The sequence below is a fragment of the Dermochelys coriacea genome, chromosome 1, assembly GCF_009764565.3.
Source record: "Dermochelys coriacea isolate rDerCor1 chromosome 1, rDerCor1.pri.v4, whole genome shotgun sequence".
Classification (NCBI taxonomy): Eukaryota; Metazoa; Chordata; order Testudines; family Dermochelyidae; genus Dermochelys; species Dermochelys coriacea.
The window spans coordinates 270,781,503-270,925,681 of NC_050068.2; the positions used below are offsets into that span (position 1 = coordinate 270,781,503).

The 144,179-nt window shown below is 43.6% G+C and overlaps 1 protein-coding gene and 1 long non-coding RNA gene across 4 annotated transcripts; both read right to left on the reverse strand.

Annotated features, from left to right (window-relative positions):
* Nucleotides 1–21,745: 21,745 nt before the first annotated feature.
* On the reverse strand, nucleotides 21,746–24,686 carry LOC122455768. Its single transcript, XR_006274228.1, has 2 exons — nucleotides 24,148–24,686; nucleotides 21,746–23,174 (listed from the first exon to the last, which is right to left on the reverse strand). It is a non-coding gene; the product is annotated as an uncharacterized LOC122455768 (long non-coding RNA).
* Nucleotides 24,687–24,881: 195 nt separating this feature from the next.
* CRADD (CASP2 and RIPK1 domain containing adaptor with death domain) lies at nucleotides 24,882–115,809 on the reverse strand. Of its 3 annotated transcripts, none has more exons than XM_038387061.2 (3): nucleotides 115,671–115,809; nucleotides 112,319–112,616; nucleotides 24,882–25,252 (listed from the first exon to the last, which is right to left on the reverse strand). In XM_038387061.2, the coding sequence occupies exons 2-3, from the start codon at nucleotides 112,614–112,616 to the stop codon at nucleotides 24,951–24,953; spliced, it is 600 nt and encodes a 199-aa protein (XP_038242989.1). In that variant the 5' UTR covers nucleotides 115,671–115,809; the 3' UTR covers nucleotides 24,882–24,950. The 3 variants fall into 3 exon arrangements, with proteins under 3 accessions (XP_038242989.1, XP_038242966.1, XP_038242983.1); XM_038387038.2 differs by lacking the exon at nucleotides 115,671–115,809 and adding an exon at nucleotides 115,430–115,592; XM_038387055.2 differs by lacking the exon at nucleotides 115,671–115,809 and adding an exon at nucleotides 114,906–115,040.
* Between the last annotated feature and the right edge of the window lie 28,370 nt (nucleotides 115,810–144,179).

Here is a 144,179-nt window from a genome sequence, read left to right on the forward strand (position 1 = left end):
ACAAAAAGAACAGGAGTACATGTGGTACCTTAGAGACTAATAAATTTATTAGAGCATAATCTTTTGGGGGCTACAGCCCACTTCATCAGATGCATAGAATGAAACAGAGTAAGAAAATAGATATAGATATACACAGAGAGAGAGAGAGAGAAGGTGGAAGTTCCCATACAAACTGTAAGAGGCTACTTAATTAAGATGAAAAGGAGTACTTGTGGCACCTTAAAGACTAACAAATTTATTAGAGCATAAGCTTTCGTGAGCTACAGCTCACTTCATCGGATGCATTTGGTGGAAAAAACAGAGGAGAGATTTATATACACACACACAGAGAACATGAAACAATGGGTTTATCATACACACTGTAAGGAGAGTGATCACTTAAGATAAGCCATCACCAACAGCAGGGGGGGGAAGGAGGAAAACCTTTCATGGTGACAAGCAGGTAGGCTAATTCCAGCAGTTAACAAGAATATCAGAGGAACAGTGGGGGGTGGGGTGGGAGGGAGAAATACCATGGGGAAATAGTTTTACTTTGTGTAATGACTCATCCATTCCCAGTCTCTATTCAAGCCTAAGTTAATTGTATCCAGTTTGCAAATTAATTCCAATTCAGCAGTCTCTCGTTGGAGTCTGTTTTTGAAGCTTTTTTGTTGAAGTATAGCCACTATTAGGTCTGTGATCGAGTGACCAGAGAGATTGAAGTGTTCTCCAACTGGTTTTTGAATGTTATAATTCTTGACGTCTGATTTGTGTCCATTCATTCTTTTACGTAGAGACTGTCCAGTTTGGCCAATGTACATGGCAGAGGGGCATTGCTGGCACATGATGGCATATATCACATTGGTAGATGCGCAGGTGAACGAGCCTTTGATAGTGTGGCTGATGTGATTAGGCCCTATGATGGTATCCCCTGAATAGATATGTGGACAGAGTTGGCAACGGGCTTTGTTGCAAGGATAGGTTCCTGGGTTAGTGGTTCTGTTGTGTGGTGTGTGGTTGCTGGTGAGTATTTGCTTCAGATTGGGGGGCTGTCTGTAAGCAAGGACTGGTCTGTCTCCCAAGATCTGAGAGAGCGATGGCTCGTCCTTCAGGATAGGTTGTAGATCCTTGATGATGCATTGGAGGGGTTTTAGTTGGGGGCTGAAGGTGATGGCTAGTGGCGTTCTGTTATTTTCTTTGTTGGGCCTGTCCTGTAGTAGGTGACTTCTGGGTACTCTTCTGGCTCTGTCAATCTGTTTCTTCACTTCAGCAGGTGGGTACTGTAGTTGTAGGAATGCATGATAGAGATCTTGTAGGTGTTTGTCTCTGTCTGAGGGGTTGGAGCAAATGCGGTTATATCGTAGCGCTTGGCTGTAGACAATGAAAGGTTTTCCTCCTTCCCCCCCCTGCTGTTGGTGATGGCTTATCTTAAGTGATCACTCTCCTTACAGTGTGTATGATAAACCCATTGTTTCATGTTCTCTGTGTGTGTGTGTGTGTGTGTATATAAATCTCTCCTCTGTTTTTTCCACCAAATGCATCCGATGAAGTGAGCTGTAGCTCACGAAAGCTTATGCTCTAATAAATTTGTTAGTCTTTAAGGTGCCACAAGTACTCCTTTTCTTTTTGCGAATACAGACTAACAGGGCTGCTACTCTGAAACCTGTTAATTAAGATGAGCTATTATCAGCAGGAGAAAAAAAACCTTTTGTAGTGATAATCAAGATGGCACATTTAGACAGTTGACAAGAAGGTGTGAGCATACTTAGTTTAGGGAAATAGATTCAATGTGGGTAATGACCCAGGCACTCCCAGTCTCTATTCAAACCCAAGTTAATGGTATCTAGTTTGCATATTAATTCAAGCTCAGTAGCTTCTCCTTGGAGTCTGTTTTTGAAGCTTTTCTGTTGCAAAATGTTTTGAATGTTATGATTCCTGATGTCAGATTTGGGTCCATTTATTCTTTTGCGTAGAGATTATCCGGTTTGGCCAATGTATATGGCAGAGAGGCATTGCTGGCACATGATGGCATATATCACATTGGTAGATGTGCAGGTGAACAAGCCCCTGATGGCATGGCTAATGTGATTAGGTCCTATGATGCAAAAAGAAAAGCAGTACTTGTGGCACCTTAGAGACTAACAAATTTATTAGAGCATAAGCTTTCGTGAGCTACAGCTCACTTATGCTCTAATAAATTTGTTAGTCTCTAAGGTGCCACGAGTACTCCTTTTCTTTTTGCGAATACAGACTAACAGGGCAGCTACTCTGAAATCAGTAAAAGATTTAAGGCTAAGGGCAAACTAGATACCATTAACTTGGGATTGAATAGAGACTGGGAGTGGCTGGATCATTATACACATTGAATATTTCCCTAAGTTAAGTATCCTCACACCTTCTTGTCAACTCTTTAAATGGGCCATCTTGATTATCACTACAAAAGTTTTTTTCTCCTGCTGATAATAGCTCATCTTAATTAAATAGCCTCTTACAGTTTGTATGGGAACTTCCACCTTTATGTACGTATATCCCGATCTTCTTACTATTTGTTCCATTCTATGCATCCGATGAAGTGGGCTGTAGCCCACGAACGCTTATGTTCTAATAAATTTGTTAGTCTCTAACAAACCCAAAAGGCCAAAATTATCACTGCTGGAACTTTAATAGGGCTACACAGGGGATAAGTTTAACTCAAACACCTGTAGGTGTGCATGTCATCACCTTGTGCATAAAGAGTTGCTAGGTTCAGCTAGGCTCCCATTCTCCTTCATCCCTGAGGTGTCTGGTTGTTAACACAGAATAAAACCAGCCTTGTTTATATAAAGAAACACTCAAGAGGTTTTAAAAAACCAGGCTTTTGTTGACTTTTCATTTAGTTGCTCAGGAAACTAGCTATGATGATTGACAATTATTTCAGAGGATATTTTACATTAACTCCTGACTCACTGTGACAGTCAAACATAGTGTCTGACAAACCATAAAACCAAGAAAAGGTATATTTAAAACAAAGGGAAAAAAATTTGGCACCAGTTGATACAAAGTCCTAAATGAATATCACTCTAGTCCATTTTCAAAATAAAGATAAAACCAGACACAATAGTGTCTAAACTTAAAATGAATTGATATCCCAGACAGAATTTCATTGCTATTTTGGTTTTATTTATTTTTACTATTGCTTTCCTCTATTTTTGTTTGTTTTATATAGATGGCACCAATTCTCTTTTTTAGGAAGCTTGCATGACCCAAATAACTTGTAGCAAGCAAGAAAAATAGTGTACATCACAAAAAAGCCTCTATTATAGTGCTACACAAAATATAAAGCATATATTGGTATGCGTATTTAACAGCAGAAGATTAAGCTACAGTTCCATCCTACTAGCAGCACATCTGCTTATCCCAACAGCAAATCCCAAACATTCATTAAGTTAATGCTCTGGGATTTGCCATACTAATCCACTCCTTTGTATAGGAAGTTTGCATATAAACAATAGCCCAGTCACTTCATAAATTGCAACCTGATGTGGATTTGCAAACTTTGCTAAATCAGTACCAACAACAGACAGGAAGAGCACTTAATTATTTCAAATCATTTCCCATGCAGTGCAGAGCACTCACCAAAGCTACTTGGAGTTCTACGCTAGAACGGACAGCACAGCAGAACGTAGCCCTATGGAATTCTACAAAATTACAGCAGTCAACTTGATTTACACTGCCAGCTCCCTATGTGGCTTGTTTGTTTGATGTTTTCTCAGAAATCTTTATTATATCAAGAAGAGGTGGATGCACAGAACATACACTGCTTCTTGGAACTCACTAGGAAGGGATGCTTCATGGGAAACTGAACAAAAAGAGTTTGCCTAAGTATTTTAGAACAGAATAACTGACCCTTTGCCTTCAAGCTATTAAATCAACCTCATAGTAAGATCTTCATTTGGACTCTCCACATATTCACTTGCTTTAATTATTTAAATAGGCTAGTAGAAATGTATCTACAAAAACTAATAATCCCATAAAAGATTACTTCTGAGGTCTGTCTGCTCATGTAAATAAAAGTTACATACATTTTACAGCTCCCTTTTAAGATCTATAACAAAATATGCATTGTCTTTTTACAGCACCATTTGGTCTCTGCTGTGCTCCCAGTGTCATTTAGTTTTAGGCCACCCAGATAAATGCAAAAAGAAAGAGTACTTTTGGCACCTTAGAGACTAACAAATTTATTTGAGCATAAGCTTTCGTGAGCTACAGCTCACTTCATCGGATGCATCCAATGAAGTGAGCTGTAGCTCACGAAAGCTTATGCTCAAATAAATTTGTTAGTCTCTAAGGTGCCAAAAGTACTCCTCTTCTTTTTGCGATACAGACTAAGACGGCTGCTACTCTGAAACCTGTCAGATAAATGCAGTTAACGTCTTTTTCCCAAACAACCCTGCTGGTCAACCCTGTGACATTCTTTGTCACTTCCTTAGCAAATTTACACTCCTCCAGAAGTACATTAGACTGGGCACATTGTCTATAAAATAAGAGGTAGAAGGCATTTTGGAGGAAAAGTAGGTAAACAATCTTTCATAGTTTGAATGTGCTGAATCGGAAAAAAAAAATAGTTTCCAAGCTGAATTTTGAAGATTTCACCTTCTAAAATGGAGCTCAAAATTTAAGTAAAATTTAAAATATTAGTAAATTTTGTTTTTTCTCCCACTACAAAACAGTTACTCTATATCCTGTACATTGTTTAGACAAGCATAATTTAAAGGTTCCCAATATGTCAACACACCCCTTGTATTTACAGGTTGTGGCATTTCTTCAGCTACAGGGTTGTGATATTCAGTTGCTCCTGGCCAAATATTTCTGCATTCAGCAGGGCTTCCTGAATTGCTTCTGTAGCCACGTCCGTTGTCGCAATGTTTTGCATTGCGGTGGAGGCTGGCTCACGAGTGAATAAATTGCATCTGATGAAGCTGTAGCTCACTAAAGCTTATGCTCAAATAAATTTGTTAGTCTCCAAGGTGCCACAAGTCCTCCTGTTCTTTTTGCGGCTACAGATTAACACGGCTGCTACTCTGAAACCTGAAATGTCATTAATACTGTTTTCATCAACATGATCATGCGTTCATGCTGGTGTGGATTTGCTGCAAGTCATTTGCTCATCAAGTCCAAGACTGAACAATTTTCTGGTTTGGCTTGCTATTTGGGCATGTAGATTCAAGGAGAGAGCCCATGTGTCAAGGTCATTGTTGTGATACAATTCCTCCTCCTCTCTTATTTTTCACTACCCCATTACCCCTTTGGAATTCTTCCAGTACCACCAGAGGCACCGGGTTCATTTCTGCCAAGTACACAGAGCCCCATCGAACATAATTTGTGTGGTCACATCAGTGGAAGAATGGAGGCATTCTTTTGAAGGCATACAGATGAAGCTCCCAAATTCCATCCTGTTATACTGGTGAAGAGTAGTAGGATAGGTTTCAGAGTAGCAGCCGTGTTAGTATGTATTCGCAAAAAGAAAAGGAGTACTTGTGGCACCTTAGAGACTAACAAATTTATTTGAGCATAAACTTTCATGAGCTACAGTTCACTTCATCGGATGCATAGTAGGATACCCAGCATAGTCATGTACCCAGTACTGCAAACTGGGAGAATTATGTGTGTTGCTCAGCACAAATGACATTCTCTGGTCATGGAAACTTGAGGACAGAATAGACACTAGGTTACTGTAATCTTAGGCAACATCAGATTTTGCAAAATCCTGAAGATTTTCTTAGAGTTTCTTGTCATGTTGCTGCAGATAACTCAGAAGCTGTGCTAATGACAGTTGGCCTGTTGCCTGTAGAGTGATCTTGTGAGCATGAGTGGCTCTTGCATAATTTTCACCAGCAATTACATGCAAGATCATTCATCTAACTAAAACTCCACTTTCAGTCCGCACACTCGACAATCCAGAATCCTGCGTATGCTTCCTCAGAACTTCTAGGAAGTGCATTGATGTGTAGACCTCCTAAACATGGAATCAGGATTTCTTTATATTCTGGTACAGTCCATTTTAGCTCCATCAGAGCAGGGAAGAATGCTTGTGTCACATTCTGGGGTGCATTTCAGACCAAGGAAAGGTTGCGTCACCACTTCTATTATAACCCTGAGTGGCCCCAAATGCTTCTGCTACCTGCAGCTCCCTGCCTGGGACACACACACAACCAGCAGCCAGCATGTGCTCCATGTTCTGTATGCTGTGCAGGTCTGAGTCAACCACTTTGAATCCAACAGCCTGCCAGCAGGTATCACGGACACACTTCTGTGTTTACCAGACTTGGTTAATGTTACCAGGTGATCCCAACATACCTTCAATCCCAAACTTCCCCAGACCAATGTTCTCAGATGTGTCCAACCTTCTCAAGCAATTTTCAGAGGAATACAAAACCTACCAGCTTGACACATTAACTGGAGCGGACATTCATTTCAGTAAAAATATAGCACTGTTGGCTTAGATTAATATTATAAATAAAAGAAGATAGGCCGAGTTCAAGTATAAGAGATAAAGTCTTAATAAGGATAATGCTCACAAGCAAATGAAAGTGAAAACACACATGTAAAAGTCTAAACTTTATCTAGCTAGGGTTGGTTCAAGATGGCCTTTCTCACCAACATTTCCAGTAAGATGGTGGCTGACCCCCTTTCTCGGTCAAGATCTCTTCCAGAGGCCTAAAGGTCCTGGTTCCTTTGTCTGACTGAATGAAAGAAAGAACTTGGGGTTCTCTGTCTCTTTCTTTCATAGGCCATTGAATCTGAAATGGATTCTTCAGAAGGATATCCCCCAAAGTAAAGTTCATTCAAGCTGTGAGAAAGGCAACATAGAGTCTTGTGAGGAAGGAAGCTCAATACTCTTTCTTCTCTGACTGCTGTTGCTGAAATGCAAATTGTTCTGTTTCTTGCCATCTCCTCCCCTACTGTCTTGATAGTTCTGCTCACTACTTATATGTAAATTGAGGTAAATACAAATCCCTTTGTTTAGGATAGGCCTGTTTAACAACTTTTGCTTAAGCAGGGATGTCTGGTTTTGAACAAGTAAAAATCATACAGGGAGAATTCACAACTTTACATATAATGTTACTACATACATTTCACCATGATATTGTTGACCAGAGAGTTATTAGTTTTCCATTGATCACAAGGCATATTTTGCACAAAAATTATTACAAATAGTGTGTCGGGTCTGAATACAAGGTCAAAGCTTGATCAACAGTCAAGACTCTTTGTTTCTGTTGAAGATAATATGTGACTTGTGCAAGTCTTTTCATGACAGTATTCACAAAAAGAAAAGGAGTACTTGTGGCACCTTAGAGACTAACAAATTTATTAGAGCATAAGCTTTCGTGAGCTACAGCTCACTTCATCGGATGCTCACGAAAGCTTATGCTCTAATAAATTTGTTAGTCTCTAAGGTGCCACAAGTACTCCTTTTCTTTTTGCGAATACAGACTAACACGGCTGCTACTCTGAAACCTATGACAGTATTCAGTGCGTCAACTTCATGACCTGGGGACTGAATATAGGTGGGTAGCCATCCATAGTTAATAAAGAGTTATTGGTACTGTGTTTTTCATTAAAACTTGTCCAGACAGATTTTGGATTTTCAAGTTGACATTTGAGGGAAAATGCCATATGCTGTGCTTGTGCTTTCAAAGCTAACAATCATCTGCATGTCAATTACACCATTCTGTCAGGACATCTTCCCTGAATTTTGATTCCGCTGTACTTTCTGTGACATTAGTGGGAAAGATGGTGTTCACTATATCTGGAACATTCCAAGTGGCATGATTGGTTGATTCAGTGTCCTGCAGTATCAGATCAGATGCAGGTCCTCTCTGCCAGGCTGCATACTAAGTGGCATGAAATGTGTTTTGCCCATCCAGGGTACATTGTATTAATGTTATCTGCAGTGAAATGAGTACATCTTCCTTTAACTGAGTTTGATGGGATCACTGTTCCATCCCCATTCATTGTCAGCAGTTTGCTCTTTGCCAGAGTTGTGTCAACTTGAAATACATCCTTGGAGGTGATACAGTGCCCAGCATTGTAAAAACTCTGGACACTTCTTTTGATCTTATGGCCTAGTGAAAGGTGCTTCCAAGCCCAATATGTTTGGGTGTCCACTTCTAATCTTCTCTTACACTGTAAATAAAATCTTGTGTAATACTTAACACCCTGGACTGCTTATATGATTCTTCTTCTCTCATTTTCAGATACCTCTGCAACATTATCTTCTGTGTCCTCCTCCTCACTATCATCGTCTTCAACTTCCTCTATTTCAAGTATAGACTGGCCACCCAAGAGGAATCACAAAAACATACACACACTCTTTGGCACACAGGCTAGTGCCTTTTTCTCACTGATTTTTAGCCCACGGTATCCAGAATGAGAAAGTATATCTGAGCATAATGTCAGTGACACATGTACCAATTTGAGAAATTCATCTTCCAACACAGTCCTGTAAACTTAAATTTACAGAAAGGGATGTGACAGAAGTTGACAGGCACTAATAATGTTTGTCTCTCCAAAGCAGGTTGATCACATAAGACAATGAATGCATAAGCATCCTCAAGATGTCGAATAAGGTTTTTTTTGAAGGTTGCCATATGACTTACAAAGGAACGTGGGACCACTCCACCATAAACGTAGTATGCCTTCTGTACTTGGAGGGCAAGGGGCTTAATATTATTAATAAGTAATTTCTGGATTTATTGACTGTTAGTGGTACTTAAATTACAGTACACTTGCAATCACAAGTACAATTTATGTTCATTATTTAATCACCCTTAATTTTTTGTTGTAACTTATTTGCCATGTTTACTAGCTACCACTTAAAAATCAACATTAGCATAAAAATAAATTCTTGTCTAAACCGAACTGAGCACTTTCATGTAGTTCTGAATCATGTCTCCCTAGTTTCAGAGATGCATAAACATGCAATGCACACATCAGACAAATCCATCGCTAGAGCCTGCCCCTTTGCCCAGCTGCCTAAGCACATTCCTCTCACCTTTAATCTTCCCTGGTCACTGTCACTCACTGGGCTTGACACAGTCAATGCTGTAGCTATACAGGCACTTGGGGAAGCAGCTCAGAGCTAATGTTCACTTGCTACAATGTTACCGGTGCTGATTAGAATGTGGCCCCTGCGTCTCCATGTCTGTGTTTCTGGGGCAAGTCTCTTATTTTATAGGCTAGTAACATTGAAACGGCCTCAAGCTGGAGCCCTGCTGTTCTCCTGCTCTCCCCTTATACAGCCCACATGGGAAAACTGACCTAGATGCACAGAGTGCCTCGGGTCACCGCCTGCCCCCCAGGGCCATCCTTAGGACTTATGGGGCCCTATGTAGTATAATTAAACTGGTGCCCCTATGTCCGAATTGGGGCACAGCTACCACTCCCACCTATGGACCCCCAGAAGAACCTCCCCACCCCCCATTGCTGACACACCCAGAACTTCATACACAGCGGACACTGTGGCAGCCCGGGGGACGAGGCAGCAAAGGATACCGAGGTGTCCAGCCTGCCTCACAGTGGTGGAGAGTCACAGTTCCCCGCGGAGACTCCTGTACCCTCCTTCACGCAGAATGCACCGCACCACTGCATTCAGCTCTGTGAATACGGCCCCTGCCTAAGGAGGCTGCAGAGCACACCGGGTGCGCAGGAGCTGACCCACTCTTGTCCTGCTGGTGCCCCCAAATTTTCAGGTGTCCTATGCAGCCCGCGTATGCTGCGTATGTCTAAGGACCACCCTGCTGCTGTGCTTCCCCTCTCACCTGCCCCGAATGTTCCTCTGTGGGGAGGAAGCAAGGCCAAATAGAAGGGAGAAATCTCGGCGCCCCTCCCCATGTGCCACCTCTGCGACATATCCAGTTTGGGAGGGGGCAACAACCCCCATGCCACCCCCCCAGTCTCCACCCATGCTCTCACCCAGCTTCATTTGAGAGAAAACAGTGACCAGCCCATACCTGTGAAAGTTTCAAAACACGGCCTTTTTCTGCACAACGTTTTAACTCATTACTAAGCCACACCATGGTCAAGTCAGTACCACTGAGTGATTTCATGCTTAGTTTTTGTTCCTTTTCTCAAGAAATGTTTATAGCGATTAGGGTGGTATTTCCCTTCAGAGGCTACAAGGTCACTTACACAGCTACACGTACATATGCTCATGTTCATACTCTGCTGCCTCAAGTATTTGTTTGTTCATTTTGAATGTTGTTAAGGAAGTTTAGAACTTCCAACCCAACAGAAAATGCAAAGACTCCAGTTCACTGCGGGGGACCTTGCTCTGAAGCACCGGAGAGTGTTATACAACATTGGGTTTGCATTTCACCCTTATTGGTTGATGAAGTCTGATAATTTTACCTTTATTTGTGTATACTGCATAATAGTTTTTATGCCAAAGTGAAAACTGCCTGCACTCAGATTGAAAAGCTGTTAGAATTCTATCAACTGCATCCAGATTTTGAAAATTGCTGAGTTTCTATCTTGCATAGGTTCTCTCTTGTATTGTAGCCAATCCCTGTTATCTAAAATAAAAATTGTGTCATTGTTCACTTGGTGACAAATAATGCATTGTTCATAAGATACTGCTGAGGGACGTTTCAGATTCAAGACTGCCTCCATGTTTTATCTATGGAATACCTGATGAAAATAATAAATATAATTAATAACTACCACATAAATATTGAATACATAATTACTAAATATTTACCCATATGTAGCTTATGCCATGACATAGGTATTCAAATCTAACTCAACTCACTTACCCTATAAGCAAAAGACAGCTTGAGGTTAGCGTAGTGGCAAGAGCTAATATTTAGCCAATAATAATTTGTATTTTTGAAGAGAAGAACTTATAGAAATAAACTATATCATACCATGTTGTAATATGCTATTTTGTGTAATGCACCACAGTTCATTTAAATTCTTCACATATAAAAGAAATCTGAAAAGTAGTTAGTTTACTTAATCTGAAATGTACTGCAGAACCAACAAACTTCAAGTGCATATCATCATGTGACTAGAGGAAGTATGATCTTCAACAGAGATCACTCCCTGTGCTTTCTGAGAGCACAGTATTCCAAATTAGAAACATATTCCATATTTAGTACCTCTCCTTTACTTTTTGTTTATTTTTTTTAAAGTCATCAAGGGTGGCCCTTTCCTTTTTTTGTTTTTATTTACCTTAAAGTTGAAAATTGAGCTTGGTAAACATCATTTCAGATTCAGCACATTCAAATTATATTTACTGACTTTTCCCCAGAAAAGCTATTTCATTAATATGAACTTATCTGGGAATTTGGGCAAAGATATTCTCAAGCAAAAGCAATAGTACTGTACAGGTTACCCAGCAGATGGTATTACACTGCAATGGTATTACACTGTTCTTCCTAAAGAGAGTTCATGACCTCAGTAATGTAATCTCCTTCAGCCTAGAGACCTGGGTCCTAAGGATCAGTCTGTATCCAAATCAAAGCCTCATGAGTAGCATACCACCAAAACCAACACATAATTTACATTTAAATTATAAATATGTATTGATTTAAAAAAAATACAGTTGATACTAGCAGTGAGGTCATTTTGATACAAGTTAAGTAATGGTATTACAATGCGTCCTTTATATTTTAGCTTCTAAAATCAGGGCTGGGATCCCATACTGAATTAAAAAAAAGCCCTCTGGGTACTTGTAAAATTGGATTAAAACAGCTTGCACTAGCTAACGCAAGGGGACAGAGCATCATAATTTATTACTGGATGGTTTCTAATAAGGCAGAAAATAATAGTACAGTTTATCGTGAGTAAGGATATAAGGATATGATTCTGTCACAGAGGTCACGGATTCCAGGACTTTCCAGGACCTATGTGACTTCTTCCAACACAGGCCTGGAGTAGCTGTCAGCCCTGGGGCCACCAGAGCAGCTGCCAGAGGACAGCCTCTGGCAGGGTACATTTAGTAAAAGTCAGGGACAGGTCATGACCTGTCCCTGACCTTTACTAAAAATAAACCATGACAGAATCTTAACCTTAATCATGAGACCAAAGTTTTTTTGCATCATATGCAAGATCCACATTTGCTTGGTATAAAAATCATAGAAACGTATGGCTGGAAGGGGCCTTGAGAGGTCATCTAATCCACTCCCATGTGCTGAGGGAGAAACAAGTATACCTAAACCACCCCTGACAGGTGTGTGTCTATATACTGAGCCAAAGCTAGAAGCACCACACTCTTACATTACTAACTGTGAATGAGGCAGAGACACTGGGGCAAAGGTACATTTGCGTTACTTGGATTTTGTTCTTCTAAGTAGGTCAGTTGTAGAATGGTCACTAAATTGTATAACGCCTTGTTCTGGTCAGAGTGATTTTAGGGGGGTGTTTTGCATTTGGGAACTAAAGATCAACCTTATATAAAAGAGAAAAGGAGGAGGAGGAAGGAGGTCTAAGATCACAGAACAAAATATAGCAACAGTAATGCCACCTCCCCAATCTACACTCTGACAGCAAAATTGTGACTAGCCCTAATGTGACCAGGCAGGGGACCAGAAGGGAGTAAGATTCCCCACTCATGGCCATATTAGCACGGACTTAGATCTAGGAGCAGGGAAGCACAAGGGCTGCCTGTCGGATGCTCCCCACAGTAGCAAGAGGGAAGTGAATGGATGAGAAGAGATGTGAGGGGTTGGCGCTATGCCTGCAATGCACCAGCCAGCAGTGCTGGTTGGGCATGCTGTGGGGAGTAAGGGAGTAATGCTGCACCCTGGAAAAGGGATGTCGCAAATGACTCTCCCTGTGGAGCAACAAGGGAACCCTGGGGGATTTGTGCCAGCGAAGGGTATGTCTAAGACCCAATACTTCCTGGGGCCTCGTCTGGGGCAGTGCAAGTTATGCACTGTCCCTTATTCAGGCCCACTTCAGCCCTTAAAACAAATCAATCTCTAAAATACTGCGGGAAAGCATTTCACTTCTGTACAGGAGCAACAATAATGACTATTAGAATTCTATCTATACCCCCTGAAGAGGTGCGACGGATTCCGTACAGCTGCGTTAGAACTGACATCCAGGAAAACAGCACAAAACAGATAGAAACATTAAATTAAGTGCTAAAAACCCAAACCAAAGGGATATCATTACAAAGGGCACCAGTGCTTTTTAGAACAGAAGACACCGTTTGGGAGGTGGGAAGGATCTTCTGTAAATTTTAAGCAGCAGGAAGGAAGCGTTAGAGTCCAGCAGCAAGTGCCACCTTAGATTCCATTACAGCGAAGACTTGGTCACCTGCCAACCTATGGCACTGTGATGAGATCCTTAAAAGATGCATGGTGCACAAGTCTAGTTACTCACAGAAGGAGATTAGGAAGGACAATCACTTTTGTTTTACTAACAGAATTTAGCACATGCCAGGCATACTGAATTATGCCACATTAACCAGAAAGAATAAAATTCCCAGTGAAGAGGGCATCATTATAAAGTAAATATTTACTGCAGTATAAATACCTCATTGCAGTACACAGATGAAATACAGGAAATACCATGGTAAAGACAATACCACAAGACAACGTCTGTTTAGTTTGCAATGGTGGTCACGCTGCAAAGGAAAAGACAAAAACCTCCAATTTGCATGACTAGCTTAATTTAATTCATATGAACAATTCAAAGATAATTATGCAAACGGGTGAGAATTCGGGTAGATATATTTATTTAGAATACCATTTAAATGATATTTTAAAAACCTAATACTGAAACTTTAGGTGCCCAAACAGCTCAGAGAATTTTTTTTTTTAAACCTGAACGGACCATTACAATCATCTAGTCTGCCCTCCTGCATAAACTGGGATATATTAACTTACAGTCACATAATGATGACCACCCAGCCCCATAAGAATAATCACATGCAGGAAACAAATTAATTCAGTCAGGAAATAACTCAAGACATGATAAAAGCCCCCAAGTCACCTGTAACCACTGTTCCCTCTAAGCTGTGTGCGTGCACACAGATCCTGAACCCCGTGCACATGGCGAAACACCATACGCACAAAAATTTGTACAGAAGCACAATTTGCACAGAAGAAATTTTTTGCGCACACAGCCTGTCAAAAATTAGAGGGAACATTGCCTGTTACTAAACAAAGATGTAATTAGCCAGAAATTCAATTTTCTAAGAGTATATTTGCAGAATGTCCCTTAATCCTGACACTGCAAATTATACTCTTACAGGCCTCGGCTGGGAAATCCTTATGACCGATGGTAAACATGAGTAGACCCAATGAGTGTAATAGATCTACTCCTGTAAGCAAATGCTCACTGACATGAGTAAAGACAGCACAAGCCAGCCCTGAGCACATTCACCACTATGGCAGCATAATGACAAAACAGCGTTTATTACAGTCCACACTGCATGTCAAGTAATTCAAAAAAGGCTATTGTACAGCCTGAAAGTGATTGTAACTACAGCTATTCAGCTCCTAAATACAACCCATTCCTAATATATAGCAATGAGTAAACAACATGGCAATAATCCAGTCCAGACTTTCTTTGTGTGGATGAATTTCCTGCTGGTCTGAAAGGGGCCTGGCTGATTGCCGTGAGGCTGGTGTCCCGTTTATCCATTAAATAAGTACAGCAGGGCAGTGGCAATATATATTACCCGGACTGCCCTGCCAGTTGGCTCCAAATCTGAAACGGGGGGGGGGGGGGTACCACCTTTATGGTAAACGGGTGGGTCAGGGTTCCTGCCCATTCAATCCCTTGTTCTTCTCTGGTGGGTATGCCAGCAAGGGGGGTGTCCACAGTGCCAGTTGCAGGGGTAGGGAGGTGTTACGTTATGGATACTCAACCACTGAGACCAGGACTGAAAGTCTAAAACTAATTTCACATATGCCACCAATAAGTCAGTAGTGTGCGTCAACTCTGACCTGGGTTGAATGTGAACCATTGACCTCCACATGAGAAGTCCATAAACCCATAACCAATCCCCTGAGCTTTGAGGTCTAGTTCCTCCTAGGAGCTATTCGGAGTCAGAATTTAGGATAATATTAATAATATTAAAAAGAGACTAATACCCTTTAGGATCTAAACTATTATTTTGTGTTGAATGGCTCTACTCTTCTGCTCTTTTTCTCTAATCAAGCCTTACTTAGAACTCACTGGTACAAAGTGGTCCTTGGGGCAGCAAAAGTAGGATCCTTAATCTAAAATACTAACTATACACACAGAAAACCCTTGCCTTTTATTACCAATTATCCATAAAAACTGCTTTTCAAAGTGAACTAGTAAAAATACCATGATTCAGTGGGTCCCAATGAAAACATACCAGTGACTGAACCCAAAGTCCATTGAAGTCAATTTGAGTTTTTTTTTCTATTTACTTCAGTGGGCTTTGGATCATGCTCCAATATTAGAAACGGGCTCTTTGCCACCAATAGGTGTTAAATGTATTCACTGATACACCAGTAACACCGGTTTCAGAGTAGCAGCCGTGTTAGTCTGTATTCGCAAAAAGAAAAGGAGTACTTGTGGCACCTTAGAGACTAACAAATTTATTAGAGCATAAGCTTTCGTGGGCTACAGCTCACTTCATCGGATGCATTTGGTGGAAAAAACAGAGGAGAGATTTATATACACACACACAGAGAACATGAAACAATGGGTTTATCATACACACTGTAAGGAGAGTGATCACTTAAGATAAGCCATCACCAACAGCAGGGGGGGAAAGGAGGAAAACCTTTCATGGTGACAAGCAGGTAGGCTAATTCCAGCAGTTAACAAGAATATCAGAGGAACAGTGGGGGGTGGGGTGGGAGGGAGAAATACCATGGGGAAATAGTTTTACTTTGTGTAATGACTCATCCATTCCCAGTCTCTATTCAAGCCTAAGTTAATTGTATCCAGTTTGCAAATTAATTCCAATTCAGCAGTCTCTCGTTGGAGTCTGTTTTTGAAGCTTTTTTGTTGAAGTATAGCCACTCTTAGGTCTGTGATCGAGTGACCAGAGAGATTGAAGTGTTCTCCAACTGGTTTTTGAATGTTATAATTCTTGACGTCTGATTTGTGTCCATTCATTCTTTCTTCACTTCAATCTCTCTGGTCACTCGATCACAGACCTAAGAGTGGCTATACTTCAACAAAAAAAGCTTCAAAAACAGACTCCAACGAGAGACTGCTGAATTGGAATTAATTTGCAAACTGGATACAATTAACTTAGGCTTGAATAGAGACTGGGAATGGATGAGTCATTACACAAAGTAAAACTATTTCCCCATGAAGAAAAGGAGTACTTGTGGCACCTTAGAGACTAACAAATTTATTAGAGCATAAGCTTTCGTGAGCTACATCGGATGCATCCGATGAAGTGAGCTGTAGCTCACGAAAGCTTATGCTCTAATAAATTTGTTAGTCTCTAAGGTGCCACAAGTACTCCTTTTCTTTTTGCGAATACAGACTAACACGGCTGCTACTCTGAAACCTATTTCCCCATGGTATTTCTCCCTCCCACCCCACCCCCCACTGTTCCTCTGATATTCTTGTTAACTGCTGGAATTAGCCTACCTGCTTCTCACCATGAAAGGTTTTCCTCCTTTCCCCCCCTGCTGTTGGTGATGGCTTATCTTAAGTGATCACTCTCCTTACAGTGTGTATGATAAACCCATTGTTTCATGTTCTCTGTGTGTGTGTATATAAATCTCTCCTCTGTTTTTTCCACCAAATGCATCCGATGAAGTGAGCTGTAGCCCACGAAAGCTTATGCTCTAATAAATTTGTTAGTCTCTAAGGTGCCACAAGTACTCCTTTTCTTTTTACCAGTAACACCCTACATTTCCTGTTCATTACCCATTCAGGAACTGCAGTATTGTGATCTTTCAAATTTTCTCAAGAGGCAGAGCTTTGAAGAGGAATTTATGAAGAATTTTGTCTCTAACTCCACTGCCAGGTTTACATGGAGTTCTAGCTATACCATGTAAATCTCTCCTTATCCAGGAAGCCATATTGCAACATTCCTGTTTCACAGGAACTCTGCTAAAGATTAATTCAGGTTAAAAAGACTCAACAGCCAGATATATTTTCTATGACTTTTACCAACTGGCAGAAAGACATCTTGAAAGAGCAAGAATTTTCCATTTAGTGAAATCTGGACAGTGTGTTTGAATATTCATGATAAATGATGATCTTTGAGGAACTGCCTTTTGAGTGCTGTTTTATGCAATGTATTAAGAATATTCTCCTCTTATTGAAAATATGGAAACTTATAAATAGATTAACACTCAAATATTGTTTTTGTTTCCATTAGATAACAATATTGGCAACTCATCTGTATTCAGAATCTCATTCGTATTTCTTTTTATATTCTTTGGAAAAAGATGTTTGTTTATTTTTCTAGCCTTTTGCAAAATGTTTCATCCCATGGATCAATGGGTTGTCATAACAAATGACTCAGGATGGAAAATTCCCCAGGTTTATCTAGGGGCAAGCAACTCAAAAACTGAGGATTTCTATTTTAATGTACATCTCCAAATGTTCAAAATAGTCTGAAGTCTCATAGGTACCATTCTGACCTGGGCAGATTACTTTTCATGGCATTCAAGATCTTTTTAATTAAGGTGGGAATTAATTTTGTTGGTACCCATTTATAATCTGCTGGAAATCTGACTGCCTCCACTCAGCAGAGAACAAAATAACTTTTCTGAAACCTGGTTACCGCCAAAGGAAGATCCCTCCATAGACAAGGCAGACAAACAATCACCACCATTTTCAAGGACTACAACAAAAATGGATTCATCTCTGTGGTAATGCCAGCAAGGACCATCTTTTTGTTATAAGTTTGTGCAGTGCCTGGCACAATGGGGTCCTGGCCCATGACTGGAGCTCCGGAAGTGCTAGTGAAATGCAAATAACTAATAAATCATAATACAAAAGGTAAGGTGGCTGATAGGGATTTAACTGGAAGGGATTTCTCTAATCATATTAAGGGAGCCAGACTAAGAGAAAACAGTTGTTGCTCTTTGCTAAAGTTATGCCCATGAGCCCAAATGCTGTCTATCTGCCCCGCAGGATGTTTCTACTAAAAAGTGGTTAACAGTGAAATAATTCAGGTTATTTAAACTGTTACTGCACTCTGAGAGCAATTATTTCAGATTGCAGTATACTGGTAATATCTGGAGGGCTCTCTCTTCCACTGTCAGGGCAGAAACAATTTAAAAAATACCTTGAAAGTTCAGATTCTGCAGAAACTGCTGGAGATGCTACACCAGGGAGATGCTAGCATAGCATACTACTAAGTACTGGCTCAGTGCAAACCCATGCTCAGAACTCAGAGGGTATATCTTCACTGCAAGTTAGCCTGCGGTCTTATCCAGGTGTTACCCTACCACAAAAATCTCTCACCTGAGTTAAGTGGTACTTTCAACCCAGGCCACTTGGCTTGGGTTGGAGGTATGGTTTAGAGCTCAGGTTCCACTTTCACAGAGCAGCTAACCTGTCCCCTTTGCAGCGAGGACACAGACTAAAATCACTTGACTGCTGATAGTCCTCCAGTGCCTTCCCACAAATCCCCCCTGTGCTCAGAAGGATAGACAAGTTCTCCCACAACTCACTGGGAAAGCATCATGGAGAGGCTTGGTTTAGTGCATCACAAAGAACCATGGAAAATGTCTCCAGAAGACTTAGTGATACACATGGGTGAATGCAGTACCAGTAAGGACATCATAACCTGAGTAGGTTTTTGTAGTGTGGCTGCTGGCACCCAGGTTAGGCTAAGTCAGGTGCTCAGACCTGAGTGCCAATCATCCAGGCTCATTCTGCAGAGAAGACAGACCCACAGACCCATTCAAAAACAAGGATTTAAACCTGCTAAAAAACCAGCTGAGAGGGCTAGCTGGTGGTGTAGATTAATGCAATAAAGGAAAATTGGGTTTGACTTGACTTAATGTAAAATCATAAATGACCATCATTTTGGTGGTCTCAGCTCACTCATTTTAAGAGATTTGCCAAAATAAAATGTTCATATGGTTTGGCACAATAGCCATTCCTTCATTCAGGAAGAGGTGTTAGAACAGCAGTAATGTCACCCTGCAGTGAAGTAAGGCTTGAGGTGTGGCTGGTAGAGAGATGGGGAAAATTGCATATCTGCTACCTCATTAATCTAAACAACACTGCCAGTCACTGACTTGTTTATAAACACCAACATTTACCCACAAATAATTCTTCTAAGAGAATCCAACCCTTTGCAGATGGCATGATCTGGGCCTAGCACAGTGGGATCCAGGAGTGGTGCTGTTAGGTGTTACAATAATTCATAACAATAACAACACCACAAACTTTCCATATAGGAAAGGCAGTTTGTTTCCAAATTTTCTTTTGAAGCCAGATGTAGCATAGCAGGAGATTTTGTACCAAATAGGTATAGAACATTGGTCTGGAAAGGCAAATGCTAAATACAAGTAAATTAATGTAGCGTACATCCAGCATCAGTCAATATTTTAATTAAGAAAAACAAATTTCCATACTGAATTTTACAGGACCAATTAGTAATGTGCTTTTCAGTCATTTCCTGTGATGGTCACTTCTGGAAAACCACACAAACTTTATAAATATGCCAGTCTGCTACAGAGATCGCAACAGCTACTGACTGATTTGACTTTATAATATAGATTTTCAAAAAACCAAGTGGTTAAAAGTTAGGCTTCTAAACAAGTTATATGATTTCTAAATGTATTGTACACCAAGCAACTCCCATTGACTTCAGTGGGAGCTGCTGGGTGCTCAGTACTTTTAAATATTAGGCCACTAATTTAGGAACTTAAATATAGCCCTAAAGTCAGAATTTTAAGCTTCTGCTTTTTAAAATCGTGGACGTGCACACTCCTTACACACAGAGCAGTAAAAGTATCAGAGAAAATATTGTTGATAAGTTTTCCTGTGAAGGCCTTAAAAACAAACCACTAACAAAATCAGCCTGGTTTATTATCATTATAACTTTAGTGTCTGACTCAGTGGATATATTCAAGTGATGAATCTTTGCAGTAAGACGCATTATACCAGACTTAATATCCTTCAGCTAGCAGAGGAAGGGTGTACAATGGTCTTGTGTAACACTTGTTATGTGTCCATGTTTTATGAAACGTGACCCTACTCATATAGCTAGTTAACATCCAAAGCATTAAATACTTTAGCAATGGTTACTAGCACTGTATCGCATATTGTTTAGATAGGTTTTGCAGTAGATTGAAAAGGTTTTGTACTTGATAGAAAGGAATAAAATACATTTTAAAGACCTTTTCACTGTCAAAGAGAGCAATGAGATAACCTTGCTCTAAATTTTAAGAGTACAATTGTCTTAATATAAAACAATGCCCACGAAAGAAAGATTCTTAAAGACTAATGAAAGGGAGTTTTCCATTCAAAGGGATACCACTGTCAAGTCAAATGTGGTCCTAAATGTAGGCTATGTAAAAACAAGCTTTTACAAGACCTAAATCAATAGAGATATTTCTATAAATTTAAAAAGAATGACAATGGACATTTTTGTAAAAACAACAACAAAATTTCCCTGAAGTATGCGCCACCCCATCATTGTAGCATTAAGTCAGGACCTGGGAAAGCTGAAGACAAAACTGATTAGAAAGTCATGATAAGCCAAAGAGAACCTGACTAATTCATTTTCAATTGTCAAGCCTGAGGACAAAAACCAAACAGCATAAATAGCAGCAAGTGAACAAAATTTTTAAAAATTTTCTGTTTTCCTTTCCTAAGGTAGTACTGGGAATTCTAGGAATGCAGGATGTAACCTTCAAATGTTATCTGCAAAATAGGTAAGGAGATTTATTTTAAAAACTATATAGGAAATACCATACTGGATCAGACCATGTAGTCCAGTGTCCTCTCCAGTAGTGATTGACGCCAGCTGCTTCAAAGGATGGTGCAAGAAACTATGCAGTAGGTAGTTATGGGATAACCTGTCCACAGGGGAAGTTTCTTCCTAACCCCTATCAGTTAGAAGTTGGCTAAAGCCCTGAAGCATGAGGGTTTATATGGCTTGCAAACATTTTTTGTTTTAATCTTTACTTTGGAACTTAACTCTGGATGTGGGTTCATTATGTTTAACCCTACACGGTGACCTTTCAGTGCAGAATGTAAAACACAAAGTTTACCCGATTCAAAGAAGCTGACTCAAGAGTCTATCAACAGTGGCATAAAGTGGTGGGGTATGTTACATTATTTTGCCACTTCCAATGGTTTTATATTCCTTGAGAATCAAATTCTGCCTGGTGTGGTGGATTCAACTCCCTTTGAGACGAATGTATAGTGTGGGTGTGTAACAGCATGAGAGGGGCTTTGCAAAAAAAAAAACAAACAAAAAAAAACAACAAAAACTTTCATGCTCTTAGTAACTTCTCCTGCTTCCTGTCTAAGTTTTATTCACTTAGGGCACCAGAGTGGATGCAGCAGGTGTATGTTACCCTCTTTTGCCACGTACACCTAACATGTAGCTAATACCACTGTTTACATAACTTCTGGATTTTGCCCAGAAATTCCACCAGGAGTTGCATTTCCCTTCTCCAGGCTACATTTGGCTAAATTAGCCCATAATCTTTATGCTCACGCAATCCCATATACATAAGCCGCACTCAGATTGTTTTCAAATAGAACATATACATGTATGTTGGTATTAAGCAGTTTGAAACAGCAAAATATTATATATCTAATCTATAGCTATATCTATAAAAAAATTCCAAAGCTCAAATTGATTTACATTGTTTATTTGAGACTTGTTGATAGAATTATGCTTTCATACACCATAATAGGATATAATTAATTAAGATGTAAGAGAGGTGTAACAGGATCATGAATGGCTGAAGGTAAGGACTGTATTATAGAAGACTAAAAATAAAATACCAGCAGATTGTTTCTGTGCCTGAATGAGCTGATTCTGCCAAACCATATAGTCAGGTACCTGGAGTCCAGAAAACCATGGCAAACCGGGCAGCCAGCAGACTGTTCAGATGGCCCTCTCCTCCCTAATTTACCTTATGGTTTTGAGAATTGGGGGTACAGGAGAAAAAAATCCTCTCACCCCAAAAAACTGTATGAAGACCTCTGACCTAAGTGAGAGTGCTGAAATATATTGGGCAGAACCTGGGGGAAGAGGATGTTCCGCATTGGCTCTAGAGATGAAACAGTCTGCTTGAGGGGTTGCCCATAAATTGATCTCAAAATTTTGGACCCAAACTGTTTACCTGCCAAATCAGTCCTCTGTGATGCGTGTACTTCCCTTGGAGTTAATCCACCTGGAAGGAGTTCTAATGTACTTCTGCCTTGCATCATCATAAGATCTTGGTTTCATACAGTAGTTGATTTTTCTGATTGACAATGAATACTCCCCCGGCAACTGATACATCTACCCGATAGGCAGGAATGAGGCAAATGCTTAGAGCTTCCTGCCAAAAGGGAGAAATGCCCCTAGCTGGCAAGGGAAGAGGTGGTTTATTCTCTAACCACTCTGGGGTAAAACATGACCAATGGTACCAGGGAATGGGTCCCATAATTCCAGTACCACAGGTACATGTGGCCGAGATAAAAGGAGCTCCATGTTAGCTGCAGGAAAACTATGAGACAGCATTGGTACAAAGGAAAGCACTGGAAGTTCTTCCACTCTGAGTGGGAAAGAAACAAAGTCTTCAGGAATCTTCTTGTCTCCTCTCCCAGAAGGTGATGGGAACCACTGCAGGGTTCTTCTTCATGGAGAAGGGCTGGCTTCTGGAAATGGGTTTGGCTAGACCATGAGGAGGGGTGTTCAGGCAAAGGGCAGCAGGAATTTTCTAGCTGTATTGAAGACCATGCTTAACCCCAGCCAGCAATGGCAGCCTCTGTCTCTTGGCACCAATAGTTCCCAGACTGCCTCCTGCCATCTCAGATTTCAGGTAGCTTGCCAGGTAGTGGCATCACACAGACAGACTGTCATCATAGAAGATTAGGGTTGGAAGAGACCTCAGGAGGTCACGTAGTCCAACCCCCTGCTCAGAGCAGGACCAACCCCAACCAAATAATCCCAGCCATGGTTTTGTCATCCTCCTAGGGTACACCCATGCGACAACACAGATGCAGTACCTTAGTTTTAAAGTCTCATCCAGAAGCATCCCATCCACTGAACTTCATGCAAATCCATGTATCTACTGTGGTGGGAAGGAAAGATTAAGTTATTCTTGCTGACATTCAAACCTGTGATGCAAGAGAATCTAAAGACTGCAAACCTGCTGCTTAGACCATTAAACCACCCCTCTGGCTGGGCTTATTGTAAAATTATAGCTCATTTTGGTAGGCCATTTTTCCTCTGGCTTTGAGAACAGTACATATGCTACTAAAGCTAAGAGTAAAATTGCACTTGAGAGGCTGGCTCATCTGGATCCTAGAGCATAAGAACTACAAAAACTCTAGGCGTGCAAGGTCTTGTTTATTAGCCACAGAAGAGAGAAACCAATGTCCACTACTAGGCATTTCACTGCCATGTCCACAGATCTTTCCTTCACTAGATCCTGCCTATCATCTTTCTTATTTTATACCTTGAAAAGGGTCCCCAGCCGTTCTGCTCTTCAAAAGATAACATGCTATTACAGCATCCCGCTCCTTGCCGTAACTCCTTAGAGCAGGGGTGGGCAAACTTTTTGACCCAAGGGCCACATATGGGTATACAAATTGTATCGCGGGCCATGACTGCTCATAAAATTGGGGTTGTGGTGCGGGAGGAGGTGAGAACTCTGGCTGGGGGTGCGGGCTCCAGGGTGGGGCCAGAAATGAGGAGTTCAGGGTGCGGGAGGAGGTTCTGGGCTGGGGTAGGGGACTGGAGTGCGGGTGGGGGGATGAGGGCTCTGGCTGGGGCTATGGGCTGTGGGCTGTGAGGTGGGGCTGGGGATGAGGAGTTTAGGGTGTAGGAGGGTGTTCCGGGCTAGGACCAGAGTTTCGGAGGGCGGGCGGGGGGAATCAGGGCTGGGGCAGAGAGTTGGGGCACGGGGGGGGGAAGAGCTCCAGCTGGGGGTGCAGGCTCTGGGGTGGGGCTAGGGGTGAGGGGTTCGGAGGGGGAATCAGGGCTGGGGCAGAGGTTGGGGGGCAGGGGGAGGCTCAGGGGTGCAGGCTCTGGGTGATGCTTACCTTACGTGGCTCCCAGAAGCAGCGGCACGTCCCCCTCTGGCTCCTACCCGGAGATGCAGCCAGGCGGCTCTGTTGCGCTCTGCCCTGTCCTCAGGCGCCACCCCTGCAGCTCCCATTGGCTGTGGTTCGCTTCGTGCGGTGGCACCGTGCTGAGTGGAGCCCCCTGGCTGCCACTACGCATAGAAGCCAGAGAGGGGCCATGCTGCTGCTTCTGGGAGCCGCGAGCAGCGGCCCCCGACCCTGCTCCACAGCTGGAGTGGGACAAGCCCGAGACCCCACTCCCCAGAGGAAGCTCAAGGACCGAATTAAAACGTCTGGCAAGCTGGATCAGGCCCATGGGCTGTAATTTGCCCACCCCTGCCTTAGAGTATTCTTAAATAATACAATAACAATGGGCAAAGTCCTAAGGGAGATACTGAGCCTGACAACTTCTCATTACTATTAGCTCAGCACCTCTCAGAATGTGGCCCACTGCTTGCAAAGACTCTAGCAAACTTTAAGCATCAGCACCTTCTTAACTACATAACATTTGGAAGAAGCATAAAAGTGAACAAAAAGAACAATAATTTCTTAAAGCCTGTTAAAAAATCATCTGGCATACGTGTAATTATAAGAGACATCAAAACCTCCCACAGAAAACTGAAAGCTACAAGGAAGAACAGAGTAATAAAACTACCAAGCTGCTTGTCTGCCATTTCCTCAATTTCTAATTAAGAGACACCAGAATACTGATAAGTGATTCAGTGAATCCAATTGATTTCATTTAGCAAAAAACTCAAGAGCCACCAATCAATAACAAGACTTCACTCAAGCATATGCTGGATCACAGAAGGATCCACTTCTACGGCCATCAGACTGGTGTGCAGATTTTGGATTGTTGCTTTGATTCCAAAACGCTGTCTCCAAAGGACAAATGTAGCCACAATCTGTGACTGCACATTGTGAGGGTGATTGACTTTACATCTGTAGATGTCATTCTGTGACAAGCCCAGGGACAGTACTATATGCTCCCACTCAGGCCCCAGACTCCTGGCAAGTTTGTTAATCTGCTGATCTGTTGGTGATTTCTTCAAAACGTCTGGTGGAATTCCAGTTAACCCGTCACCTGGAAAAAAGCAAAAAGCATACACACATCACTAGGCAATATTTTGGGCAAAAAATGGGCAAGGTTAATGCAGCCGGAAGCTTCAACAAAAGGGTTAAGGTTTATGGTTAAAGACTGAATTAATTTAGGGAACAAAACATATATAAAACAGAAGGATTCATTACAAAAAAAAAGTGCTAAACAAACTTTGTTAGAGGACTCAGAGATTTAGGAAAATAAAAAACCTAGACATTGTGATACTACTGAGGGTATGTCTATACAGCCTGTGGAACCAAGCTTCCCAGCCTGGGCTGACCGACTTGGACTAGCAAGACTCACACTAGCATAGGTACTGGAACCAGAAATGCTGGGGGTGCTGCCACACCCCCCGGCTTGAAGTGGTTTCCATCATATACACCGTTTACAGTTTGGTTCAATGGCTCTCTGTGCCTCCACTATACAAATTGTTCCAGCTCCATCGCACATTAGCACCACAAAAAGAGCTGTGTAGACAGCACTTTGAAATTGCGGCTTGGGTTGGAGCTCTGGCTCTGAAGCCCCCTCCATCCCCTTCCTAGGCTTCAGAGCCCGAGCTGCAACTTCAATAGCTCAGACGTAGGTGAGAGATTTTTCGCAGGAGTGGGTGGGTGAGATTCTGTGGCCTGCGTTGTGTAGGAGGTCGGACTAGATGATCATAATGGTCCCTTCTGACCTTAATATCTATGAATCTATGAAACTAGTTTCAGAGGGCTAGCGCAAGTCCTGTAGCCCGAATCTGTCAACCCAGGCTGGGACGCTTGCTGTCACAGACTAGTAGACATATCCTAAGAGGCCAAGATTTTCAAAACTGACTGGTGGTATTGGGTGCCTAACTTGAGATTCCTGAACACAGGGTGAGTGTTCAGCACTTTCTGAAAAGCAGGTTCCTCTAAGGTGTCAAGCTGGGCACTCAAAATCACCAGTCACTTTTGAAAACTTTGGCCAGAGTTTATGTCATAGTTGCTAAGGCCAGAAGGGAACACTATGGTCATCTAGTCTCACCTTCTGCATAAACATAGGAAATAGAATTTTGGCCCGTAATTGCGTCAAGCCCATAATTCCTGGTTTAACTATAGTATACCTTTGAGAAAAATATCCAACCTTGAAGACTTCAAGGGATGAAGAATCCACCACATTCCTAGATAACTTGTTCCAATGGTTAATTAACCTCGTAGTTAAAAATTAATTCTTTACTTTTAGTCTAAATTTGTCTCGCCTCAGCTTTCAGCCATTGGATCTTGTTATGCCTTTGTCTGTTATATGAAAGAGCCATCTATTATCAGAAACTTTCTCCCCATGGAGTTACTTATAGATCATGATCATCCCTTAACCATCCTCTTGTAAGTTAAATACATTGAGCTTCTTTTGTCTCACTAAGAGGCATGCTCAAATCATTCTTGTTGCTCATTTTTGATCTCTTTCCAATTTGTCAAAGTCCTTTTTGAAGCGTGGACATGATGAGTAGACACAGTATTGCAGTAATGGTCTCACTAAGGCTTTATACAGTGATAGTAAAATCTCCATACTGCTTCTTATTCCCCTATTTATATGCGCAATGATCACATTGGACTGTGAGCTCATGTTCAGCTGGTGATCTACAAGTACCCCTAAGTCTTATGTGTTGATGCTTACCAAAATATAGTCCCCTATTCTATGAGTCTGATCTACATTCAGCGTGACCTAACTTTCATGCATATAGTTGTATTAAAATACATGTGCTTCAAATAAGCCTAGTTTACTGTGCAATCGAACTTGCTCTGTAGAACTGACCTGTCCTTATCGTTAGTTACCATTCCACCAATTTTTGTCATCTGCAAATTTTGCCAGCAATGATTTTATAGTTCCTTCCCAGACCACTGATAGAGATATAGAACAACAGTGGACCATTAAATGATCCCTGTGGGATCCTACTAGAAATGCTCCTAGTGGATGGTGATCCCACATTTACAGTTACTTTTTTTTACTTTTTTTTTTTTTTTTTTTTTTAAAAAGATCTAGCAGTTAGCCAGTTTTTAATCAATTTCACCAAATTGCCCAGGTCTCCTCTCCACTCCTGCCAATACAATCCCAACCTGCAACGCCTTATCTCACTGAGCTATTTGGCCTCTCCTCATTCACAATCTCCTTCCCGTTACAAATTGTTTCCCATAATCCCTCTTCCCCGACCCAGTTCCATTCATCTGGCCTTCCTCAAATCTCTTTCATGGGATTTCTTCCAGTCCCATGGTCCCAAAACAATTCTTTTGGCTAGCTCCTGAATTTTGTCCAAGCTCCCCGCAAAATCCAGGCATGTATTGCTCACCTCAAAATATTCCAATGCACTGCAAGATTTTACTACCAGAGTCACAGACTACAGTACCAATACAGTCCATCCACCAATACAGCTACCTGCAGAAGTGCATAGGCTATCATAGTTAACAGTGTTTAAAATGTTAAAGGAATTGAACATAAAAGCTCCTGTTAACCTGGGGGGCCTTCTTGAGTATTCCTTATTGTAATTTCAAAGGAACTGAAAAGGATATTTTAGATCTCAATGTGCTGTTCAGAGACACAGTCTTTTGCCTGTAAAGTCACAGCTGATACTAGTTACATTGAAAATGATGCAATTAGAAAGAAGGTATTGCAAACATATCTATGAAACCTACACATCCTTAGATACTAACTGTCCCTTGAGATTATACCCTGATGTTACAGGTCAACGAATTTTGTCCTCTAAATTTGTTGCCTGGGGGATTGCATCAAAAGGGAAGATAAATACCCTCCAAGAGAGAGTGCTAATTATAGCCTACTGATCTCAATGATGAATAAGCAGCCAGCTCCCTACAGAAAAGCTGCTTTGTGAAATCTAATTCATAGCTCCAATATAATGCTCACAGTCTCCATCAGTGTAACACAGTAACAACAGTGAAAATGCAGCACTCCCTTTGCATCATGAAAAGTTTCTCGTAAAATATTTTTGGCATAAAATATCCAGGGCCTGCAGATCATTTGGGTCATTCAAGACTGATGTACACTATCAAGAGCTCTTTTGAATAAAATAAATAGTTACTGTCTGAAAAATATTTTAGGCTGCTTTCTTCTTTATAAAAAGAAAAGGAGTACTTGTGGCACCTTAGAGACTAACAAATTTATTAGAGCATAAGCTTTCGTGAGCTACAGCTCACTTCATCGGATGCATTTGGTGGAAAAAACAGAGGAGAGATTTATATACACACACACAGAGAACATGAAACAATGGGTTTATCATACACACTGTAAGGAGAGTGATCACTTAAGATAAGCCATCACCAACAGCAGGGGAGGGAAGGAGGAAAACCTTTCATGGTGACAAGCAAGGTAGGCTAATTCCAGCAGTTAACAAGAATATCAGAGGAACAGTGGGGGGTGGGGTGGGAGGGAGAAATACCATGGGGAAATAGTTTTACTTTGTGTAATGACTCATCCATTCCCAGTCTCTATTCAAGCCTAAGTTAATTGTATCCAGTTTGCAAATTAATTCCAATTCAGCAGTCTCTCGTTGGAGTCTGTTTTTGAAGCTTTTTTGTTGAAGTATAGCCACTCTTAGGTCTGTGATCGAGTGACCAGAGAGATTGAAGTGTTCTCCAACTGGTTTTTGAATGTTATAATTCTTGACGTATGATTTGTGTCCATTCATTCTTTTACGTAGAGACTGTCCAGTTTGGCCAATGTACATGGCAGAGGGGCATTGCTGGCACATGATGGCATATATCACATTGGTAGATGCGCAGGTGAACGAGCCTCTGATAGTGTGGCTGATGTGATTAGGCCCTATGATGGTATCCCCTGAATAGATATGTGGACAGAGTTGGCAACGGGCTTTGTTGCAAGGATAGGTTCCTGGGTTAGTGGTTCTGTTGTGTGGTGTGTGGTTGCTGGTGAGTATTTGCTTCAGATTGGGGGGCTGTCTGTAAGCAAGGACTGGTCTATCTCCCAAGATCTGAGAGAGCGATGGCTCGTCCTTCAGGATAGGTTGTAGATCCTTGATGATGCGTTGGAGAGGTTTTAGTTGGGGGCTGAAGGTGATGGCTAGTGGCGTTCTGTTGTTTTCTTTGTTGGGCCTGTCCTGTAGTAGGTGACTTCTGGGTACTCTTCTGGCTCTGTCAATCTGTTTCTTCACTTCAGCAGGTGGGTATTGTAGTTGTAGGAATGCATGATAGAGATCTTGTAGGTGTTTGTCTCTGTCTGAGGGGTTGGAGCAAATGCGGTTATATCGTAGCGCTTGGCTGTAGACAATGGATCGAGTGGTATGATCTGGATGAAAGCTAGAGGCATGTAGGTAGGAATAGCGGTCAGTAGGTTTCCGATATAGGGTGGTGTTTATGTGACCATCGCTTATTAGCACCCACCTGCTGAAGTGAAGAAACAGATTGACAGAGCCAGAAGAGTACCCAGAAGTCACCTACTACAGGACAGGCCCAACAAAGAAAACAACAGAACGCCACTAGCCATCACCTTCAGCCCCCAACTAAAACCTCTCCAACGCATCATCAAGGATCTACAACCTATCCTGAAGGACGAGCCATCGCTCTCTCAGATCTTGGGAGACAGACCAGTCCCTGCTTACAGACAGCCCCCCAATCTGAAGCAAATACTCACCAGCAACCACACACCACACAACAGAACCACTAACCCAGGAACCTATCCTTGCAACAAAGCCCGTTGCCAACTCTGTCCACATATCTATTCAGGGGATACCATCATAGGGCCTAATCACATCAGCCACACTATCAGAGGCTCGTTCACCTGCACATCTACCAATGTGATATATGCCATCATGTGCCAGCAATGCCCCTCTGCCATGTACATTGGCCAAACTGGACAGTCTCTACGTAAAAGAATGAATGGACACAAATCAGACGTCAAGAATTATAACATTCAAAAACCAGTTGGAGAACACTTCAATCTCTCTGGTCACTCAATCACAGACCTAAGAGTGGCTATACTTCAACAAAAAAGCTTCAAAAACAGACTCCAACGAGAGACTGCTGAATTGGAATTAATTTGCTAACTGGATACAATTAACTTAGGCTTGAATAGAGACTGGGAATGGATGAGTCATTACACAAAGTAAAACTATTTCCCCATGGTATTTCTCCCCCCCACCCCACCCCCCACTGTTCCTCTGATATTCTTGTTAACTGCTGGAATTAGCCTACCTGCTTGTCACCATGGAAGGTTTTCCTCTTTTCCCCCCCTGCTGTGGGTGATGGCTTATTTTAAGTGATCACTCTCCTTACAGTGTGTATGATAAACCCATTGTTTCATGTTCTCTGTGTGTGTGTATATAAATCTCTCCTCTGTTTTTTCCACCAAATGCATCCAATGAAGTGAGCTGTAGCTCACGAAAGCTTATGCTCTAATAAATTTGTTAGTCTCTAAAGGTGCCACAAGTACTCCTTTTCTTTTTGCGAATACAGACTAACACGGCTGCTACTCTGAAACCTTTCTTCTTTATGTCTCCAGACCACTAGAAGAGCCCTGGGGGGTTGGATGGTTAATAGAGGACTAATGATGGGCTACCCTGCCTTCCTTAGGTCACCAGTACAATACCAGCCCAAGTCAGTACTAGCTGAACAGGATGACCACCCCCACCCCACCCATGGCTATTTGATGGCTTATGGGAAATGAGGTGGTGGTCTCAGTCCAGATCACAGTAGATGTAATTTCCAATCAGTTTGCAAAAGTGGATTATTTTGGGCCTGATCCACTGAAGTTAATCAATGTCTTTCAACCGACTTCAGTAAGCTTTGGGTCATGCCTTTTGTTGGCAATCTCAACAAAGGGATCAAGGACGAAATGGGTAAGAAAACTGAACTACCCTCTCATCAGTAGAGGGGGTCTCTCCAGAAAAGGGTTCAAGACAATGTTGGTGGGGCTGCCTGCACTGCCACTTCCCAGCTCCTCTAACCAGAGGCCTGTCTCCCTAACTGTTAATCTGAACCCTCTGTGAACAAATATTTAACAAACTAAATTAAAAAGATATGGTACAGTACAACTATGGTTATAGTGTACTCTGGCCGATAATATCTCATGGTAATATAGTTATTATTATGCTTAGCTACTAAATATAAAACAATGACTGCTCCCCTCCCGCCAAAGAACTGTTATCTGCCAACTTCCTACGATCTTTGCTCTCATACCAAACTGTTTACATTTTCTGGGCACTAGCAATAAGATGATATTATGCTGAGGATATTGAAATGTGATCATGCAGGAGGCCTAACAAAACACGTTATCCTGCGCTTCCATTCTCTAATATTAAACAGATTTGATTACATCTAGTTGTGACCCAGGGAACCCTTAGTGCCAAATAGCGGAAAGCACAGGGGGTTGGATAGGGTTTTACAGGGATCTCCTGGGTCAGATATCTGCATGATAGCTCAGCAGAAGGTGACATGAAAGGTCTCTACCGAGAGCCTACTGGTTGCCATAACTATTGCAAAATGTATGTAGGGATAATATTTAAGGAGTTATGTATCTACACTGAAAATTATGTTCTTAAGGTCTTAGAGTAAGGGAGGTCATCAAGAGGAGACATACCTTGGACATGTTCCTTTCAGGCAGGAGGTAGCAGACACTTATATCCCTGTCTGATCATTTGTGTATTGTCTGCCTCACACTGGAGGCCTATTTGCATGCTGAGCCAGGTGCCAGTCAAAAAGCTACAAAATCTACAAAAGAGAAAATCTACAGGCAGAAACAAATACAGCAGGCGGAGTGTCCTGTTTATGGATGTAGACAAAGGATGGGAGTGGTACATCTTGGGGGGCAAAGAAACTCACTCAGTCATCCTTGACCTAGGAGACAAGCTGACAAGTTTTCTGTCTCATGAAAGGAGGATTACAGACAAGCCTGGTTGTAAAGTGCTGCAAGGATTTGGGGTGAGCATTGCTCTAAGACACAAGAATATTTTAGTAATTAAGTCTAAGTTTTAGGATGAATGTTATGATTTTGTTTTATATGTAACCATTTCTTTCCCCTGCTACTACTTGAGTCTCTGTGCTTTGTTAAACAAACTTGTACTTAATTTCATTATAAATGGGGCCCTACCAAATTCACGGTCCATTTTGGTCAATTTCATGGACATAGGATTTAAAAAATCATAAATTTCATGATTTCAGCTATTTAAATCTGAAATTTTACAGTGTTATAATTGTAGGGGTCCTGACCAATACAGGAGCTGTGGGGGGAAGACTGCAAGGTTATTCTAGGGGGGCTGCAGTACTGCTACCTTTATGTCTGCACTGCTGCTGGAGGCAGCACTGCCTTCAGAGCTGGGCAGCTGGAAAGTGGTGGCTGCTGGCTGGGAGCCCAGCTCTGAAGGCAGAGCAGCTGACAGCAGCAGCACAGACGTAAGGATGGCCTGGTATGGTATTGCCACCCTTACTTCTGAGTTACTACCTGCAAAGCTGCACCCTCAGTCAGGAGCTGCCACTCTCTGGCTGACCAGCTGTGAAGGCAGCAAAATAGAAGTAAGGACGGCATTGTACAGTATTGCCTCCCTGACTTCTGTGTTGATGCTAGCGGGGTGCTGCCTTCAGAGCTGGGCACCTAGCCAACAGCCGCTGCTATTCGGCTGCCCAGATCCGAAGGCAGCGCAGAAGTAAGGGTTGCAATACCGTGACTGCCATAAAATAACCTTGCGACCCCCCTGCAACTCTCTTTTGGGTCAGGATCCCCAAATTTGAGAAATGCCGGTCTCCTCTGTGAAGTCTGTATAGTATAGGGTAAAAGCACACAAAAGACCAGATTTCAAGGGGGGGATCCCACATTTCACAGCAAGCGATGAGTTTTTCATAGCCGTGAATTTGGTAGGTCCTTAATTATAAACATAGCTAATTGCTGTGCATTAAATGGAGTGGTGATCCAAGGTAGATCTGGAAAGCTGGGATGTAGTGTTTCTTTGGAAACAGTGAATCTGTGTATACCGCAAGTGTCTAGTGGACGAGACGGGGGGCTGGACACTCGAGGGGAATTGGAGAGCTCAAGGTTTGGAGAGCAACTATTGCTACTTCTGCAGAGTAGCTCTGGGGCCTGCAAAGACTAAAAGGGAGTGTTTGAGCTGATGGTGGTGTTGGAGAGCTGACACACGCCAGGCACAAACAAGGTTTCCTCATGCAAAGGGCAGATGTGGTAGTGAGATGCCTGGCAACTTGTACCCCTGGGAAGCATCACACAAGTATCTTGCCTTCAGCATGTTATCAGCTCTTTAATAATAAATTATCATCATCATCATCAATAAAACCCATCCAGGAAATCTTTTAATCTTCCATTTAATCCAATACGGGTGTACATGCTTCTTGGATGTTAACCAGATGTTATATTTAATACAAAGCATTGTTATCTGAATCCCATTCTATATTCTGTGCTGATTCTTTTTCATATATAGTAGCACAGTTATTGGAACATTTGGGACAGATACATAATGTTATTTATATATATATATATATAAATAGGCCACTTTAGATTCTAAGTTACATAAAAGAGGGCTGAGGTTTATTATGATTACTGTTTTACAAAAGCAAAGGCATTTCAGTTGAGGGTGAAATTTGCTATACAATTGAGGCCTTAGTCTTAACATATTGTTCAGATACTACAAGTAATTTGTAGTAACTACAAAGCATCCCCTTAAATACTACTTCAGTGTGCTCTAGTGAGCCTAGGTGTTGGGGCCATATAGCAAATTTCAATGAATAAGGATCAAACTCATAATCCTTTTCTTTCAGTCTTGTTGCATGCAAATTGTATCGCACCTTCCAAAGCCCTGTCTGCTCCCATTTCTAAGGGCTAGTCTACACAGAAGTGATAGAAAAGGAGTACTTGTGGCACCTTAGAGACTAACATTTATTTGAGCATAAGCTTTCATGAGCTACAGCTCACTTCATCGGATGCATTCAGTGGAAAATACAGAGAGGAGATTTATATAACACACAGAGAACATGAAACAAAGGGTTTTATCATACACACTGTAAGGAGAGTGATCACTTAAGATGAGCTATTACCAGCAGGAAGGGGGGAGGGGGTAAGGAGGAAAACCTTTTGTGGTGATAATCAATGTGGGCCATTTCCAGCAGTTAACAAGAACATCTGAGGAACAGTGGGGGGTGGGGTGGGGGGGAGAAACAACATGGGGAAATAGTTTTCAGAGTAGCAGCCGTGTTAGTCTGTATTCGCAAAAAAGAAAAAGAAAAGGAGTACTTGTGGCACCTTAGAGACTAACAAATTTATTTGAGCATAAGCTTTCGTGAGCTACACAAAAGCTTATGCTCAAATAAATTTGTTAGTCTCTAAGGTGCCACAAATACTCCTTTTCTTTTTTATGGGGAAATAGTGCAACTGTGCCGCTGTAGAGCATATGATGAAGATGCTCTATGCCGAAATGGCAAAGCTCTCATTGACTTTAATGCTGCAGGATCAGGCGGGGTGTTCCTGAGCTTCCAGACCAGTGCACAGACAGGAGAATGGTACCATACTGGTGAAAGCAGAAAGCCAACAGAATCAGGATCTAAACAGAACATACCATAGATGCGTACCCAGACAGAACATAGCTCTCCCTTACTAATCCAAGCAGCACAGCCTTAAGTGGGGCAAAATGGCAGAATGCCACCTGTGAATTCCCTTGTTCCTCAGGGCTCTTCTGACTTACAGCAGACTAAAGAGGCCATTGAACAGCCCCAGGTCATTGGAGCATTCCAGTAATGCCCCGATGCCAAGGGCGCTGAGGGGAGACGGCATAAAACTATCCAAAGCAGGCTCTATGCCACTTGAGATTTTCTTATGTCAGGGGACTCCCCAGCTGGCCACATCAGTCAGCTTTAGCGCTGCTTTGTGCCACTGGTCAGGGCCAAGGATCCATTCCCAAGTTTCCATTCCCAAGATTGTTGGAAGTCATTATGATGTGCATAATTCCCACAGAGTTCACAGCAAGCATATCAATAGTCTCAGTGATAACTTTAGCCTCTGGCCTTCACTCAGAGCACAGTTCTTCCCTGAAAAGTGCTAAATTAAAGAAGACAGCCTGGGGCTTAACATTTCTCATCTCTCAGTGATCTCCATAGCAAATCTGCTCACTTGACAAATCCAGTGAGCCAACAACCTGTCACACTCGGAACATACGTTTCATTTTTTAAAGGAACTTAACACCAAACTGCTCTCCCTGCAGCCCCCTACAGGCCTATACACTTGCTTAACTGAAACACATCACAGATCTAACAGCACTGGGACACACAAAGCTGCCAGGTTCTGTCCTGCTCCAGGTGTGATATATTACACAAATTATTTAAAGAGTGAATGTTTCTATTAGCAAATAATTTGCACGTAGCTGTAAACTCAGGGCATGGACTGGAACAGAATTTGGCAGCTCTGACTAGAAGCTGGGAGGGGGCAGTGAAATCTGAGTGGGAAGCATGGGGGTGGTGTGGGGATTGGTGCTGCAGCAGAGCAGAGTGCTGGGGCTCCCAGGGACAGGGAACCCCTGGGGAAGGTAAGAGGTTCTTGTGCTGCTTGTTGCAGGGTAGGATAGAGTGAGCTGGGAACTCTGGAGGCCGGGGGATAGAGGATGTTGGGGCTCATAAGTGGGGGCACTTGGCAGAGGTGGTGGTGGGGAATAGAAGGTTCTGGGGCTCCCTGGGAGTGGGGGGGGAGGTTGAGGAGAGGATTTTGCTGGGGATGGGGTAGTTTAGCTTGGTTTGTACTGAGGGCAACCTGAGGCCGGTATCAGGCCTCCCTCTTGTGCTGTCACCCTTCCCACCTTCTCTTCCTGGCTGCTCCTTCTTGGCCCCATTCCATCAGGCAGAACTACAGGCAAATGCTTGTAGCCCCCTGCAGAATATCCAAATATGTGAGCTCAAGGCTTCCCTGTGGGAATATGTGACTGGACTGTCAGATACATGTCCTGAGATATGCATGATATTTAGCAGCCCTGCACAGTGAATGTTTACTATGTACAGCACCAAGCCCCTTGTTTGCACTTTGCAAGTACTTGACAATGAGAATGAAGTATTACAGTGATGTTATAGTTATTCTAAACTTCAAAGGGGTCAGTTCCTGCTCTCATTTACGCACACGCACTGGCTCAGATTGCTCAACATTGATGCGGTCAGACAAATTACCCAGACAATTTCCCAATTTCTGATTTTGTGCAAACTGGACATTGAACTTGCTCAGAGGAAGAAAAATGGCACTTTGCAACAGCTCCAAATAAATCATATATTCTGGAATAGGAAGCTATTACTTACGTACATACCATCCCCTTTCCACCCTGTCTACTAACAGGATGGAAGAGTCAGAACCAAAGCCCATTCAAATCAATGGTGGTCTTTCCACTGGCATCAATGGGTTTTGGAAAAGTATTTCAAGGATCAAGGAAAATGGATTTAGATGCTGTAATATTTGAATTTAGGCAAACAGGTTGGATATGTTAGAAAGTTTTCCTTATCAAAGTCAATTAAAATAATACAGATTAAAACGTTCTTTAGAAGGTACAGAACCCCCTGCAGGCGTCGCTGTGTACAGGAATCTGTCTGTGCTGTTACACATATGAGCAACGTGTAACATTTCTTCACCTTGGGAGAACATGTCCATGATGCAAGATTTTGGCAGGCCCTGCCCTAATCTCTCCCCACTGCTCCCCTGGAAGAGGTTTTTACTCACTACTTAGCCTCGCCTTCTCCTCATAACTCAGTACAAGGACATCTGCTTGTAGTCCTGTCTCATAATTGCTGCCAAGAATTAGCTGACCTGTAAGTGGAAACTCCCTTTTCCTTGAATTACAGAATGGAATCAGTATTTTGGAAAATTCTGGTGATGGAAAAGCTATTTGCAGAAACTATGGACCAGATTCTTTTCTCAGTAACACCTCAGTATAAATCCAGAGTAACTCCACTGCCTGCTGTAGAGTGTGATCAAGCTCAGAATCTGGCCTATTAAATATACTGCAATATGGAATCTGTACCAAGAGTAGAATGAGAAAAACACCACAAGTCTTCCAAAACTTGCATAATACTTTTCAAGTTCCTTCCCCACTCTGAACTCTAGGGTACAGATGCGAGTACCTGCATGAAAACTTCCTAAGTTTACTTTTACCAGCTTAGGTTAAAACTTCCCCCAGGTACAAACTATTTTACCTTTTGCCCTTGGACTTTTGCTGCCACCACCAAATGTCTAACCGGGTTTATTATTGGGAAAGAGTAGTTTGGAAACGTCTTTCCCCCCAAAATCCTCACCAAAACCTTGCATCCCCCTTCCTGGGGAAGGTATGATAAAAATCCTCACCAATTTGCATAGGTGACCACAGACCCAAACCCTTGGATCTTAAGAACAATTAAAAAAATATTCAGTTTCTTACTGAAGAATTTTAATAGAAGAAAAAATAAAAAGAATCACCTCTGTAAAATCAGGATGGTAAATACCTTACAGGGTAATTAGATTCAAAACATAGAGAATCCCTCTAGGCAAAACCTTAAGTTACAAAAAGACGCAAAGACAAGAATATCCATTCCATTCAGCACATCTTATTTTCTCAGCCATTTAAAGAAATCATAATCTAACACATATCTAGCTAGATTACTTACTAAGTTCTAAGACTCCATTCCTGTTCTGTCCCTGGCAAAAGCATCACACAGACAGGCCCAGACCCTTTGTTTCTCCCCCCCTCCAGATTTGAAAGTACCTTGTCTGCTCATTGGTCATTTTGGTCAGGTGCCAGCGAGGTTATCCTAGCTTCTTAACCCTTTACAGGTGAAAGAGTTTTTCCTCTGGCCAGGAGGGATTTTAAAGGTGTTTATCCTTCCCTTTATATTTATGACAGGTTCAGCTAGCACTTACCTGTTTATTCCTCATTCCCTCAAACCTACAGTAGCACAGGCTTTAATGAAAAAATTATGCTAGTTTGGGATACTGCTGAGTTAGGTATATACTGTAGATATAGTTTGCTCTGCAGCCCTTGTTTTCATGTCTGAATTAATTCAGGATGGTATGAAGCCTGTATAACTGGATTGCTTCTAATCTCATGATTGCAAACAAAAAAGTCATTAAAATGCAGAATATGTATCGTACCAGAAATCACAGCCACTGACAAGTATCCATATGATATTTAGTATTTCCATGTATTGTAACTTATTGATTGAAGCTGCTAATAAAAATGGAAGACAAAAAATAAAATATGGTTTGCCATGTCCTTTGAAATGCTTCTACATAGGATCCGCAAGTTCTCCCAAACCTTAAGCACCTGGTAGTGAACATTGGTAACTTCAAAAGTCATCATAGCGAGTGGGGTTATGCGACCGCAGACCCAAAACAGCGAACAACTGTTGGAGTTCGCAACTAATAATGTTCTCGCATTGGTCCATGACCCTAAGCAGCGTGGTATCTTCCATTCAGCACGTTGGAATAGGGACTACTGCCCAGACCAGGGCTGGGTCACCTCATATGCCAATCACACACAGCCAGTGGCGTGTACTGTATTTAATGATTTTCCATATAGCCAACGTTGTCTGTCATTGATTCAGATGGGAATGCGTCTTCCAATTATAGGGAGAGTACTGAAGCCTAGATCAAAATTCCAGAAGGCAGATTGCGACTCCTTTACAGAGTGCTTAGAATGGAGCAACAGATTATAACCATCCTATTAAACATCATCTCCGGGCAAGATGCAAACCATTGTTTCTGTTGTGCCATTTTTAAAGCTGCAAGTGCAACAATTCCGCGCAGTTTCTGACCAATGTATATTCCATGTCTGAACGAGGACTGTGAAGACTTGCTGAGGCAGTATGAGCAGTCAAGTGATCCGGAGATTGTGGACCATTTTATAGAATCATTGGATGCCACTTGCCAGGCTCGATGGGAGGAAGCAAGAGTGGCGCTTGACTTTATGTAATCAAGCTGGAAAAGCCGGAGCTTAGTCAGTCATCCAGGTGTGGTTCAATGTCCCTGTGCATTAATCAGGCCGGCAGTTACTCCAAATCAGATTGCCCGTCATCTGTTGAAGGTCACCAAAGCTCCTGTTGACAGAGTTGTCAAACGACAAGTACATGATGAATGGTAATGTTTCCTAAGGAGTAATCCAGCTGATGGTAAAATGGAGCCATTCACTAGTCTGGAATTGTATAAAGTGCCAAATAATTTAAAAATGTGTACAGTTCCCGGATAGGATAGAATTGCACCTGAATTCATGAAACATCTGGGTTCTTGAGCTCAGGAATGGCTCATTTGTTTTTTCAACAGAGTTCTGCGGAAATCCAGACTGCCTAGAATCTGGTGCCAAGCAAAGATTGTCTTGCTGAAACCAGGGAAAGATCCACACTTGCCTTTGAGCTTTAAACCAATTTACTTCTAAATGTCTGCTTTAAGGTGCTTGAGCATCTGATTTCAGAAAGAATTTCACCATCTGTGGAAGGCATACTGCTACCAGAGCAAGCTGTTTTTTGCCGCAGTTGTAGTACATGTGATCAAGTGCTGGCACTTACAACTTCCATCAAAAATGGATTCCAACATAAGATGAAGACTGGTGTTAGTTTTCCTTGACCTGACCGTGAATATGGTATGGTTTGGCACATGGGCCTTTTGGTGAAATTGTCTAGAACTATACCAAGTTGGTTAGTATGTGCAATGGCTCTGTTTTTGAGAAATCGCCATTTCCGTGTGGGTACTGGTGACAGAAAAAATGCTTGGAGGCACCAGAAGAACGGCCTCCCGCAAGTATCAATATTGTCTCCAACATTATTCAACTTATATTCGAATGACCTGCCATATACTGGGTCTTGCAGGTTTGCTCATGCAGACGACATATGCCTTGGCACTCAGTCACACTCCTTTGACATACTTGAAAGCGTTCTGAATGAGGCTATGGCCAGTTATTGACATCGGTGGTGCCTGATACCAAGTGGAAGTAAGACTGTGTCGAGTGTCTTCCACTTACATCATACAGAGTGGACAGAGAGCTGAATATAGTTCTTAATGGTCAGAGAATAAAGCATGATTCACACCCACTCTGTCTAGGCATCTGTTGGATAGAACTCTCACATATCATGACTATCTTACAAAGATAGTGACTAAGGTCAAAAAGTGCAACAATCTGCCCTGAAAACTGGCTGGAATGACATGGGGTGCCAATGCCCAAACATTACACACTTCAGCCTTGGCACTCCGTTATTCAGCGGTGCAGTACTGCGCTCCAGTATGGGCTCATTCGTCTCATACAAAGACGATTGATGTACAACTTAATTCCACCATGCATATTATTTCAGGCACACTTAAATCTACTCCTCTACTATGGTTACCAGTTCTCCACAATATTGCTCCACCCAGCATTTGCAGAGAGGAAAGCGTAGCAAAGCTTGTCACAAAATTGCGTGATATGCCACATCTAGTGGTAATTAAGGACTTGTTTAATCCACCACATGGTTGTTTGCCCTCACAGCACCCATTATGGATACTTTACCAGGTGAGGGGTTATGGAGAGGACATGTGGCGAGTTTCATGGTTCACAGAGAAAGTGACAAATGATGATCTTGTCTCTGACCTCACTCATCGTCAAACCAGGTTTGATTTACTGTGAAGGCAATGGAACCTTTTGAACTGGTTTCGTACCAGAGAGTGGAATTTTGGTGGCATTTCAGAGACAGTCCACTCTATCAATGTGGGCAGCCACAAACCAAACCACGACACATATTGTTGAATTTGTTCTTTATGTGTTCTTCATGTGTTTGTTCTTTATAACTTTCCCGGTCACATCTGCTACTGAACTTTTAAAAATCTGGCCAAAGATCTTTGCAAATTAGCAGATGTGACAGGGAAAGTTATAAAGAACACACACATAAGGTCACATTTTTAAAATTCAAACTAATTTTTGTTCTAAAATCAAGTGCAGGTACAATTAATTGTGGGGACAAATGACAGTATGAAGCTATCTAATTACCTGATGGTGAACAAAAAAGAAAAACATAAATCAAGAAGTCATGTGTATATGCTGTCAGTTGGATCTATAGTTAATTGCTGAAAGACAGTTTTAAAAGTTTTGTCCCATAAAACATCAGTGGATTCATTTAAGCAGATGACGTACTTCAAAATTTCCCCTTTGTTTCAAATTCACATTTTAAAATGTTACTTGATTTCAATCTACAATTTGTCTTATTCATCTACTACACATTAAAAAAATGCATAGAATATCTTGCTGATATGTATGAAAAAGTGATACATTCCTTTGGCAATTTAGATCCCTGAAGACATATACTGCCACCACCATCATCAATAAGAAATATTTTACATGAATACTATAGCAATAAAAAAGCCTTTCATAGCAGTAGACTGCTGAGCCTACCTGCTTTCCATCCCCCATTTTCAGTATTAAATTGACAAAATGATAACCAGCACAGGTCACTGACAAAAGTATAAAAATAACTAGTTAAATTTAAATTTTTCATCTGTTTTGCTTAACGACAGAAGTCACTTTGCTTAAACCCTACACTGCAATGAAAATCTGCAGCATTATAGTGGAGGATCCAGTGTTTCTTTGGGCTTGAAAGTGAGACTATTTGGCATGAACGTGTACAGGGTAAGATATTCCACGCAGGAATCCTCATGAAAAATTCCAGTGATTCCTTTTTTCAGCCTCTGTGATAATCACTTTCCATTTACTGAAGTTTGAAATTCACCCAAGTACTGAGGAACTGCACAAAACCCCACACATCACTTGCATCTTAATGTAAGTGTTGCGGCCTTGAATGAGTTTGTTGTGAACCTCACAATATTTGGTGTTTTTCTTCAAGCCCTAGCTGCTGGCATCATACGCTTATGTGAGAATCTCATTGTTAGTTTAAAAAAAAAAAAGCGGGAGGGAGGAAGAAAGGGAATTTCTAGCCATTAAGGCTGTGAAGAAAAGCTTCACATTCAAATGTGAATACTGAAGGCTAGAAAGCAAATTAAAATAAACAGAACCCAAAATTCATTTTGTTTTTAAATCATGATTTTTAAGACAATCATGATTGTTGGGGCCTGACTTACGATTTTTGAATGTTTAAGCTTGTCATGTTGGTCCCAACCAAGTTCTGTGGCACACTGAAAACTGAATACTAGAGGCAGTGTAAAATTAATGGAATTTAATCTCAAAATAAGTAACAGAAGAAAGACTGAACAGATTATATTACTCATTTTATATTTAATTAAAAAAAATCCTTCTATTTTTAGCGTGCTTAAAGCTACAATAGCATTTCCTGTTTGCCTCAGAATTTAACCTCGGAGTGCTGAAAAAAAACCCGCTAACTTTTCCATGAGAATAGAGGTCCAGCTTGTGGCAGAATAAATGAAGCTCTGTATTAGAAGGAGGCAGTATTGTCTAATGGACAGAGCACTGGAGTGAGACTCATGAAATCTGGGTTGTATCCCTGGTTCTATCACTAGTCTGCTGCGTGACTTTGGACCAGTCACTTCTACTCTCTTTGGTTCTATTTCCCCATCTGTAAAATGGGGATAATGAGGGTTCTCTGCTTTGTGAAGCATTTTGAGATCTACTGATTACAAGAGCTAGGTATTATTGATATATATTAGTACTAAGTTAAACATATGTGCAAGGAAGTTAAATTATAGTTAGCATGGAGCCCACAAGTGAATTTTCTGACATTTGGGCATTTTAAAATCTCAGACATAATGCAGAATTAACGCAACAGCTATGAAATGAAACAAAGTTAAATGAAAATACATTTATGCAATGAATTAGGGTCTGATTCTGGAAGCTCTGCAGCTCTTAATGAAATCAGCGGGAACTGAGGTTACTCAGGAGGTGTTCAACCCTTTCCCAGATTAGGCCCCAAACCAATCTACCCTATCCCCCACATCAAATCCCCTCTAGGTGCTACCACAATACAAATAAGAAATAGTAACAGCAGTCAGCAGCTGTTTTTCATGATAACCATCAAGTACATGCACATCTACACTAGATTTCTTTTAGTTCCACTGGAACCATAGTTAGCTTTCGTCAGTGCACACCAAGTAGATGTGGCTGCACTGAAAGTATGTTTCCCCCATGTATATGGTAAACTAGGGAAAACTGAAGTGATGAATAATTGTTTTAACCATTATGAGACAAATTCATTATATGACTTTCATCAGGGGTTTGGAAATTACTTCTATCCACCTTGAACCCTCATCTCAAAAGGCCTATGCTCTCCTCTCAAAGCTGTTGAGCACACACTATTTGATTGCTCTTTTGCCTGGAAAAATCATGATAAAAATTGACAGGGCGTTTCTCTCCTAACTCAAAGAAACAAACAAAAACTCTTAATAAGCAGAGTGAAATTCCTATTAGTGACATTCCAGGAGAGAGGGAAATTTCCAAAGGATACATGCAACTTTTCAACAGAAAAATCAAGTGCTTTGGATTTAGCTGCAGCTGTTTCTTGCAACTACTCTGAAACTTCTCATTAAAGCTATTCAAGAGCAATTTCTGGAAAGTCACTACTGCTTGTCTGTTTGTGTCCATGTCTACCCCCCAGCAGTCAAGTATCTCAGAGGTAGTTAATGCAAAGGTCTCCAAATAAGTTTAATTTCCCAACCAAGCCAGGGTAAGCTATGCAGCAACTCCTAGAACCCCCAAAATTTAGCAGTAGCTGCTGCTTCTGCCACTGCCAAGGCCATTTTGATTTTTATATGAGAGAATAAGTTTACAATCTATAGGCCGCAATCACTTGAGGGAGGCTTCTCTGCTCCTTGAAGTCTTTGAACCATGATTTAAGGACTTCAATAGCTCAGACATGGGTGAGGTTTTTCATAGTAGTGGGTGGGTGAGATTCTGTGGCCTGCGCTGTGCAGGAGGTCGGACTAGATGATCAGAATGGTCCCTTCTGACCTTAGTATCTATGAATCTATAAACAACAAAAACAACACTGCCAGTTAAGTGACAGGTTTCAGAGAAGCAACCGTGTTAGCCTGTATTCGCAAAAAGAAAAGGAGTACTTGTGGCACTTTAGAGATTAACAAATTTATTTGAGCATAAGCTTCGTGAGCTACAGCTCACTTCATCAGATGCGTTCAGTGGAAAATACAGTGGGGAGATTTATATACATAGAGAACACGAAACAATGGGTGTTACCATACACATTGTAACCAGAATGATCACTTAAGGTGAGCTATTACCAGCAGGAGAGCGGGGGGGGTGGGGGAGGGGCTGTTTTGTTATATAATGCAGTTAATCTCACTTTTTTTCCTTATGGGATTTAAGCCAAGTATTACTGTAGGCTATTCTATTTAGCCTTGATAAAACTATTCCTTCCTTATAGAGATCTTTCCTTAGAACTGGCTACTTTTCTGGCCTTGGTTTAAGAAGTCAAAATTAAAGATCTATGAAACAGCTGGACCTCAGTTTAGAAGAGTGCTTTTGGCTGGCAAAGTTATTTTGGTTGACAGGTGTCAAACCAAAATTAACATTGTATACACTATGCTTTACTGAGTTTTAGATTTTAGTGAAGTGACACTGTTCCTTCTTGCCTATGGTCACATAACAGGTCAGTGGCAGAACCGGGATTAGAACCTCAGAGTTTGACTCCCAGTCCAAAGCACTACTGGACACTGCTGCCTCTTCTAGTTATTGTCAGGGTTTCCACACATGCTTAACGTAGGGCTCTGATAGAATCCTGACCTACTTTTATTTCTCTGTTTTACTTGATTTGATTAAATTCATCTGCAAGCTGGCTCATAAGAGAGACTAGTTAAATTATTAGACTCCAAGAGTTTAAATAATAAATTGTTTCTAGTCATCTGTAGTATGAAATTTGGGAGTGATATTTGGCAAATCCACTAACCTACTGATCTGAGGTGCCAGACTGAAATGGCTATTTTACTGCTCAGCAGCTAGCTATTTGAGCTACAGCTGATAGAATAATACATACATGTTTTTCTGAGTAAACAAGAGACCCAATCTTGCAATTGACTATATGCATAGATGGACCTCTATGTCCCCCACCCCACCAGATGTCAATGAGGCTCTGAACAGTCCCAGAGGGCCTCCCACACATTGTACTGTAAATTGCAGGATCGAGCCTAAGAATTTGCTCTGATGTTGTTCCTTGGATCATATGCTTCATTGTTTGCAACTGTTCCAGTGAGCACCTGGTTATTTGTGAGAAAATTTGAGAACTCATAAAGTTTCACAAATGTAAGTATCCAAACATTCCTATCAGAACTGCATCATTACTGACTTACTATCTACTATTCAACCTCCATCATATATAATCAACCTGTTTAAAAAAATTCATGCTATTGCCCCTTCTGTTTGCTGTGAGTGTAATGCTGTTAGCAGAGACAGTGAAGTAGCATGAACTGGGATGTCTTCAGAATGCACATAACACTCAACTTGTTTGGTTGTGTATTAGATGCACGTGGTGCAGTTGTTAGACATTCCCCAGTGTCTTGCTGAGACTCAGAGTACATCTACATCACAAGCGCTAAAGCAGTGCTATAGTGTAGACACATACTACAGTGAGTGAAGGGATTTTTCCATTGCTGTAGTAAATCCATAGTCTCAAAAGGCGATTAGCTAGGTCAACGGAAGAATTCTTCCATTGACCTAGCTGCATCTACAGTGGAAGTTAGGTCGACCTAACTGTCACACAGCACATGAAATTTTTCACCGCCCTGAGAGATGTAGTTAGGTCGACCTATGTTTTAGGTATAGACCAGGCCTAGTGTTTTGAAGAATACTTAGCTGGGTTAAGATCAACTCTAATAAGAAAGAAGTGTGGTAAAGCTGCTGGACCTGGGGAGAACAATCAGTGGAGATGGCACATGTAATATCTGCTGCCACAGCTGAAGAAGTCTGTCTACCTCTTGTTACTCAGATTTTTCAATTAGAGGGTTTTGCTGGATCTGAAACAGACTATGGATGCTGAGAGAACAGCCATGCTTTTTGTCCCAGTGGGCATCTGGCACCTTCTCCTCCTGGATGTGGACTTCACCACAATTATTCTTTTTTTTATTTTTTTACTAGATTACTGCAGTGCACTCTCTGAAGAACTACTTGATGACCACTCCAACTCCAGCTGACACAGAATGCAGCTGCCAGCTCACTTTAGCAGTGCTTCCTGTGAGGTGCATATTACACTTGTGCTCCACAGGTTGCACCAACTTCCAATTTTGTCTCCAGATGCACTTCAGGGTGTTGGTTTTAATCTGTAAATTCCTTTGGGCCAGATTCTGATATCTTTACTCATATGGAGTAGTAGTTTTGCACCACAGATAGTCCCACTGAAATCTATGGGTCTGACTGCCCAATGAGGCATCATCTACATGAGTAAGGGGAGCAGAATTTGTCCTTTTATGGTTTGGGACTCAGACTGCTTCTCTTCCTTGCATTTCCTCCTTGTCATTGAAACCAACGGACTCATTTGAGCTCACACTTCCTGGATGCGTTCAGCTGGTAAGTGGGTATTTTCTGTTAAGGACCCCAGATTCTGGAATACATTCCTCTCCCCACACCTACCACTTTTGGTTGGACAGAGGCCCAAGTTTGATGACCATTAGGGCATGTTGCAAAGCCCACCCATTTCTCCAGGCTGCATCTGAGCAGGTGACTCGATCTGGGGTGAGCTCAGGGAGGCTTAGGGCTAAGAGGTTTGTAGGCTTGGATTTTAGAGAGTTAGGGCTGGAGAAGGTAAAAAAAGAAAAAACGTTCTACGTTTTCCTCAAAAACTTCCAAACAATACAGAAATGTTTTGTTTTATACTAAGTTTTTTGCCATAATGAAAAAATGACACATTTTCCAGTGAGCCTATTGCTATGGCATGTGAACATGTTACATATCGAAATAAGTCTGCGTGAATGGTATACACATCATTATTTGTAGCGTGGTGGCAGTTTGAGGCTCCACTGTGCAAATGATGCACTGTACAAATGCATAGTACGAGATGTTCCCTGCCCTGAAGAGCTTACATGCGACAAAGAGAAGACGGACAATTGAAACAGGAACCATACCCTTGTGTTTCTTGACTTGTGTGCTTGTGAAATCTAAAGTATAATGTAGGGTTTTGTATGTATATTATTAATAATTATTTGTATAAATTCTCAATCCAATGCATCTTTACAGACATGGGCAGCAGTAAAGCGTCACCATTCATGCCTGTCGATGGCTTGTTCTATCCATTATGCTCAACCTGGTCATGTCCCTGCATGAAATGTCCTGCTATCTAGTTGGTGGTCTGACTGACCTTGGTTGCATTTGCATTAATTTTCTTTAGTATCTTGTTATCTGTTTCTACAGTGTCCCTCTTCCCCCACCATTTTAATCTTTTCAACAGCAATCAGTCCCGTTCCTTGATTACACACACTACTCTCCTTCTAACTTTCTCATGGGTCTTAAAATCACTCCACTTTACACCTGCCATCTTCTGAAGAACTCTCATCTCTATTGCCTCCAGCCTTCTGACATTTGTTTCATTTAACGCAGGTGCTACTAGACCATAGAGCAATACTGTCAAAACACTGGTTTGATAATTTTTCATATTGGTACCAAATGCAATGTTTTTATCAGTACATAATTTCATCAGCTTCTGTGCAGAACTTGTTGCTAAAGCACATCTCCTTTTAGCTTCAACCTTGATGGAACTATTGGCACGAATCACACTTCCTAGGTACACATATGATTTTATTTTGTATTTGTATTATAGTAGCACCTAAAAGCCCCAACTTTACAGCTGGGGGACCTTGAGAGAGATTGTGACTTGCCCACAGTCTCACAGCACGACTGTAGCAGAGCTGGAAACTGAACCCAGATTTCCTAAGTCCCAGGCCATGAAACTTCCTCTCTTCCATGTGAACACCTGAGTTTTCTGTCTCCTGGTCCAGGAGCACTTAGGATTTTCAGGAACTTCACCATTCTTTTCATACTCTTTTCTCCCCATTCTGGGGGTAGTCTGGATTCAGTAAGGTCGCATCCCTAAAAGTAGTTTGGATTTCTGCCCACAAAAACTTATTCCAATGGGTGAAGAGCCAAAATGCTATTTACTAACGAAGTCAGCCTATTATGCAATATATTGAAAAACTGTTAATGCCAACGCTGGGGTTTTGTTTTTTTAAACACTGTTTTTCTCTACCACAGAATTCCAGTAAACTGACCTAACTGAAATGTACTTTGATGAGTTACGACAACACAGAAAACCCACCTATAAAATTATAGCCTTGCAATATCTTCCAAAGTAAATTGTAATCTTGGTATAACAGCTGGTGATGGAAAACTACAAACCAGTGGTTTTCAGAAATACCGAAAACAGTTTAATTTTGTGTGTGTGAGTGAGTGAGAGAGAATAACCTAGAGAGATAGCAAGTACTATTACTTAGACATCTACTGTCACTTACTTAATCTCTTTAGTCCTGGGTTCTGCTACACTGAGAGGGCTCCAAAGGATTAAGCCCCCTGGAACACTAACAACACTGGCAGTCTATATTCTTGCTCTGTTGTATCTCATTGCCTTATAATCTCTCTCTCAGGCAACGGCAGGTAGCAATAGTTTCTCTGCCCAATCTGTCCCACTGCTGGCCTTGCCTTGTATGCCTGGTTCTAAACCATCACTCCGCCAGTGCCTGCCTCCCTCCCTGCTATCTGTCGATCCCCAAAGGACACAGGTGAATCACATTAAAAACATGTACGTTGCTAATATATTTGCCCACTTGCCAGAAAGAAAATGAAGCAATGTACAGTGCCCAAAAGGTATGGATCTGGGCAAGGTGTATTGTCATGTGTATTGCTGTAGAAGAGTCAAGGAGCCCTACTCACAGCCCAGGACCCCATTGTGCTAGGCACTATACAAACAGAACAAAAACATGGTCCCTGCCCCAAAAAGCTTACTTGTTTCCTCAATTCCTCCTTATTTCCAGTCCCGTTCCTTTTCCTGCCTGTCACTGCAACAAAGAGGAGGGAAACTGAGGGATAGATAAAAGCAGCACTAAACAAATGCGCGCACACAACATTGCCAGCAGATGAGATGAAGCATCTGTAGCCCTGGCACCCATTACAGTGCTTCCTGCAGTAACTGCTGATAAGAGAGAATCAGCAGGACTGGGAGCAGTCCAGAAGGTCTGGGGTGGAGTCTGGGTTTGCAATAAAAGGGTGGAGGACATCACAGTACTTCTAGGTTCACTGAACAGAGAAGTGGCCAGTCCCATTCTCCTTTTCTCTGATCCTAGGATTGCTTAGACTATAAACTCTTCATTGCAGGAATGAGGTCTTTATTTGTTCCTGCAAAGCAGCTGGCATACTACTGAGTGCTTTAAAATAATAAATTGGATGGAGTCGGGAGGACAGATCGCTTCAGGTCAGCTGTAACTGTTTCACTCTTCCTCTAACATGCTTTAAAATGCCAGTGATTGAAGTGCTTTGGAAGATGAGCTAGTAAAATATGCAATTTGCAAGACTTGTGCACAAAATAAGAATGAGTCGGCAGGCCACCTGGCTCCTACTGTTGAGCTAATCTACATCCCAGGCAAGTTAACATGTCAGGAAGTAGTAAAAATGAAGGAATACAGCCGAAAAAATAAAATACTTAAAAAAAAATACTTCAAATTTTGCCACACTTCTTCATGAACACACAAATATTTAAAATCGACAGACTTGCAGGAATGTCCAGATTTTTCTAAGACATCTTGATCTGAAACATTCATGACCATCGCAGTAGTATTTTTCTTGGATAGTGTAATAAATCAAGTTTATTACCTACCAGTGCCAAAGAGCTGAAAATAAAATAACAGAGTTGAGTGCACTCAGGTTCATCAACTCAAACCAAATACTTCTGAAAAATTCATTACTGTCGTACCAGGAATACAGCTCTCAGGGCTTGTGTAGATAGTAGTGTGATGCACTCTACAGCAGTGTGATTTCTAAAGTGCATTCACATGTTACATATAAATTGGTCGGTGTAGACCCCAGTGTGCATTAAAGGGTCCCTAGTGCACTTTAACATAGTACTATTTCAAACAGCACTATGTTAAAGAACACCAGCAGAATCTACACAGGCTAATTTACATGCAACACAGTGCGCCTCAGAAATCAAACTCTTGTGGAGCACATTACCCCATAGCATAGACTAGCCCTCAGAATATACTGTCTCACAAACTGTGTGTTAAATGCATATTTTATCCAGCTGTGTTATTCGAAGCAAATTGCTTATTTCAGAATTTCTAAATTAAATAAAATGGCTCTGCAAAGACCCCAAAAGGTGAGTTCTTGGCATCTCCATCCATGTGGGTGAGCACTGTATGAGCAGGGGGAAAAGTAGTTTTGCATGTTGGTGTTTAAAGTAAGTGCAAGATTGAGTTCTGAAAAATGTACAGAAGTACCACCAACTGCTGGAGAAGCAGGGCTACACAATTATTACAACTGAATTTATTATTATTTGTATTACTGTAGCACTTAGGAACTCCAGTCATGGACTAAAACCCACAGGTGTAGTTTGACTTCTATGTTAGGACGGGGTAGCTCCAGTCAGACTAAAGGGACATGTGTGGGGGGCAAATTCTGCACCTACCTGAGACTTGCAGTTTGGGGGGGATATGCCCCCATGTTCCAAGTACACCCATGCTAGAACCCCATTGTGCTAGATGCTGTACAAGCACAGAACTAAAAGACAGTACCTAGGAGTCTAGAAATGTGGTTTTATCAAACCTTACAGCTTCATTCCACACTAGTCTTCCTGACTCCCACTTTCCCCTGCTCCTTTCTGAGCAAACTGCAGCCCCTGAAACCATCTTCTTGATGGTAGCTACAACTATTTCACCTCACAGTTTTTAAGTCCCTCCCCAGGGCACCCCCTTCACTACACTATATTCAAGCTTCTTTTCCTTGACTTCAAGACTCTGAGTAACTTGGCGCCTCCCTGCTTATCCAGCTCTTTTATTCCATCAGCCCTGCCTAGTCCACAATGCCACCAGCCTCAATACATCATTTTATCTATTTCTTCCACAAGCATGCACGCAGAGGTGACTTGTAAAGCCAATATTCCCTCCTAAGCTTCCTCGGATGGGGGTTGTCTTCATATGCGTTTGGACAGCACACGTTCACAAGGGATACTGTCATATAAATCCTCCATGACTAGGGCTCCTAGGTGCTAGGGTAATACAAATAAATCATCATCATCATCTTTTCTTTACTTCTGGTCATGCCATGGGTTGTGGAGAGGAAGGGATGTTTTAGAATTATGCTTTTGCTTCCTTGCCTAGTGTATCCATGCTGAATATTTAGATCTAATCATAGATTTTCACCAAATGGAAAACATAATGCAGTAAACTAAACCAAAGTCTACTGAAAACTTTGGACCATCGTTTGATTTTAAAAATAAAAGGGGTGAGGGTGCCTAAAGCTGGACTCTTATGCCCATACTTAAGCATCTAAATACATGAGCAAATTTTCAAAAATTCTGAAGTTAATGTAAGCTTCTGGGCACACTTTTGAAAACTCACCCACTTATTTTGTTGCTTAAGTAACAGCCTAACTTTAGCCACCCAGATTTTTTAAACTTTTGTCTCTTGAAGAAAAAGAGCAAGCAGTTTTAATCACATTGGAGAAGGGCTTTTTATTTTTTTCTTTCTGGGACATTTCTACTTTGGGCTCAGCAAATAAGGACTCTGCCATTAAGTATTTATCACTGAATACTTAAATATCTTGTTCTGCTTTTGCCAAACTTCCTACAAAAATGAAAAATATCCCTTTTTAAAAAAAAAAAAAAAAAAAAACTTCTCAGAGCTTATTTGTGTCTGCATTGGAAGGCCAGTTGCACAGTTTCAGAAAGACTAATATGTCCTCAGTCTGAAAAGGAAAGAGGCTGTATCATTAGAGCCCTACATGGATACAAAATTTGTATCTGCATCCGATCCGCAAAAACTGTCTGTGGATATCCGCAATCCATGGGTCATAGAATCATAGAATATCAGGGTTGGAAGGGACCTCAAGAGGTCATCTAGTTCAACCCCCTGCTCAAAGCAGGATCAATCCCCAATTTTTGCCCCAGAGCCCTAAATGGCCCCCTCAAGGATTGAACTCACAACCCTGGGTTTAGCAAGCCAATACTCAAACCACTGAGCTATGCCTCCCACAGTGATGCAGGGCTCTGCCAAGCCCCCAGTCGCCTCCAGGGCTCTCCCAGTGTGGAGGCTCAGACACTCATACAGAGCCATCACAGCTCTAACACATGCAGACCCAGCTGGGACAGGCAGCAGCAACAACTCCTCTCCGCTGTTGTTGCCCGCTAGTTTAAAGTACAACCACACCTCTTTCAAAATGGTGCTTGGCTCACTGTACAGGAGAACATGGTCGCGCTTCCTTCCGGGAGCTGTAGTTTACCTCCTTGGTCCAAGAAATCTGGGGACTACAACGCCCAGAGCGCCCAGCAGCCTTTTAGCACATATCGCAGCCTGCTGCTGCACGATTCAGAGAGCCAAGCTAGAGCCTGAGAGCTGGGTGACAGCTGCTCTGTTCGGGTGAGCATGTGCTGCAGAGCCCTGCATGGATACAAAATTTGTATCTACATCTGAGCTGCGAGTGGCAAAAATGATCTGCGGATATAAAGCAGATATTTGCGGATTTGCAGGGCTCTCTGTATCATGCTTAAGGAAATAGAAAGGAGACGTTATTACTGAAAATTTCCATATGCCAGAAAATTTTAGTAGGTCAATTATTTATTAATGCAACCTGAAGACATTGTAGCAGAGGGAAGGATTTACTATGGTTTTGATGACAGGGGAGTTAAGGCCCCTGAAAATCCCTCTTCTCATCCCCATCAGTCACACAGGCAATTATTAACCCTGAGCCGCATGTGTTTAAAAGACATCAAGGAAAAACTGGAGCCTTCCTACCCCTCCAAAAAGAAACAAAAAGATTTAGGATACATCTACGCTAGCGACTCTACAAATGTCCATGTGCAGGTTTGTGCCATAATTACCCCCCTCTTGTCCACACTTAAACCCCAGAAGTACATGTCTCAAGGTGAATAGAAGTTGAGTAAGCAAGCATGCCTGAAGGATGTGGGTGAGTACATGCTTTAGGCTGTGCCACTGCCCTATACCCATGCCACTTTGCAGGGTGAAAGGGGTCAAAGGGCACGTAACAGGTATTGAGTTTCATTAGTTCTCCACCCTCATTCCTATCATGCACTGAACCCTATTCTTCTTGACCCCGACACAATATAGGCCCGTTCCTCTGAGAAGTGGTAGTGGCATGCAGCAGAATAGCTTTCCACTGCACTCTTTACAGGTGAAAATGGATCCAGCTCTGAAAGCAGCAGCTGAGCGCACCCAATGCTGATCCATGTGTGGGTGGAGTCACCATCCTCATGGTATCATGAACCTTTCCAGTGTTTCCCACATTTAATTCAGGAATTTGCCTCTGGGGTCCACTAAGCCTTGCAAAACAACTAAGTAGCAACCTTTTCGGTTCACATATTCATTTTCCCTTTGTAGTGGGCAAAGTATTAGGCTGTGGGTGCAATCAATGGCCCGTGTACAGTTCTGAAACCCCATCCTCAGAATTCCAGCTATTATTTCTGAAGCTTTTCTTATGGCAACCACTTGTGGATAGATCACATGTTAACTGCCTTACAAATGTGCACAACCACTACCCTGACAGTGGACTTCTAACCCCAAAGCGGTTTGGACCAATGGACCAACATCTGTCCGGTGTAGCCAGCTTTCACAGGGCAATAGCGACCCCACTTGTGAAGTGGTATGGCTTCTCTGAATCAAGTGTTGGAGGGCTGGTACAAACTCCTCACACAGCTCCATGAAAGTCTGTTTCCTCATTCAGAACTTCTGAAGCCATTGCTGGTCACCCCAGATTTCCAAAATAATGCAATCCCACCACACTGCACTGGTTCTCCTGCACAGAAACAATGGTCAGCAAAGGTCAGACATCTTTGACATGTCATAAAATGCTGCTCGAATTCTAACCAGCATCTCACTGAGTGCCCACTAAACTCTATAAACATTTGTCCCACCAGGAGCAGGACCAGAACCGGATCATCATCCCATTGCTCCATGTTTTCCATCCATTCTGCAGGAAATAACGAGGATTTACACAATCAGAAATTGCCATTGGCAAAAGGGGGACGACAGTACCAACAAAACACAGCAAAGTAGATTGTCTCTTTGTGATGCACAGAATCCTGGGATACCATCCCAAAAATGGTAGTGCTAATGTTGCGTACCACAGTGGCAGTGTGGATGCAAGTATATGCGTGTACAAAGCATTATACCCATGTCCAGCACAGCACACAGGGACACTTGGGTGCAAGTATGGGAAGCATGCAAGAACACTACATGATTCACTACTCAGGTATGTGTGCAAGTTTAGACATAGCCTTAATGAAAACAGGGTGCAGGGGAATTGTTTGGATTTCAAACATTTCCAATGCGGCATTTGTAACCCAAACGTTGCATCACAGGTCCTGTGGAGGGGAGCCAGAAAAGGAAACTTGTTAAAATTGAACTTTAAAAAGAAAAGTCAAACTGACCAATCTATTTCCTTTGTTCATGGAACATGAAACAAAACAGCATTAGCGACGAAAAGCACTCCCATGGAATCAGATACACCCTGGATTTATATTTTTATAAATCTTTCCGTTTCAGTAATGTAAGGTATTATTAAAAAACATACAGACATTTGTGTTAAAATATATTTTTAACTTGACAGTGTCTCCACAGAACATATAAAGATATCATCATTATACCAAAAGCTCTGATATTTACATGTTTAACATATCAGTTTAGGCCTACAATATTATGACTAAAGTACCTTTAAATATAGTGTACATTTAAAATATAAGGATATATGCTTAGCACTTTGTCCTGCATAAACAAAGTCTTATCAGTTCCAAGATGAATCATGCTATCGGACATACTCTGCAAAGCTCTCAGTAGACTCAGAGTCTGCAACTAAGGTTTCAAAAATAGAATCTGGCATCTATGTTTGCAATAATAATTTGTAGCAGTAAGTCTAGCCTTAAGAACATTGTATCCTAGCTAACAGCATGTTTCACATCTGGCAATATTCAGCTATATTATTACTGTACATTCATTAGAGGTAGGTGAAACAAACTTTCCTAAAGTTTGGGAATGTTCAGAGACCTAACTGCAATATTCATAGCCTTTGAGGTATGAAGCATACAAAAGAGATGGTTGAATCAGAGGCACAAAAAGGATAGTGATGAGAACTGTGAAAAAGTAAAGCAGACATGCTGCCCATAATGGATTCTATAGCTGAGGCTAACTGCAATCCCCTTAGAAGACATCTGAAATGGACAATATAGCAATTAAGTAGGTAAGGCCACTTCTCTCTCCCCCATGGCTGCTCTTTGAGATGGATACCTGCATCACTGAATATGTAACTGAAGGGTTAAGAATCAAACAGCCTCAAAGATATAGCACCTAACTGAGGATAGTCAAAGGGAAGATTCCTTAATCAATTAGAAGGCAATTCCAACCTTTCTTGGCAGGTGTTGCGTTACAGGAACGTGACCCTACCTGAAGATGAAACAGCCAGCAGTAGAGCAGGAAAGATTTAGTTTGGAAGAAAACTTGGAAATATTCTGAGTATTGAACCAGCTTTAAAAAGCTGAACTCTCCTGAGGCTAATGGGACTTAGGGAAAATGTTACTCTTAGCTGAGCACATGTAACTCCCACAGAAGTTGTGTGTATCTGCCATGTTATCCGGTAGGAGAAACTCCAGGGATGTATACTGGCATTTTTGGATGGGATCAAAACTGAGGGAAGGTGAGTACTGCATGTTAGCATTCAGCTAAACAGGATTAATTGTTTAAATATAGAAGCCTGACCGCTTTGGTTTCTGAGGGGACACATTACCTATCTCCTGACCTCTTATAATTGACAGTGTCAAGTGTAAACATAATGTTACAAGAAAAAGTTGCATGTAAGGTTTCACTCAGAAGTGATTATAGGTGCTCTGGAAAGGATGAGGCTATGAACCGAAGAGGTTCCAAGTGCCTACAACTCCCCCTGACTTCAATGGGCATGAGGATGCACAGTTGGTTGGCAGAACAGACCCTCACTGAGCTGCATAGTTCTTATAACTTAGCTATAAAGCAGACAGCAAGAAGAAGACATCAGTTTCTGTGACTTTAAGGAGCCAAATTCTCCCTCAGGACCATTGACTTCAAAAGGGATTACATGGGATTGGGAAGGCCTAACTGAGTAGTGGGAAAAGTAGTCTGAATCATAATAGAACATAATAGGATTTCCTGTTGCAGCAATTATAACAGTAGCCAGAAGTAGCAGGTAAGCATGGTCAGTTGAATGGCCAGGAATTTCTTACGTTTCAAAATCAGCCTGGTTAAAACACCATTACCACTAACAACAAAATTTTTGACTTTGGTAGTAAAAGCCCAGACAATTAGTCAGCCATTTCCAGTTAAAATGTTTTCATAAGGGCTTGGCAAAGCTTTCAATCTAAGGGATGTCTTCCATTGGTGCAAGAGTTCTCAAATAATAGAGAATTCCTCTTGGGGATGAGCTCTTGTGGGACTAACTTCAGTCTGGCTAGTTTCTAATTGTTTGATCAAGCATTCTGTAGCCCTCTAAAAAGAGAAAAAGGCCAATTGGCTATCAGTTACATTTTCATATGTGATATATTGGAAGTTAAATAGACTGCTCCAGTATAGGCAAATGCCTAAATCTAAGGCACCTGTCTGTGGTATGTTGACATGAAGAAGAGGTTACTTATCTTGTGCCATAACTGCGGTTCTTTGAGATGTGTCCCCCGCTGGGTGCTCCACTTCAGGTGCACATGTGCCCTGAAGCAAAGATTTTCAGCTATTAGAGTCCTTTTGGCCCATGCATGTGCTCTAAACTTCCTCATGCCAGATACCAAGGCTATATGGGGGGGGCCCCCCCGCAGGAGAACCGCCCTTGGTTCCTTCTCTACCCCAGCATCCCCTGGCCCAGTCCAAAGCAGAGGGGAAGGATGGCCGGTAGTGGAGCACCCATATGGATACAGATCTCAAAGCACTGCAGTTACCACACAAGGTGAGTAACCTCTTCTTCGAGTAGTGTCTGTATGGGTGCTCCACTTCAGGTGACTTCCGAGCAGTATCCCCAGAAGGAGGAGGGAGCTTTGGAACAGAGTCCAGAACTGAAGATAGTACTGCAGAGCCCAATTCTGCATCAGACCTGACAGTACAGATAAGGGCATAATGTTTCATAAAGGTATATACTGAAGCCCATGTAGTGGCCTTACAAATTTAAAAAAATTGGTACATTCTTCAGTACAGCCACAGATGTTACCTGACAGCTGGTTGAATGTGCTATCACCCTAAGACGGGGGGGTGTAAAAGGGGATGTTGAGCATCTGCAGTCATTACAATTTACAATACAACCAGATATTCATTTCAATAGTCTCAGAGTAGAGATAGAGAATCCCCTGGATCTATTTGTGATGGAGATGAAAAGCCTAGGTGACCTTTGAAATTGTCTGGTCCTACCTAAAACAGAAGGATAAAGCTCTTCTAACATCCAGGGTATGGGAATAGGATTCCTGCTGAAAACTGAGTTTTTTGGGAAAAAATACTGGTAGATGGATGGATGGATGGATGGATGAAGGTGGAAATCTGACAGAACTTTCAGTAAGAATTTAGGATGTGGGCATAAGGAGACCTTATCCTTGAAGAATACTAAGGAGTGGCGGGGGGGGGGGGGGGGAGAGAATCTGCCATTAAGGCTCCAGTTTCCGCAGTCCTATGATCTGACATGATGGCAACTAAGAATTACAGGGTTGCTGATGAACAATAACTTACTGCTTTTTGTACTGTGATTTTAGTCTTGTCATAAGCCAGCTGGCTATTTGCATGAACTACTTTTGTTCACAGTCAATTTCCAGCAAGCGAGTCAGACAGCAGCTGGTGATCTGCTTAGAAATTCTTTTAGCTTTGAATTGTCAAAGAAACCCCAGGGGAGTTAGGTCTCCAATTCCCATTGGATTTCATTCAGAGTTGGAACCTGACCCACTTAGGCTCCTTGAAAGTCTCAGCTTTAAGTCTTAAGACAAACAGGTATTATTGGTTCATGGATATATGGACACGATCCTTTGAGGTACTAAGAACTTGAATTTCATACTGACTTCAACGGAAGGATCAAGCCCTATAACAGCATGATGATGTAGCTAGAATAGTCCAAGTATTTGAGACTCTACATTATGCTGCTGTAATAAATGGAGAAGCCCATAAAATTTAGTAAAAAGAAAAGGAGTACTTGTGGCACCTTAGAGACTAACAAATTTATTAGAGCATAAGCTTTCGTGAGCTACAGCTCACTTCATCGGATGCATAAAATTTAGTAGTAGTAACTGTTGTCCACATTTGTTAATTCATAAGCACAACATTCAGTTGGAATCTGTAAAGCCTCATGCATGCTTAATGGTGATGGAGAAATAATAATTTGCATTTCTGTAGCACCTTCCATCAAAGTTGCTCAAAGTACTTCACACACATTGCAAAACCCTGTGAAGTAGCTAAGTGTTATCTCCATTTTACAAGTGGCATACTGGGGCACAGGATTTATGCAACTCAAAGCAGATGAGACAGTGTATTTTATATACTTCAACTCAACCAGAAGCTATGGGGTTTACTGAAGAATTATTGGGTAAAATTCTCTGGCCTGTATTATACAGAAGGTCAGACTACTTTATCATAATTGTCCCAGCCTGGCCTTAAAAATCTATGAACAGGTTTCCTATATCCTGTTTCCCACTCCCTGGTCTCCCCAAGCAGCAGATTGGTTCTCTGAATTGGATTTTTTCTATAATTTAGGGGCGGAAATGGCTTTAAAAGGTTATAGGTTTGCAGGGTTGATTGAACATGTCAGAAGTTGATACAAGATAGGAGACAGATGGGGCAGTCCGCCCCAGGTCTTGCTTTAGCTTCCAGCCTTTGGATCTTGTAATGCCTTTCTCCCCTAGATTAAAGAAATCTTTACTACCCAATATTTTCTTCCTATGACGGTACCTTATACACTGTAAGTAAGTCACCTCTCAATCTTCTTTTTGATTTCCTAAACAGATTGAGCTCTTAAATCTCTTTGTGGCACATGGGTCACATCTGCATCTACCAACCACAGATCAGACAAAACAGAGGTTTGAACCCCACCTCCTCTTCTTTCCCTTTATCGCAGTAGAACATTAGAGGCAGACATCTCTTTCCTTGGATCTTATCTACACTGGCGGTGGTGTGTACAGTACATGTAGCTACACACCGGAGTGAAAAGCAGGCTGTGTCCACACTGTGATGTGTCACTACAGACGGCAACGGGGAGGCAGCAGGGAAAGGCTCTATCAGCAGGACACTACACTACTAAAAATAACAATGTAGATGTGGAAGGCACTACTTGAGTAGAGAGCCATGTAGGGTATATACCCTAAGATTCGGGTGCTCGCCTGAGCAGTGCCTCACAGCCTACACTGCTCTTTATACCGGTGCTAGTGGGACATGCAGGACCTGTACTCTACATGCCGCGCGGTATGTGTAGACATAGCTTTAGAAAGACTAAAGTAGATGAGTCATCCCTGTATGGTCTAATCATGCACTGTGACTCACTCATGCCAGGACTCACTTACAGCCATAACTAGACTCCGAGCACATTAAGAGTTAAAAAAAAAAAAAGGGGGGGGGGGGGGTTTGCCAGCACCAATCCAAAGTTATCCAGTGTAAACCTGGTATAATAATGAATACTTATAAAGGTTTAACTGCCAGAGTGGTTCAGTAGGAAATTCATTTGCAACTGTAACAGAAAACCCTGAAAAGCAAAACACTCTTAAAAATGACTACAGACTCCACATTTTATTTCAGGCTATACTATGAAAAAACTTAGAGATGTAATTGAAAAACTGTAATTACAACAAATAAAGGCTTGGCAGAAGCATGTGGGATTCCCCTCCATTGCCCCCACCCCCCCAATAATACAAGGGACCTATCAGGTCAACAAGTTTCAGAGTAGCAGCCATGTTAGTCTGTATTTGCAAAAAGAAAAGGAGTACTTGTGGCACCTTAGAGACTAACAAATTTATTTGAGCATAAGCTTTCGTGAGCTACAGCTCACTTCATCGGATAGGCAACATTATCTCACCCATGAATATTATGCTGAGAGGTACTGGTGAGTGCATGAGTCACAAATCTCTTTCAGATCGGGGGTGAATGCATCTTTCAATTAACATAACTGTCAGGATTGCAAGCCCCCCACCTAAAATACAAGGGGGATGAGAATCTGTCCAGCAGTTTGGACTGAGTGGGTGGAGGAGTATAGCGAATATTATCTGTATTGTAGGGAGTAAAACGGGCAGCTTTGTGGAGGGGGGGGAGCAGAACACACAGTAATTCAGCCAGAAGTTAGAAGTCTATTACAGGAGTGGACAGGTGAGGCTCTGTGGCCTGCAATGTGCAGGAGGTTCAGACTAGATAATGAGGGTCCCTTCTGGCCTTAAAGCAGTGGTCACCAATCAGTCAATCGTGATCGACGGGTTGATCCTAGAGACTCTCCCAGTTGATCGTGATCTCCAGTGGTGCAGCGGGGCTGCAGCTAAGGCAGGCTCCCTGCCTGCCATGGCCCCATGCCGCTCCCGGAAGCGGCCAGTGTGCCCCGTGGGGTGGGGGGGGGAAGGGTCTCGGCACACTGCTCCTGCCTGCAAGCACTGCCCCCGCAGCTCCCATTGGCCAGGAACGGAGAATTGTGGCCAATGGGAGATGCAGGGGCAGTGGCTGCAGAGAGGGGCAGTGTTTGGAGCCACATGCTCCCTGCCCTCTCCTCCATGGGCACATTGGCCCCTTCTGGGAGCGGCATGGGGTCGGGGCAGACAGGGAGCCTGCCTTAGCCTCACTACACTGCTTACCAGGAGCTGCCCAACCCCCAGCTACACCCCAATCCCCAGCCCTGAGCTCCCTCCCAGAGCCAGCACCCCATACCCCCTCCTGCACCCCAAACCCACTCCTGCACCTCAAGCCCCTGCCCTGACCCTGAGCCCCTCCCGGAGCCAGAACCCCCTCCTGCACCCCAAGCCCCTGTCCCAGCTGGGAGGCCAGACTCCCTCCCAGAGCCTGCACTCCTCACCTGCTCCTGCACCCCAACCCCGTGACCCAGGCTCAGCCCGGAGTCCCCCTCCCACACTGTGGAGCCCTTGGACCCAGCCCAAAGGCCACACTTTGGAAGAAAGTATCAAGGTTGGTAGGCCAGAGAACTGATCCACCTTGGAAGCACTATGTCTTTACATTGGGTTACCCATACATTTATTTTTAAAAGTGACTGTTGCAGAACCTGAAAGAAATGTATCTATTGCATACCCCTTATATGAGACTTGCTCTGATAAACACTCCCAGTATATAGGCAGTGCATTCCATGCAAATGAGGAAATCAAATGCTGGCAGCAGTTGGAAATTTATATTTAAAAGACAAACACTAAGCCCAATCCTGCAAGCTTTTATTAATGGAGTAATCCTTATTGAAAGTAGAGCTACTCTCCCGAGTAAACATTACATTAGCATGAGTCTGCAGGATCAGATTATGGCTTTCAAAAGTCAGTCAGTTGAAAATTAAATTCACTCCTACAAATAAACACTTCTATCATTTCCTGCACTGGGCGGCAACCAATTTTACTACCAATCTTCTACCACAAAACTTTTCTCCCATAGAGGCTGTTTGACAAAAAGGCTCCTCTTTGCACACATTATTGTCCTTTACTTTCAAAATATTACCTGTTGACTTTAGAAATAAATCACCTGACACTATCCATTATCTACTGGGAAAGCACTTGCCTTTAGTCAATGTGCCAATTGACAGTTCAAGTATCCATTCACTGCCCAAGACCAGTATTTATTTCCTTCAGATTCTGATTTCAGAGTAGCAGCCGTGTTAGTCTGTATTCGCAAAAAAGAAAAGGAGTACTTGTGGTACCTTAGAGACTAACAAATTTATTTGAGCATAAGCTTTCGTGAGCATCCGATGAAGTGAGCTGTAGCTCACGAAAGCTTATGCTCAAATAAATTTGTTAGTCTCTAAGGTACCACAAGTACTCCTTTTCTTTTTTGCGAATACAGACTAACATGGCTGCTACTCTGAAATTTGAGCCAGATCTTCAGATGGTGTAAACTGGTGTAACTTCATTGCCCCTGATGGAACTATGTCACTTGGAGATTTGATCTATTATTTCTTGCACTCAACACAAATTATTTCATTCCAGAAAAACTCATACCAAGAAGAGTTACAACAATATGCTCCAATATCCTAATTTTTCAGAACTGCACCATCTTGGACCTCTGTCAGATTTGGATGTGATATGTATTTGATAGTACTGCCGCACTTCTTCTAGGACCACTAGGTGACTAATCTACTAATTGTCCGATATTTTACTTTGATTGCTTTTGTGTAGTACCACCTTGTGTAGTAGCACCTTCCGCAGCTGCTCTCTGTATGGTAACACCCATTGTTTCATGTTCTCTATGTATATAAATCTCCCCACTGTATTTTCCACTGAATACATCCAATGAAGTGAGCTGTAGCTCACGAAAGCTAATGTTCAAATAAATTTCTCTAAGGTGCCACAAGCACTCCTTTTCTTTTTGCAGATACAGACTAACACGGCTGCTATTCTGAAACCTCTCCTTACTCTGAAATCCAAAAGAGGGGAACTACAATGGATCTCAGTTGGAAAATTAAAAAATAATCTGAAGCTTGGTCAAAGAATGTTTAAGGTAGTCGGACTACTGAGTTGTGCATTCCTGAAAAATCATGCTGAGTTTTGTTGTGTTTGTGATTCCTGTGACAAATGCATCGCTCTGGAAATAGGGAATGTTCAAGGACTATTATATTGAGATGTGACCAATGCTATGGACACATAGAACAGTCAAAGCCTATTGTATTAACTATATAAATAATATATGTATTATATTCCTGGCTCAATGGATGAGCTAAACTATGTTTCCTGTAGGAACTAAAATCACTGCTGGGTACTTAATACAAATCCCTAATGCAGGTAACAAGTGTGTGGAAATAGCATATACTGGTTTGACTTGGTTCAAGAGGCCTGGCAGACGAACTTAAAACTGTATAAAGTTCCGGTGAAGGGACAGGAGTCACTGTCACTCCATCCAAGAACTGACAACAAAGTGTGACTAAGAGAGCCAGGACCTATAGAAAGGGCAAAAGTGCTTCAGGCCCTCGTAGAGGATCCATGTAGAAGAGGGATGACTGCACGGCCAGCTCAAATATGCCAAGATAATCGCAATGAATTGCAGGAGTGGGCCGTCCAAGCCCCAAGTCTGGAGGGAGGAGATCATGACAGCCAGCCCTGAGAAAGGTGACAGAAAGCCAGAGATCAAAACTGCAGGTGCCCTCAAGGAAACCACAAAAGGGACAGAGGTGTCATTACCTCAGAAACTGGGCAATTTCTTTTTGCAGTTCATTTCTGTCTGTGTCAGTATGACACACTTTATGTTCTCTCTTGCATGGTAAGTCTATTCCTGCTCCCTGGCCCCCCTTTTTTTGTTTTGTTTTTTTAAAATAGTCACTAACAATAAACCTGAATTTTTTAAAAATTCAGCTACTGGGGGAGGAGAAAAGGGATATTTTCCAATTAATTCCTCTATGGCTGATGATGGCTAAAAACATTTTTTAAATTGTTTAACCTTTTGTTTGGGGGTGCAGATGTTTGCCCAGTGCAACACTCAGGTGACAGGGTCACAAACCACAAACTGCACTAGTTACCTAATCAAACTTGCCAGGGGAGTGGGTTTGCGGGAGAGTTGTACCACTGAAACCAAACTCAGCTCCAGGTAGGTCTCCCAACATCACAGACCCACAAACCCAGGTTTCATTGTAGAATGAATCAAAACTATAATACATATGATATCTGGTGCTGCAGATGATTGGCAACAGAGATTTGCCCTCTAGCACAAAGAGGCAGCCATCTGCGTCTTGACTTTCAATGGAGTCGTGGGCACTCAGCAAAATGAGGAAAAGTGTGTGCGTGGGAAGAGGGGGGAGGAAGACAGAGGAGACAAAATAGGATCTGCTGAGTAAATAGCAGGAAAAGAAGAAGAAGAAAAGAAAAAGGAGGAGGAGGGCAGGAAGTCACAAGTTATGGCATTGTTTCATGTGAAAAACAAAATCAGATGGAAACAAGTAACTTATTATCCTTTCCATTAAATCTATAAGGAATAAAAAAAGAGAAGCCATTCAGGAATAGAGGAAAGAACATAGAAAAATATTACAGCATTTATTTTTATGTTTTCTGAAAATTAGTTTTATTATTTATTCATTCATCCACTCCTTCCTTTTATTTTATTTTTTTTCTTGTTTGTTTGTAATTGGAATCACTTTTTACTTTGGATGGGTAGTGTTTGTTTTTTTTCAGTGACAAGATGATATCTGCAATTATCATTTGAGGTTCTGTTCTGGTTAAACATGCTTATAAAGGTAGCATGTTATGTAACGCATTACAAATCTCTATTTCACAAAAAATACCCTCTGAATTAATGGCTCCAAGTTTTCAAATTCTAAGTAGTGCATTTCTCAGTTCAAGGGTTCCTGGAAAACACTAAGAATAACTGAGAAGAAACCAGGAACCACAAAAGCACAACAAATAGCAGCTGTAACACAATTATAACAATCTACATGATTTCATAGCTCCAGGGAGTATTAGAAATTTCAACATACTTTTTGGACATATATTCAGCTTTCAGGCTGGAGTCATCAATAAATACATGTTTCTATACTTTTGTTTTTAGAATAATCTTTTGCTGGGTATATAATGATCTTCCAGATGCTCAGAATTACATCTCCCACAATCAAAATACAATGTAGGGATATAATAGGATTTACTCTACCAAGATTAAAGCTGAAAATCCATAAACACAAAGGCTTATTTAATAAAGGTAATTATTTGCTATAAATACCCAAAAGGATTATTGTAAATTATTTGCAATGCATGATAAAAAATAAGTTTTGGTTTAATTCAGATGTAGAAACATTGTGATGCATTGTGAAACGTGATAGAAACGTATTCATTCATATATTTTACTAAAATCTGGTAAATAAAAACATGCTCTTTCCCTCTTGTAACTAGACTTTTCTGAAGACTTGTACTAGAGCTAATTAGCTTTCAGATGTCTTTTTTTGTGAAAGAAAAAAAAATGACTTGCCAGAAACATTCTTGAGACTTTATGGTAGATTTGTATTATTAAATCAAGCAGTTAAGAAATTTTTTTTCCCAGAAAGGTGCTACATTTTTTTTCATGTGAACTGTTAAATCAGCCAGTGGCTTTTCTAATAAATAGCTAGGTTGATTAAATCCAGACAGCATCATCAACTTTTACTACAACTAGTTTCAATTCCTTGATGTAAATCTCTCTATTAAGCCATTCTTATAAGCCACTAGCTTGATTACAGTATGTGTTTTCTTTGAGACAGAAACCACTGCATAGTTAAATGCAAATTTGTTTACTGAACCTTAGAGTACCAATTTAGGACTAGTCATTATGTCATGTCTTTTTCAGATGCATTCCTATAGACTGTTTAAAGTAAAATCTGTTTGTGAAAAGCAGCATGGTACATTTGCAGGATGCAAACAGTAAGATTATGTATAGGCCAATTGACCATAACAGTCATGTTTCCATTTGCAGTTGCAATTAATTGCAGCAAGCCAAAGTTCTATACTTATTCACTATCAAACAATGACAAGTATTAAAATACTAACATATTAAAAATGACAAAACAAGTGACTAAAAAACAAGTAACATTATGATAGGTGAAAATTCATGCACTCCAAAACTACTGATTTCAGTGGTATCCACTGTCTCCAACTCCTGATTTATAGTGAAAATTCAGACACATAATTTCATATCTATTCTTAACACCTGCTGGAGTCTAACATTCAGATATCTGTCTCTAGAAGGGAGAAGGCTCTTTTTTGACACAAACACAATAGTCATGTGTGTAAAACCTTGTTCACAGTTTTTGCTGTGAGTACTTAATTTGAATGTACTGAAAAAGGCAAGAACAGTGTTCTTGAGCTAATAAAATAGGGAAGTTCTATTGCAAATTTTAAATTTATTTTAGCAGGTTGCTTAGAAAATGTACATGCTGGTGATTTATGTGTTCACTGCACAAGAAGCAACTAGTGCTTTCCCCACTCTTTTGTTCAGGGAACCTTAAAGGACTTGAAAGAGCAACTTCAGAGGAGTTTAATCTTAGAAATCCAATTATTACAATAGCTTTAATTAAATAGATACTGATCCCTGGAATATTTGCACACCTTTTTTTAAGTCTGTGGCTCGATCATGAACAATCTAAATTCTTGATCATTCTAAATTCAAGCTGCTTAGTTTTCAGAGTAGCAGCCGTGTTAGTCTGTATTCGCAAAAAGAAAAGGAGTACTTGTGGCACCTTAGAGACTAACAAATTTATTAGAGCATAAGCTTTCGTGAGCTACAGCTCACTTCATCGGATGCATTTGGTGGAAAAAGCAGAGGAGAGATTTATATACACACACACAGAGAACATGAAACAATGGGTTTATCATACACACTGTAAGGAGAGTGATCACTTAAGATGAGCCATCACCAGCAGCAGGGGGGGGAAGGAGGAAAACCTTTCATGGTGACAAGCAGGTAGGCTAATTCCAGCAGTTAACAAGAATATCAGAGGAACAGTGGGGGGTGGGGTGGGAGGGAGAACAAATCCGCACAGACACACCCCTGGAGCCAGGACCTGGGGTATTCTATCTGCTACCCAAGATCCATAAACCTGGAAATCCTGGACGCCCCATCATCTCAGGCATTGGCACCCTGACAGCAGGATTGTCTGGCTATGTAGACTCCCTCCTCAGGCCCTTCGTTACCAGCACTCCCAGCTATCTTCGAGACACCACCGATTTCCTGAGGAAACTACAGTCCATTGGTGATCTTCCTAAAAACACCATCCTAGCCACTATGGATGTAGAAGCCCTCTACACCAACATTCCACACAAAGATGGACTACAAGCCGTCAGGAACAGTATCCCCGATACTGTCACGGCTAACCTGGTGGCAGAACTTTGTGACTTTGTCCTGACCCATAACTATTTCACATTTGGTGACAATGTATACCTTCAAATCAGCGGCACTGCGATGGGTACCCGCATGGCCCCACAGTATGCCAACATTTTTATGGCTGACTTAGAACAACGCTTCCTCAGCTCTCGTTCCCTAATGCCCCTACTCTACTTGCGCTACATTGATGACATCTTCATCATCTGGACCCATGGAAAAGAAGCTCTTGAGGAATTCCACCATGATTTCAACAATTTCCATCCCACCATCAACCTCAGCCTGGACCAGTCCACACAAGAGATCCACTTCCTGGACACTACGGTGCTAATAAGCGATGGTCACATAAACACCACCCTATATCGGAAACCTACTGACCGCTATTCCTACCTACATGCCTCTAGCTTTCATCCAGATCATACCACTCGATCCATTGTCTACAGCCAAGCGCTACGATATAACCGCATTTGCTCCAACCCCTCAGACAGAGACAAACACCTACAAGATCTCTATCATGCATTCCTACAACTACAGTACCCACCTGCTGAAGTGAAGAAACAGATTGACAGAGCCAGAAGAGTACCCAGAAGTCACCTACTACAGGACAGGCCCAACAAAGAAAACAACAGAACGCCACTAGCCATCACCTTCAGCCCCCAACTAAAACCCCTCCAACGCATCATCAAGGATCTACAACCTATCCTGAAGGACGAGCCATCGCTCTCTCAGATCTTGGGAGACAGACCAGTCCTTGCTTACAGACAGCCCCCCAATCTGAAGCAAATACTCACCAGCAACCACACACCACACAACAGAACCACTAACCCAGGAACCTATCCTTGCAACAAAGCCCGTTGCCAACTCTGTCCACATATCTATTCAGGGGATACCATCATAGGGCCTAATCACATCAGCCACACCATCAGAGGCTCGTTCACCTGTGCATCTACCAATGTGATATATGCCATCATGTGCCAGCAATGCCCCTCTGCCATGTACATTGGCCAAACTGGACAGTCTCTACGTAAAAGAATGAATGGACACAAATCAGACGTCAAGAATTATAACATTCAAAAACCAGTTGGAGAACACTTCAATCTCTCTGGTCACTCGATCACAGACCTAAGAGTGGCTATACTTCAACAAAAAAGCTTCAAAAACAGACTCCAACGAGAGACTGCTGAATTGGAATTAATTTGCAAACTGGATACAATTAACTTAGGCTTGAATAGAGACTGGGAATGGATGAGTCATTACACAAAGTAAAACTATTTCCCCATGGTATTTCTCCCTCCCACCCCACCCCCCACTGTTCCTCTGATATTCTTGTTAACTGCTGGAATTAGCCTACCTGCTTGTCACCATGAAAGGTTTTCCTCCTTCCCCCCCCTGCTGCTGGTGATGGCTCATCTTAAGTGATCACTCTCCTTACAGTGTGTATGATAAACCCATTGTTTCATGTTCTCTGTGTGTGTGTATATAAATCTCTCCTCTGCTTTTTCCACCAAATGCATCCGATGAAGTGAGCTGTAGCTCACGAAAGCTTATGCTCTAATAAATTTGTTAGTCTCTAAGGTGCCACAAGTACTCCTTCAAGCTGCTTAGTTGTGACTGGTCATAGAAATCAATGTTTCTATCCCCAGAATGGATGGTTGCAATATTGAAGAATCTGACCAGGAGCTTTGAACCTTTCAAGGAGGAAATAGGTAGGCATGTGTGACCTACAGTTCAATGTGATTTGTTCCCCTCTGTACTCAACCCTCAGAGAAAGCAAGTGTATTATAGCCCCTTTCTTCAGAACTGGGCTCTTTAGCTCAAGGTGTAGAGACTAATGCTTTCAACTCTGGAGGTAATCCAAGATGGCAGATGTTGAACTCTCTCTTTTGGGGCCATACAGGTCTTGCCTAAGGCATCATTCCTAGGGGAAAAATAGTCTACTGTAAGTTTTGACTAGATAAAGACATAAGCACATTTAAATTAGACTCGATTCACACACACACATAATAACTGCATTTGCAGACCAATTTGCAGTGGGGGTGTAATCAGATCCTTGTCAGGATCATTTAGTTACTTCAATGCCCAGGCTCTGTCATTGGGTTTGGGAGTCCTTTTACCCTGGTGTGTCAAGTAGTAATTCACTCCATATACGAACACTCACATGAGCGAGCTTAAAAGGGGCTATCTACATCATCTGCAAGAATGAAATGCAATGTCTTGAATATAATAGGAAGGCCAAAAAAGAATTTGAAGAACAGCTAGCCAAACATGATTTGTTGGGGAAGAGTCAACATAGTTTTTATAAAGGGAAATCATGCCTCACCAATCTACTAGAATTATTTGAGAGGGTCAACAAGCATGTGGAAAAGGGTGATCCAGTGAATATAGTGTACTTAGACTTTTAGAAAGCCTCTGACAAAAGTCCCTCAACAAAGGCTCTTAAGCAAAGTAAGCTGTCATGGGATAAGAGGGAAGGTGCTCTCATGGATCGGGTAACTGGTTAAAAGATAGGAATTGAAGGGTAGGAATAAATGGTTAGTTTTCAGAATGGAGAGAGGTAAATAGTGGCGTCTCCCAAGGGTCTGTACTGGGACCAGTGCTATTCAACATATTCATAAATGATCTGGAAAAAGGGGTAAACAGTGAGGTGGCAAAATTTGCAGATGCTACAAATTACTTTAGACACTTAAGCCCCAAGCAGACTGCAAAGAGCTACAAAGGGATCTCAGAAAACTGGGTGACTGGACAACTAAATGGCAGATGAAATTTAATGTTGATAAATGCAAAGTAATGTACATTGGAAGACATAATCCCAACTATACATACAAAATGATGGGGTCTAAATTATCTGTTACTCTCAAGAAAGAGATCTTGGAATCATTGTGGATAGTTTTCTGAAAACATCCACTAATGTGCAGCAGCAGTCAAAAAAGCAAACAGAATGTCGGGCATCATTAAGAAAGGCATAAATAGGACAGAAAATATATTGCCTCTGTATAAATTCATGGTATGTGCACATCTTGAATACTGTATGCAAATGTGGTTGCCCCATCTCAAAAAAGATATATTGGACTAGGAAAGGTTCAGAAAAGGGCAACAAAAATGATTAGGGGGGTGGAACGGCTTCCGTATGAGGAGAAATTAATAAAACTGGGACTTTTCAACTTGGAAAAGAGATGACTATGGGGGGATACGATAGAGATCTATAAAATCATGACAGGTGTGGAGAAAGTAAATAAGGAAGTGTTATTTACTCCTTCTTATAACACAAGAACTATGGGTCACCAAATAAAATTATTAGGCAGCAGGTTTAAAACAAATAAAAGGAAGTATTTCTTCACACAGCGTACAGTCAATCTGTGGAACTCCTTGCCAGAGGATGTTGTGAAGACTATAACAGGGTTCAAAAAAGAACTAGATAAATTCATGGAGGATAGATCCATCAATGGCTAATATCCAGGATGGGTAGGAATGGTGTCCCTAGCCTCTGTTTGCCAGACGCTGGGAATCGGTGACAGAAGATGGATCACTTGAGGATTACTCATTCTATTCATTCCCTCTGAACCACCTGGCATTGGCCACTGTCAGAAGACAGGATACTGGATGAGATAGACCTTTGGTCTAACCTAGTATGGCTGCTCTTGAATGTTCACAGAGAGCAAACCTCAAAAGGGGGAGGGAGAACATTTAAGTGTGATTCAAACAAAGCCACTTTCATGCTTAAATGCTTATGGAAAACGTTTATAGTGTTTGCCAAGCTCTGCAATAAACTCAACCCCCTGCAGGACTACAACATAGTATAACAGTGTCAGAAACATGAGCCCCAATTCTGCAAGCTGATCTACATGGGCATCTGGGTTGACCCATGTGGCTCAGTTTGCAGGACCGGTACCATTGTTTGTAAGTGTATCAAGTATAGACAAAAGTCATGTTACAAACATAACTGTGTTTCAAATGGTTTCAGTCGCAGTCACAACCCTCCATAACGAACAGTGCCTAGTGCTAAAAAGTCAAGAGGCCAAATTCAGCCACATTGTTATGCATTGAAGTGACAGTAAAGCTGCAGCTCTCACCCAATTTTAGCTCCAGACTCCCATCATCTTTGGTTTTTACAAAAACATATCTACATTTAAATCCCACTCTCTTTAAAAAAAAAAAAAAAAAAATATAATAATAATAATAATAATAATAATAAAAAGCCTAGAAATTCTCAGTTTCAGTACCACCTAATAAAAAAACAAAACATGGGGGGAAAATAACCTTGAAATGTGTAACTGAAAAACAAAAACAAAACAAACAGAACCCTACTGCAGTTCTTAAAATGCTTGTGTCGAAATAAGGATCACTATATTAGCATACAGTGACAGAGCCCAAATTGCGACATCATAAATTGTTTTATTTGAGATATAAATTAAATACCCATGAGCATCTTAATTTTAAAACAGCAACTGTGAATTAAGATGCCCTACATAGTATATTTTGGGCCAAACTCTGTCTGCTTGGAACACAGCCAGGCAAAATTTAACATCCTATTTCTGGCTCCCAACAAACCCACAAAGAGGTAAAGTTGCTGTGTACAAGAGCCACAAAGGAGAGGCCTAGCATAGGGCCTAGGCATCAGGCTGTTGCTGGGGTTCTGAAGCTTCATTGCACCGCGACCCCCTTCTGACAACAAAAATTACTACACGACCCCAGGATGGGGGACCGAAACACAAGCCTGCCTGAGTCTAACTGCCCCGGATGGGTGGACCAAAGCCCAAGACCCACCACCCCAGGTGGTGTGGACCCAAGAGCTTCAGCCCCAGGCTTCGGCCCCGGGTCCCAACAAGCGTAAGCTAGCCCTGGCGACCCCCATGGGGTCCCGACCCACAGTTTGAGAACCGCTGGGCTACTGCAATCCCCACATCAGTGCACACGCACCCCCTGGCCCGAAATGGCAATTATGCAGATATACACACATACTGCAGATTAATCCTACTCTGTGTAGGCCTAACCACTCATGCTCTGCATGAGGCCACTGACAGCCAGGATACAGGCACTCACATTAACACTGTTCTGGATTCCTTTATGTGGTGACCTTTTGTGAATAAAACAAGCCCATCTGTTTATTTATTGACCCTTGTTTACACATCGGGTTGCCAACCCTCCAGGATTGGCCGGGAGTCTCCAGGAATTAAAGATTAAGTCATGTAATGAAATCTCCAGGAATGCATACAACCAATATTGGCAACCTTGTTTACACACCACTAAGGGGCACAACTACCCCAGAGGACTGCATAAAGATGCTGTACTGTAGCCTGACCAGATTTAAGGATGGCTGGTCTAGCTGCACAAGGGGATTGCAGGAAACCCCCATTCCATTCCTGGCAGGGACAGAGCTGCTTGGTGCAGGAATGGAAAACATGCACATCAACTTCAGTCACCCCTGGAAGCCACAGGTCTATCCTGACACACTTATTCCCCACACCAAAATGGGGCTGATGGGGGACGACTACAGTAACTGTTGCACAGATCCTGCAAGGAGAGGAGGTGTAAGACTGGGTTCCAGGAAGTTTTAAAGTTGGAAGAAAAAATGATGACAACAAAAGAATGTTATCAGTTAATACTAAATGCTACTTTTTATCTGCACCAAGCAACTCTCCTGTGCTTCAAACTTGCAATGTTATTTAATGTCATAAAATTGAGAATGGGTGGAGCCATGTCTTCAAAACCCAAACATACTCTTCACCTCCCTAGAAGCACAGCGGAGGAGAAGGTAGCATATCAAGGTGAGAGAAGAGAGAATGTCCCTTCCATAACCTCATTCACACAAAAGCCTCTCTGAAGGGAACCAGCTGCATGGCTAGATTGCAGGCAAGTTTGCCTACCTCAGACCATAGAAAAGCCAGAGATAAAAGTTTGCAAGAACTTACATACCTATACCTTGCCAAAAAACACAGAATTTTACATTTGCACATCTTTCAGGGGGCAAATATCAGGCCTCTTCTCTGGTGTGCTGTTCTGAGATTCCCCTTTTTCTTGTGCGCCACCCAGGTCCATCTTTCCTTCTGCCCCAGTATGTCTCACCTTGACATTTCATGCTGTTCCTTCTCCAGTGCTGACTCCTGCTTCAGCTCTTCCTCAGCCTGGTTTCCTCCAATCAGCTTATCCTTTACCCAGCTTTGATCCCTCATCACAGCCTGGATTCTCCACTCCCAATTCTGTTGCGCATGCCCAGACTTCCACCCACAGTAACCTGAACTCCTGAAAATCTGTTTCTCCTCCCACTCCCACCAATTAGCAGACTGATAGAATTTTAAAATTTAAATAAAACACCTTGTTTCTTTCCCAAAAATGGCTCTGATTTTAAGTGAGCTGTAGCTCACGAAAGCTTATGCTCTAATAAATTTGTTAGTCTCTAAGGTGCCACAAGTACTCCTTTTCTTTTTGCGAATACAGACTAACACGGCTGCTACTCTGAAACCTGAAAGAGAACCAGTTACATACCACAATGATAGGCACTTTTTAAAAAACTTAGGACAGACAGAGGTCACCATAATGTTTAAAGACTGCACTAGGATTTCTAGCTGAGTCAAGATGAAGGTTGCTTTCTATTTGTACCAAGTAAAGTGTTGTTTATGATTTATCATGGCCTGTATATACAAACACACAACTATATTTTGCAAACCCCTACTCACATGTGGGTTTACACATAGCATTTACACACACAAGTAGTCATTTTGACTAGCCGGACTATTCATACAAACAAATATCTGCAGGATCAGGCCCATACATATGTACAAGGATATATAAACACATACATTTCTACAAATAATAAGCTATGCAATAACTACAAGAATTATATATCCAAGACTTATTTTCTGGGCCTAAACTACCTGACTACCTCTCTAATATTTTGTAGTATAAAACTACATATGACAGAAAGTCAATGACAATGTAATATACCGAAGGGCTTATCTACACTGGTAATTTACAGCGCTGCAACTTTCTCGCTCAGGGAGTGAAAAAACACCCCCCTCCCCGAGCACAGCAAGTTTCAGCACTGTAAAGCGCCAGTGTACCAACGCTGGGAGCTGCGCTGCATCTTGTATCTGAAACTAGAGATATGAAATGTAACTCTGAGGTCTTATTGTAATTATGCAAAGTGTGGGCCATTAATGGTGATTTGGAATCTTGATGGCTCCCATCAACTAGGACAATTGGTTGTAAATGGCTCTGTTTACTTGCAAGCTTTCCTGCGAGTCAGGCCAGGAAGAATGAAGGCTTGGGGGTCTCAAAGGACATGTGACCATGTCACCTGGTACTGGACTCCATCATAAACCTGGTGCTTTTCCATTTAGAAGGAGGAGTGGGGACCCAGAGAGACAAAAGATTCCCATTTTGTGCCAAAGCTATATAAGGTGTTGGAACAGAACAAAGGAGGCTGCAGTCATAAGAAATCCCCTAGCTACCACCTGAGTTGGAACAAGGACCGTACTGGGGAAAGGAATGGGCCCAAACTAGGAAGGAGTCTAGTCTGTGAAAGAAGTTTATTGGAACATCTCTGAGGGTGAGATTTATCTGTAATCGGTTTCTTAATGTATTAGGCTTAGACTTGCGTGTTTTCGTTTTATTTTGCTTGGTAACTTACTTTGTTCTGTCTGTTATTACTTGGAACCACTTAAATCCTACTTTTTATATTTAATAAAATCACTTGCTTATTAATTAACCCAGAGTAAGCAATTAATATCAGGGAGAGCAAACAGCTGTGCATAGCTCTCTATCAGTGTTATAGAGGGCAGACAATTTGAGTTTATCCTGAATAAGCTTTATACGGAGTAAAATGGATTTATATGGGGTTTGGACCCCATTGGGAACTGGGTATCTGGGTGCTGGAGACAGGAGCACTTAAGATGGTTTCAGTCAAGTCTGCAGTTTTGGGACACGTTGTTCAGACCTGGGTCTGTGTTTGCAGCTGGCTCACGTGTCTGGCTCAACAAGGCAGGGTTTTGAAGTCCCAAGCTGGCAGGGAAAATGGGCTAAGAGGTAGTCTCAGCACATCAGGTGGCAGCCCCAAAGGAGTCTCTGACCAAACCCATCACACCCTGCACCTCAGCAGAGCCCCAGTAACTGCACTAGCACAGGCGGCGGGGAGAGGAGGCAGGGTTGCCTATGTGCATCTCCTTGCAGGATGGAGGCCCATATGTTTAAAACAATGTTAGATGTTATTAAAATAGAGATACAGGTCCAGATCCTTAGCTGGTGTAAACCATCATTGCTCCTTTAAGTCACCTGAGCTACAACAAGAAGGTTCCACTGCAGTATCAGTTCCATGATTTGGGAGCAGAAGGAACCTTTCATATGGTAGCACAAAAGCATAAATAACCCTATCGTAATGAAAATATAGATCCAAAAGTTCAAGCCATAGAATCCAATCACATCTTCCTGCTGTTATAGAAAACTGTATATTTGTAATCCTGTCTTCCACTGTAAAAAAATTAAACACAATATATGCTGTTGCAGATGTTTAACACATCAGGGAGCTCTGACAACACTGACTAGCAGCTTGCATCTCTGATTATTACAGGCCCAGCACTGAACAGCCTACACACAATGGGAAGCAAGATAAAGAAAAATCTGAAAGGCAGGGGAGGGAGGGGGAAGCACATGCTTATTTTGCAAATTCGAGACGAAGCAAATTTATTTTCCAGAGTCTGTTTCCATAACTGGTATGGACGGTGCTCCTAGACAGATAGCATTATCAAGTGTCCCTTGCATGACCTAAATTGGTAAATCACACCATTTCAGTGCATTTGGAATGAGTCATCCCTAAATGCTAAATAATAAGGTTGAGAGGTGTTTCTATGTCATTAATGATCTTGCTGAAGTACAGTGAACATAGCACTCTGTCTCCTTTAGCATCTCCTTACTCAGATTGAGCTGGTAACAGTCCTGTTTGCATGTAATACATTATTCCCTAAGACACACTCTGGTTCCATGTGATGATCCCCAATCAAAGCCTGGCCCTTAGGGAACAAGAAATGATTTTCCAGAAACAGGACCATGTACTGGGGCCTACTGAGACCCTACACCTGCTGCCATGGCCCAAAAGTAATGCAATCACTAGGACTAGAGACAGGCTGGAAACCCAGTGGAGCCGTGATCATTTATAAATTGGCAGTTCCTGTAGCAACCCCAAAAGGTTGCTGATCATCAAAGGCTGCTCTCTTTGTTAAATATACAAACACCCCTGGTTGCATTCTCTCTCTCTCACCTAAACTCCACAGGGGTGGGTCAAAGAGTGCATACCCTACCCCTGCCCCAATGGCTCTCTTCCCTCTGTCCTACCCAATCTCATCTACTCCTTCCTTCTGTATGAACCACAGTCATGAAGAAGGGACTTCACAGGATTTGGAGGGGAGGAGGGGTGGAACCATTGCTATTAAGGTGGCTGACCCCTTCTACACCTCCACCCAGTACTGAGGAGATCTGTGCTCAGTGGGAACCCTTTACATGTGGATCTAAAGAGGGATGATCTGCATCATATTGACAAGAATCTTTCTAAAATCTTCCCAAGACCAGCCAGATAGTAGTTAAATCAAAGATATGCTGCAGATTAGATTTAGCAAAACAGTCAGTTGACCAGCCAAATAATGTCAACTGACAGGTCAGTTGAACCCCTATTAGTTGACCATGGTAAAATAGTGTCAAATATTCTGGCAAGAATGCCCTGAGGTAGGTGGCAGTTTACCTTTTGGATTGCAACATAGTGCCATCTGTTAGCAAGCCTACTTACATATCTTGATCACTCACTTTACTACATAATGCTACCTGTTGAGAAAGATAAACTGGAAGCTGAGCATCTTGACTGGCTGGAATCTTCTAGAATATTGTAAAGATGTACATCTTTATTTGTACACCAGGCCATCAATGTATATGATGGTTTACAAAGCACATTAAACAAATTCAAAGACATAGTCCCTGCCAGGAAGAGCTCCTAATCTAAACTGAGTGGACTAACATGCAGAAATTAACTCAGAAGGGAGAGGAAGGTTCAGCTGCATTAAACCTCCTCCTGCAACACAAAGAACAGATGCACAGCCATTAAGCAGTTTGAAGATTTGGCCTGCTGCCTACCTAGCATAAGTGCATTTTAAAATGACTTTCTTTTATAGTTGCTATGCATGTTTTATTTGTTTAATTTCATTTCTCTCTTCTTTTGTAATCTTAAATAATGTTCACAATTAAATGCTAACCTAATGATGCTAAAAATGGTAATAATTATGTGTTCATTTTTTGAACTTCATTTCACTGGTTTCCATTTTTCTGAGTTACAATAGCTCACAAGTAACTTTTTTGTAATTAGGCATAATTATCTACCAAGGGTAAGGCCTACTGGAGACCATAAAGTCGTGTGTGTGTGTGTGTGTGTGCGCGCGCACACACGCGCACGCACACTGTTCTAATAAACTAGTGCTTTACAATATTTGATCATTTTTTACATTATTTGATCAATGAAATGCCCAATTATTTTTAACCTGTCAAATGCCCAACCCTAGTGAAAACTATTGCACACACCCTCATTTTGCCTTTACTTTCCCCAATAACCCTCACCCCCTGCAAAAGCCATACTTTGTATTAATTTCTCATTCCATATAGCCTTTTTTTTTTGAGCCAACAGAAATTTAAAAAAAAGTAATATTAAAAGACCAAAATCTATATTAGTATAACTATACTGGGATACCCTTTCTAGTACAGACATAGTCTCCTAATGGAAATGCAGCTTATATGGGCAAAGGTGTTCTTTTGTTGGTATAGCTTGTACCAGTTTCCCCAAATAAAATAAGCTATACCGGCAGAAGCACTCTTTTGCTGGCCTAACTGCATCTACATTAGGCCTTCGGAATTTGAAAAAAATCATATTCCTATCCAACATAGTTATGCTGGAAAAATCATTAAGTATAGACCAAATCCTAGACAGTGCTTCAAAAGACAACTGTCTAATATTTACCTTTTGGACTTTGTTTCCCAGTGACATATTACACAAACTTATTAGATGCAAACACACACTGAAAATGGTTTAAAAAAAAAAGCTGCCATATAAGCTCTTTCAAAGGTTACTTTTACATAACATGTAGCAAAGAAATTGGAACTGCATAAGAGAAGGTTAAAAAACACACTTTGGTGTGTTTTGTTTTCTCAAAAAAAAGTATGGTATTTGAAGCCAGGCCCTTTGGCTTATCTGTTGTAAACCGTGAGTGCTTCCCAATGCTGTACCACTCAGTATTTCCTAGAGAAGGGATTCTGAGAAAGAAAGAAAAAAAAGAAAGAAAAAAAAAAAAGTCCTGGTTCCCTAGAAACATTAAATTAACACAAGGGATCTGTAAACGAAACAGCAGAGGTTTGAAAGCCTTACCCTTTACTGTTTCCTGCCTTCTTGGAAAAATCTCAGGATTAAAACAGATTGGATTACATTACGGGACTGGTTGCTGCTGAAGAATTTTATTTTCAGTTATAAAATATGTTTACTTTCTCTCTAATTCAGTTTGTTTTTCACCTTCATTTTGTTGCAGTTACTAAGGCTCCTGTGAGACATCAAAGATCTGTGTTTGCATGAAAATTACCATGACACAATAATTAACTATTCCTCACTTTGCAAAACAATCCTTGTTGGAAAATGCATAGTATGTATATTTTTGATTTAAGGAATGTCCTATTTCCAAATGCATTTCAGTCTGATTTTTGCTTTGAGCATATTTTTTTTTAAAAAGTACACTGAAAACTACTGATAGTTTAATGATTTAAAAGGAAAGCAGATGAGTTCTGAACAAACACCCTCAGGCCATTAACCTACTTCAGCCTTTGAATCAGGAACTGTGAATAAGTGATCAAATTTAACCTTATAATCTTTACTTTCAAAGGTAATCTCATAGATTCTAAGGCCAGAAGTGACAATTGTGATCTTCTAGTCCAATCCCCTGCATAACTCTTCCTGCATTTTCTAGACCAGATCTTTTAGAAAAACATCCAATCTTGATTTAAAAATTGTCCATGATGAAAAATCCACCATGACCCTTGATAAATTGTTCCAGTGGTTAATTACTCTTACTGTTCAAAATTTACATGTTATTTCCAGTCTGAATTTGTCTAGCTGAGTATACACAGTAAAGCTCGGAGTAAGCATAGTCACATATCTGTTGCCTAGTGCTATCTAATAAGAACCATACAGCAGAAAACTGAATACATCTAGGACTCGAACCTAATATTGCAGTTGCAGGCAAAATTCCCTCTAATACAATGGGAATTAAGTCTAAGTGATGGCCACAGGATTAAGGCTTCTGGGTCACATCATCTGCAGCAATTTTTACATTCTCATTTAAATATTTTAAGTAGCTGAAATGAAAGCTCCCGGCATTCTCAGATGACATCAAAAACTGTTAAAGAGGAAGAACAAAAGATTCTTGATAGCAAAATATTTAACACCCTTCTTGGAAATAAATTGTTACTGGGAACTTTTGGGGCGTCTCCACAGTCAGCCACTGCTGTACATTAAAACTGCTTATGCCTCTGAACTCACAAGAGCATTATATAAAACCTGAACAGCGTCAAAAGGTGGGATAACAACACAAAATCATAGGGCTCTATATTAATCCTAGAGCTACAGGAAATATTATGGGTACTCTGAAAAGTATGCTACTGCCTGTGTAAAAGCACTAACAGATATTCAAGATATGCAGCAAAACTTTCCATATACTATAGATAAGAGTAGAGCCTACAAAGTCAACAAAGCAGGCCTTGACAAAAAATTGACTTCAGCAGCTTTATGAACACATAAGACATTTATTAAAGGTAGCCTTTTCCAGCTTTGAAGGGTTACGTGGCAGAATGGGACTGCTTTACAGTGAAAAGGAGTGGTGAGGAGCAGGATTAGTTTGCCTTTCTTACTGTCTTTTCGTAACATTTGTCTGTTAGGTTTTAATTTCCCAATGCCACTCAGATATCAAAACACAAAACAAAAGTTTTAATAGAGATACACTTCCCCAGTAGCATAATGCTAGGCAAATTTATATTATCTCTTTAAAAAAAAAATCACATATCACACATTGAAGGAATATTGAAAGAAATTGATCATACACATCAGCAACTGAGTGAAAACCTTTACTCAGATTTTTTTAAAATTGTAAATATTTTTGTTTAAAAATATGGGGAAAAAAACAATATTATAAAATCCTCTGTGGATTCATCTTGGCAAACAGCTAAAAGAATCATCTTTCATTTAAAGAGAATAAACACCAGCATGGAGTCAAACTGTGCAGCCTTTATTTATTTTAACGTCAGACATATACAGAAAAATACAAGTGACATGAACTGATGTAGTTTGCACAAAAGCTCTAAAAATTCACAAGTATGTGTGTGTTCTCTTTCACATCATTTTAGCACCACGTAAAAATAGATTAACACTAGGTCATACAATTATTACACCACTGAATGAATATCTATAGTGTAAAGCATTCTCCACTCAATAATAAAACACTTGAAAATCCTTCCAGAAAGTCAAGTGTGAGCCACATCATCTACATCTGATGAGAATCTGGAGGTAATTTTAGATGACTTGCAGAACAAACATTTTCACGTTTTCTATTATCCACCCAGATTAAACCACAGTCAGACATTCAAATGATATTGACTAGTCACAAAACAGGACTCTGGCTCTGAAACCTTCAAGATATTATTTTAAAAACTCAGCCACAGAATTATAGCAGTTTTGACAGCACAGTGAAAAAAATCTTTACAGAGAGAGTTTTTGTCCACTAATCTCACAAATATACCATTTAAGTCATCATAATATAAAAAGGTATTGGAAGGAATAGAAATTATTCTCATTTTGATTAACTATATTCCAATTCTGCTCTGAACTAATTTAGAATCATTCACACAAGATATATTTTTGTATTCCTTTGATTTCTTTAAGAATTTTTTGTTTGCTTGTTTAAAACAGTATAATTGTGAGACAGCCACTAAGGGCTGGATTTTCACAGGTGCCGAGCACTTGCAGTTCCCATTGACCTCAGTTGGATTTCGGCATGCTCATTGCTCTGACAAGTATATAAACTAACAAAAAACCAAACAAGATATGAGAAGACAAATGACTCTTTTAGACCATCATACCTAATATAATCCCATGGCTAAATGTTGTTAAAACAGTGTTAAAGTTATATTAATAGGGCTGTCAATTAGTCACAGTTAACTCACGCGATTAACTCAAAAACATTAATCGTGATTAATCGCAGATTTAATTACACTGTTAAACAAGACACTACCAATTGACATTTAAACATTTTGACTTTTTCTACATTTTCACATATATCATGTATTCTGTGTTGTAACTGAAATCAAAGTGAATATTTTAATTACGAATATTTGCACTGTAAAAATGATAAACAGAAGAAATAGTATTTTTCAGTTCACCTCATACAAGTACTGTAGTACAATTGCTTTGTCGTAAAAGTGCAACTTACAAATGTAGTTTTTTTTTTACATAATTGCACTCAAAAACAAAAATGTAAAACATCAGAGCCTATAAGTCCACTCAGTCCTACTTCTTGTTAAGCCAATCGCTGAGACAAACAAGTTTGTAAATAAGAAGAGTGTAGCATTATCTCCTGTAAATGTAAACAATGTCACCAGAAAGTGAGAATAGGCATTTGCATGTCACTTTTGTAGCCAGCACTGCAAGGTATTTACATGCCCGATAAGCTAAACATTCGTATGCCCCTTCATGCTTCGGCCATCATTCCAGAGGATGTGCTTCCATGCTGGAGGATACTAGTTAAAAAAATAATGCATTAATTAAATTTGTGACTGAACTCCTTGAGGGAGAATTGTATGTCCCCTGCTCTGTTTTACCCACATTCTGCCATATATTTCATTTTATAGAAGTCTTGGATGATGACCCAGCACATGTTGTTCATTTTAAGAACACTTTCCCTGCAGATTTCACAAGACGCAAAGAAGGTACTAATGTAAGATTTCTAAAAATAGCTACAGCACTCGACCCAACATTTAAGCATCTGAAGTAACTTCCAAAATCTGAGAGGGACGAGGTGTGGAGCATGCTTTCAGAAGTCTTAAAAGAGCAACACTCTGATGCAGAAACTACAGAAGCCGAACCACCAAAAAAGAAAAATCAACCTTCTGCTGGTAGCATCTGACTCCAATAATGAAAATGAACACGCATCGGTCCGCACTGCTTTGGATGGTTTTCGAGCAGAACCCGTCATCAACATGGATGCATGTCCTCTGGAATGGTGGTTGAAGCACGAAGGGACATATGAATCTTCAGTGCATCTGGCACGTAAACATCTTGCGATTCTGGCTACAACAGTGCCATGAGAATGACTGTTCTCACTGTCAGGTGACATTGTAAACAAGGACTGGGCAGTATCATCTCCTGCAAATGTAAACAAACTTGTTTTTCTGAGCAATTGGCTGAACAAGAAGTAGGACTGAGTAGACTTGCAAGCTCTAAAATTTTACATTGTTTTATTTTTGAATGCAGTATTTTTGTAAATAATTCTATATTTGTAAGTTTAACTTTCATGATAAAGAGATTGCACTACAGTACTTTTATTAGGAGAACTGAAAAAATACTATTTCTTTTGCTTTTTACAGTGCAAACACTTGCAATCAAAAATAAATATCAAGTGAGCACTGTACACTTTGTATTCTGTGTTATTGAAATATATTTGAGAATGTAGAAGACATCCAAAAATATTTAAATAAATGGTATTCTATTTTTAACAGTGCAATTAATCTCAATACATTTTTTTAATTGCTTGACAGCCCTGATTATTAATAATAATATATTCTAGCAACAAGTAGACCCAATGCAGGGTGCAATCCAATCTAAGTTTTAAAGTCAATTGGCCAAATTCTCTCATTTACACCTATTCAATTTCAGTATTAATTTCAGTGAAAAAAGTGACTTCAGAACATTGCACTAATGTAACCATGGCCCAGTGTATGGGAAATTATATCCATTAAAAAACCCACTAAATTATAATTATCTTTTTATAGTCTTCCGGCTCCTTTAATTATTTGGAATAATGGTATATTTGTGAGAGAGCCATTAATGGCTAATTTCAGAGTAGCAACCGTGTTAGTCTGTATTCACAGACTACAGCCAAGCTCTACGATATAACTGCATTTGCTCCAACCCCTCAGACAGAGAAACACCTACAAGATCTCTATCGTGCATTCCTACAACTACAATACCCACCTGCTGAAGTGAAGAAACAGATTGACAGAGCCATAAGAGTACCCAGAAGTCACCTACCACAGGACAGGCCCAACAAAGAAAATAACAGAAAGCCACTAGCCATCACCTTCAGCCCCCAACTAAAACCTCTTCAACGCATCATCAAGGATCTACAACCTATCCTGAAGGACGACCCATCACTCTCACAGATCTTGGGAGACAGGCCAGTCCTTGCTTATAGACAGCCCCCCAATCTGAAGCAAATACTCACCAGCAACCACACACCACACAACAGAACCACTAACCCAGGAACCTATCCTTGCAACAAAGCCCGTTGCCAACTCTGTCCACATATCTATTCAGGAGATACCATCATAGGGCCTAATCACATCAGCCACACTATCAGAGGCTCGTTCACCTGCGCATCTACCAATGTGATATATGCCATCATGTGCCAGCAATGCCCCTCTGCCATGTACATTGGCCAAACTGGACAGTCTCTACGTAAAAGAATGAATGGACACAAATCAGATATCAAGAATTATAACATTCAAAAACCAGTTGGAGAACACTTCAATCTCTCTGGTCACTCGATTACAAACCTAAGAGTGGCTTCAACAAAAAAGCTTCAAAAACAGACTCCAACGAGAGACTGCTGAATTGGAATTAATTTGCAAACTGGATACAATTAACTTAGGCTTGAATAGAAACTGGGAATGGATGAGTCATTACACAAAGTAAAACTATTTCCCCATGTTATTTCTCCCCCCCACCACACCCCCCACTGTTCCTCAGATCTTCTTGTTTACTGCTGGAAATAGCCTACCTTGCTTGTCACCATGAAAGGTTTTCCTCCTCCCGCCCCCCCCCCCCGCCGCTGGTGATGGCTTATCTTAAGTGATCACTCTCCTTACAGTGTGTATGATAAACCCATTGTTTCACGTTCTGTGTGTGTGTGTGTGTGTGTGTGTGTGTGTATATAAATCTCCCCTCTGTTTTTTCCACCAAATGCATCCAATGAAGTGAGCTGTAGCTCACAAAAGCTTATGCTCTAATAAATTTGTTAGTCTCTAAGGTGCCACAAGTACTCCTTTTCTTTTTATTAATGGCTAAGACACTAAGGCTATGTCTACACTACTGCATACGTCAGCAAAATTTACATCACTTAGGGTGTGAATATTCTACTCCCCTGAGCGACATAAGCATTAGTGTGCACAGCTCTATGTTGGCAGGAGAGCTTCTCCCACTAACATAGCTTATTCTGCTTGCATAGGTGTTTTTTTATGCCGATGCGAGAGCTCTCCCCCATAGGTATAGAGCGTCTTCACCACTCATGCTGAAGTGGCACAGCTGCGTAGCTGTAGCACTGTACATATAGACATGGCCTAACGTATTCACACACGCTCATACAAAAGTATGTCTCAGAAATGATTTTCTTGTCCAACTGTCACAACTTCTGTGTATTTGAAGAAGCGATTGTATATTAATGTCTGTATACCAACTGCAAATTGCTACAGTAACAGGGTTATATGAACACGTATAAAGCTATTTAAGCACAAATCTTCAGAATAAGGACATATTAATGAATAAATTATTTCAATAATGTAATAAAAGGATATTTAATTTAAAACCATATAGATATTATTTTACAAGAGGATACGCTACCAGGCTTAAAAAACTTATTAGGATATAGTAAATACATTTGTAATGAAAATTATTTGTTTGGTTAAATGTCATTTGGTGCATTAGTTAGATCTGACATGATAAAAGTTCTATATGCTTTGGGGAGGAGAATTGGAAAAAAAAATCAAACTTCATTGCATCTACAACAAGGTAATCAGGAAAGAAATGGTTTTAAACTATTTAATGACCTTCTTACTAAAAAAACTATTAATGATACTTAGTAGGAAAATAAGCCAATGCATATTGACAATAAAAACAAGGATGTGAGCTGTAGCTCACGAAAGCTTATGCTCTAACAAATTTGTTAGTCTCTAAGGTGCCACAAGTACTCCTTTTCTAAAAGCAATACTGTAATTAGTAGCCTTCAAGATGAAAAATCACGACTTGCTTGGTTATATACAGTGGGGCAGATCCTCAGCTGAGGTGTGACATAGCTGCACTGACATCAATGGAGATATACTGATGTACACAAAGCACAAGATAAAAGTATTAGTTGCCATCTGTTACAGCCCACCAAATCCCACTATGGAACTTACGCACCTATCTATAATGTGAGGAAAAAAATCTGCATGTTCATGGGGAACTTCAATTTGAGTGACATATGCCGAGGGTTTCATGCTACCAGTGCTAAAACTTCCTTGGAATTACTAATTATTATAGAGGACAATTTCCTAACTCAAGAAGTGCTGTAACCAACACAGGAAAATTCTATATTGGACCGAGTCTTGACGCAGAGAGGAACTGATCACAGAATTAAAAATTAATAGTAGCTTACAATGGATCATAAATTCACCACGTTTATAATGTCCAAACAGAATGAAGTCCAAACCAGTCATAAATACTTGATGCTTTAAAATGGCCATTTTCATAATTATTGAGCCATATAAACTGGGAGGAAAAATTTAAATCAGAAAAATGTGAATGATAATTAGGAACTGTTTTAGAACACTTGACTAGATGCCCAAAACCTACAATCCCACAATCAAGAAAGGTGGCCATGTTGGTTAAAAAACAGACCTGGTTTAGAGGGGAAGTGAAGACAGCTATAAAAATTAATAAAAAATAAAAATAAAAAGTTGATAGTAATGAATCTAAATCAGAAACTACAAACTGTAGAAAACTGGACAGAGAAGCAAAGGCACGCAGGGAGAAATTCATGGCCAGCAGAGTTAAGGACAATAAGATGGAGTTTAGCTGTATTAGGAACAAAAAGAATCCTGATAATGGTATTGATCCATTACTAGATGTAAATGGTAGAATAATGCAGAAAAGGCAGAAATGTTTAATAAATATGTCCATTCTGTATTTGGAGGAAAAACTGTGGCCCAAGCTGGGGCTGGGCATCCACCCCCTGCTGCTTGCCTGGGGCTGCAGCCAAGGCTGTGCCCCTCTGTAGCGGTGGGATTGGGGTGGGGGGCAGCTGTCATTCCTTCTCCCATAGGCACCGACTTCCTAATTTCCTGGGGGGTGCTTGACCCCTGCTCCATCCCAGGCCCTGCCCCCACTCCACCCCTTCCACCAAGGCCCCACGCTGCCCCGCCTCTTCTTGCCCCCTCCCCCAAGGACACCCCATGGAAACTGGTGCCTCTCCATACTGGAGGGGCATGATCTAAAGGGGAGGTCACATGTCCCCCCAGTGAAGTGCCACCCCCATGCCCAGCCTAGGGTCACTGTGTTCTCCCTGACCTACATTACCAGCAGGGGATAGGTGTGCTTTGTCCTCCCTCTGTACCTGACCCCGCCCCGACACGTTCCTGGCAGGAGGAAACCCGAGTGGGGAGTGGGAGGAAGATGCTTCTAATGCCAGCCCCTTCCGGTCGCTGCTCTGCAGCTGCCTGAGAGCGCCTAACTGGGGAGGCAGCTTCCACTCCCTGCCCAGGCTCGGCTGCTGGGGACTGCAGCTGAGCAAGCTGGAAACATGCAGAGGGAAGGGAGGCTCTGGCTCTCTCGCCCCTGACACCCAAGCCTGGGCTGGGAGCAGAAGCCGCCTCCCTAGCCGGGCTCTTTCAGGCAGCTGCCAGCCCACCACACTGCAGAACAGCATCCTAGTGGCCAGAAGAAGCTGGTCCTGCCCCTTCCGCTCCCTAGCATCTGGGGCATGCATCGCCCAGCCCCACCCCCAGCCCTTCCCAGCCCCAACCTCTCCCCTCCTCTTCCTGCCCCCTGCTCCTTCCTCTCTCCCCAGCGCCTCCCGTATGCCGCCAAACAGCTGATCACGATAGGTGGGAGGCGTTGATTGGTGGGGCCCACCGCCACCCAGAGACACTTTGGGGGAGGAGGACCCCAACAGTGGGTGCTGAGCACGCACTATTATTTTTCCATGGGTGCTCCAACCTCTAGTGCTCCAGTCCTCTCTCCTCGCCGTAGCCCCTGAGCACCCTCCTGCACCCCAAACCTCTCATTCCCAGCCCCACCCCAGAGCCCACACCCCCAGCCGGAGCCCTCACACCCCTACACCCGACCCTTTGCCACAGCCCTGAGCCCCCCTCCCACACTCTGTACCCATTGGTCCCACCCCCACCACATGAGTTTTGTTATGTGCATCAATATGGAAGTGATGATGCACATAACAAAATTCATTCTGCACATGGTGGGAAAAATTAGAGGGAACACTGGTCAGGGCTCCTGTGAATTTTTGTTTATTGCCCGCAAAATGTCCATGACTTTTACTAAAAATAACCATGACAATCTTAACCTTACGTACAGTGATATACTCAAGGAGCTCAATCTATTTTGCCTATCAAAAGAGAAGATTCTGGGGTGACTTGATTAGTCTATAAATATCCGTGGGGGGGGACAAATATTTAATAATGGGCTCTTCAGTCTAGCAGAGAAAGGTGTAACATGAGCTAATGGCTAGAAGATGATGCTAGACAAATTCAGACCGGAAATAAGGTGTACATTTTTAAACAGAGAGGGTAATTAACCACTGGAACAACTTATCAAGGATCATGGTGGAGTCTCCATCATTGACAATTTGTAAATAAAGAGTGGATGTTCATCTAAAAGTTCTGCTAAGGAATTATTTTGGGGAAATTCTATGACCTATGTTATACAGGAGGTCAGACTATATGATCACAGTGGTCCTTCTGGGCTTGGAATCTAAGAATCAATGAATTTTTAACCAGTACTATATAATCCTCAGCTTTGGTGAAAAGACCTCTATTAAAATAAATACTACCACTGTTTTCACATCATTTTTTTTTCCATTTTAAAACAAAATGGAACTCATACTTGAGGTCAGTAATATCGCTCCAACAATAGGACAGAAGTCAGTAATACACCGTAGAGAGTTATGGAAAACTGCCTTTAATGATCTTTTCCTAGAAAGGTTTATAGATGGTTGTAGATATTTCATTTTGATAGCTCTGTTTTATATTACAAAGTGCATAATGTCAGTAAGGGAGGGCATGCTGTCTCAGAGCAATGCTTGCAAACTTTAACCCTTTGAATGCGCCAAATCAAAGGACACAGTGCTGGAACAGGCTCCTCTCACTATATATGCATGATGGGTAAAAATTAAAGACTTTCAAGTCCCTTCAGTGTTTTTGAAAATGTTACCCAGTATGCTTAGTATTTGCAGAGCACTTTTCGTAAGTAGACCTACCTCAAAAGGTATGCTGACACAGCAGCTGGGAGTGAGCCTTCCAGCCCAGCTAGACAGATTCATGGTAGTGGGACTCGAGCTAACCTGCTTAAAATTGCAGCGTGGACATCATGGCTTCGGTAGAGACTTGGGCTAGGCCCCAAGGGGGTTGGGTGGGCTTGAGAGCTGCCCCCTGAGCCACAAACATTCACACTGCTATTTGTAGCACATTAGCTTGAGCCCTGCTAGTGACAGTCCGTCTAGCCGGGATCGCTCTCAGCTGCCGTGTAGACATGACCTAAGTACCTAATTACCAAGTTTAATGGGTATCCTGAGGAATACTGGTATTGCTTGTGCCTAGCCTGTACCACCTCACGTTATTTACCCTACAGCTGGGGCTCTTATTTTAGCTTAGCACATTCCACAACTAATAAGCTCTTTATAACCTAGCACTAACATTTTGTTGCAAACTCTGCTCACTTTCCACCCAGGCACTAGTCCTAGGATAGTTTTGCCTGTGCTTCCGAATTCCCTTTCCTTACTGTCTTTCCATCTTTTTCTATACATTGGTTGCACCTTTTTATTTCTTATTAAATGGCTCAGGATTTGATCCAACAGAAGATTACACCACTAAATGCAGAATACCTTTAGGGGTCTATTCTTTGAAAGCTCTTTCAATCTCATTGCTCTTTGATTTAAATTGTTGCTTTTATCCACTTCAACATGGAAGCACAACAAACTTTTTGTCCATGAATATAGATATCCAAGGCCTGACCCAACACTCACTGAAGTAAATGGCGGGACTCCCACTGATTTCAGTGAAGCTGAACCAGGCCCTCCAACCCTTTCATTTCACTTCTTCACTAAATAAAATGCAAAGGGGGGAGAGGAGCTAGTGCTTGATGTAGAAATCATAGGCATACTATGTAAATGACAAACCCACGTTCATATGGAAAGTGATACTTGAACAGCAGCATTCATACTTCAAAATAATTCACAATAATCTCTTAATGATCTTTTCCTGCCTATTTGAGATACAATTCTGGGGATCACTGATGCTGTTCATGAGGTTTAGGAGTCTGGCAGTGGTGGAAACAGAAATCCTCCATTTATCCAGAGAAAACAGAGGGAAACTGCAATGTCGATATTGTGCCACCAATCACCTCAGTATTCTTGTTTGTTTCAAAGGCACAGCCCTCTCCCAGGGGAAGGGTAATTCAATCTCCAGTTTAACCTGGTCCTTCCCCTGAACAAAGTCTGTCAGCTTTGCCAGGGTTCTTCTAATTGATTTTCTTATGCCATAATTTCCACTAAGAGTTAAACCTAATTCAGAGTAAAATACTAAAGAGCTGTTTGAGACACCATGATATACTACAAGTGACGGGGGAATATATAAATACTCAGATTAGGTAGATCCTCATTCCGCAATTCTCATTCTTTCTTCCTCCCAGAATGGATTCATGCATCTGGCCCTCTTTAGGTACCTTCTGCTATGCGTAGCTTTCAAATGCTTCACGTTCCAGCTGCTTGACTCCTTTAGTGGGATACCTGATCCACACAAAAAAATGTAACTATATGAAAAAGCACTCCAGTTTCTCAGAATTATAAACTCACTTCAAACTCATCTGGTATAGGATGGGGACAATAAAAATGAGTGATTTACAAGTATGCTAACCCCTGAAGCTCCATAATAACCAGTACAATTAGGTAACTGCAGTTCCTGCGGGTCCATTCTCTCCTTTTATTCGTAGCACATCTGAGTAGCTCGTGGAGGGATAATGAATAAGTATCATTGCCTCCATTTTACAAGAGGGGAAGCAGACACAGGGTTGATTTGCCAAAGCCATGCACTACATCAGTGGCAGAGCTGGGATTAAAATTCAGGTGAACCTGTCTTCTTGCTCCCTGCACAATCCACTAGACCGCAACTCAAATAAACCAGAGTACAGACAATGTTAATAGATTTAGAGGTGGAGACAATTGCTGCTAGGAGCTGTGGCAAACCTAGGAGGTGCCATGGAACACACGCTCAATTCTATTCCTAAATGTGAGTGGTGGACTACAAAAAGAAGTGTGTAATTTCCAAGGGGCATCAATGTATCAGTCCAAGCAACAGCAGGGTTTCAATTGCATGTGGCTAATAGTAAAAGCTATACTATTTGGAATAAAAATTATCACATCTTTATGATAATTCTATAGTCTTAAAATTCCAAATGGGACAGCTGGATTATTTGGCATGATAACAGGGCTAGAGAGAGGGGGAAGCAGGACTTGACATAAGTAGGGGCTCAGATATGTGGTGCCATCATAAATCAGAGAACCTCAGCTATAAAATACACAGAAAATATGGGTTAAGGTTACTTGGTGAAGATTGGGAGGAATAGGAGAGAGAGAGTTGCTTCAGGGGCCTGGCACAATACATTGACCTATCCTGATAATTCAAGAACAGTCAGTAAAACTGAAAAGATAACATTTTAAAACTGATGAAAGAAAATAGCTTTTCACACAATGCTGAATTATTCTGTGGAACTCATTGCCACAAGATATCACTCATGCCAAGAGATCACCCACTGTTACATCTGATAGGACTTTTTTAAAAATAAGATAAGCACTCTCATGTTTCTTGACATTAGCAAACCATTAACTGGTGTCAGTTAAGAAACCTCCCCTATGGGAAATTTCACCCCTAACTCTCCACTATGGGGTTTCTTTCAGCTATCGCTGAAGCATTTGGAACTGGCCAATATTACAGACAATACTGGCTGCCCATAAGTCTGATCCAATACAGCATTTCCTATGTTCCTATATAAAGTTGAACAGTATGTTCTGCAGATAGTCCATTTCAATGTAGAGTCTATTTAGATCTAAAATCTCAGGTACCAGAAATAGTAATTGTAAAATTATATTGCAGATTCCCAGACTAGAATATGGATAATGAGACAGCATGTCACAAGCTTCAAAATGTTGCAAAATCGGCTGGCACCATAATATCGACAGTTTAACAACCCCAGTGTTATCTGGATGGATGGCACATCAGGGCATGGTTTGGGGAAGTTATTTATTGATACTATAATTCATAAAACAACAACATCAGCCTGTTTTGGGGCCTACAATGAAGGATCTCCCAACTGTATCTTAAGAAGCAGGAGTTAATACAGTAGAATGACTGCACTAATAAAAGGTGGGTGAGAGCAGTCAGTGCACAACTAGGTTTGATTTTGTAGTAGGAAGTAACTGCCTTTAGGCAATGCCCAGACAAACTTTGCAAAGGGCATACGTTCAGACTTCAGGTAAATGGTTGAGAGTAAAGCAAAGCAAAAATGTACAAAAAACACAGTCAGTTTAGGAGCTATTTAAGAACACCACATTAGGAGAACGGTTTGTATATCTAATAAGTAGAGAAATACATTAGTTGTTAGAGCCTCAAAAGCATCTTCACAAAACAGAAATCCTGCCCAATCCACACAATGTTAACAGGGCCACATCAGGTGTGAGAGAGTGAGAGAGAGACAGAGAGACAGTTATAAAGAATTAAGACATAGGTAGCAGTTTAGCCTGCGGGACAGGGGATTGGGCCAGAAGTCAGGAGATCCATGTTCTATTCCCGACCTCGTTGCCAACTCTGATTTTTATTACGAGTCACACACTCTTCGGTGTTCTTCTTAAAGCCCCAGCTCCTGGAGTTGAGTTTCAGACTCTCAGTTTGCATTTTTTAAAAAATGCTTCTAGTTCTTATGGTTGAGGAAAATCTGATTCCTAAAGGGTCAAAAACAAAAAGAACCCCAAATGAACTGTTTTTAAAATCTCATTATTTTGGTGGGCTTGATTCCTGTTTCTGGTATGCTTGGGGTTGGCACTACTACTATCTAGCTCTGTGACTTTGGACAAGTCACTTCACCTTTCTGTTTCCCCTCATACCCTTTGTCTTATTTAGATTGCAATTTCTGTGAGTCTGGGACACTCTCTCACTACGTGCTTTTATGATGCCTAGCCAAATGGAGCCCCAATCTTGGCTGGATCATCTAGGCATTACTAGAATGTACATAATCATTTAGAAGATATAATTTTCTCTGATAACTTTTTTCAAAGTATTAGAAAAAAGAAGGTTCCATGCCTAACTGAAAACAGTCTAGGCTATGCAAAAGAAGGGATAATATATACAGAGAATGTAGAAGCATCAAATAAATTAAATTAACTTTCTTATATCATTCTTTACTGTAGAATCTGAAGGAGAAATGATTTTTCCAAAACACAATTTTTTAGAAAATCAGTGTGACCTGAACAAAGATTAAACTGTCCAAGGATTAAATTAGAGAGAACTCAAGTGCTGCAAATCACCAGGTGTAAGTGGTAATTGTTAGGAGATTTCTGAAGAAAAGATGTCAAACAGCAGAGATGCTGACTGAAACAGAGTATACTGTAACCTTTAAAACAGCAACTGTTCCTGAAAAGTCATTTATGTGGTGCCTGTTTTTAAAAATAGGCACATTCAGGCAGACCATGACAATTACACCCCAGGTGTTACTAATAGAGAGCCTAACCTCAGTTGCAGGGAAACTGAAATAAAAGCTAAAACATTAGGAAGTGTATAACTGGTAAGGTGAAATCCACACTACTTCTGTGAAAGGAAAACAAAAAAAACAAAACCAAAACAAACCCCCTGTGCTTCACATAAGTATTGAGAATAAAAGCTCAGTAAAATAAGTATTTATGCTCTATAGTTGCTACCTATTTATTTCCAAGTGCAAGTCAAGGTGCTGGTCACAATCTCTGAAACCCTAATAATATGGGAAAGAGTTACCAGAGATTATGTATCTCATACAGCAGAAGTTACAAACACCTGCATCACTGGTGCTCTCAGTTCCTTCCTGGTATTTAACTCCCCATGGCCAGAGAGGGTATTTCCAATGAAGGTCTCACCCGTGGAATGGGTCCCTGCCCTAAGGCTAATCCTTTTTGGAATCATCTTGAGCTCCTGGTCTCAGTGATATCTTGCAACAGTGATCTCCAAAGGTTACTTGTATTTCCTTTTAAATCCAAACCATCATAAAAAGATTGGAGGGCAAAAGATAGGACTTCTCTATTTGACCAAGCCTTTGAAGGATTTTTGGTTTAGTTTAATAGCAATGGTTTGGGAGCTTTTGTTATGGAAACACAAGTGTCATTGCTCACCTATAAGATGGTGGCTAGTTTTTGTTTCTTTATAATCAATTGTTTTTATAAAAGTAAGGATCCCTTTGCCAAGCACTTGGGTGCTATTGTTAATTTTGGTGCATCAGTAAGGGAATGTTTCTTTTCTCCGATACCTGTGACCTGTGTGACACTAACAGCCTGAAGTTCAAATTCCTATTGCCTGCATTTCTTTTAGGACAGTTTAGTCTTGGTTTAGAATTTAGCACCCACACCTTGAGATATTATACCAAGTAATAATTATAAGTATGTTGTTCAGATAGTAATTAAAGTCTAAAGGTGATTTATTGACCTTTCCCACATTATAGTTTGTATACAGTTCTGTAGTAAAGGTTTTCAAATAAAAATATAAGGAAGCCAAATGATCTTCACGTCAATATTGAAAGAGTCCCATGTGCATAGTTTTTTATTCTCTGTAACAAATTAAAATCCACTATTTGAATCAAACTAAGAAACGATCCCATTAAAAAAGAACAGACAAAGACGACACAGTTTAGAGTAGTTCCCAGAAGCATGCTAGTATTACTGAGAAGTCTTTGGCAAAGAAGCTAAAGGACAGATTCCAACAATGATTTATTAGTACTTTTCTGGTGGTCTACAAAAAAAACCCCCAAGAACAGACAGGGAATATGGTGAGGGAAGAGCAGGGGAACTTGAGAACTGTGACTAGCATACAGTAACAGTACCTTTTCAATAGAGCTGTGCAAACCTTTTGTAGATCTGACAAGCTTTTAGCGTCTATGAAACTTTTAGGAATAAGTTTCTCTTGGAGTTCTGACATCTCTGAACAGGAATAAGCTTTTTAGACTATGTTTCAAGCCTTCATAATAAAACCCTGACCAATAAATAGGTTTTATAGATGGAAGGAATTATTTACAAAGCCCTGGCAAACCCATATGCAATACAAAGCTTACCAGTTTCACTTTGAGTTTTGCTTTAGCCATAATAGGGTTTAAAAACAAACCTGAAATTTAATTGCTTAGATACTGAGATGAGTGCCAATACTTAAGGTAGATAAAGTGAAACTCAGGAGATGCAATAGAACTGTATTGAATAACAGATTTGGTTCACTAGCTGTCTTTTTGTTCTGTGCCTAGCACAAATAATAATAATAATGATGCCAAAAAGAGGGGGGAAATCATGAGTAGACCCAAAAGCAATGTTTTTCAGAATTTTTTAAATTGAAAAAGTTAATAAAAAATCCACTCCACTAAATGAAGGACGGGGAGTCGGCACACAGTAGGTGCCTTTTACTTGATATACCTAATAATCTGGCAGCAATAATGTAGTTAAGCACTGTAATGAATCTTTGGAGCTATAATTCACTTCACTGTTGATTAAGTTCTCTTGTAATTTCAGCTCCTTCACAGCACATTTTCAGTCCCACAACCTTCCTAAGACACTGCTGTCTCCTTTGCTGGTTGAAGTATGGGGCCTATATTATTATTTACTGCAAGGGGACAACTCGTGATTAAATTAAGCATGTACTGAAATGCTTCACTGGATTGGGGCTAGCATGCTCAGAGCCTTCAACTATGAAGTCCATAAAGAATACTCAGTTTATAAAAATGGAAATCTACTCTTTCCAAGAAGTTAATTCCCATTTCTGTTTAGTTTATATACATATAAAAAAACCTGAATTTTTCTAGTAAATTTTTTTATACATCCCAGCAAATCCTTCCCAACACCACAAGAGATCTAAATTAAAAAAAAAAAAAAAAAAAAAAAAACAGTTTGTGAGCACCAATCCTTAAGATAAAAAAAGTTAGCTCTTTAGAATAGCTCTCACAGATAGCTCTTTTAGTATATTCAACCAAAAACTGATTGAACAGTTGCTTCCAAATGCATTCTAATTCCTAATTAAGATATTTTTAGATGTTAAATTGTGGTTCCAGAAAAAACAGCAAGTCTGAATTATTTCTTTTTTAACAAGTTCACTGAACAAGCAATTTGTAGCAATATATAAAAATATACACCCAGAGATTATTAGCAGTAATACTGATTTGTAAAACATGGACAAGGTATATGCAGTCACTGTGTCCTTAGAAGTACTGCCTAGATATCATTACGATGTCCAAATTATAGGATGCTGACTCCAATACGATTTTGCATTACTACATCTTACAACTGTTCAGAAAGTCTCCTTCAAAATGAGTTTAACAAAACAGTAAAAAAAATATTGGTGAAAAAAATTGCAATAATTTGTTTTTGTTTGGCAACCAACTCAATTTCATATACATTCAGACCACTTTGTGCCATCTACATGCTTTACAAACATTAACTGATGAATCAAATCCTCAACAATTTCCCTATTAGGTATGTTTGTAAAATAAGGATAATACTAAGGAAGAAACTGAGACACAAACCTCATGTCTACAGAGCAAAGAAAAACAGTTGACTAGCCAGTGCCAGCCAACTGGGGCTTACGCTGAGGGGCTGTTTCATTGCCCGGGCTCCAGCCAGAGTCCAGAAGTCTACATGGCAATGCAAGAGCCCTGCAGCCTGGGCCTTGTGAGCCCGAGTCAGTTGCACAGGCCAGCTAAGGGTGTCTAGTTACAGCGTAGATGTACCCAATGATACTTAGGCACCTAAACAAGCCCCATTTTCAGGCTCCACTGTGATCCACGGAACTCCTTTCAGCTGCCACCTGCCAATAGGTGCCTAAAGTCATTCAGTGCTAGGGTTGCCACCAGTCTGGTTTTTACCCAGACAGTCCAGTTTTTGACTTGTGTCCAGGTGCCATTTAGGGTTGCCAGGTTCCTGGTTTTCAGGGATCTGGCAGCCCTAAATGGCACCCAAACCAAGAGTCCAGTTACTGCGGAGTGGAGGGAGGGACCGACTCATCAACTCGCGCCAGCGCCTGCTCAGCTGGGGCCACCTCCTACCTGCAGGCAGGTTCCTTGAGACAATCCAGCGATTGATGGGGAGGGGAGGTGGGAAAGAGGAGCGACAGGAGCCAGGCCTTGGGGGATCCAGCTACTAATTAGAAAGGTGGCAACCCTACCCAAATTTTTGAAGTACAAGTTCCCTCGGTGCCTAGGTTTCTGCATCTGACTATGCACACTGTTGTGTCTCCTGTTTAAACCCCTGAGTGATTCCAACCTGGGAAATGATTAGAATACTAAATTACTTGTGTGGCCCAGTCTGCTAGGCATGCTCAGAGGATGTCTAACTCCACATAAAACAGCGTGGGGAGAAGAGAACCTTTCCCCTTATAAAATGTAGTCTATAGTGGTTAGAGTACTCACAGGGGATGTGGGAGACCCCTCAGTTCAAATCCCCTCTGTCCAAGGAGAAAGAATTTAAACAGGGACCTGCCACCTCTCTGGTGGGTGCTTGAACCCTGAGCTACAGAATAGTCTGATATTCAGTTGTAGGAAATTATTGGGGGTGGGTGGGTCAGACAATGATTTAATGAGAGCAGACATTGAGATTCAAGAAGTTAAAGCTTTATAAAACCATTAAAACACAAATTGTCATCACCACATGTCAAAACATACAAAGTAAATATGAAATCAAACTTTGAGCAACATTTGTTCTTGTTTTGTCTATGTGTAAATTTTGGCTCATTATAGAACCTTTTTCATTGGTTGAGAAGTGTACAGTGAAATAGACATTTACTAACAGTTAGTGATAAAAATCTAATCCTTCCAAGCCTAACTATATAGCTTGTTATAAATGTAAGCTCAGTTACAGAGTCAGTGCTAGCGGATCTAAATGCAAGATCAGGGTCTTATTTAGTTTCCCCTATAAAAAGAAGGGGGGGGGGTCTACCAGCTCCTACAACATAAAACATGGTATTTGAACTCAGCTTGCTTTTAAAAGACAACTGCACCGAAGGTGAACCTTTCGGATAGTTATGAGCATGTGAAATAAGGGGATTATAATCAAAATTACAATCACTGCTAGAGGATAAAAAGGGGGAAATAATCTAAGGCAGGAGGTGGCAGAAATGGAATACAGAGAGCTGTATGATTTGTTTAATTTAAAACAGTAAATGTAAACAACATGTCCTGCTCCTTTAAATAGCCAAGTAAAAATAACAGTTATCAACGATAGCAAATAAATGTATATGTAGAAGCTTTCTTCAGACAGCAGGGAGGAAAAATATTGGTTCTCCTCTCAGCTCCAGCCCTCTTTTTCTTGCAGCTCTTTCCCTGGAGATTCATATACTGCTACTTAAAGAATTGGCTACCTGCTATTAATGAGGCTTACCTGCAGCTAGAGCTGGTTAGAAAAGTGTAGGGCTGGCTTACTACTTGATTAATTAACTCCACACTTGCCAGAACCTAAATCCCTTCACCTCCTCCTATCAAATGTTGCATTACATATAGCTGTGGGTACAGAGGGAGAGAGAGAGAGGGAGGAACTGGGCTGTTCATTAAATCTCTACACACACTAAGTTACAAATGAAGGGTGAGATTTCCAAAAGTGCTCAGTGTTGGCCTAACTTTGCCCCTGCTGAAGTCAATGGGAGTTTTCCCATTGACGTTAATGGCAGGAGATTTAGGCCAACTGAGCAGTTTGAAAATCCCACTTGAGGTGGTTAAATGCAGAGATTAAAGAGCATTCTGAATAAAAGGTGCATTAATGGCAATTTATTCCCTTTAGCCCCATGGCTTTAACACTGATTCCCTTAAAAAATTAAAAACAAAATCAAATCAGCTGCTCCCCTAAAAGGCAGGAACACTGAAAATGTCTTTTCTGCTCTCGATATTACGAGTTGAGAGCTTTGCAAAGTACATGTATAACTGCTTGGCAATGCGTCAGTACATGAGTGGATAGAAATCTACTTACAGACAAAGAAGAACCAGGAAAAAAAATTCAAAATAAAAGAAAATACAACTATCCATCAGAAAAATGTCTCATAGAAGCAACAAGATAGGTTGTCTCCTTACATAATCACTGCCAAATAGATAATGATTGCTTTAAAAAGCCTTGCATATAAAACTATTCACAGTACTAACAGGATAAACTGCAATCAAATCCTGGTGCGATTGAGGTGAAATACACTTGGGTATCTGTTCTAAGTTTTTTTTTTTAAAATCATAGATATACAACCAACTGAATTAAAAATACATAAAAAAGAACCAGAAAAAGAGCAGTGGCAGGGGTGGGTTGAACTTGAGAGCAGACTGCACTGCAGGATTGGGGTCCTGGTTTATAATGACCAAAAGTTACTACTGCCTTATGGGAGCTTGGTGACCTGTGTCAAATGAGTTGTGACCTCAGTCCAGTTCTCAGATGTGAGACTGTCAGATCGTTGACAACCTCAGGAGAGAGCGCACATACTGAATGGGTCTATAAAACTAAATTATAGACACCCTTTCACCCTTAGAGATGGTCTTTCCACATGCAAGATCAAGGTGACACATTGACGTGTTGGTGCAAGGAAGCCTGTGCTGTATCTGTTCTGTGGATGAACAGACCATGGCAATCTCCAGGGGTGAAATCCAGGTCCTACTGAAGTCAATGGGAGCTTGGCCATTGACTTCAGTGGAGCCAGGATTTCACCCCAGGATATGCGGCACAATTTTCAGTTGCCATAGAAGCTTGGACTCAATACCTGTTAAAGTAGTTGGAGTCTTTTCATTGGCTTCAGTCAGCTTTAGAGCATCCCTGAATTTTCACCCACATATAATACGTTTGCTTTTAAAAACAAACTGAACAGCATTCACAACATTTCATATTTTTCCAGCTGAATTTCTTCGTTACTTAGAAGACCTGTTGCCTCTTTATTGGCAATGGGAATACAAACAAAGATGAAAATCATGATCAGATGGTACTCCATGCAATTCAGAAGGAGGTGGAAACAGCTGGCCATTACGAAAGAAAATATTCAATACTGGGGATGAAAAATTCTATGAAAGAAATTCCAGAAAATCATGAGCATGGACTTCTCTGGGTCACTCTGACCTGTGTGCGCGCGTAGATATTTACAAGGATGTGGCAGTATGTATGCATAAAATCAAGTAACTTTTTCCAGCCTTTTCAGGCTCAATTGCTACCTTAATCAGTCTCTAAGAGTAGATGGTTAAAGAGAGTTTAAATTTTTTTTTAAATGTAATTATTGCCATCTATCCAAATAATTTTCAATGGCTCATTTTCCATATCCAATTAAAAACAAGAGCAACAATGAGACACTGGCAGCAAGTTAACAATGGACCCCCAGGATTACATAGGCCTATGTTTGTTTGAAATAAAACAAGATTGTCATGGGTTTCATGTTCTCTGTGTGTGTATATACCAATCACCAAATGCATCCGATGAAGCGAGCTGTAGCTCACGAAAACTTATGCTCAAATAAATTTGTTAGTCTCTAAGGTGCCACAAGTACTCCTTTTCTTTTTGCAAATACAGACTACACGGCTGCTACTCTGAAACCTGTCATGAGTTTATCGTCTTATGCCCAACAGCTTTGGGGAAAGCTAAGAAGGAAAAAGGACCCAAGACAGTATTATGAAAACTGTCTGATGGAAAATTACAGGTAATATCTGCAAGCTATTTAGAAATGGATATATCTGATGGGGGGGAAGAGAAGCAGTGTACAATAGTTTAAGTGGAGAGTTTTGGTTCTTAAATTTAGCAGAAGCAAGGTTTTATTTTTTGTAAGATCACTGCCACCATATAAGTATGCAGAGCATGTTTTGGGAGGCAGAAAGATGGTACCAAGACAGCTTGTGCTTATGGGCAAGGCTACTACAACCATTAGCCCAAAAAGTTTCCTGTTTTCAACATCAGTTAAACTCTGGATTAAAGCATTAGGTCCTCAGCCAACTCCCATTGACTACAATGGCACATTGTAAGTACCTTCCCTCTCATCCTGGGAGGGAACCCTCCAAGACAGTGTGGGGAAGCTTGCATTGTTGTTGCCCAGGCCGTACCTATCCTGTGGATAAATAAAAGGCCTTCAGGGGAGTCAAACTGGACCCTTCTTCATCACTAAACTTACTTTATTACAAACAATCCATCATTCTTCCCCTCCCCCCCAACTAATATCTTTATCCATTTCTCTGGGGTTGACCAAGTATGGTTACATCTTTCCGGTCACTTAACTAAAGGAAATAGTTTAAGACAGCACAGTACATTCTTTAAGCTCTTATTGGTGCTGTCAATGCTCTAGACTTTTCAAAGTGAGACAGAAATGTAAACACAGCTGCTTATTGAAACTACATAAAACAAAAGCTACAAAAACAAAAACATTCCTTTAGCTACAAAAAAGATCGCAAGTTTGTACTCACACACACTAAATAGAAACATGATTCAAAATGGAACACCCTGCAGCACTAAGAAAGTCACTTGTCCATGTCATGATAAATGTTTATTGAGTGCATGCACAGATCATAATATCAGATGTCACATATCTCATTGCAGTTGGAACCAAAGCCAAAGCCCTGAATGTCATATCTAGCTTTCAGGCGGGTTTGGGATGTGGAGAAGAGGTAGGGAAGTGCTCTTAAAAGAGTACACTTGATCCTCTCAATAGAGAGAGAAGATCATTTCCTACAGCCCTCAGGCATACTATGTAGCAGTAAGCAGAATGCTCCTTGATCTGACAAAGATCAACCCAGTGCAGCCAAAGTCCACCTTCTTCCTCCAAATATGTGGGGGGAAGCAGGGGTGCTGGAACAATTTTTATAGCAGAGTTGCTGAGAGCTATTGAACCAAACCATAAACCCTGTATACAATGGAATCCACTTCAAGTCAGGAGGTGCAGCAGCAGTCCCCATACCCCTAGTTCCAGCACCTATAGGGAGACAGAAGGATTGAACCCTGCTGCCACCTGACTATGCAATTAAGAGGAGAGGTGGGGGAGAAACAGGAGAGAGAGAGAGAGAGAGAAAATACACTCTACTGTCCCCACCACTTTAATGCCTGTCAGTGAGAGAAGGAAACCACTTGCTGTTACCCTTTGTGATTTCAAGACAGGCATTGAGGAGAAGACCAACCTTGTTTCCTGAAAGAACGAAGAGTACTTGTGGCACCTGAGAGACTAACAAATTTATCTGAGCATAAGCTTTTGTGGGCTAAAGCTCAATTTATCAGATGCACGCAGTGGAAAATACAGTAGGTAAAGACACACAGAGCGAGCAAGCGCGAGCGCACATGAAAAACTGGGGGTTGCCATACCAACTCTTAACGAGAGCAATCGATTAAGGTGGGCTATTATCAGCAGGAGGGGGAAAAAACCACACCTTGTAGTGATAATCAGGATGGCCCATTTCAAACAGTTGACAAGAAGGTGTAACAGTAGGGGGAAAATTAGCATGGGGAAATAGTGTAATGACTCATCTTATGACTTTCTTAGGAGGCAACAGCGTGCCCTTGTTACCAAGAAGGCCACTGGCATTTTGAGATGTATAAGTAGGGGCATTGCCAGCAGATTGAGGGATGTGATTGTTCCCCTCTATTCCACATTGGTGAGGCCTCATCTGGAGTACTGTGTTCAGTTTTGAGCCTCACACTACCAGGATGTGGAAAAATTGGAAAATGTCCAGCGGAGGGCAACAAAAATGATTAGGGGACTGGAACACATGACTTATGAGGAGAGGCTGAGGGAATTGGGATTGTTTAGTCTGCGGAAGAGAAGAATGAGGGGGGGGGGGGAAATTTGATAGCTGCTTTCAACTACCTGAAAGGGGGTTCCAAAGAGGACGGATCTAGAGACTGTTCTCAGTGGTAGCAGATGACAGAACAAGGAGTAATGGTCTCAAGTTGCAGTGCGGGAGGTTTAGGTTGGATATTAGGAAAAACTTTTTCACTAGGAGGGTGGTGAAACACTGGAATGCGTTACCTAGGGAGGTGGTGGAATCTCCTTCCTTCGAGGTTTTTAAGGTCAGGCTTGACAAAGCCCTGGCTGGGATGATTTAGTTGGGAATTGGTCCTGCTTTGAGCAGGGAGTTGGACTAGATGACCTCCTGAGGTCCCTTCCATCCCTAATATTCTATGATCCACTCCCCATCTTTATTCAAGCCTAATTTAATGGTGTCCAGTTTGCAGATTAATTCCAATTCAGCAGTCTCTCGCTGGAGTCTGTTTTTGAATTTTTTTATTTATTTTTTTTTTTTTGTAGAATTGCGACTTTTAAGTCTGTAATTGAGTGACCAGGGAGGTTGAAGTGTTCTCCGACTGTTTTTTGAATGTTATAATTCTTGACGTCTGATTTGTGTCCATTTATTCATTTGCATAGACTGTCCGGTTTGGCCAATGTACATGGCAGAGGGGTATTGCTGGCACATAATGACATACATCATGTTGATAGATGTGCAGGTGAATGAGCCTCTGCTAGTGTGTCTGATGTGATTAGGTTCTATGATGGTGTCCCTTGAATAGATGTGCACAGAGTTGGCAATGGGCTTTGTTACAAGTATAGGTTCCTGGGTAGTGTTTTTGTTGTGTGGTTCTGGTGAGTATTTGCTTCAGGTTGGGGGGCTGTCTGCAAGCAAGGACTAGCCAGTCTCCCAAGATCTGAGAGTGAGGGATTGTCTTTCAGGATAGGTTGTAGATCCTTGATGATGCGTTGGAGGGGTTTTAGTTGGGGGCTGAAGGTGATGGCTAGTGGCGTTCTGTTGTTTTCTTTGTTGGGCCTGTCCTGTAGTAGGTGACTTCTGGGTACTCTTCTGGCTCTGTCAATCTGTTTCTTCACTTCAGCAGGTGGGTATTGTAGTTGTAGGAATGCTTGATAGAGATCTTGTAGGTGTTTGTCTCTGTCTGAGGGGTTGGAGCAAATGTGATTGTATCTTAGAGCTTGGCTGTAGACAATGGATTGTATGGTGTGGTCTGGATGAAAGCTAGAGACAAGTATAGCGGTTAGTAGGTTTCGGGTATAGGGTGGTGTTTATGTGACCATCGCGTATTAGCACCGTAGTGTCCAGGAAGTGGATCTCTTGTGTGGACTGGTCCAGGCTGAGGTCGATGGTGGGATGGAAATTGTTGAAATCATGGTGGAATTCCTCAAGGGCTTCTTTTCCATGGGTCCAGATGATGAAGATGTCATCAATGTAGCGCAAGTAGAGTAGGGGTGCTCGGGAATGAGAGCTGAGGAAGCGTTGTTCTAAGTCAGCCATAAACCATGTGGGTAGCCATAGCAGTGCCATTGACTTGAAGGTATACATTGACTACCCCATGGGTGGGCCAAGGGAGGGCAGGAACAGGGTGAGAAGTACTTAGCAGCAGCAACATCCCACAAAAGTAAGGAGAGAAGGTAAACCTGACAAAGCCCAAATGTGACTAGTCCTGAATTGGAATTCTCCCAAACTGTGTGACCCAAGCACAGCTCTGATGTGGAGAACAAACTTTAGAGCTGGGGAAGATCTTTACCAGCAACAAATCTGTTTTCTGAAATGTATATGCTTTATCCAAAACTTTAAAATACATACAAGGACACACATTCCACACAACGCAAAACTGCAATTCAAAAGAAAAAAAAAATATACATCCAAATTTACAAGACAAACACAATTTGCTGATCATACGCTTCAGCAAACAGACCATGCATTAGAAAATACCTCCTTTATTAGTGGGAAGAAACAATCTCCTCTCAGGTTGATCCTATCTGACTCCATCTCCAAAATTCAGTAACATAAGCCAATAAAGCAGGTTAGCAATTGCTGTTCCACAATTCCAACTTCAGCCTCGGACTTCTATCTATCTGTTTTGATATGCCAGGTTCTTCCAGGAAAAAACAAAAACCAAATTGAAGAGAAGTGGGTTAAAAGAGGTTTTAGAAATAAATTTTTACACAAACATCTAAAATATAGAAAAAAATGTAATAAAAAAAGACATGACATTCCTGAACAGAGACCAGAATGCAAAAACATTCTATCAAACAAACAAATCCCCTCCCTAACATGCATTTTCCATTCTGTATAAACACACGTTGGGTAATGGATTGTTGTTCCTAGAAAGAATTACATTTTGTTGCCAACAGCTGTAGCCTTTCATAGGAATCATAAACATTATATAGAAGATTTATGCTTTTGACAAAGCCATAACATTGTCCACAGTAGAAAAAAAGAACTTTTTTTTTTTTTTTACCAAACAGCCATACTAGATTGTCCTTAATACTGAGTATAATAGTGGGTTTTATGTTCAAAGGGTGATATTCACCCATAGATGCTGGAACTAGGGGTGCTTAAAGTGGTTTCCATCATATATATGGTTTAGAGTTTGGTTCAATGGCTCTTAGCACCCCCCAAAAAAATTGTTCCAGCACCCCGGACTTCACCCCTTGCGTGTTTAAATGATGTACGAGCCCTGAGCTAGTGCTCCACCCAGGGGTGAACTGTTTCACCCTAAAAAGAAAAGGAGTACTTATGGCACCTTAGAGACTAACAAATTTATTTGAGCATAAGCTTTCGTGAGCTACAGCTCACTTCATCGGATGCATCCGCTGAAGTGAGCTGTAGCTCACGAAAGCTTATGCTCAAATAAATTTGTTAATCTCTAAGGTGCCACAAGTACTCCTTTTCTTTTTGTGAATACAGACTAACACGACTGCTACTCTGAAACCTGTTTCACCCTAGCTACTTTACAAACAAGAAAGGACACCATTTCAAGTTACAGGTATCTTGCCCGAACTACATGACTCTGAATCTCTCTGCTGATTTTTTTTGGCTTTACAATCATACCTTCACGTTTTTGGGGGGGGGAGGGGGGAGTTTGTTGCCATATGATATATCCACACAAAACGAAAAAGTAAAAAAAACCCACAGAGGAAACTAACTACTCACAAAGGGCTGTCAAATGCCCAAAGTAAACAAACGGGGTGGGACGGGGAGAGAAAAATATATTGTTCCTCTCATGTCTTTCAGGTCTAGCAATCTTAGACCCCCAATCCCATACCTACAGGCACACACGTACGTAGACTCAAGCATGCAGTGGGGATACCCCCCTTTCTTATGTAGTTGTAGGACTGGGGCCTTTTAGTGTTTCTAGTAAGAGTAGGTAAAATATTTCCAAGCAGAATTGTCAGTTAACTATTAACCCTTATGCTATTAAAACTCAGAGGTGTTGCAAATTTTTTTGTATTTACAAAATGACCAAACAGACATATAGGGCCAAATTATGTAATGACCTACAGCTACACTCTGTGTAGCTACTCCACTATCACCACAGTGAGTTATAGGAGTTGTACATCACTACATAATTTGGCTCAGAGTGATTTGCCTAATGCTACACGATGAGTCAGTGGCAGAGAGTCTTGTTTAAAACTCAGACTCCTGGCTTCTATTCCACAGCTACTCAGTCCACTAGAGTACACTTATAGAGCTTTTGGAAAACCTCACTACAAATCTTATAATAGTAGTTCTTCTAAAATTCCTGTAAAAAATTTTTTACTTTGAAAGGGGAAAATAAAACAACTTCTCAGCAATTGAAGCAGCACTCTTATGACCATGAAACCACTAGAATGCATTTCCTAATGAGTCAGAGATAAAATGAGGTTGATTTAGTGAAACAAAATGTTGAATAATTCAGAATTCTGCTTAGCAAGATATTATTTAACAATGTTCACTCTTTTGCTTCTTTGGATGGGGGGAGACTAGTACACTGAATTTAGCAGTCTTAAATGTGATCAACAACAAATCTTGATCAGCTATGAAATTCAACCTGCCTTCAAGGAACAACTTGTTATATGCCAACAGGCTCCGATTATGTAACTAGATCTGCACAGTTTGGGGCTATGGGGCTTGAGCCAACAAAATCTAGGTAAGAGATATGACTTCAGTAGGATTACTTTCATGGGTAAGCATTTCTCCTATTAATAAAGGATTTGGTTCATAAAATGAATTTCAAATGATTAGAGTGTAAATAACGTTAAACATGTATACTGCAGGTTCTTTTCATTCTAGATATATTCTCTCAAACATATTGTCATCAACAAACTATGATTCACAGATGATGCTCCCACAAAAGTCAATAGGAGCCTTTCTATTGACTTTGAAAGGAGTTGGCTCAGGATCTTACCTACTATGGCCTTGACACAGAAGAGTACTTAAACATGTGCTCTAACTTGAAGCATAAGAAGCCCTATTGACTTCAATGAAGCTATTTACATGGTTAAAGTTGAACACATGCCTAAATGTTCTCCTTAGTCATGGCCTAACTGAACCAAATCAATCTGTCACTTTAAAGTACTTTCTGAAATTTCTCTTGTAATAATTATGAAGTACAAGAAACAAGAAAGTGAAAATAATTAAGACATTACATGTCATTTCATCAGAACAATCAAGATCTTGTATAATGAAGCAATGCCCAACAATGTGAATTACTGTACCTAAAACAAAAGGAGTACTTGTGGCACCTTAGAGACTAACAAATTTATTAGAGCATAAGCTTTCGTGAGCTACAGCTCACTTCATCGGATGCAGCTCACGAAAGCTTATGCTCTAATAAATTTGTTAGTCTCTAAGGTGCCACAAGTACTGCTTTTCTTTTTGCGAATACAGACTAACACGGCTGCTACTCTGAAACCTGTACCTAAAATAAAGAAGTAGAAATATAAGAACTTCAGACAACCATAGATTGCAGACATATGCAGAGCATTTTGCTACTGGTGGTATTCCCCTTCCCGAATACTTTTTACATCTCATCTCATAAAAAAAAAAAAAAAAAAAAAAAAAAAAAAAAAAAAAAAAAAAAATCTACCTATCTTTGCCCCTCCCAAACATTAGCAAATATCCTGAGAGGAGGGAAGTGATGTTATCTCCATTTTACAGAAGGTTTAATAGAGGAATTGTGATTTATCAGGACTATGCAGAATGTCTGACATAGTCTTGGAGTAGGAACCGCATCTCCTAAGTGCCAGTCCAGTGCCTTAGCCACAAAACTAATCTGCTCCATGACTATGAATCACATAGGAAAATATTCAATTGTTCTGTTAATACCTTTTGTCTTTACTACCTAACAGGAAGAGATTGCATGTTTCAATCCAGAAAGAACTAGGAAGCTGGCAAATAAAAACAATTTCTTTAAAATTCTCATAACAGATTTAAGGAAACATTTATTAGCTATAGTATATGGGGCATGTCTAAAGCCATTTTCAGCTGATCATCTCAAAGTACTTTAAAAATACCAACAAGCTAAACCTCACACCAATGTAAGATTTTATTATCCCCATTTTACAGACAGCGAAACCAAGAAAGAGAAATATAGGTGCTGATCCAACAAAGCACTTAAGCACATGCTTAACATTAAGTCAGCAAGAACTAGTCAAGTGCTTACATGCTTTGTTGGACTGGGGACCATGGACACACAAGTCAGTGGCAGCGCTACCCATCCCGACCACGCAAACATCTGTAAATAGTAAATGAGTCTTTGATCCCCATCCATGCTGAATTTTTAACCATGTCCATAGTCAGTTTAAGTAGGGTCCCAGCGCTCTAAGTTTTAACATGCTTTGTCCAACCATTGTGGATAATTCCATACTATTTTAAACCCACATTTAAAAACTATACTTCAAGGGTTCCACATTGGCCAGCCAAACCATGTCAGAAATCATTTTAGCAGGAACTGTGTTTAAACTCCTTAAAAGTCCATTCTAGATGAGCTTAAAGTTTATTATTCTAAACAGTACAAAGTATTTAAATATATATAGTGTCATAATTTAAATAGGATAATTCTGTTTTTCATGGTTCTTGATACTCATTTAATGAGCTTGGAAAATACTCTCCTTTTTAACAATTCCCTCTTTTCCATTTGGCAAATGTAGGGTTTTTCCCTCCTTCTAGACTTTTAAATGGAATAGAAATTAATTGTTTAAAAACACAGAACAAGGCCATTCATGCCAAACCGTCTTTGTTTGCATACAAGCAGCACTGGAGAGGTGACCACAGTTAGCATCCTATTTTAAGGGTCTCTGCTGCTTAAGGCACGATGGGTGCTCTGTTCTCAGACTCCTGCAGTACAAAATCAGATATCAGGTATTGGCTATTTGCTCGCTATCTTGTTTTCATATTCCGTGTTGCTACAATAAAAATAAAAAAGGCACACTAATCTAGTCTGGAGCCCTTTTCTAGATTACACACACAGTTTGGCAATAGGAATATCAAGCAGAGGCAACCACTTGAAACCAAATAACGTAATGTGCATAGATAAAGTACATTAGTCACAAACTATTTACTATAAGAAAAAACAATCCAAGAAAGAATACGAATCTTCAACTATCCTTCCGATATCAAACTGTATGATGCTGCTGAACATACTTGAGGGTCCAATGCATGTAACTGTAAAGATTATTCAGATGATAAACTAATAAGTAGCAAATGTAGATTAGTGGTATAACAACAAGCAAAACCACCATGGGTTTTGATGGGTCAGAGCAATGAGGTATTGTTCAACACTGTTTAATACTGCAGGTATACACTGTGATTATAGCTCATACAACTCATGCCCACCCATCATATATGCTTTTTATTCTCAATAAATGGTGAACGTTATTGAGCCATTTCTGCTGCCAGACAGAAAGCATAAAATGCTGTCTACACAGGTCCAGCAAAAAAAGTGACTGTTTTTGATGGAATATGATGAGAATGTTAAATTTGCACAATTTAGCACTCAAAAAAATAAAATAAAGAAATACCAAAATTTAAAGTTGCACATTCATGCTAAAAATCTACTTCCTGGTATGCATGTATTACGATACAAAACCTGATTCTGATCTCATTTACATGGGTGTAAAGCAGGGGTAACACCACTGAACCAATGCACTTTCACTAGTGTAAGTCAAAGAATCGTTCAAAAATCTTTAATCACATAATGGTTCTCAACCTCCACCATATATTATCATTCCTTCCTCTCCATGCCCCTTTCCCACCCCCAAAACTCAGATGCCACAAATGTGTATCTTGTAATTTTTAGGAATGGTGCTGCTTCCACCTTAGCTCATGTCCAAACTTTGGAAAGTTTCAAGAGAATGAAACCAATCGCACATCCTGCTTCAATCCATCATGTTAGAAGGTCACCATGGGGGAAATTTACATTGTTCCGCACCCTCTCCCCCAGAGCTGTTTCAAGGGTACGCAAATTGGGGCAACTGCCCGGCCCCACGCCTTGGGGGGGGCCCACGCTTCATGAGGAGGCAAGCAGGGAGGTGAGGTGGGAGTCAGCAGGCAGGGAGGGGGGAAGAGGAGCCCCACTACCAGCCTTCCCCTCCCCACTACACTTCCCACTCGCAAGCTGGCCCCATCGATCACTGCCTCCTCCTCCCCCTCCCTCCCAGCGCCTACCGCCAATCAGCTATTTTGCAGCATCTGGACTCGGTGCTGGGGAGAGGAGCGAGGACACAGCATGCTTAGGGGAGGGGATGGAACTGGTGGGGAAGAGGCAGGGCAGGGGCGGGCCGGTGCGGGGGGAAGGAGTGGAGCAGGGGCAGGATCCGGGCAGAGCCAGCGGTGGGAGCACCCCCGGCAGATAGAAACTTGGTGCCTATGTCCCAGGCCCCACACCCCCGTAGGGACAGCTCTGCTCTCCCCACCCACCAGGTTAGCCCTTCACCTCCTCCCAGGGCAGTGAGTGCCACACTTTTGTGAAACACTGCCTTACACAATACGAAGAGAATGTGTCAAGGTAGAAAAATGTACCCAACTTCTATTGTCTTTGGATCAGGCCTATGCTGAAGGTGCACAGCAAATGGGGAAAATGTTTTTTTGCTTTGCCTCGTTGATTACTCCACTCATAAGATGTGCAGCGAATGAGGAACTTCACTGAGTACCTTCAATAAATATCCATCACTGTGTAGCTAAATCAGCTGGGAGCACACCTGTTGCGTAGCCTTCCTTAGCTATGCACCTTTACAAGTGTAGAGAGGAAAAATCTTGTGCAAAAAAACTTCTGTACAGAACATTTTTCTTTCCGTGAATCGTAACATGGTCAAATCAAGGCCAGTTTCCAGCCAAATGCTCAAAGGCTTTGACGTAAGGACTAATCCCCTGCTAACGTCACACCATTTTGGCACTACAGCTGTTAAAAAAAAAAAGTTGCCAGTGTCTTTTTACTATGAGGGAAGTGCATTTTATTCTCTCTTTGTACTCAAATATTTGAATATTTCATACATACTTTGATTTTAAAACAAAAACAAAAAACAAAACAAAAAAAACACACCACACTTTCAAGCAAAGTTGAATCCTAGAAAATTTCAGACTGGAAGTAGAAAGTTTTGGAAATATACTGGTAAGTGTCAGGACACTAAGGGTTAGAATACAAATTTGTGCAATTTTAACAACGTCTCTCAGTTCCTTCTCCTGCTGTAATTGAGCAATGGACAGGAGGTTTGCAGGACTGGTCCTAGATATTTAAGATGGAAGGCACGAGTCCCATTTACACCAAGCCCTACTTTACACTACTTTGGGAATGTAAAGGGTACTTAAAGTTGACATAAACGTATATTTACACCTCCTTACACTGTCAAAGTGGGGGAAAAGCAGCTTTAGTGTAAATGAGAATCAAACCCAAAATCAAGTTTGCATCATTCCTAAAACTAAACACTAATGTACATTTGGTCTCACTGAGACCTGCTTCTTTCTTAGCTGTTCTTGTGTCACTATCATGTTTTTATGCTTCCATAGAGGCTGTCGGAGTCTACTTGTAATGCCATAGGTAGTTTATCAAGCAGTAAGCAACAACAAAAAAAAAAAAAAAGCTAACAAATATCCATCCATTAAAACAAAAAAACAGAATAAAACCCCTATTAAAAAACACACACACCCCATATATTTTATGGGCTGGACCCTTGTGACTGATGAGGTGGTTTATAGACCTGTTTTTCAGCTAGTTAACACCATTCCTAAGCTTACAGCAGAGTCCTTTTTTGGCCAGGAGGTCTAGTGTCTCCTTCCTTGGGAGGCTGTGGAAATTTCTTCACTGGAGGTTTTCAAAAGGAGGCTAGATAGCCATCTCTCTTGGATGGTTTAGACACAACAAATCTTGCATCTTGGCAGGGGGTTAGCCTAGATGACTCTAACCCTCTGATTCTTTCTGGCCTGGGCCCCTTCAGATTCTGCTCCTCCTGAACCAACGCTCATCTTTTTCCCCCCTCTGCTGGGCCGCCTACCCAAGGCCTAGGAACCTAGCCTAGCCTCTGCTCAGCTCACAAAATCTGCATTACTTCCTCTCACTCAGCTGACTCTCAAGAAATATGGTCTGTGGCCAACCACGGGCACCATGCATCACTTCTACCTGGCGCAGCCTCTCTCATTCCAAATGATGATATCAACACAGTCAAGAAAGTGCAGCTCCTTGGTTGCTAACATAAAAGCCAACTTCAAAACCACAATGATAGTTCTGGTCTTACCTACAGGATCCTCTGCCATAATTTCCTTACGCTTTTTCTCCAATTGGTCTCTCACCCATGGAAACTCCTGTAAGGAATCTAAGAACGTCCGAAAGGCCTTGGGTCCTCTGGTAGGAAGGATATCTAGAAGCATCATGGTTTTTCTGTGATTGGTGGCTTGGGACTTTATTTCTTGAAGGTGGTTTTCTGTTAGAATGCCTTCCTGGTAGAGGTAGTGAATGATGAGCCCCTCCACCAGCACCTCTGAGCAGAGCACCAGCCGCAGGGAACGCAGAACCTGCTTGTCTCTGGCATCCATCTGTCACGAGGCATGTAAGAGATATTAAAATGCTTCAGTTTTTAAGATCAAAGAAAACTATTTTACTGTTGAAAGAGTTTAAAAAGAAAACCACACTAGGATCAGCCAAAGTGGGAACCATGTATCACTGCTCAGACACCCTCTTTTCTGCTGGGATTTCATGTATCGCCTCAGCTGGGAGTTGAGTTCTTACCTCTCAAATTGCACCTGGGGCCATGAATTTGGGACCTGATCCTTCTCCCACTGAAGTTAATGTGTGTTTGCCTTAGTGTAGGCTTAGATGGTAGCAGAACTGAAGCACTAAGGCCACAATCCTGTAAACTACTTGGAACAGGGATGCAGCTGGATAACTGGTAGGATTGGGGCCTTGAGATTAAAATAGCATGTTTCTGAGTCAATCGCTTTTTTTGTGGGAAGTGAAAAACAGAGTTAGGGCAGGACAGACTTGCTGTGAAAGGATTTAAAAGGAAAGAACTCAAGATCTTTTCTGTATCTGAAACACTCAGCTTGTATTAAAAACAATAGAATTAGTTGTCTTTAATTACTTGGGTGTACACACAATGCAAGACACCCATTAGAATCACTCCTGATGCACCATAAACACAAAATATTTCAATATGAAAAACAGTTTTTGCATGGAGTCTACCATTTCCTGAGAGAAGAAAAAGCTAGTGCTGCTCTCGCTTCCTCTCCTCTCAACCTCAGTTGAACTCTTTTTGCCACACACCCATCTTCCCAGCATATAACATTCCACAACTCCCCTCCCACATGGCTCCCTTCCAGAAAGCCAAGGCCACTCAGGCTGTTTGTAAGAGATTAGAGGAACCAAAATTGCACTGATGAGCAGTCCTGATCCTTGCCAAGAGCTGCTGGGGGAAGGGGGAAGTGGAGTGAGGTGTGTACATATCTTAGATATTTACAAAGGACCAACAACCCCTTTGTGTTTTTAAATGATGCTTAAATACCAGTGTCTTTCAGGGCTTTAAGGCTGGGAAGAGAGTTCCCAAAGTCTAGATATTTGGAAGGGGGAGGAGGGGAGGGCGTGGCAGTGGACAGGGAACCAAGCAGAAGACCTGGAGACTTACCATGATCCATTCCTGAGGTGAAATCAGCCTAGGAGAGTTTAAAGATAGAGCACAACTAAAAGCAAAGAAGAGCTCTCCCTTTCTCACTAATTTCCCCCTCCTGACTGTTGCAGTGAGAGCTCCCTCTCCTGTTCCAATCTACTATAACCACTGTCTGGAAGGGATCCAAGATCAAGCCAGAGGAGGCTTTTTGCCCCCCCCCCTTTTTTTTTTTTAAATAAATAGTGATGGTGGAGGGGAAGAGAGATGAAACACCAGATCATCCCTATTACAGAAAACTGCTGTCCACCAAGCAAGACAACCAATGTTACAGTAAAGTCAAAAATTTCCCAAGTATTTCTAAATATTTGTGATTTTTCAATTTTAGGACCAGACTAAGAAACATTCACTAACTCAGTGGTACTTGTACAGTCCCTGACTTGCACATAGGTATTGCTATAGACAGAGGGGAAATCACTGTTTGCATGCATACATTGATGTGGAAGCACACCAGAAGTGAAAGTTGAAAATCTTGCTCTGAATCGCTTTCTCATCCCCATTTATTTAACCTTTGAAATAAACACTCTAGCTTTTTCCCAGATTTAATAGCCATTATATTAATTGGTTTCTCTGCGAGCCAATAATAATTTGGATTGGATCCCTAGGACTCCTGGCATATTTCAATAGGGAAGTTAGTGCCTGGTTAGGCAGGAATGATGTGAGCCATTAACTCCAAATGCCCTCATTATTATCCTGTCAGGTCTGGATGGTTTTCCCCAGCTTTTTCAGTTAGAAAATGCTCCATAAACGACATAGATTCACACTTCAGAAGTTATCAATACATAATTTAGAAAACAGGTGCATCCATTACAATAAAAGAACAAACAGATTGGCTATTGCCATTCATACTTACTGGCGCTGCACGTCTAGTATTTTCTGTAGCTCATCTAATCTAGCAGGTAAGATTTAGGGCCGCCCCCCCCCCCATTACCTTATGCAAGAGGAATAATGTCATAAAGCTGTAGGGAGACATTTGTCGTTTCATTGAATCGATATATGCTGCTACTGTCTCAGACACTGTAAATACACATAGCACCAAAACGCCACCTGAAATTCATTGAGAACTTTATAGCTTTCCTGCAGGAGATGAAACTGTCTCGGGGTTCTGGGGTGGCTGGTAATTTAACTCTAGTAACACAGGAATCCACCAACAAATTACACTTACTATGCATCAGACTTTGAGTCTGGCTGCTTTTTCACAGCAGTGTCTCCGTAAAACAGACGGGACAAAGCCCTTAGCTATGGGAGCTGGGTAGGAGCGGATCTAATCCCCTGAGGTGTGCAAGGCAGGAGCGTTGTAGCCTCCCATGCTAACCCGACCCGGGTCAGCAGCAGCACCATAAATCACAGCCGCATTGCGTGTCTCCTCAAAGCCACCATATCACTATAAACGGAGCCGGTAGCAGGATCTGTCGGTAGCGCGGAAGCTGCTGCGGGAGGACAGGCTACCATGGCTGGACCTGTCTTGGTGCGCGTGTGCATGTAAGTGCCTGGCTTGATCTCCCAAAGCCAGCGCCGCTTGGGGCGGCAGGAAAGGGGCAGAGATCATAAGAAGCGGGCTAGACAAGAGACGGGAGGAAAGGAGCGTGCAAAGCCAGCCCCCAGCGCAGAGGCAGCAGGGCTCCCAGCCAGCGCCCGGGGAAAGCACTGCGGAGCCGGCGTTCTTCCCGGCCACTGAAGTGTACTTACAGCCGGAAAGCCGGGGATTACACACGCTCCCGGCCCGGGGCTGGAGGCACCATCTTTGTTGAAGGCAAAAGGGCTGACCAGGAAATGCCCTGCCTCCATCCTTCTTAAGGGGACGAGTCCTCCAGAGGAAATGCAGCAGCCATGTTTGTTGAGGTCAAATGCTTTGCCGTAGAAAGCGCAGCAGCCATCAGTGTTGTGGACACAGGCACTCCCAAGTGTTAGACTAGCAGAGAGCACTTACCTAGAACCTGCCATGCAAGTGTAACACGAGTTGTAATCGCTACCCCTGAGACGTTGTTCTTTGTCTGGAGCGGTGTTGTAGCTCTGGCAGTCCCAGACAAAGGTGGCAGACAAAGGAAAAGTCTTTTATTGGAAACACCTCTGCTAGTGAGAGAGACAAGCTTTCTAGCTACACAGAGCACTTGGGGGGGGAGGGTGGAGATTGGTCTTTGACCTTAGCAGCCAACTTGATTGTTACAGGCTCCTGTCCATTCATGAAACAAGAGGACTATTTAAAATGCTCAAAAGTCAGAACTGTGATAGTTAAGGTTGAACATGTAACCTTAATTCTGCCCCATTGTGCATATGCATTAAAGTACAGTCATTTAATTTTAATCAATAGCAAACTGTAAAATCTATAGAAGTATAATATCAAAAATCCATTGGAAGGGGACAGTTTGGCTCAATATTTAGATTTTGCACAAATTAAGAAAACCTTCCTTTATTACAAATGTTGCTATGTTTTATTCCAATGGAATTTTTTTTTAAAACAAACAAACATCTTTCTACAGTGATTACAACTCAAAAAAATGCAATACTAAAAATATACAAATTAAACAGACTGTAAACAAAGGTGAAACTGACCTGATTGTCCAAATTGAGGGAAATTCAAAAAAGTAAACATAGCAAGTGAAAAGTAAATTGAGTTTTTAAAATTGTCACTTTTAAAAATCTAAGGTGACATTATTAGTAATACAGACTCCAATTCTGCAAAACACACGTTTAACTTTACTCACTGTGAGTAGTCCCATTGGACTACAATGAGGCTATTCAGGGCATGTAGTTAAGTAAGCACATGTCTTTACAGGATCTGGGCCATCAGTGAGCCTGCAGTTGTATGTGCACAGCAGAGTCTCCTTCTGCATTGTAGGATGGAGTCCATAGGCATGACAAAACGTTTCCTCACAACACATGACTTTTCACTCAAAGTGACCCTTTTAAACTGAGATAGGCAGAACTAAGGCTCCCTATTCCAGAGTTAGTTTGGTATTACTAAATTTACCAAGTGACTATAGTGAGAATTCATATTTATGGACAAACTCACTTTGGGGTGTTCAGGGTTTTTTTTTTTTGTTTGTTTGTTTTTATAACTAATGTTCTTTCACAACTATTTTTGTGAGTGGAGATGAATTTAGCAACCTTGTCTTAAAATAAAAAGAAACCTTACAACAAAAAAATAAACCCAAGCACCAAAAATGCTGGGATTTTTTTTTTAAGGTTTTAATGAATGATCATTGTTTCCCAAGTAATGGGAAGATTGGCTGTAGCACTGAAATGATTATGCACACAGGAGAGTGGGAATGGTGTCTGCATTCTAGTACTAAAACTTTCTGACAAGGCTACATCTGAAAGGGAATAAGAGGGAAGTGATGCATAAATGTGGCATGATTGCATCTCCAAGTCTGTGAATGAGAAGATAGAGTAATGCCTGTTCTCTGCCATTCTTTATATTCCTTTAGGACCCTGATTGGCTAAAAAGATGTTGGCTTTCTCTGCCTGTCTCCCTCAACCCAACCCATTCAGTCTCTGTTGGCTCCTATGCCTCCAAAGCTTCAAGGCCTACAGTGTCCAGGACTTTCCCTTCTGGATTCCAGTGATTCACAGCTGCTGTCAGCCACAGTCTGTCCTCACAGCACATACACTAGTGTGATATTTATATATTACACTAAGTGTGATAGATGTTGTATAAACACTTAGGGAGACAACAATCTAAAAAACCAGAATTTGATAAGTCTTCAGTAGGATTCCAATCCTGTCTTAAAGAGACAGAGTTAGTTTCCACAAGTACATCAGGAACAGCATTTTGCAAAAGTGGGACCAGGATAGGGATACCCTCTCTCACCCATCTCTCTATCCCCAAGTGGTTAGTTGTGTGACTGCTCCCGTCTGGGAGATCAGTTGCACAGCTCCCTTTCAATGCCTGACCCACTGGTTGGGTGCCTAGTTCCATAGATGTTGGAACAGCTGTTCTGTCCGGGGCAAACGCCCCGCATGTAATCAGTGAGGAGACATTCCTGTACTCCCACCAATTCTCTCTGCTGCCTTCTCTTGGTCCCCATGTAAGACACACATCTCTGTGCTCTCTAGAGTGGGATCTATCCCCTGTTCAGCTGTGAAGGGCTCACAACTTACAGCCGGAACAGTTCTTTCACTGGCAAGCACTATACCCTGCTCCCTCTCTGAGTTCGGTTTGCCTCCAATTACAGAATCAATGGATGCGTCACCCACCTCAGTGGTCTCTATGATTCCATCACCCTTCACTGGTCTTCCCTTTAGGACAGGGGTGGCCAACCTGTGGCTCTGGAGCCACATGTGGCTCTTCAGAAGTTAATATGCGGCTCCTTGTATAGGCACCAACTCTGGGGCTGGAGCTACAGATGCCAACTTTCAAATGTGCCAATGGGTGCTGACTGCTCAACCCCTGGCTCTGTCATGGGCCCTGCCCCCACTCCACCCCTTCCTGCTCTCTCCCCTGAGCCTGCTGTGCCCTCCCTTCTCCCCCAGAACCTCCTACACGCCACGAAACAGCTGATCGGGAAGTGTGAGGAGGGAGAGTGAGGTGCTGATTGGCAGGGCTGCCAGTGGGTGAGAGGCGCTGGGAGCAGGGGAGGGGGAAGCTGATGAGGGGCTGCTGACATATTACTGTGGCTCTTGGGCAATGTACATTGGTAAATTCTGGCTCCTTCTCAGACTCTGGTTGGCCACCCCTGCTCTAGGACTCATCTCTCTATGAATCCTAGAGTGAGATCTGTCCCTTGCTCACCTGCAACATGCTGGCAGCCAGGAACCTGGAGAGTTCGTTGAGAGGCAACACACTCCCTTCCCTCGCAGGAGGAGATGCTGCCTTTAGCTACAGGACAGCAAGAGCTGGTCTCAACCACACCCACCCCTGGAAGCATAAAGTTTTCCACTGCTGTGTTGGATCATATTAAAGAAGTTCTGTATTAAATGAGTTTGATTCCCCATAGTTTAAATTCCAGGGTATTACTAATTAAGAGGTCTCTTGGTTTTTGGTACTGTTTCTCTCCCTCTATGTGTGAAACTTGCAAGTTGCTAATTGTATTAGTACATTCTAAGATAGTCTGTTCTCAAAGCAATTATTTGTAACTACTCACACAGACAGAGACTCAAAGCAACACTCTGTAACAGAAACAGCACCCAGAGACTCCCCGCCCTTTTGTTGTATTCGTCTCATTTTGTTAATAATTGTGATTAAAATAGAGATAGAGGATGTATGTGGATGGATGCTTGGTGTGGATAATAACTGAATGATCAGGGAGGTGCCAGCCTAAGAATCCAGTGTCTATCGGCTGAAGAAGGTGTCAAGTGGAAATAACCAGAGGACCTCCGGAGGGCAGACTGGAATCTACCCAACAGCCTCAAGAATGGGAGAACCAAAGAACAAGATAACATCTGGCAGCACGGAGCCGTCAGGAATGTGCCATCTGCTGATTGATTCAGCAACAGCATGAAGCATAGACTGGCATAAGAAGAAATTCCTATAAAAATGGACTCTAGAAAGTGAGAACTTTGGGGTCTGATTCTGGAAACCAACTTCCAGGAGCATCAGATGAGCATCTGACAAGGCCCTGCTCCCTCCTCATGTCCAGGTCATGTGGCCAGTGGCTTGGCATGAGCAACTCTAAGGCTGGTAACTATGATAACCTTGCAGAACCTGTGTGTGTGTGTGTGTGTGTGTGAGAATGAATGTGTGAATAAATATGAAATTGAATGGAATGTTATAGCTATAACTAACTGCTTACTAGGATTCTTTCTGTATTCACAATAAATGTGGCATTTTGCCTTTTCCCCTTTAATAAGATCCTGCTGGTTTTTATTTTATTGGTATACCATTTTGGTAGAGAACTGCAAAAGGGGGAATACTGGTAAAAAACCTCAGTTATTGTAAATATTGGTGTGCACACCACCAGCTCTATTGAGCTAGGCATTTCTATTGGGTTAACCAGACCTGCTGGCCTCTGGAAAGGTAGCGGGGGAAAGTGTATAGATTAAGCTACAATTACTAAACCTAAGTCCTATTGTTCACTGAGGTATCGGGGCAGCAAGAAGGCCTAAGGGCTAGGCTAAGCTACTCGCTGGAATAAGGAGCAGCAGGTTCAGAGAATCTAGGCTATGTTACTCACTGACCTGTGCCAGGTGTGACGAGGACATTTGATAAGCTATGATTTCAGAATCTAGGCTGTGTCACTTGCCAAGTAATACCAAGAGTGACAAAAAGATTGAAATTTCCATGTTAAGATGTTTAAAAGAAAACAGGGTAAACCAGTACCAGAGGGAGGAATGGAGTCAGAAGGAACTCCAACCTCACCTTTTGTTAAAAAAAAAGGTATTACACCTTTTAAACAAATCCTTCAAAAATTTGGGCACAGTCCTTGGATTAAACAAGCCCTAGCTGATGTCTGCACTATTTCAGACCTAGATGATAGATTGACTCAGTATATCCTCATATACAAACCTTCTAGTGCTGTCAAAAGACATGCAGCAGCAATTTGGTTGTTGTGGGAGGCATGTAAGGATTCTTACCTCCACTTGTCTTCATGTAAAGAGGAAAAGGCACAAATGGAAAAGGGAGCAGATAATTGGAAGGTGCTGGCTACAAATACCCAAAGTCAGCTGCAAATAGTGAAAGAGGCACTCCAGGAATGCAAAAAGAGAGAAAGATTCCTGGCAGACCAAGCTAAAGCCTCTGAGAAAATTGAGAGAGAGAATCATGTGCTTCAAGGTATGGTAAAGAAATTAACCTTGAAGCAGGGCAGAGCACCTGCAAATCATAGTCATTGTGAATCACTAATTAAGAGTCTGAGACAAAAATTGGGCTTTGCCTCTAAATAGGTAGCAGCCATTACAGCAGGTGAAGGGGGAGAAGGTCTTATGTACCGCATCCCCAAGCATAATTACAAAGAGAAAAGAGTGAAAAAGCTAACTCTTCAGAGGCTGGAGGGAATTAAGCAGCTAAACTTTGTGAAAATGTTAAAAAGGAAAAGTGTTAGAGAAAGAGCATTCTTGGTTTCTTTGCAGCCATTCTGAAGGAAAAATGGGCCCTTTTCTAAAGGAATGTCTGTAAATTAGCCAGGCAAAAATAAACTGATTAAAATCATTTGACTGGACAATTTAGTCAAATTTGCTAAAAGAACATAAGAGGGTTCTATTAGAACTTAACTGCCTCAAATGTATAAAGGGAATGAAGATGTAAAAAACAGAGCAGTGTGGAAGGGATGTTAAGGAAATGAAAATGTGTATGTATCTGTGTGTGTGTAAATATGTAAAGTTCTAAGGACCAATTGGTTTTCTTTTTGTTTTAAATAATGCCACTAAAAATCCATTTGACTATTTAATTCAAAGTTGCAAAACTGACACACCTTTTTACTAGACACAGGTAATTAGCGTTTTGCTTTGGGATTTGGCATTTAACCCTTAAAAGGTAACTCAATGCTCTACAAAATTTAAAATGTTTTTAAGTTGTGGCTGCAGCAGGGCAGTCAAAATCAGGAGAATAGAAAAAAAAAAATCTGGATTCTTTTTGTTTGGTTGGTTTTTGTAACAAAATAGCAGATGAGACCTGTAGAAAAAAAAAAATAAGAAATTAAAAAAGACAGTGCCCGTCTGAAGCAACAGCAGAAACACAAAACAAAAAGAAGCAATGTTAGAAACACTGAGTCTTAAAATGGCTCTGAGTATCAGACTGTCACTTCGATAAAGTTACATGAAAACTCTGTAAGCAAAAAAAAAAAAAAATAGTTACACCTTATGTAAAAATAGATATGGATAATGTTATAGAAGTTAAACTATGGCAGGAATGTGTATTTGCCTCAGAACATGTGCAGGGTATATTGTAGAAGGGGCAAAAGAAATGCAAACATACCATGCTACTTAATTAAATTGCTATTAGGGCTCCAAAGGGAGCCATAATAGGTTGGGTTTTCTTTTTCAGATTGCTGTGTGTTTTGGAAGCAGAAGTTAAAAGTAATCAAAACTCTGGTGAAAGATGATTGTGTCCCTTTTAAGATAGAGTCTCTGAGCTGCTGATGGCTTTAAATCCAAAAGCAGGAAGCGTCTGTGAAAATGCAAATTACCTAAATGATAAAGGAAGGAAAGAACGAGCAGCACAAAGGAGCTGCAGATAAAGGACATACCTGGTCAGCAAACAAATTGTCTAAATAAAAGGCATGGTATAACAAGATAATTTAAATAAATTTAATGATAATAAGTACCCCTGTAACAATGTATAGTGTGTGATTTTTGGAAAAATCCTTTAAGGTCATATGGTAATGATGCTTCTCAGTTATTACCTGTAAATAAACTTAAAGCTTAACACAGCAGGAAAAACATTATAAACTTGGTCTGCTGTATAAGAAGGAAAACTGAGGTACCCCACCTCATGGATTTAATGACTAAACAGTGGGATAATTTCCCCATAACCCTTAAAAGATAAAAGCCATTGAAACCTGGCCTGCCTATAGGGAGGAAAAAAAAGAAAAAAGAAAATATGGGGGTAATTCCTCTGTTTTGCCTGCAATCAGCAAGGGTATTTGTAAAAGAAATATTTTAAGCAATAATCTGCCACCCCAAAAAGGGGTAGAAACATGTTCTTTTGTCTTTCAGAAAATCAGGAAAAGCTGATGCCAGCTGAAGAGCAACCCAATACCATGAATCTATTGTCACAAAATAAATTGTTTTGTGTTCTATGTTTTGTCTTGTTGCTAGCACTGTTGTGTGTTTTAAAAAAAAAAATACTGCAGACCTGCAGGTAATTAAAAATAAATTAAGCTCTCTGTCCCAGCTACAGGGCAGCCTGATACAAAAACAAGTACATGCCAGTGTAGACTTGGTCCAAATTGGTCTGGGTAACCTAATGGATGGAAAGCCCGATGGAATCTTTGGCAATGGCTTAATACTACCACATGGCTTATGCATAAGAAAAAAATTAGAAATAGGAAACTACACAGCCATAGCTATGGGATGCACTGAAATGCAGATACTTGCCCTAGCTACTTTGGAACACAAAATGTTCTGATCATATTGGGAAATATTAAGGGTTTGATGCATTTGTTAAAACAAAGAAAGATCATTGTTTGACACTTATCAATATAAATGGATGCAATACGTTTCCAGTATTGTAAAACCAGATTTGTTAATGGGAGAAATTGTTGTCAAAATTGCACACCAACAGTCCCTGGAGGCAAAGGTATTGAAGGTCAGCCCAATCCCCATATTACACATGGGATCCTTCTGGCTAACGTGGACCTCGAGCCAGTGGGCTGGGGAGGAAGGGAAGCTATTGGACACTAGAGGTTGTACCAAATGGACTCCTCAAAAGTGGGTGTGCCTCACCTTGCCTGTTGCCCCAGAACCTTGTAGTAAAGATACATGATCCTAGTGATGTATGTGGGATGAATTGGAATCACAAACTCATATTGCCTCTCGGTACCTTCTCTTCAATAGGCTACATAGAAAGTGACACTGACGATTATAAATCTTAGTGTCAAAAGGGGGATTATGTTGGATCATATTAAAGAAGTTCTGTATTAAAGTCACAAATTAGTTTGATTCCCCATGGTTTGAATTCCAGGGTATTACTGGTTAAGAGGTCTCTTGGTCTTGTTTCTCTCCCTCTGTGTGAAACTTGCAAGCTGCTAATTGTGTTAGTACATTCTAAGACAGTCTGTTCTCAAAGCAATTATTTGCAACAACAACTACTCAGAGAGAGAGACTCAAAGCAATACTCTGTAACACAAACAGCACCCAGAGACTCCCCGCCCTTTTGTTGTATTATCTCACTTTGTTAACAATTGTGATTAAAATAGAGATAGAGGATGTATGTGGATGGACGCTTGGTGTGGATAATAACTGAATGATCAGGGAGGTGCCAGCCTAAGAATCCAGTGTCCATCAGCTGAAGAAGGCGTCAAGTGGAAATAACCAGAGGACCCCCGGAGGGCAGACTGGAATCCACCCAACAGCCTCAAGAATGGGAGAACCAAAGAACAAGATAAAATCTGGCAGCACGGAGCCGTCAGGAATGTGCCATCTGTTGATTGATTCAGCAACAGCATGATGAAGCAATTCCCACAGACTGGCATAAGAAGAAATTCCTATAAAAATGGACTCTAGAAAGTGAGAACTTTGGGGTCTGATTCTGCAAACCAACTTCCAGGAGCATCAGATGAACATCTGACAAGGCCCTGCTCCCACCTCATGTCCAGGCCACCTGGCCAGTGGCTTGGCATGAGCAACTCTAAGGCTGGTAACTACGATAACAACCTTGCAGAACCTGTGTGTGTGTGTGTATGAATGAATGAATGTGTGAATAAATATGGAATGGAATGTTATAGCTATAACTAACTGCTTACTAGGATTCTTTCTGTATTCACAATAAATGTGGCATTTTGCCTTTTCCCCTTTAATAAGATCCTGCTGGTTCTTATTTTATTGGTATAACAGCTGCAGAGGAATTAAAGAGACATTCCCATTCCTCCAGTAGTTCCTGAGATTTTACCCTTTCCCTCTGGGGTTCCAGCATAAAATTTCTCCTTGACAGCCCGAGCTACACAGAAGAAATCATTCCCCAGCAACAAGGCCATCAGGTTATCATTTACCACAGCCACAGCCAATACAGCTTCCATTTCCAAATCCTCAGTTTCTATGTGCACTTTAGCCAAAGGCACAAGGATTTTGTAACCTCCTACTAATAAAAGATCTGCCATCTGTCCTCGCAATAAGTCACTTTCCTGTACAACATTCCTTCTAACCACAGAAATTTCTGCCCCTGTCTTCCCACCCAACGCATTCCTTGCCATTAATCCTGACAGCCTTCATGAGCTTTAAGCCTCGTCTGTGCAAAGGCTACTTTTACAAACCCTGTATGATAAGTGGCAATTGCCTGAGGTGTCTCTGTGCTCTGGGTGGCAGCATTCACATGAGTTGCTTGCTGCCTGTTCCCTTCCAGCACAGGACATTTATTCCTCAGGTGTTCAGTGGGATTATAATGATAGCACCTTCTGGGTTCCTCTGTTTTTACAAGAGATTAGGGACGAGGACTAGAGGAATGGATTTGGGGAGGTGAGCACCCAGCCCCCTCCACATCTTCTTCCAAGGGGTAAAACCGGAACCCTGCTTTCAGGGATGAAAGTAAAATGGAGCTCTTACAGGTACGGGGCCAGTTCTGCCCCCCCCCAGAAGGGGCGGGTCCTCGGGTGGAAAAGGCGGAGCTGGGGTCAGCATTCCCCAGCCAGCCCATCTGTGCTGCCTGGCTCACGCCGCCCGGGGCTCCAGTGGCGATTTAAAGGGCAGTAGTGGCCGGAGCCCTGGGCCATTTTAAATCGTGGCCCCGGGGCAGCTACTTCTTCCCCCTCCCTCCCCAGTCAGCAGCCCGAGGAGGGGAAAAAGGGACAACGACATTAAAGGGGCTTTAACATTGCTGCCCCTTTTGTGCCCTCCCCCCCACCCCATCAGTGGCCCTGCCGGGTCATCACTGCCCCTTTTGCGCCCCTCCCATCGGCGGCCCTGCCAGCTTCTTTCTAGTTTCACTTTCACTCATTTTGCTCCTTTTCTGTCCCTACTTCCCTTTCCCAAAATAAGCAAACAGAAAACAACAAACTGGTAACCTCTTTGACTGATCTCAAGCCACCATACTTAAAACTCACTTAAAATCACCACTGGTGTATGGAGTGCTCACTCAGAGCAACAAGCTATGCATTTAATCCTGCCAACTCTGCCACTGTGACAGGTTACCCCCAGGGTGCCACCTGGAACTGGGGTACCCCTGAGCCCTCTAACCCACCAGCCTGGGCTCCCTTTCACACTGTACTGCTGTGACAAGCTGTCAAGCCCTTCAGCCTGCACTTTCACCAGCATTCACACAAATAGGGACACATAGGCTCTCTAACCACCAGCTTCCCAGCCTAGGGCCCCAGAGCAGTACCATTCTACCCTGGTCAAACCTGGCCAGTGTATGGGTTTAATACCCAGTCTGCCTCTCCCTCAACGTGAAGGGAACAACGCACACTTGTAGCGACCAAGCAAAGATTTTCCCCAAGCACTCCAGTCAGAGCTCATTGGTTTGAATTAAAACATAAAATAAATTTAACTACAAAAGATAGATTTTAAGTGATTATAAATGATAGCAAACAAATCAAAGCAGATTACCTAGCAAATAAACAAAAGCACAACCTAAACTTAATATACTACAAAGACTGGATATGAATAGCAGATTCTCACCCTAACTGATGGTACAGGCAGACTTGTAGATTCTTAAGGCACAAGCTACACTTGCTTTGCAGCTTGGAATCCCCAGGTGTTTCAGACACAGGCTAGAAATCCCTTTAGCCTGGGTCCAGCACTTCTCCACTTCCTCAGGTGTTTCCAGGAGTCTTCTTGTGTGGGGACTGAAGAATCCCAGATGATGTCACTCCCTGCTTTATATAGCTTTAGCATATGGTGGGAACCCTTTTGTTTCAAAGCTTGGTTCCCAGATCAGTTTGTGGAAAAATATTAATATTTCAAGATGGGAGTCCAGCATCATATGGTCTTGTCACATGTCCTTGTAGAGTCATAGCAGCCATTACTTACAGGCTGTCTGTAGCATTCTCAAGAAGGCTCACCAAGTAGGGGATAAGCTTCTCCTAAGACCTATTGTTTTTCCTAATGGCCCATTTCCCTGATCAGGCCCTTCCCAATCACATATCTAGACTGACAGCATCTTGTCTAGTGGGTATTACCCAGGTGTAACTACATTTGAAATACAGATAAGTAGTCAATATTCATAAATTCAGATACAAAAATTATACATGCATACAAAAAGGATAATCATATTCATCAAATCATAACATTTTCAATGACACCTCATGACTTATCTTGTACAAAATTCATCATAATTATGTCATAATCATATCATAACAACATTACTATGATGAATATGAGGTACAGTATCACACCTGCAACTAGTTCTTTGCAGGGAGACTTCAGTGATCATGTGGAGTCCTATTACAATCAATGAAACTTTCTGCAGGCTTGTGGGCGCACCTGCAAGGGATTTCTGGCAGTACTGGGGCCTAAAGGAAATGAAGAAGGTGGGAGAAAAGGATATAGCAAACAAGCAAAGGGATCAGTGTGGCAACTGACATCTTTGGTTAGTTCCATTGGGTTTATGGAATTGTTGGTTTTTGTTTGTTTTTAATATATGTTTATATATTCTATATAATTTATATCTCTATATAAAATCCCCAACTGCCTCTCTGGCTGGCCACTATTAGTTCTTAATTTTTTTATTCATTGCTTACTTTGTTATAAATTTTGAACCCTTTCCTAGTTCAAACCCTTCCCCCCCCCCCGCATTTGTTTGCATAGCCCTTTCCCATTTGTTATTTCTACTTAGTTATTTTTAGCTTACTGACTATTTTCAAAATGTGTCTATATATTAGCCCTAGTTTTTATTTCTTGCCTTTGTGTGTGTCAAATCCCCCTAGTGTCTTGTGATTGGTAGGGGCACAAGATTGTCATGGTGCTCTCGGGCAATGGGTTGGAAGCATTAAGCCACCAACCTGATGCCTCTTCACAGCAGCAGTGTTGTCTTGAGATGTAGCCCACTGAAGCAGCCACTACTATATACTTCTTCACCAGCAATGGAATTTTCATCTCACTTCGGGGAAGGGGTAGAGAGAACAGGCAATAGCAGAATCTTCATACACACCCTATTTGGAGTAGCTGGGGGTGGGATCTTTATATCCCTGCACAGAGATACATGGGGATACCTTCTCCCAGGGTAGCAGTCCTTCAATACCAGTCAGGTAAAAAATTCCACACATCTCCATACTGTCTCTTTTTTTGATACTGCTAGGAGTGAAGTCAAATGGGCTTTGCTTGGGCCCATTAGTCTGCCTATGAGACACAGATGCAGGATCAAGGCCACAGGGAGCAATTTGGGGTTGCTCTTCAGTTATAAGAAAAGGAGTACTTGTGGCACCTTAGAGACTAACAAATTTATTTGAGCATAAGCTTTTGTGAGCTACAGCTCACTTCATTGGATGCAGTTATAGAATACCAAAATGGTTGGACCTAGAGAAAGCAATTTCTTAGTCTTTTGACTGTTCTTCCTTTCTTTAGTAACATTGCAAATCAATTTAGCCTCCATTCACTGTTTTTAGATCTCCCTTCAGCATTTCCTATTGACTAATACATTGCCTGGGAATAAACATCTTAAATTGGCTTCTGCAATAGTATTAAATATAAATACCACAGATAACAAGAAAATTGTTCTAGGAGGAATGGCTCTCGACTGCTGCTTCAAAATTCTGTTTACAGCCTAGTTGATATTACTACTATTAGATTAAATTAGTTACACTGCCCAATTTTAAAAGATAATTTTTGCTACTTGGGGAGGGTCTTGTACTTGAGAAACCTATTTTCAGCAAGTTATTCTTATTTTACCTATGTTAGTACAAAATTCCATTGCATAAATAGTTGCTGATGGGGTACAAGTGTTCCCTAAAGTGAAATTCGTTAGCCAACTTCTTGGATTCTCCCCAAGACATTCAACAAACATTCTAAACTTCCTATTTTAAATACTTCTTCTCTCCTGTTAACTTTTTAGAACATTCAATGTTGTTGTAGCCATATTGGTCCCAGGATATTAGAGACAAGTGTGACAAAGCTCTGTCCTTGCCTCTGTGGATCTCGCATTTCCTGGCGGATTTTGCTAGCCTCAGATGCTCACTGTGACCCTCCATGTAACTTTTCTTTCTCTAGGGACAAGGGTCACGGTCTACTGAGCCATTTTCATCATAAGCCAGCGAGGGAGATGAGGAGAAGTTATCCTTCCTTGCACAGTCTCTGTTGTCTCCCAGTCTCAGTGATTAATCAGGGGGCAAAGGTGCGGGGGGAGCCCAGGTCCACCCTCTACTCCGGGCTCCAGCCCAGGGACCCTAATAGTATCAGCTATGGTATCTGACCTTTTAGAAACATGACATGTACAATTCCCTGGGCTACTTCCCCCACAGCAGCCCTCACTTCCTCAAGCTCCACTTCACCCTTACCTCAAGGCCTCCTTCCTTGTACCTGATATGGTGTGTACTACTCAGCCTCTCCAACCGCACAACTTCTTCCCACAGCTCCAGACATGCACTCCCACCTGAGTGACTGGGAGGCTTTTAACTAGTTTCAGCCAGCCCGATTGGCTTCAGATATCCCAATCAACCTAGCCTTCTCCCTGCCTTCTGGAAAGTTCTTAATTCGCCACAGGTGTCTTAATTGACCTGGACCAGCTGCCATTTCACTTATCCTGGTACCAGGAATTTGTTAAGCCTGGAGCGAATCTCTCTCTCTCCCACTACTCTTCCATAGCCTTCGAGCTTGGAGGGAGGTGGGAAGCTGCTACTCCTGCTGCTAGGCCCTAAGCTCTCCCTGCTGCTCCAGCTACTCCCCTGGCTAGGCCAGACACCCCCCCGCCCATTCTCTGCTACCTCATTGCTGAACCCCCCACTCTCGGGTGCTGCTACTGCTGCAACTGCAGCCGCGAGGTGGGGGGGGGGCTGCTAGCCCACTCCCCAGAGAGGAGGAGTGAGGGACCCCAACCACTGCTGTTGTGGTCACCACCACCATCACCACCACTTGAGAGGGGTCCTTTCTGCCTGCCTGGACCACCACCTAGAGTTCCTGGAGCTGCTGCTGCTGCTGTGGAGTCTGTAGCCTGGAGCTGCTGAAGCCCGAGGAGGAGAAGAAGAGGACCATCTACCAGTGGGGGAGCACCTAGAGACTTTGCAGACCACCGTGGAGGGGGCCTAAGACTAAGTAATTTTCAAACTGTGCTCTTGTGGTGGGGGTCTTGACTGTGTTTCCAGGGACACAGGGGGTGTGGCGTGGAGCTGCCCCCCGATCCATCTGTTTGTCCCCCCAATCCCCACCACTACTACCACCACCGCTGCCCTCTCCACCACCCCCACTGGCTGTATACCATCTGCCTCAGCTCCTGCCTCTGGACTCAGCTGCTTGCTTGGCTTGCCATGCCCTATTTCCACCCTTTGGGCCAGAAGCAGCAGCCAGCTTAAAAAGACTTGTGCAAGCGCACGTGGATGCATGTGCCCCCCCCGGACTGCCTACCCCCCAGCTTTGCCCTTTACTACCTGCCCCATTTGCCACTTGCTTTGCCTCCTCTTTTGCTCCAGCCCCCCTTACTAGCTTCAGTTTGTTTGCCTGCCCCGCCCATTTCCTTCTGCAGCCTTTGTTTGTTTGCCCCGCCCCAGCCTCTGAAGCTAGCCCCTTGGTTTCCCTGTTCTACCCCCAGACCGCTTAGCCCCTCGCTCCGTGTGCCCATGCCCCCTCCCATGCACTTGTGCAATTCCCCTTTTTAGTTGCAACCCTCTTCACTGCACCTTTAATATTGTTGAATCCCCGCCCATAGTGCACCAAGAGGAGCCGGAATTCCACCTTGTGTCGGTGACTGACCCCTAACCCTTGATTGCCCCCCGTCCAGCCCACCCCTTTTGGCACCCTCCTCCCCTGCCTGCAGCCTAGCGGGGAGGAGTGGTCGACCTGTTTCCCCTCTCCCCTCCTCCTTTTGGTATCCCCCTTTCCTCCTTGCTCATGATGGCGGGGGATGAGACGGGTGAGACCTCTCCAGTAGCCCGAGCTCTCCCTCACCCGCCTGCCCCTCTGTCACCCCCCCAAGCTTCTACGTCCGCTGCCAAACCATCTGCCATCGCCCCCGCTGGGGCACCAGCAGCAACGGGCACCGGGGTGACCTCCACTGCTGCCATGTCTATCACCCCCTCAGATTTGGGGGGAGTCCTCCCAGCCGGCGGGAAGGGCCAGGGGAAGAAGGGGAAGGGCCCCTCTAAAAAGACCAGGCCCTCCATGGCAGGGGCTGCCCCCAATGCCCCGGCCCCATCTCCAGCTGGGGCGCCCCTCCCCGCTGTTCCCTCCACCAGCTCTGCAGGTGTCCCTCCCCCGGCCCCCAGAGCATACGCCCAGGTGGCGGCAGCCCCCCCGCCTGCCGCTACATCATTTCTCCAGCCCACCGCCTCCGCTACCATCTATAGCGGCCGGGGCCCCTTTCCCACCATGACCAGGAAGCACGGCGTCCGTTGCCTCCTAGTGCCCGCCTCACCCCACGTGGAGACCTATGTGTGGGCGTTGGCGAGGGTGGTGGGGCCCACGGCCATTGTGGCGGCCTCCAAAATGTATGGCAAGGTCGTCTTCTTCTTAGCATCGGAGGCCGCCGCCCAGGAGGCGGTGGAGAAGGGCCTGGCGGTCGGGGGCGTGTTCGTCCCCTTAGAGCCGCTAGAGGACCTGGGCGTGCGCCTGGTCCTGACCTCCGTCCCTCCCTTTCTCCCCAATGCCGCCCTGTTACCCGCCCTTTCTACCTTGGGAAAGCCCATCTCTGTCATCAGCCCTCTCCCGTTGGGCTGCAAAGACCCCGCCCTCCGTCACGTCCTCTCCTTCCGCCGGCAAGTGCAGCTTCAACTGCCGCCGGCGGCACGCGACGGAGAGGCACTGGAGGGGTCCTTCCTAGTCCCCTACCAGGGGACCCATTACAGGGTGCATTATTCCACGGGGGAGGCCCGGTGCTACCTCTGCCGGGCGATGGGGCACGTCCGGAGGGACTGCCCCCTGGCCCGGGAAGGAGGGGCATCCAGGACACCCTAGCCCCGGCAGGACACCGGCCCCGTCATCGCCGACGCCCCTGGCTGCCCGGCACCCGAAACCGCCCCTCCTCCTTCCCAGTCCACCATTGCTCCCGCTCGGGCCCAAGGGGTACCTCCCCCACTATACCCAAACGAGCGGGAGAACCCCTCCCCCGCTGTTTGCAATCTGGCGAGGCCTGTGGAGGAGGGTGCGGCAGGGACACCGCCCTGCATGGGAGAGGACCCGCCCCAAGGGGAATCTTCCCTCCCTTGTGCTGCCCCACCGTTACCCCCTCGAGTCCCTGAGCCATCGCCTCTGCCCCCTGACACAACCCCTGCTAGCCAGCCCCCGGATGATGCCATGGAGGGCTGGGCCCTAGTCCAGGGGAAGCGGGGCAAGCGGAAGGCTCGAGCTCCGCTCCTCCCATCTGACGTGGAGGCCCCCCGGAAGACCAGGAAGGGGGGCACCAATGCCGAGCCTTCCGCTCTACCCACGGGTGTGTTCCACCCACCAGAGCCGGCTGGGGAAGACGTGGCAGCACTGGAAGACGGTATCTCCCCTCCACGGGAGTCCCTCCCCTCCAAGACCCCCGAGGCACCATTTGAAACCCCAGCGTGCCCTGAAGTAACCATCGCGTCAGGTGCCGGCGGGGAGAATCCCGGGGTAGCGGAAAACAATTTCCCCTCTATATATGAGGAGATCGAGGCCCTGGGTCTGACCCCGGTCACCCAAGGGGAGGACGATCCTATGCCAGCGGGCCTCGATCTGGGCGACTTCTTTCCAGCCCCCTTTTCCCCATACTCCCTCCCCGTAACCGTTGCTTCTGCTCCCACCTCCGAGGAGCCCCTGGACTCCTCCATCAACCCGGCTGCGGAGGGCACCCTGTTGAGAGCCACTGAGCCAGTTGAGGCGACGGCCAGTGCCACGCGGCTGGAACCTGAGCCACCAGGGTCATCCCTTGCTGGTGAGGAGCATTCAACCTCCTTTCCGGGAGAGGACCCTACAGAAGAAAGTCCACCTCCTGATGCCGTGGCTGCCAAATCCACCAGAGAGCTTGCTCCCGGCATCAGTGAGAGCCCTCTCCCGACCCAGACTCTCACCTCTACCCCTGCCCCTGCCCTTATCCCGCCCACCTCCTGAGATATTATTGCCACCCCTGGGACAGTCTCCTTCCCCTTTCCAACAGATGACTCCCAGGGAATGGCCTTTGTGTTTGCCCGTCCCGACCCACCAGGGGCTGCTATTCTCCCTCCGCCACCCCCTATCGCCCCAGCATTCAGGTCAACCCATCAAGAGCCACGTCGGGGGTCCGCACCCTGTCTGCCCATCTCGGTGGGCCACGGGGATGTAGCAAGGGCCCCATCGGGGACTAACCAGACCATAACCCCAGCCCCCCATGCGCTGCGAGAGGAGTTGCGGGAGTTCCTAGAAGACGTCCGTGGCTCCCGCAACAAAGTCCAGCTTGCCCTCCAGCGATGGGGGGAGTTTAATCAAATCCTCCGGGCCGCAAGGGCCCTCATGGGGGAGGGGAAAAGGACCGGGAGACAGGGCGCCGCGGCCTACCAGCGGGTCCACCACTTCCGTGACTCCTTACTCACCTACGGGGTGGGTCACGGACTGCTGCGCGGCCCGCCGGGAGCCACGAGCATCCCTGCCGGCGAGGATCCCCCCCAGCCCTCCTCATGGCACCCTTTACCATCGCAACATTGAACACCCGTGGCTGTAAGATGGGTCTCCGCAGGTCCCAGGTGCTCTCCTTCCTTCGAGAGGGGAGGTACTCTGTGGTTTTCCTGCAGGAGACCCATACGGATCCGACCGCCGAAGACAGCTGGCGGCTGGATTGGGGGGACAGGGTCTACTTTAGCCACCTCACAGTTCATACGGGTGGAGTGGCGACCCTGTTCTCCCCCGACCTACGGCCCGAGGTGCTGGGGGTCGCCGAGGCTGTGCCGGGTCGCCTGCTGCACCTCCGGGTCCAAATGGAGGGGCTCGTAGTCAACCTCATCAACATATATGCCCCAGCAGCGAGCCCAGAGCGGCTGCAATTCTATCAGCAGGCATCCGCCTTCCTCGGCACCTTGGATCCTCAGGAGTGCCTGGTCCTGGGAGGGGACTTTAACATCACCCTTGAGGAACGGGACCGCTCGGGAACCGAGCAGAGCCCGGCCGCCGTCGCCGTCCTCCAGGAGATAGTTGAACACCACTCCCTGGTGGACGTCTGGCGCGACCACCACCCGGAGGACACTTCCACGTTCACCTTTGTCCAGGTGGAGGCCCATCGGTCGCGCCACTCCCGGTTGGACCGCATTTATTTATCACGCTTTCATCTTACACGAGCCCACTCCTCCAGCATCCGGCCGGCCCCATTTTCTGACCATCACATAGCCACCGTGACAGCCTCCCTCTGCGTGGAGAGGACGGGGCCGGCCTATTGGCATTTTAACAACAGCTTGCTGGAGGATGCGGGCTTCGTGGCGTCCTTCCGGGAGTTCTGGCGGGCGTGGCGAGGGCAGCGGCGTGCCTTTCCCTCGGCACAGCGGTGGTGGGACGTAGGGAAGGTGCGCGCCCGGCTCTTCTGCCGTGACTACACCCGGGGCACCAGCCGACGGAGAGATGCAGTGATAGAGCAGTTGGAACGGGAGGTCTTAGAGCTGGAGAGGCGTCTGGCCGCCAGCCCCGAGGATCCACCCCTCTGCGGAGCGTGCCGGGAGAAGCGGGAGGAGCTCCGGAGCCTCGAGGACCATCGGGCCCGGGGTGCCTTTGTTCGATCCCGCATCCGTCTCCTTCGGGAGATGGATTGCGGCTCCCGCTTCTTCTACGCCCTGGAAAAAAAGAGGGGGGCTAAGAAACATATCATCTGCCTACTGGCAGAAGATGGCACCCCCCTCATGGATCTGGTGGACATGTGCGAGAGAGCGAGAGCCTTCTACGCAAGCCTATTCTCCCCGGAGCCGACCGATTCTAACGCTTGCAGAGTGCTGTGGGAGGAGCTCCCGACGGTCAGCGTGGGCAACCGAGACTGGCTAGAGCTGCCTCTCACTCTGGCCAAGTTCTCGGAAGCCCTCCGTTGCATGCCCACCAATAAATCTCCGGGCATGGACGGGCTGACCGTGGAGTTCTACCGCGTGTTCTGGGACGTCCTGGGCCCAGACCTAGTCACCGTCTGGGCCGAGTCTTTGCAGAGCGGGGTCCTCCCTCTTTCGTGCAGGCGAGCCGTGCTCGCCTTATTGCCGAAGAAGGGGGACCTCCGCGATTTACGAAATTGGCATCCCGTCTTGCTCCTCAGCACGGACTACAAAATCGTGGCAAAAGCCATCTCCTGAGGCAAGGGTCCATGCTGGCGGACATGGTCCACCCAGACCAGACCTACACTGTCCCGGGCCGCAGCATCTTCGACAACCTATATCTGGTCCGGGACCTATTGGAACTTGGGTGTAGGGATGGTCTGTCGTTCGCCCTCCAGTCCTTAGATCAGGAGAAGGCGTTCGACAGGATGGATCACGGGTATCTCCTGAGCACTCTGCAGGCGTTTGGCTTCGGACCCAGGTTTGTGAACTTTCTCCGGGTGCTGTACGCTTCCGCAGAGTGTCTGGTAAGGCTCAACTGGACCCTGACCGAACCGGTCAACTTCGGGCGAGGAGTACGGCAGGGGTGCCCCCTCTCAGGCCAGCTGTACGCTCTGGCGATCGAGCCCTTCCTCTGTCTCCTCCGAAGAAGGTTGACAGGGTTGGTGCTGAGGGAGCCGGAGCTGCGGCTGGTCCTGTCGGCGTACGCTGATGACGTGCTCCTCATGGTCCAGGACCCGGGCGACTTGGTGCGAGTGGAGGCTTGCCAGGCCATCTATTCAGCAGCCTCCTCTGCACGGGTCAACTGGGTCAAGAGCTCTGGCTTGGTGGTAGGGGACTGGCGGCAGGCGAGCCCCCGCCCACCCGCGCTTCAAGCCATCCGGTGGAGCACGGGTCCGCTGCTCTATCTGGGCGTTTACCTTTCTGCCACGCATCCCTCTCCTTCGGAGAACTGGCAGAATTTAGAGGGCGGGGTGATAGAGCGGCTCCGGAAATGGACAGGACTACTCCGGTGCCTCTCCCTTCGAGGGAGAGCGTTAGTGCTTAATCAACTAGTCCTGTCCATGCTTTGGTACCGGCTCAACACCCTGGTCCCAGCCCCGGCTTTCCTGACCAACCTGCGGACATTGATTCTGGAGTTCTTTTGGTCAGGACTGCACTGGGTCCCTGCAGGGGTTCTCCATCTACCTGTGGAGAAGGGAGGGCAGGGCCTCAAATGTCTGCTTACTCAGGTCCATGTCTTCCGCCTCCAGACCCTGCAGAGGCTCCTTTATGGTGCAGGTAGTCCGGCGTGGAGCATACTGGCGCACGCCTTCCTGCGTCGCTTCCGAGGGCTCCGATACGACCAGCAGCTCCTTTATCTCCATCCGAGAGGTCTTCCGCGAGACCTCTCCGGGCTGCCGTTCTTCTACCAGGACCTCCTCCGGACCTGGAAACTCTTTACAACGAGCAGGTCCGTGGCGGGCACCGAGGGGGCAGATCTCCTCGCGGAGCCCCTGCTACACAACCCCCAGCTCCGTCTGCAGGTGGCGGAGTCCCGCTCGGTGCGCCAGAGGTTGGTCCTGGCAGAGGTCACAAGAGTCGGAGACCTCCTGGACTATGACCGGGGAGACTGGCTGGATCCCCTAACCTTCGCTCAGCGCATGGGGCTTTCCAGACCTTGTACTCCCCGACGCATACTTCAGGAGGTGAAGGCCGCTTTGCCGCCCGCTGCTCGGGTTTATCTCGACCGGGTCCTGCACGAGGGCACGCCCCGCCCACCCACTACCCCAGGCCCGCCGGACCTTTTAATTGGACCCCTGCCCCGTGGACCCAACCGATCCCTTCACCCCTTCACTAGAAGCCGGCTGCATGAGATGCAGCCGGTCTGTTTTCAAACCGCGCCAAGAAAACATCTTTACACGCTTGTGCTTCACACCCTTCACGCCCGCACCCTCGTGTCCCGCCCCGATACAAAATGGCGGGACCTCCTGCCAGCTTTGGAGGGTGAAGAGCCCCGGTGGGCCAGCCTATATTCCATCTTAGTCCCAAAGCCCGCCAGGGATGTCAGTTGGCGGCTCCTTCATGAAGCCGTGAGCACGGGCGTGTACTTGGCGCGGTTCACCACAATCCCAGACACCTGCCCATTTTGCGGCGTGAGGGATACCCTGGCACATGTCTACTTGGAGTGTGCCAGGCTGCAGCCCCTATTCCGGCTCCTCACCAATATCTTATTACGTTTTTGGTTGCACTTCTCCCCTCACCTTCTCATTTATGCACTCCCTATCCGTGGCCCCACAAAGTCACGGGATCTCCTGGTCAACCTCCTCCTGGCCCTAGCTAAAATGGCCATCTACAAAACCAGAGTGAGGAGGTTGGCCGATGGAGTCTCCTGTGACTGTAGGGCCTATTTCCGATCCTCGGTCCGTTCACGTATCCGGGCAGAGTTCCTCTGGGCGGCGTCCTCTGACTCCCTTGACGCCTTTGAGGAGCAGTGGGCTCTGTCCGGGGTTCTCTGCTCGGTGTCCCCGTCAGGTTCCCTTCTTTTGACCCTTTGACCGCACTCCTGTCCCTGTTATTTTATTAGTTGTCCCCTGGAATTTTTTGGCTATCTAGGTCCTGTGGATCCCCCTTTTAGGCTGGGGGGGATCCTTTAGCAGTGGACGGGCTTCGCCCGCCCACTTCCCGGATCCCAATAAGACTACTCTTCCATAGCCTTCGAGCTTGGAGGGAGGTGGGAAGCTGCTACTCCTGCTGCTAGGCCCTAAGCTCTCCCTGCTGCTCCAGCTACTCCCCTGGCTAGGCCAGACACCCCCCCGCCCATTCTCTGCTACCTCGTTGCTGAACCCCCCACTCTCGGGTGCTGCTACTGCTGCAACTGCAGCCGCGAGGCGGGGGGGGGCTGCTAGCCCACTCCCCAGAGAGGAGGAGTGAGGGACCCCAACCACTGCTGTTGTGGTCACCACCACCATCACCACCACTTGAGAGGGGTCCTTTCTGCCTGCCTGGACCACCACCTGGAGTTCCTGGAGCTGCTGCTGCTGCTGTGGAGTCTGTTGCCTGGAGCTGCTGAAGCCCGAGGAGGAGAAGAAGAGGACCATCTACCAGTGGGGGAGCACCTAGAGACTTTGCAGACCACCGTGGAGGGGGCCTAAGACTAAGTAATTTTCAAACTGTGCTCTTGTGGTGGGGGTCTTGACTGTGTTTCCAGGGACACAGGGGGTGTGGCATGGAGCTGCCCCCCGATCCATCTGTGTGTCCCCCCAATCCCCACCACTACTACCACCACCGCTGCCCTCTCCACCACCCCCACTGGCTGTATACCATCTGCCTCAGCTCCTGCCTCTGGACTCAGCTGCTTGCTTGGCTTGCCACACCCTATTTCCACCCTTTGGGCCAGAAGCAGCAGCCAGCTTAAACAGACTTGTGCAAGCTCACGTGGGTGCATGTGCCCCCCCCGGACTGTCTACCCCCCAGCTTGCCCTTTACTACCTGCCCCATTTGCCACTTGTAGCTTTACCCCCTCTTTTTCTCCCAACCCCCCGTACTAACTTCAGTTTGTTTGCCTGCCCCGCCCATTTCCTTCTGCAGCCTTTGTTTGTTTGCCCCGCCCCAGCCTCTGAAGCTAGCCCCTTGGTTTCCCTGTTCTACCTCCAGACCGCTTAGCCCCTCGCTCCGTGTGCCCATGCCCCCTCCCATGCGCTTGTGCAACTCCCCATTTTAGTTTCAACCCCTTTTCACTGCACCCCGAATGTTGTTGTATCCCCCCCTACCCTAGTGCACCAAGAGGAGCCAGAATTCCACCTTGTGTTGGTGACTGACCCCTATTCCCTGATTGCCCCCCGCCCAGCCCACCACTTTTGATGCCTTCCTCCCCTGCCTGCAGCCTAGCGGGGAGGAGTGGTCGACCTGCTTCCCCTCTCCCCTCCTCCTTCTGGTGTCTCTCCTTCCCTCCCTGCTCATGATGAAGGGGGATGAGACCGGTGGGGCTCCTCCAGCAGCCCCAGCTACCCCTCCCCAACCTGCCCCTCTGTCACCCCCCCAAGCCTCTACTTCCGCTACCAAACCATCTGCCACCGCCCCCGCTGGGGCACCAGCAGCGACAGGCACCGGGGTGACCTCCGCTGCTGCCACGTCTCTCACCCCCTCAGATTCGAGGGGAGCCCCCCCAGCAGGCGGGAAGGGCCAGGGGAAGAAGAAAGGGAACGGCCCTGCTAAGAAGACCAGGCCCTCCATGGCAGGGGCTGTCCCCAATGCCCCGGCCCCACCGCCGGCTGGGGCGTCCCTCCCTGCTGTTCCCTCCATCAGCTCTGCGGGTGTCCCTCCCCCAGCCCCCAGGGCGTACGCCCAGGTGGCAGCAGCCCCCCCGCCAGCCGCTACGTCACCTCTCCTGCTCACTGCCTCCACTACCATCTATAGCGGCCGGGACCCCTTTCCCACCATGACCAGGAAGCACGGCGTCCGTTGCCTCCTGGTGCCCTCCTCGCCTCACATGGAGACCTATGTGCGGGCGTTGGCGAGGGTGGTGGGGCCCACGGCCATTGTGGCGGCCTCCAAAATGTATGGCAAGGTCGTCTTCTTCTTAACATTGGAGGCCGCCGCCCAGAGGCAGTGGAGAAGGGCCTGGCAGTGGGGGGTGTTTTTGTCCCCTTAGAGCCGCTAGAGGACCTGGGCGTGCGCCTGGTCCTGACCTCTGTCCCTCCCTTTCTTCCCAATGCTGCCCTGTTACCTGCCCTCTCTACCCGGGGGAAGCCCATCTCTGTCATCAGCCCTCTCCCGTTGGGCTGCAAAGACCCCGCCCTCCGTCACGTCCTCTCGTTCCGCCGGCAAGTGCAGCTTCAACTGCCGCCGGCGGCACGTGACGGAGAGGCACTCGAGGGGTCCTTCCTAGTCCCCTACCAGGGGGCCCGTTACCGGGTGCATTACTCCACGGGGAAGGCCCGGTGCTACCTCTGCCGGGCGATGGGGCACGTCCGGAGGGACTGCCCCCTGGCCTAGGAAGGAGGGGCATCCAGGACCCCCGAGCCCCGGCAGGGCACCGGCCCCAACATCGTCGGCACCCCTGGCTGCCCGGCCCCCGAAACCACCCCTCCTCTTTCCCAGTTCACCATTGCTCCAGCTTGGGCCCAAGGGGCACCTCCCAACTATGCCCAGACGAGCAGGAGAGCCCCGCCCCCACTGCTTGCAATCTGGCGGGGCCTGTGGAGGAGGGTGCAGCAGGGACACTGCCGGGCATGGGAGAGGGCCCGCCCCAAGGGGAATCTTCCCTCCCTTGTGCTGCTCCACCGTTACCCCCTCGAGTCCCTGAGCCAGCGCTTCTGCCCCCTGACACAACCCCTGCTAGCCAGCTCCCAGATGATGCCATGGAGGGCTGGGCCCTAGTCCAGAGGAAGCGGGGCAAGCAGAAGGCTTGAGCTCCGCTCCTCCCATCTGATGCGGAGGCCCCCCGGAAGACCAGGAAAGGGGGCACTGATGCCGAGCCTTCCGCTTTACCCACGGGTGTGTTCCATCCACCGGTGCCGGCTGGGGAAGACGTGGCAGCACTGGAAGGCAGTATCTCCCCTCCACGGGAGTCCCTCTCCTCCAAGGCCCCCGAGGCTCCATCTGAAACCTCAGTGTGCCCCGAGGCAGCAGTAGCGTCAGGTGGCAGCGGGGAGAATCCCGAGGTGGCGGAAATTGATCTTCCATCAATATACGAAGAGATCAAGGCCCTGGGTCTGACCCCGGTTACCCAGGGGGAGGACGACCCTATGCCAGCGGGCCTCGATATAGGCGACTTCACTCCAGCCTCCCTTTCCCCATCCTCCCTCCCCCTAACCGTTGCTTCCACTCCCACCTCCGAGGGGCCCCTGGACTCCTCCATAAACCCGGCTGCAGATGGCACCCCACTGAGAGCCGCCGAACCTGTTGAGGCGACAGCCAGTGCCACACGGCCGGGACCTGAGCCATCAGGGGCAACCATCGTTGGTGAGGAGCATTCGACCTCCTTCCCGGGAGAAGAGAAGTCTACAGAAGAGAGTCTACACCCTGATGCCGTGGCTGCCAAATCCAACATAGAGCCTGCGCCCGGCATCACTGAGAGCCCTCTCCTCACCCAAAATCTCACCTCTAACCTTGCCCCTGCCCCGTCCCTATCCCATCCACATCCCGAGATGTTATTGCCGCCCCTGGGGCTGTCTCCTTCCCCTTGCCAACAGATGACCCCCAGGAAGCGGCCTTTGTGTTTACTCGTCCCGACCTACCGGGGCTGCTATCCTCCCTCCGCCGCCCCCTATCACCCCAGCATTCAGGTCAACCCATCAGGAGTCCCGTCGGGGGTCCGCATCCTGTCTGCCCGTCTTGGTGGGCCACGGGGCTGTAGCAAGGGCCCCGTCGGGGAGTAACCAGACCGTAACCCCAGCCCCCCCATGCGCTGTGAGAGGAGTTGCGGGAGTTTCTAGAAGACATCCGTGGCTCCCGCAACAAAATCCAGCTTGCCCTCCAGCGATGGGGGGACTTAATCAAATCCTCCGGGCCGCAAGGGCCCTCATGGGGGAGGGTAAAAGGACCGGGAGGCAGGGCGCCGCAGCCTACCAGCGGGTCCGCCTCTTCCATGACTCCTTACTCACCTACGGGGTGGGTCACGGACTGCTGCGCGGCCCGCCGGGAGCCATGAGCGTCCCTGCCGGTGAGGATCCCCCCCAGCCCTCCTCATGGCACCCTTTACCATCGCAACATTGAACACCCACGGCTGTAGGATGGGTCTCCGCAGGTCCCAGGTGCTCTCCTTCCTTCGGGAGGGGAGGTACTCTGTGGTTTTCCTGAAGGAGACCCATACGGATCCGACTGCCGAAGACAGCTGGCGGCTGGATTGGGGGGACAGGGTCTACTTTAGCCACCTCACAGTTTGTACGGCTGGAGTGGCGAACCTGTTCTCCCCTGACCTACGGCCCGAGGTGCTGTGGGTCGCCGAGGCTGTGCCGGGCCGCCTGCTGCACCTCCGGGTCTGCATGCAGGGGCTCGTAGTCAACCTCGTCAACATCTATGCCCCAGCAGCGAGCCCGGAGCGGCTGCAATTCTATCAGCAGGCTTCCGCCTTCCTTGGCACCTTGGATCCTCAGGAGTGCCTGGTCCTGGGAGAGGACTTTAACATCACCCTTGAGGAGCGGGACTGCTCGGGGACCGAGCAGAGCCTGGCCGCCGTCCTCCAGGAGATAGTCGAACACCACTCCCTGGTGGACGTCTGGCACGACCACCACCCGGATGACACTTCCACGTTCACCTTTGTCCAGGTGGAGGCCCATGGGTCACGCCACTAACGGTTGGACCGCATTTATTTATCACGCTTTCATCTTTCACGAGCCCACTCCTCCAGCATCCGGCGGCCCCATTTTCTGACCATCATATAGCCACCGTGACAGCCTCCCTCTGCACGGAGAGGCCGGGGCCGGCCTATTGGCATTTTAACAACAGCTTGCTGGAGGATGCGGGCTTCGTGGCGTCCTTCCGGGAGTTTGGCTGGCCTGGCGAGGGCAGCGGCGTGCCTTTCCCTCGGAGCGGCGGTGGTGGGACCTAGGGAAGGTGCGCGCCCGGCTCTTCTGCCGTGACTACACCCCGGGCGCCAGCCGACGGAGGGATGCAGCGATAGAGCAGTTGGAACGGGAGGTCTTAGAGCTGGAGAGGCGTCTGGCCACCAGCCCCGAGGATCCACCCCTCTGCGGAATGTGCCGGGAGAAGCGGGAGGAGCTACGGACCCTCAAGGACCATCGGGCCCGGGGTGCCTTTGTTCGATCCCGCATCCATCTCCTTCGGGAGATGGATTGCGGCTCCCGCTTCTTCTATGCCCTGGAGAAAAAGAGGGGGGCTAAGAAACATATCATCTGCCTACTGGCAGAAGATGGCACCCCCCTCACGGATCCGATGGAGATGTGCGGGAGGGCGAGAGCCTTCTACGCAAGCCTTTTCTCCCCGGATCCGACCGATCCTAATGCTTGCAGAGTGCTTTGGGAGGAGCTCCCGACGGTCAGCGTGGGCAACCAAGACTGGCTAGAGCTGCCTCTCACTCTGGCAGAGTTCTCGGAAGCCCTCCGTCACATGCCCAGCAATAAAGCTCCGGCCATGGACGGGCTGACCGTGGAGTTCTACCACGTGTTCTGAGACGTCCTGGGCCCAGACCTAGTCACCGTCTGGGCTGAATCTTTGCAGAGTGGGGTCCTCCCTCTTTCGTGCAGGTGAGCCGTGCTGGCCTTATTGCCGAAGAAGGGGGACCTCCGCGATTTGCGAAATTGGCGTCCCGTCTCACTCCTCAGCATGGACTACAAAGTCGTGGCAAAAGCCATCTCACTGCGGCTAGGGTCCGTGCTGGCGGACGTGGTCCACCCAGACCAGACCTACACCGTCCCGGGCCGCAGCATCTTCCACAACCTATATCTGGTCCGGGACCTATTGGAACTTGGGTGCAGGGATGGTCTGTCGTTCGCCCTCCTGTCCTTAGATCAGGAGAAGGCGTTCCACAGGGTGGATCATGGGTATCTTCTGAGCACTCTGCAAGCGTTTGGTTTCGGACCCAGGTTTGTGAGTTTTCTCCGGGTGCTGTACGCCTCCGCAGAGTGTTTGGTCAGGCTCAACTGGACCCTGACCGAACCGGTCAGCTTCGGGCGAGGAGTACGGCAGGGGTGCCCCCTCTCGGGCCAGCTGTACGCTCTGGCGATCGAGCCCTTCCTCTGTCTCCTCCGAAGGAGGTTGACAGGGTTGGTGCTGCGGGAGCCGGAGCTGCAGCTGGTCCTGTCGGCATACGCTGATGACGTGCTCCTCGTGGTCCAGGACCCGGGTGACTTGGCGCGTGTGGAGGCTTGCCAGGCCATCTATTCGGCAGCTTCCTCCACGCGGGTCAACTGGGTCAAGAGCTCTGGCTTGGTGGTAGGGGACTGGCGGCAGGCGAGCTCCCTCCCACCCGCGCTTCAGGCCATCCGGTGGAGCACGGGTCCACTGCTTTATCTGGGCGTTTACCTTTCTGCCACGCATCCCTCTCCTTCGGAGAACTGGCAGAATTTAGAGGGCGGGGTGATAGAGCGGCTCCGGAAATGGACAGGACTATTCCGGTGCCTCTCCCTTCGAGGGAGAGCGCTAGTGCTTAATCAACTAGTCCTGTCCATGCTCTGGTACCGGCTCAACACCCTGGTCCCGACCCCGGCTTTCCTGGCCAACCTCCCGACATCGATTCTGGAGTTCTTTTGGTCAGGACTGCACTGGGTCCCTGCAGGGGTTCTTCATCTACCTCTGGAGGAGGGAGGGCAGGGCCTAAAATGTCCGTTTACTCAGGTCCACGTCTTCTGTCTCCAGGTCCTGCAGAGGCTCCTTTATGGTGTAGGTAGTCCGGCGTGGAGCATACTGGCGCATGTCTTCCTGCGCTGCTTCCGAGGGCTCCGATACGACTGGCAGCTCCTTTATCTCCATCTGAGAGGTCTTCCGCGAGACCTCTCTGGGCTGCCGGTCTTCTACCAGGACCTTCTCCGGACCTGGAAACTCTTTACAAGGACCAGGTCCGTGGCGGGCACCGAGGGGGCAGATCTCCTCGCGGAGCCCCTGCTACACAACCTCCAGCTCCGTGAGCAGGTGGCGGAATCCCGCTCGGTGCGCCAGAGGTTGGTCCTGGCAGAGGTCACAAGAGTCGGAGACCTCCTGGACTATGACTGGGGAGACTGGCTGGATCCCCTGACGCTCGCTCAGCGCATGGGGCTTTCCGGACCTTGTACTCCCCAGCGCATACTTCAGGAGGTGAAGGTCGCTTTGCCGCCCGCTGCTCAGGT

Excerpts from the sequence above, each read along its gene's own strand:
- CRADD (XM_038387038.2), bottom strand. The coding sequence starts at position 115,528 with ATGGAGGCAGGGCATTTCCTGGTCAGCCCTTTTGCCTTCAACAAAGAT. Across the intron at positions 112,617-115,429 it reads TAATCCCCGGCTTTCCGGCT|ATGGATGCCAGAGACAAGCA; the intron begins GTAAGTACACTT and ends GCCTCGTGACAG. Across the intron at positions 25,253-112,318 it reads TATGGCAGAGGATCCTGTAG|GTGACGGGTTAACTGGAATT; the intron begins GTAAGACCAGAA and ends GCTTTTTTCCAG.